Source organism: Phasianus colchicus, chromosome 2 (assembly GCF_987193195.1).
Source record: "Phasianus colchicus chromosome 2, bPhaCol1.hap1.1, whole genome shotgun sequence".
NCBI lineage: Eukaryota > Metazoa > Chordata > Aves > Galliformes > Phasianidae > Phasianus > Phasianus colchicus.
In genome coordinates, this window is record NC_143437.1 from 15,544,668 (window position 1) to 15,664,333 (window position 119,666).

Consider the following 119,666-nt stretch of genomic DNA (forward strand, 5'->3'; position numbering starts at 1 on the left):
TTTGTGAGATGAAAATGAAAGATACCTAGTGATGGGCTCCACTGGTCCAGGAGGATGGAAAAGGCTCATTGCTCATTGGGAGAGAACTAAAATGTTGTGAAAGAGGGGAAAATGGGGCTGGAGGGATTTTCTGCTGAAAATCCCCGAGACAAGCATGAGTTCTTTAGCGTGTCTTATAAATCTTGAATGCTCTCCTTCAGAAAAGATTTGGCATGGGATATTTTGAAGTATGAAGAATGAACAGTACACAAGCAGAGGGCTAAAACAGCCTTACCCCAAATAGAGGCATCAAAAACGCATGGGGGGGATGTAAGGCCTCGTGTCTCTCCCTGCAGTGAGGAAGAGCAGCAATCATCTGAATTGGGCGTGCGATCTTCCCACTGCATTTTAAGTCATAGATGTTGAAGCATCACAAAAAGTGGTGACAAAGAAGCTTTTAGGAAATTACTTGGCCAGTGAGTCTGCTGGAGATGGGAAAAGGAATGAACGAACCCTGTTTTCCCATCTTATCCATAAGAAAACAGGGAACACCCCCCCCCCCCAACACTGCAGCAGGCAGCCCAGTGTGCTCATTGCCATACTAGAAAACAGCTGGAGCAAAGGAATAAAGTTCTTCAGAGCTACTGGAGCCTTCCCAGCTCCCTGGGGGTCCAGGTGCCCAGCGCAGGGAAGGGGAAGAGGGAGAAGAAAGGTGGAGGGTGGGGAGCAGCAGCGAGGAAGGCCACGGAGGAGGAGGAAGAGGGACAGATAGGGAAGGGTTCCGTCTTTTCCCCCGGGGCTGTGAGGCTGCTCGTGCTGCAGGAGGAAAGTTGGCCCCGCTGCCACGCAGGGCTGCTTCTCCAGTCTCCCTCCGCCTGCCTCCCTCCTCCCTCCCTCTCTCCCTCCTCCCTCTCCTCCTCCTCCATCACCTCCCCGCGAGTTACGCGCACAGTGCAGCCCGGCGGTGCTGGCGGCTCAGCCCTGACCGGCCCCGCTCTCCGCTGTCCCCCGTCGCCGGGATGCTGCCGAGCACCGCGACCGGGCGCTGAGCCCGGGCAGCCCCGCCGCCCCTCCCGCAGCCCCGGACGGGCGGATCGCGCTGCGGGTCACCTTGCAGGGAGGAGGAGGTGAGTGACCCCCCCCCCCCCCCTACTCCCCAGTCACCGCATCTCCTCCGGGGAGCGATGCGCCGCATCTCCCATCGCCAACACTCGGAGCGCGGCACGGAGCTGGGGCCGGGGGAAGGGCGGGGGGAGGAACGACGGCTGCCGCTGCGGAGAGGGGTCCCCGGGGGAGCGCAGGGACGCGGGGCCGCCCTCGGGCCGGGATCCTGCCTAAAGGCAGCGCGGGGCGCATCGCGGCGGTACTTCCCCGTGCCGAGATCGCGGGCTCGGAGAGGGATCGGGTTTTTCCCAGGGCCGGGGAGCACCTGGCGAGTTTTCTGGAAGGGAAACTGTGCGTGGGGTCCCCCCTTTTTCCCTTTCCCGGCTGAAATCCTCTCCGGTTCTCTCTGAAATCCTCTCCGGGTGGCGGAGCATCCCTCGCTCCCTGCCCTGTACCCCGCCGAGGAGGGAAAGGTACCGTGCCGTGCCGAGGCATGCCGAGCCGGGGGGGGGGGCACGGCCCCGGGGCACAGCCTGAGCCGGGCACTGCGGGAAGCCCGGCTGCCCACAGCCGCAGCTGCCCTCTGCCCTCAGAGCTCCGCTCAAGAGACACTGGGTTGGATTTCTTTCCCTTTCCAGCCTCTAGTCTGTGGGCAGTGAGAGCCAAGTTGGAGAGAGGAGTGGGTACAGGCAAGGAGGCAGGAGTCGTCCCCACTATTTAGAGGGGTGACCTTGGGGAAGCCCACTCCTTCCTTCTGGGTACCACAAAAGCATCCCACAAGGGAAGGACCCCCTCCAGGTTGGCAACTGCTTTGAGACCTTTCTGGAACTAGCAGTGCAGAAGTGTAAACCCTCCTGGAGCAGAGCTGGTAGGGTATCAGCCCCAAGAGCTGTGATCCAGGAGAGGTGCAAAGCTCTGTCCAGGACTGGCTTTGTCTCCCCTAAAATCACGGAGCTACCCTTTGGCAGGAGTTGCTCCAGAGAGCAATCTGTTGAACAACCTCTTCAGAACAACTGGAGGGGAGGCTGCAGCCTCAGCGTGTAATGAGAGAGATGCAAAAATAAAAAAAAAAGAAAAAAGAAACCAACCCCAAAACCAACCAACAAGATATGAACTTCCCAAGAGATTAAATATTCAAATCACAAATAATTAGACATTAATCCATTGTAAACAGGGCATTACCAACAATTAAAAGATGCTTTGATATTCTTAAAGCCGAGAAGATGACTTAGCTGGTACTTTCCAGAGGATTACTGTGTATTACAGAATGCAGCCAGAGCAGAGAATGCGCTTTTCTACGTTCATGTATTTAAATGACTTGTTCTTAATTAGAGTTAATGAGCTATCAGCTTCAAAGTAGCTGCGTTTAGATGCTCTCTATATTAGTTCCAAATGACTTTGCTCCAAAGAATAAGCCACGTCTCATTTTGCTGGCAAAGGTGACGTTTTTTTGGCAGTTTGGTAACAACAGGTCATGTCAGGGTGTGTGGCACACGAAGGCATCTGAAGGAATGAAGTTTTCCCTTAGGAAGCAGGCAAGCAGACGTCTCGCACTGCCAGTACCATAAGCTCTGGGACCAATCTGAGCGAGGCTCTTCGCTATACAAATGCAGATGTAATGCAGTAGTGGTGTACACGGGCACCACCACGACATGTTTCACATGGTGAATGCTGCGTGAGGATTTAAAACGCTTAGCTTTCTAAGGACAGTGTTAGAGAAAAGGCACCGGCATCACTGGGCAGAGGTTTTTGTCTTTGCACTGTGAATTCGTGTCTGTAGACGTTTACAAGTCAGCCATAAATTCCTCTGTTCTGGAGGATTTGTATGAGTAGTTGTCTGATTACGAAGATTGCAGATCACATACTGGGACTTCCCTGTTTTGTTTTCTTTGCTTTGGAGGCTCAACTTCATACAGGTCAACATATAGTGCTATTGGGGGCATAAAAAAAAAGGAAAAGAGCTGCAGAGATTTAAAAACAGGAGGACAACCCGCTGCATGTTCAATGACTTTGTTTTGACAGAACAGAATGAATCCTGTGTGTGTGTAAGCGTGTCAGGGCTGAGCCCACACCGCCTGGCCATCAAATCAAATACCTCTCAATACTCTTTCTCTGTTAGAAGCTGGAAACCACTGCAGTGAGATCACAGCAAAATTCTGCCCAGCTGATGTGAATGTCAGCGACCCCAAGGATGCAGGTGAACTGACTGCTACCACCACTGGATCTGGCACAAAAGGTTTAATGCTGAGAGTTTTGTGTCACAGCACTGGAAGAACGAGGAACTCTGGTTCTTCTCATTGCACCACTAAGGCTGCATTTTAAAATAGTGCTGCAGTACATGAGAGGTATGACTCCATGCACGCCTTTAGCACTCCCAATTTTAAACACGGCATCACTGTAAATGTGTATCTGCGTACACGTCTCTATATAAAACCGGGATGTGTAAAATTCCCTCATTAACCATCCATCCAAATCTATGCTGTAAATTATTTCTGTCCCTAAGCTCCGAGGCTTCAGGTTGCTGTGGCATGAGAATGAGCTGACCGCTCACATGAGGGCACTGGACTATGAGCAGAGTTCAGTGGGGTTAGGTGGGTTAATGTGCTGTGATTGAGTAGAGTTCAGACCCCTCGAAATCACAGAGTCAATCACAGGATGACAGAATTGCAAGGGTTGGAAGGAACCTCGGGAGATCATCGAGTCCAACCTCCTGCTACAGGAGGTAACCTACAGTAGGTCACACAGGTAAGCGTTCTGAGAGTTCTTGAATATCTCCATAGAAAAAAACTTCAACAGCCTCTCTGGGCAAATCCCCAGGGATAGTGGAGATCTCTGCAAATTACATTTGCAACTGGATAATTTTCTTGGAAGATAATCATGGGATGATCAAAGAGTGGAGCTCCTGAGTGGTCTCCTGCTCGTCCCATGAGATACTCTGCCTGGCAGCAGGTCCTGCAGCACAGCTGTGCTCAGCATCTCCTGCTGTGTGCAGCAGATGATGCAGTTCTTGCTCAGTGCATGGGGTACCTACCCCACCCACCCACCTTTCTTCTCCTATTCCTGCATGCTCAACAAAAAAACAACCTGCCTTCTCCCCCAGTGCATGTGGCTTGAGGACGATGGAGGTGATGTGGGGCAGAACTGCTGCCTCCCATGTGGAAATCTATTTCTCTGTGGGAAAGGCGAAGAGGGAGAACGATGCAGGGCTTTTCTTCAAGCTCTGAATGTAAGTGAATGTAATGCCTCAAATGTAAGTGGCTGCTTAATCTAATCATCCTCGCCCTGATGAACTGGCACTAGCAATTCCATAGCATCACAGGAGCATTACTATAAGTGACTTACAGCCCTGGAGTGCTTCGCTTGGGGCAGGAGAAACAAGTACCTTCGTTTTGCACAAAGGCAGCACCACCATGCTGCTTCCTTGCTCTGTCCTCTCCATGTTTCTTATCCCTGCTTCAGGAAGACCTTAAATCCCAGCCTAGATCATAGTGATGGTGTGTCACATCCAGAATGAGCACAAGATAGCTGCCTTGTCCTGTGCCTTGCTTCCTGAACACAGTGTGGCAAGGGGAACAGTTCTGCAGAATGGGGTGTACAGAGGACCCATCAGGAATGACACCTGAATGAGTCACTGGGGTCAATGCTGGAGCAACACTTTGATGCTGACTTCTGTGGCCAGCATGGTTATGGGGCTTTGAGGTCACACAGCCAACGGGCAGACAGAGGGCCAGGCAATGTCATGAGGTTGATATTTGCCTGTACACACATTCCCTGCATACACTTAGAAGCTTCATTGTGTCCTGCAGGGGTTTTGCCTCACTGAAGGCTTCCGCAGGACACAGCATCAGGTTTACTCTAAGCTGGAGAATTTTAATTCTGTTGCAACACCAGGCATTGATGAAATTAGGCAGAGGGGATCTGTGGTAACTCAGTCCTCTCCTGACCTCTAATTCTAGATTGACCCTCAGAAATGATCAAAGCTCCACAGTGTAGGAACCAAGAGGATGGAGGCATTACAACTTCTCACCTGAAGACACAGCTTATCTGACAAGTGAAAAATTACATGCAGTGAAACAAGTACTTCAGCTATGTGTGAACTTTTATTCTGCAAAACAAGGACTGTGGTTAAGGCCATGAGATTAATTGCTCTGGCACCAAGCTTGGCATGATCAGTGTGGGTCTTAGGTGAAGAGTTCCCTCTGAGCTGGAGTAGCTCTTGGGCACAGTACTACAGCTGGGGAGAAATAACCTCCTGTACAGGGTAGGGGCTGGTCTGCCAGAAAGGAGCTCTGCAGAAAAGGACCATATGGGTTGGCTGTGAACCAGCAGTGTGCCCTGGTGACCAAGAAGGCCAATGGTATCCTGGAGTGCATTACAAAGAGTGTGGCCAGCAGGTTGAGGGAGGTGATCCTCCCCCTCTGCTCTGCCGTGGTGAGGCCACATCTGGAGTGCTGAGTCCAGTTCTGGGCTCCTCAGATCAAGACAGGGATCTCCTGGAGAGAATCCAGTAGAGACCACAGAGATGATGAAGGGCCTGGAGCATCTCCCATATAGGGAAAGGCTGAGATAGAGAGAGCAGGAGCTGTTCAGTCTAGGGAAAACAGAAGCCTGAGAGAGGATATTATGAATGCTTATAGTTATCTAAAAGTGGGGAATCAAAAAGATGGGGCCAGGCTCTTTTCAATGGCACCCAGTAACAGGACAAGGGGCAGTGGGCACATATTGAAACATGTATGGAACTTCCATATAAACATGAGGAATTCCTTACTGTGAGGGTTACAGAGGACTGGAACAGGCTGCCCAGGGAGGTGGTGGAGTCTCTTTTTCTGGAGATACTTAAAATCTACCCGGACACTTTTCTGTGCAACCTCCTGTAGGGAACCTGCTGCAGCAAGGGGTTGGACTCGATGATTTCCTCCAACCACTACTATACTGTGACTCCGACTCACAGTAGATGAAATTTCTGTCAGTGAAGGCACTCTAAACAATGAAGAATGCAATTACACAGCCCAGAGCACAGCTGTATTCACTTGCTTTGAAAACAAAGGACAGCACTACCTTCTGCACTTGCGTATGGGTCTTTCAGCCTGACTGCTCTGCTCGAGGTACTGACTGGAGATGTTTCATTGTATGTGCCTCTACGTATTGTTTTGTGAAGGTTTGTTTTAGTGGGCTGGATGTAATTAGAGAGTTTTGCAGGACAACTTTTTGGGATGGCTGGAGGGAGAGGAAATGTTAGTTTGGCCATCTGTTGAGATGCCTTTTATAGTAAGAATCACTTCTCATGCCTCTGTCTTTTCAGTATGGGATGGGGTGTGGGGGTGTTAGAGGGCTGCTGTAAGCTTGGATACACTTGGAGTTGTGTTTGGGGTTGTCAGATGGTCCCATGCCTGGTTGAAACAGGCTCGCCCTGGACTTGCCAACCATTTGGTCAAGGCTGATTCGCAGCATTCACGTGTCCAGGCGCAGTTAGGGAGCTGATAATAACTTTCTGACACTGAGCATTCCCCGATTACTTTGGTGAAATGAATTTCTTGCTTATAAAGGCCCAGAGCCTGATTTTTTGACTGCTTTCACTTTGAAAGTAATTGCTGTAAGTTGTGCAGATGGCAAGGTATTTTTATACTGGCGCCTTCCACAAGAGAGAGGGTTATTTACATTACAGCCAGGTGCCGTTATTCAGGTCAGTTATTTATTAGCTGGAAAGTGCAGCTCTATCGTCACATGAAAGAAGTTGTGAGTTTGGACTGAACTCAATAAATAGTTGAGGCTGTCAAAACCAGTTGGGAAGGAGGATGGCTGGAAAAGCCTGGATGTGTCATCTTTTATTGGAGGCAACTCGAGGCAAATTGAACTAAAAGCCAGTTTGTTCAATTAAAAATAAATAAATGAAACATTATAATTCATCTTGGCTCGTGCGAGGTGCTTCCATCTGCTCAAAAGGAAATATTTTGTTGCAGGGGTAATGTTTTTTGTTTCAGGTCAATGTAAGGTAATTCCACCTTTCTCCCCCCATTCCTTGGTTCAGCACTGAATCAAGCAATCAATTATTCAGGCAGACCTAATATGCATATGGTAATTTTGTCCATATTTAAATATACCTCTGGACGGGCAATCAAGAGACCTGGATTTTATTTCCAGCTCTGCTCCTGTGTCTGATGTGACCTTGGGCATTTATTTGCACCCAAAGTCCTTCTTTTTTTTTAGGGCAAGAGGGTGGATTTGCTGCTTATTGGTGATACTAAAATAGCAGGGAGGTCTTTTTACTTCTATTGCTAGCAATTAAACATTTAGGTATCACTAATGCATGCTTTTGGAACTTTCCCAGTGTGAGTTAGCTGCACTGCTTAACAAAACTCCCTGTAGTTTACTTAATAGGTCAAAAGGAATTTCAGCTGCTGAAATAGCAGCGCTTCCTTAAAACAAAACCTATTATAATGAGCCCTACTGAATCAAAGAAGGAAAATACAAAGGGGAAAGATTTTCCCTTCCTTTCCTAAGTATTTCACTTTGTAATCAGCTCTCCAGATCCATACTGATTTCTCTCAAGCAAAAGGTCCTTATGTGTTGCTGTAGTTTTTAGATGTTAGAAACCCCTTAAAGCTTATTGCATTATGTGTTAAAAGACCCTGACACCTGACGAATTGCACCAGGAGAGCTGTGATCTCCAAATTCTAGATGTAGTTTTTTATTAGGCTGAAGCTCTTTAGGAAAGCTTTCTGCCCACTGCTTTGCATGCTGGCAGCTGGAACTAGCACAAAACTCCACAGAACTTGGTTGGCTTTGATAGTTGTGGGGCAGGTGAGGGGCAAGGAAGAAAGTGTGGGAGCAATGGATGTCTTGTTGGAAGCATGGGAGGCAGGTAGAAACCTGCTAGGAACAAGGAGGTTTCAATCATAGGGTAATTCAATTTGAAGGAACCTCAGGAAGCCTCCAGTCCTATCTCCTGCATCAAGCAGAGTCAGCTGAGGAGCTGTTCTTCATCCAGTTTGGTATTAAAAATCTCAAAAGATACACAGCCTCTATGGACAGCCTTTTCCAGCGCTTGACTGTCCCGTGCAGAAGAACACAAGCTTTCTGGGCCTGATTTGCTGACAGTGACAGGGGTAAGACTCGGGAGTTGGTGAGGACTCTGCTTTCCACCTCAGCATGGCTTACCTTCCTCTGCAAGCCTTCCTGTCAGTAAAGAAAGCGCTGGAGTTGATGAGGTCCCCCCTGGCCAGGCGAGACCTTGTAGCTGCTGTTCTGCATGGAAAAATGTCTTTCTGATCTCTTGTGGGGAAAGGGCTGAGGCTTTTTAGCTGTAGTCCAGTTCTCCAGAGGTAACCTGATGGTTGGACTAGATGATCGTAGGGGTCTTTTCCAACCTCAATTAATCAGTGATTCCAAGCAAGCTGCTTGCTCATGCTGACCTTTAAGTAGATGGCAGGGTGTTCCAGAAGGCTGAGAGAAGCTGAGGCTGCGTTAGAGCCATGTGAAGGAGAGACCCCCATGGCAGGGCAACAACATCCCACTGGGTCACAGATGGAAGGAATTTGGTGACAATGTACAGTAGCAGAGTTGGCTTGTGCTCATTGTCTGACAGAGCCTAGGGCACAGCATTTAGCTCTTCTCTCCTTGCCCTCTTTGCAGCTTGCATCTTTCTGTCTCGCACCCTTTGCTTAATTAGTTTGTCAGTCCCTGTCACCATAGCAGAGGAGTCTGCAGAGTGCCCAGCAGAGCACAGCCCTCACTGCAGCTACAGTAGTTGGGCTCTGCCGTCACACAAGTGATAGCTTAATAAACCACAGTGTTGCAGATGAGATATCTTGGCACTGGCTGCAGCTACTTATTAAAATAGGGACAGAGGGGAGGGAAAAAAAAAACACAACAAGAAATAGAGGATTAAAAAAAAAAAAAAAAGTTGAAATAATGAATAGCTTTGCTTCTAATGCTGGAGACCTGGGTGAAAATTTCTAATCCCCAAGGAAAAAAAAATAGATTGAAGTTTGACCTAGTATTTGTCATCATCTTGAACTTGGTTTTCTCTTCTGGTTCCAGCCTCAAGTCTGAAAGTGCAGAGTTATTTCTGGTTGGCCTGAGCACCAGTGAGTGATTTGTGGGGAGAAACTCAAACTGTGTGAAGACAAATGAAACCTGAACCAACCCAGTTAAATTAACTCTGCATCTTGGAGCAAATTGAACTTCTCTCTTATTTAAAGGGCTCTGATGAGTTTCATTTTCCTGTCAGCATTATTTTGAAGCCTTTCTGTGGTCCGAGGCAACGAGAGTGGTTCTTTTTGCTCTGAGTGTTGGCTCCCTGCAGAGAAGGCATCCTTTGATTGCCTTCAGATGCCTATTACAGATTGTCTGCTCAGTCATTCTGCCATCCAGAATCCTTCAGCCAGAGCTGGAAACTGGGACGGTCTTCAAGGAGGCTCCTACCTACACATCTGAGTCACAAAGACGAGTCTGGCCCAGGTTAGGAAAAGCCCTTAACAAAAGGATGGTGTGGTGCATGGGAATTGTTGAGTTATGGCCTGCACCACTGACTGATCACCTGGAGAAAGGACCAGTCAGCCCTGGGAGCACAGGTGAAGGCAATTCAGCTGTGTGACCGGCAAGGGTGGAGCCTGGCTGCACCTCTCTTAGATCCCATTTAAGGGCTGACTGCCACTGGGGAAGGTTCTCTTGCTGGAGATCCCTCCCTTGTGGAGTCTTTCCTGTGAGCCTAGATCTTCAGAGACAGGTGAGCATCTTTCCTTTTCTTTTGTAACACTGTTCCATTCATGCTAGTCCCTTAGCTGTTACATTTCTGTATCAACCTTCCACTGCATTAATCTGTCTGGTTGTAATGCATGGGTGTACTGTGTTGTCCTGTCCCATGCACCTTGCATAACTGCTATTACTTTTTCCTGCAGAACATCCTCAAGTGCCTGCACTAAATGAAATGAATTCCAGACTATGAGTCTAATTCTTCCACCAACACCAGGATAGCAGCAGGAAACAAAGGCCTTGGGAATGTGATTTTACTCTCTTCAGCCAGTGGCCAGGGAGTGAAAAACTCAGAGGAGGTTCACTTCTATCAGTGAGGATGTGAGATTTCATTTCTGGCTGACAGCACTCTTAATCCCACTTTTTTATTGATGAAGAATCTCTGGGTGCCACAACAGTTTCTCAGTTTCCCCAGACAGCAATTGACCTTGTCTCAGCTGTGCATCAAGATGCACTTGCAATCAAGGTGCTATTGATTTAAACCTAATGGCCAGCTGCTCAGGATTTTCACCTGGAAAAGAAAAATCAATACCACTTTATTATTATTATTAGCTCTGTATGTGGTATAATGGAAAGGTATAAGAGTCTCACCAGCTCCTTACCATTAAGCCCAACAGTTGCAGGGCTGAGAACGTTGGGTCAGGCTGTGGTAAAGTAGCCAACTAGCAAAATGACATGAGGGATAAACAATTTTCCTTGACTGAATGCTGCCATCCACATCTCTCTTTCCTGACCTTCCCCGAGGCATGCAGGCTGTGCTGCTATGTGGGACCCCAGAGAGAATGTCTTGAGTGATGCATTTGCTCCTCCATATTACTGGAGGAGCTATGTGTGGGAAGGATGTCTCTTGTTTTGTCCTTTCCTCATTTCAGATGCTTTCTTCCTCCCTCCCCCATCCCAGGGGGAAAGTGTCATTCAGAATCTGCAAAATTGGTTTACTAGACTGGTTTAAATGCACATCAGGTAGCACTGGACAGATAAATGTTTAGGTCCTTGGTAGGACTAAGCAAACACCACAGGCTCTCTCCTATCTATGAATGAGACAAATTAAGATCCATCCTGTTATTTGCAAGATAAATGGTCCAGCATTGACTGGTATGATGATAATGTCCTTAAGTTGCACCGGGGAGGTTCAGGTTGTATATTAGGAGAAGTTCCTTCTTAGAAAGGGTGGTGATGCACTGGCACAGGTTGCTCAGGGAGGTGGTGGAGTGGAGTTGCTGTCCCTGGAGGTGTCCAAGAACTGTGGAGATGTGGTATGGAGGGATGTGGTGGGGATGGGGTGATGGTCACAGTGATCTTACTAGTCTCTCCAACCTTAATGATTCTATGGCTGTGTTCCATATGGTGAAATTCTTACTTACCAAAGCAGGTGGTTTTGTCTTTTATGCCTCTGAGGAACATGCATGGCACTTATTTACTTCAGGGTAGATACTGCCTTGGAGAAGGCGTAGGCTCAAGCCAGGGTAGGCTGTTGGCCATGCTAATACTTTACTGGTGTTTACTTATTACTCCCTTTACTAGGGAGTCTGTACATAGCTGTCCTTAGGTCTTTGGAATAGTAGAGATATCAGTTGTAGAGTTCCAAAGGCATCATGAACAGTTCTTTCTCAGGACTTTATGGCATCCTATCTGTCAACACCCCAAAGGCTTTTAAGGCCAGATTAGATGGGGCCCTGGGCAGCCTGGTCTAGCATTAGGTGGGAAGGTTGGTGGCCCTGCATGTGGCAGGGGGGTTGGAGATTCATGATCCTTGAGGTCCCTTCCATCCCTGGCAATTCTGTGATTCTGTGACTTTGAAGTTAAGTTACCTTTTCAAATATCTTCCTTGTACTTAGTCATTTACAAAAGGGGCTTGACTCCTGTCTCACACAGGCCGGTGAACAATGGAAAGCAAGGAGTGGCTTGGGACAGTACTAAATCCTGACAAGACAATCCTATTGACTTCCTGAAGTGCTTCCATGTCTCATATCACTTGGACATGCTGAAGCATTTTTTCCTGTGTCTTCTCTTTATTTGTTTCCTCTTGCTCTTGAGGAGTGTGAGAAGAACTAAAGGATGGCTTTTGTTTCCAGTGACTTTGTAGTGTCCCATGCATCTTTAAAGAGATGACAGTGACCTTTCCTCAAAGTCCAACCCTCCCAAGATGGAGCAAGATTACTACTCAAAATTACATGAGGAAAATGCACCAGCTAGCTCTGGTGTTGTGATGTGTGCAGATCTTCATTTGCACCAATCCAGAGTGAGAATTTTCCCTGAAGATGGCATAGCTGTCAATGAAATGCCTGGGGTGAAACTTGCATTTCCAGAGTCAAGCATTATCTGGATGATATGTGAATGTAGAAAAAACATGAAGGGAATCTGACAGTGCAGCTCAAAGGCACTGTCAGATAAAGCTGCTTTAAAAGACATCTTCCCAAGTGCTACTCAAGTCAGGCATACACATTTGTTGGGATTATGTGAGCACATCAGAATTCAAGACCTAACCATGCTTTGCTTCAGCCATTGATGTAGTGACCAAATTATTGCTCTGTTTATTTGTTTTTGTTTTTTTTTCTGGGAGGGCGTCTGTTTGGGTTGTACATCTTCCCATTACTACATCTGTGGCAGTACCATAGCAAATTTTCTGCTGACCTCAGCTTGCTTGAACAAATGCTGGGGCTGAGATGCTTCTGAGAAGGTTGGCAGCACCAAGTGAAGTCTCTCTGACTTTAGCAGGGTTAACAGTTTGTGCCACATGTCAGGGAGCCTTTCACGCTTTCTGCACTGTCTCAAGGGGAATCCAGCAAAGACTTGAGAGAATTTACTTGCTGAGTTTTAATCAGCAATTTTTGGTTAAGTATTTTCTTTTTGTTTCTTTGATAGGGGAAGGAACAGAAATGACTGTGGGCAAACTGTTAGATGACAGATGGATCACCTAAGTAAGTGACCCCACCAAACCTGGATAAAGCAACAGCTATTGTCAACTTAGTTTGTGACTAGTCTCCACTCTGGAGACTCCTAAATGATGGAAACAGGAGTGCCCAGTAGCCTACATGAGACCGTGCACATTGGCACTGCTCTGTGGGGTCATTATGTTTGCAGAATGGAAGAATGGTATTTCTGCGAGCACCAGTCCTGAGCCAAATGTGTGGCACATTGATCTCTCCACTCACTCTTACCTGCCAAACTTTGCTTGCTTCTAAAGCAGCTACACCTTACCAGTATGTCTGTGCTGGCACAAGCTTAGTTATTTAGTGTAATCCCGCCATGAAGGGAAGGACAGTCCTCCATTTATTTAGCACAGACATAGCCACACAAGGAAAGGAGGCTTCTTTGGAAAGACAGGCTACTTGCTCCTAAGAGGGATTTAAGTCTTTAGGACTAAGCGTTTGGGGAAACAGTCTAAGTTTGCAGGCTAATTTGCACATTGGTATGATTTTGCCAACATTTGGGGCTGAGAGTAGTACAGTGGAAATTCCACAGGATCCCACTATAGTGTATCTTCGCTTGTGCAGTTTTCCTGTCAGTTCACCTAGAACAACTTCTAAACTATTTGCCGATACAATAAAATAGGTTTTCTACATGTTAAACCAAGTGCCATGAATGCAGGTGTTGCAACACACTTAGGTCAGCTTTTTTTGTACATTAAAAGAGTTTCTTGCTTCATTCCTGGTCTAAGAGCAGAAGAGCAGCTCTTAATGGTTTAGATGTCTCTTGCAAGCCAGAGGCTCGTTGTTGCTATGATGGATACATGTTTCAAAAAGCATTTTCTTTCAGTTGCACCTGACCGAAAACAGTAAGAAAGTATTTGGGCTGGGAAACAGTACTTTTAACCTCTTGAACTACCTTTGATCTTCATACATTAGTGCAGTCCACACAAAGTGAAGCCCGGTTGGTTCTGTGAAGAAAGACAACAGTCATTGTTCCTTTGTAAAATGCTGAAAAGTAAAAAGTCCTGAGGCTCAAGAAATTGTGCCTCTATTTCTGCTAGGTGAATCTGGGGCTGGGCCTGCTGACTGGTCTCATCACAGACCTTAATTCTGTCACCACAGGTCAGTCTCTGAGGCTGTGGAAGAAGTGGCTTTCTTTAAGTTAATTTAAAGAGAGCTGCCTCCTTGTTTTTCCTGCAATTGAGTTTTGAAGGGGCATCAAAGCACTTGACAAGGTTGGAGGTTGGCTGCAGAGAATGACAGCTGAACGCATCAGCTGCCCTGCCCTTCGTAATTGCAGCTTTTCCAGAACTGAAAATGCTTTCTTTGTCTTTTATCTTTGTATTTTGTTTTGTTTTTCCCCATCTCCCTTATCAGAGCATTCAAAGAAAGGGAACATTATCCTTAGAATGACTGTAGGGTATATGTGAAGATGGAGGGAGTTCGTAGCCCTCCTCTGACGTGGCCCTTCATTACCAAGACATCTTGAGAAGCCCTCTGTCACCACACGTTGCCACCTGCTCCTATTCACCTCATGGTATTTTATAAGTTGTTTGACTTTTCAAATGGGGATATATTTGGATAGTTAGGGCAAGGTGTGCACATGTATCGGGCTATATTTTCTCATGAGGTAGTACAAAAGACAAGCTGATTTGGGTGCTTTCATGTGTTATTCATTACCTACATCCTCACCTTGGTGTCCATTTTCTTTCTTTCTTCAGGAGAATGGAGGCCACTGCCCCAGTGTGACCTGTATCTACAGCACAACATAATACAGACCACCATCCTACACTCTGACACCTCCCAGTATGGATGGTTTGGTTGAGCAGAACAATGTGCTCATGCACAATAAGATTGCTGAGGCCGGGAAAAGGAATGGTTTAATTAATACAAGGAACTTAGTAGCAGAGAGCCGAGATGGTCTGGTGTCGGTGTACCCAACCCCACAGTATCAGAGCCACCGAGCAGGGAGTTCCCCGAGCTGCCTGGAGAATGGCAGGAATGACCCCGTGCAGCAGCTCCTGGATCCCAACATGCTGCAGCAGACCGTGGAGTCCCATTACCGTCCCAACATCATCCTCTACTCGGAGAATGTGCTGCGCTCGTGGGGTGAGAGCATCAATTCAGAGTGCTGCGAAACCACGTTCATCGAGGACCGCTCCCCTACCAAGGACAGCCTGGAGTATCCAGACAGCAAATTCATCGATCTCTCAGCAGATGACATCAAGATTCACACCCTGTCCTATGATGTGGAGGAGGAGGAGGATTTCCAGGAGCTAGAGGTCAGATGTCACATGGGATCTGTGGGGGAGGATGTATCTGGGCTGAAGTGTACAGCTTCTGGGTGCTGGTTTTCATGGGATCAGATGTATTGCTCTCTCCTCCAGCCAGGACAGGGAGAATTGTTCAACTTTAGTTGCAGGGTAGAGTCCTGGCTCCACAGAGGCTATGCATCTGAGTAGGCTGGTCACAAACTAAAGATGACCCATACACTTAAACACTGGGAAAGTTGAGGCCTGAAGCATCTGTCCCGTGCATGAAGTTGATTTTACTCAGCAGGCCAGCATCACTTGTTATTTTCTCTTGATTTGAGTTGGATATAAAACTGGTTGTTTTGCATACTGGCTCAAACATTAAACCTGTTCATCTGTGAACACAAAACTAGGAATCTTTGGGTTTCTAGCTACAACGAATCCTATGCGCCTGAATAAGATTTTTTCTGATGCAGTGAAACACTTCATTAGACTCCAAATGCAATGTTTTCTTTTAGGTTCCTGTGCTTTATTGATTGCTTGCACTAAAGTAATATAAATTTTGTTCTCCAAATGGGGTACACTGGAAATCAACTTCATTCTTTCTTAAATGGTGCATTTTCTACTTCAGAAAATCCTGGCTGCGCTAGCTGCCCAAAGACAACACATTTTATTTGCCAGTGGGAGTGGAGGGTGCCCATGCTGTTGTAGATCTCCAAACTTTCTCAGCATTAGTCACAGACTCCTAAGCTAGCAAAGCCCATTTGGCTGACTGGAGCAAAAACATTGCTTCTACCTGAATGTCCAAGAGGTGTTCAGGAAGATATTTTCCTGTGTTTCTCTCTCTTGGGGTTTTCTGCATTGAAAGCTAATAGGTCTATTTTCACCTCCTTTAATATCAGTGTCTCACCCTGTGCAGGGGCAGCTCAGCAAGAGGCTGGCTTCCCTTTGGTTCTCTTCTCTCTGTATTGCTCAGGTAAGCAGAGAGAGGTGCTTTTCACAGTGTGCGCTGGTAATGCGGTATTCAATACCTCCACGGGGAGACAGGAAGTTTCTCTTTGAGGCCTGTAGTGGTGTTAGCTCAAATCACGCCCTTCTATAGTATTTCAAAGCTGGCTGTGGGAAGCCTCATTTTTAAAATCAAAACCTGCCTTTTTTTTTTCCTAGCTTTCCTCACGCAGCGGTTGTGGTGCAAGTGACTGCAGCAGGCACGAAACTGCCTAATGATGTATTGTCACGTCTGGCCTAACTCTGAGGCAGAAAGAAAGAAAATACTTTGTTTTCTATAGGATGAGAGGTAATGGCCTTAGGTTGCACCAGGACAGGTTCAAATTTGAAATTAGGAAAAATTTCTTCTTCGGGTGTTGTGGTACTGGCACAGGCTGCCCAAGGAGGTGGTGGAGACCCTGGAGATGTTTGAGAGCTGTAGGTTGTTGCACTGAGGGATGTGATTAGTGAGCATGGTGGAGATGGGTTGGTGGTTAGAATAAATGATCTTAGTGATCTTTTCCAGCATTGATGACTTTATGATTATTGTCAACCCAAATCCAGCAAGAGCTTCTTGAGTCAATTGTCAGAGAATGGGCTAAAAATGACCAGGACAATATGCAGGACAATGAAGAAATATTTTGTACCAAAAATGTCTTCTCCTTTCCTGGTGGAATTTTTAAAGTGACTTTACAGTGTAGGGCCCTTAATATGTTGGAACCACAGAACTTGGATCAGCTTTCCACAGAAAAGATTTCCTAGTAAAACTCCTATGAAAGTGAAGGTCTGGGGAAAGGACATCACCCTTCCCCTCCCAGATTTCCACAGGGAAAGAAGAGAGTTCATCTCCCCATCTCTGCAAATGTTTTAACATGCTGTAACAGCGTGTGCATCATGTTCCCAGGGTCCTTCTTTTTGTTTTACGGTGAGAATAATACAGAGGATGCCCATCCTGACCTACCCATACAAGGTGCTCAGGGGAGGCAAGTGTGTACACAGTGTGCATCCACACAGCTCCCTCTGTTCTGAATTGGGATTTCTCCTCCACCAGGAGAATGAAGGAAGGAGAAGAAAATGAGGCAATGTCTGAGGAAGGACCTACTTGACTGGAAACACGTGCATTGTTAGAATTGCTAGAAGCCTCTCCTTCTAGCCCACTTTCAGTCTGTATTTTGGTGCTGCATAACCAGCCCAGTGCAGTGCTCTGGTTTTCACACCTCTGCAAAACCAGACCCACATTAGCAACCTACTGAGTAGCTGTGCTCAGCATGAGGGTTCTCAGCATGCGGAGTAAATGGTGGCAACCCAAGAAGGCCCAGATTCTGCAGTTGGTACTATGGGAAGATCAGGAGAGGAGGAGAGATGTGCTCAAGAGAACAAGACCAGCAGAAAGGGATAACTGTTGTGCTGTGGTCCTCTGGTCTCCACCTAGGCAGATGCTGTATCAACAGGGCCAGATGCACGAGGGACACCTGGGCTTGGATAGTACAGAGGTTTACCAGAGATGTAGCTGTACATCCTTTTCTTTTTTTCCAGGAATGGAAAAACATTGTTTGAGGACAGCAGTCACTGAGCGGGGGAATGAAGCATACTGGATCATTAACTACATAAAAAATTGCCTATCTGTTCAAATAAGAAATATAGCATCTGAATCACACAGCATGCATCTGGTCCAGCAGAATGCTTTTTTCCCCACCCGTTACTGACAAGAAGGAAATGCTTGTTTAAATTACTAATGCACTCAAAATGGAGTGAAAAGGTTCAGTACAGGGACTGGGAGCAGAATTTAGGAGAACAGCAAGAGAGGATAATACAGAAGAGGTGTAGGGTTTTGCTTCCACACCAAGACACTCAAAGGATTTGTTTCCCTCATCCAGGGTATACAGCATATTGCTGAGTACCTTGCCACGCTGACTGTCTTGCCACAGTTCATAGGAACTGCATAGCATAAGAGCAAATTGAAGCTCAGTTTTCATAAGGCTTCTTTGTCTTTGGTATTCCCTTCAGAGGGGGAAACAACAAAAAGATCACCCTTTTTCAAGACTTAGCAAAGAGGAAAGCTTCATGCAGAAAAGCTGTTGTGTTTTGGTCTCCTTGAAAGCTGGGGGCTACCACCTTGCCCTGCATACCCAGGCAAGGTGAGTGGATTCCCAAGTCGGGCATCTCTGTGAAAGTCTTTCAGGGGGACAGAACAAGCTTGGAGCTGAGTTGTTCCCTTTTTGGCACTGATTTGTTCATGCAAAGCACCTGCCTAGCGGGTGTTGCAGCTGGGTATTTAGTTGTTTGGAAATATGGAAAAATCCAACTCAGCCCTTTGTAATGAGCTCCACTGTGTAATACTTAATTGGAGTCCATGGACACATGCAAGGAGCAGCTTTTATGGACTCTGCAGCTCAATGTGTTTCTGCCAGTGTTTGCTTTTTGAAGAGCGTTAGGTTTCTGACAACCAGGAATATTGTTGTTTTTCTGCAAGAAACTTTGCCACAGACACATTCTCTGGAGAAAGCCAGCTGTTTTGACTGACAGCAGTGTGGCTCTGGTTTGAAGTGACATCCCAGCCAGGCTGCAGGGCTTGCTGCTTTGCTGCCTGCCATCCTCTTCAGAATAGGTTTGTTCAGATCATCAATGTTTTCAACAACCTGCCTGCAAGAAGGCATCTTATTCCTCTCCCCAAGTCTGGGGACTCTGAAAAATCCCAGGAGATGTGGCAGAGGAGCAGGATGCATGCAACAGAGTGATCCTGCCATTTGCTGGCTGCAGCACTGTGGGCACCTTAACTTTTGTGTTTCCTTACCATCAGTGTTCCTCAGGTCCTGGTGTAATGCTATTCAAACTGCATATGGAAATCATAATCTGCAAAGAAAACCATCTCTGAAACAGCTCTTATTAGCACGTATAGCCCCATTTTGCTCCAGCATTCACCAGGCATGAAAGCAGAATACTGTGCATTCTGTCAAAGATTTAAACTTCTTTCTCTGCCGATCCTTGAAATCAAACGATTCTGTACTTAAGTATCTCTGGAACTCTTATAAATATCTTATGAGTCCTTTACATCACAATTAATAGACAGACAACTTGTCAAATGTAGTGGCAGTGGAATATGTAATATGTAATAGTTCCTAGCTGAAATATCCTCCTGTTAGAGCTCATGTGCAAATACAGTGCTATCCAGAAACATCATTTGTCATATTAACGCACTGGCTACTCTTCCTCCTGGCCCCTGGATAAATGGCTTATTTAGAGAAAACCGAGCTATTGATGGCAGAAAATTGAATTATTCATATGTGTCACATAAAAGAATACACCTCAGCTCTCTCTTAAACCTCTTTTTCTCCAACAATGTCTGAAACAGTCTCTGGAAAGTGAAATAAATGGAAAGAAGAAAAGAAATGTTGGGCTTTCAAGCTAAGTATTCCTTTTTTTTTTTCCCCCTCTATGAATTTCTGGCTGCTTCTGTAAGAACTCATCCCTTTGACATGAGCATAAAAACACAGAGATGGAAAGTGGATCCTAAGACATGTCTTGTTCCATTTAACTGCTCCTCACATCATATCCAAGCACCTCCTGGCTGGATCTCTCTTGCGATACAAAGAGAAGACCACAAATAGGATTTATGTGAATTAAACCCCATGACATGCCTGTTTTCTCTTAACCCTGCTGGACTGCACAGGCAGGTTTAATGTTTGAGCCGGTATGCAGAACAACCAGTTTTATATCCAACTCAAATCAAGAGAAAGTAACGAGTGATGCTGGCCTCCTAAGTAAAACCAGCTCCATGTACGGGACAGGCAGCACTGGGATGAGACTCATACAATCAGTGGAAGCCATGTTTGGTTTGGGAGGGACCTTAAAGACCATGGGCAGGGCTGCTAACCATTAAATCAGGCACCAGACTGCCCAGCTTCTCTGAGCAGCAGTGTCAGTACCTCACTGCCCTCTGAGTGAAGAATTTCCCCCTGACATCTGTGGTGCCCTCAGCCTTCCCTGGGATCAGAAATCTAGAAAGTGTGTTTGAACAGCCCTGGGAGGTGTCTGCCCCCTGGAAAGAAGCTCTGTAAAGGCTACGAAAACTGAGTGGCAGATATGTTTCAATGTAAATAAATGAAAATAAATATGTTTATAGAAAAATAATGAAATTCATGTGGACTCAATGCTGAGCTTGTATCTATGAGCTGCAGCTCAGGGAAGAAACTGGTCTCAGAGCAGGGAGTGCAGAGGCCAAGCTGATAAGTCAGCAAAATATTGGATATGGTGAAGAAGAAGTTATCAGGGATGAGATAGGGTGCTGGCAGCATTTTGTTGATGTCCGAAAGCTCACTGTAACCCGCTTTCCGTGATACATGTATTTGTGGTCCCCGCTTCTGAAGGAGATAACGGAGATAGATAAGAGCAACAAAATCGTAGAATATCCTGAGTTGGAAGGCATCCATGAGGACTTCAACCCAATTCCCTGCTCCACATTGCACCACCCAAACCCGGTGTCTGAGAGTGATGTCCAGACGCTTCACGAACTCTGGCAAGTTCCCTGGGTAGATTGTTCCAGTGCCCAACCTTCCTTTCAACAAAGAACCTGTCCCTAACACAGATAACAGAGAATTTTTCTTCACATCTGAGGCAGCAATTAGACTGATTCATGGACAAAGAACCCATAGAGAGGTATTAAAAGAAATTGGTACAGCTTTTCTTGCTAATATCTTTCAAGCAACAGTTGTGGATGCTGGAAGAGCACAAGGGGTGGATGTGCAGTGTCCAGGTTTACACGAGCTCCCTGCAGAGTACGTCCTGCTGCTGCTGTCAGAGCAGGGCCCAGGGCTTGATGGACCATTGACCCAACTCCACAGGACACACTTTATGTCCCTTTGCCTTCATAGACAAATTATTAACAGGCTACAGGAGTGGGTCAGCTGTAAGACAAAAAGAGGGCATTGGTGGATGCTGACTCCCCTAGGTTGAGCTGTGTAATGTTACTCTTTCAGTTAATGCGCCTCAGGGAATAGAGGTATCTCCCTAATCTTGTTGTGCAGCTGGTCCACCTGCAGTCACAAGAGTGCTGTGATCCACGAGTACCTTCCAATGGATGCAGAGGGCTGTTGGATGGGAGCCCCTGTCACTCACGCTCAGATTAGGGATATTTACTTTATGGCTGTTATTACTGCTCCTCAGGATAAAGAGTGTGATTTAGGAGACTATGGCAGCTGGCCTGGTCTTGTATGGATTTGTTTATTGCTGTCAGTGGTAATCCCCTTCCAGAAGCAATGTGTTGAATGCATGCTGCTGATGAGCTGTAGATAGACTGGCTGTGGGTGTCTAGAGAGCATCATGAGCAGTTGATCAAAATCCAGGGGCACGGGAGAAAGAATGGATTTGGACATATTCATCAAGGACTTTTTTCTTCCTGAAACATTTTGGCTTTGTAAAGTTAAGCATGAAAAGATTTCCAATCAAGGAAAGAGACCTGTGAGCCCACTCTGGACAGCTGGCTGCTTGACTGACGCTGTATGTTAGTCTGGGAGCTGGGGAAGCAAGAGTTTGGACCAGGTCAGGACAATGGATTGTTTAAATACCTTTAAAAGTGAATGGGAGCAACTGCAAAATTCCAAATGGTAAAAATAAAATAAAATAAAAAAACAATAAACAGGCAAATAAATAAAGCATTGCCAGGCCAAAAGAATCCATGATGGCAACAGGTTTTAGATGCATAATAACCTGCTAAGGAAGCATCAGCCAGATGCTGCTCAGTGAGAAGTAAGTGTGCTGAGGCGAGCGGTAATAAACTACAACCACTGGTGGGAGAGCTGCCATCCAGCACACTGCCATCACCATCTGCTGCATTTAGGTGAACTCAGACTGCCTGCAGAAGAGCAAAAGGATGCAGAGTGCTGGTCAGAATAGGGCACCGTGTTCACCGCGTCACCAAAACAGGCATTGTGGGGAGGGAACTAGAGCACATATTGTCTTATAGTTACGTTGTGTTGGTCCTTGTCGAAAACTGACTCCTGAACCATCTGGATTTGAAGCAGATTTCAAAGGGCCATGCCAGAGATTAGTTCTGTATGCAGCGTGTGTGCGACTGAAATGATTGCTTTGAAGGGAAAAAAGGAGTGATACCAAAAGGGCTGTTTCCTGAAAATCCATCAAAGACTGCAGGCAGCCGTGGTTCACAGCAGAGCTCATTGTCTGACTTCTCTAGCGTGAGCTGCATTTTTCTGCTGGAAGGGACTGTGTGGCCACCAAGTCCAGCCTCCAGCATGCCACTGGCACCCAGGACAGGTTTTCTAGAGAGCCTTTGCTCACTCACAACTTCTTGATTCAGGTAAAGCACACAGCTTTTAGGGATAGCTAGCTTCAATTTTAAAAAGGGCTTGGTATAATAGAAAATCCATTACAGCTGCAGAAAAAAGCGTGCAGAAAACCATCCCTGTTAAAAATCTGCACCTTATGTCAGTTCTTCATCTGCTTTGCTTTCACTTACTAGGGTTTCTTGTGTTTTTTTCTGCTGAACACCAGAGCTGTCTGATCAGAAATTGCCTACTCACAGAGCCACTTAAAGAATGTGAGGAAATTGCATCTTAAATTTATCTCACAAGAGAAGTTGTTCTTTCTACCTTCTTCCCTTGTGAATGATTTTCTGTGGCATGACGCCTGGACCTGATTTTTTTATTCTGAATTTCTCTATCTCTGGGAAATAGACCCCTCCCTTCTCCCAGCAAAATTTATTTCTCCTCTTTATTCACTGTCACAATTACAGTTTTTGCAACAGTCCTCTTTCTGCCTTGTGAAGGCTGCGGAGAGCAGCTCATTTGGCACAGGGAATGATTATGGACCTCACTGAGATTATGTCTTTCATGTCGCAATCTTGCATGCTGCTGTTGCTTGACAGCCCATTATCTTCTAGTCCATTGATACTTACTTGTGTGGGTCCTGAATATCAGAGTACAAATGCTCCCAGAACTGACCACGTGCATGATTGAGATGGCACACCAGAAACTATCCCCCTTGAGTGCTAGAGGTCTATTTTGGAAACGTCCTGGGGCACTCGGTGGTATTACTATGAGTGGATGATCACAGCCTTGGTCCATGAAAGAGAAGTAATATCATTAATCAGCACTTCTACATTTCTCTCTTGCTTTTCCAGAGTGACTATTCAAGTGACACTGAAAGTGAAGACAATTTCCTAATGATGCCACCAAGAGATCATCTCGGCCTCACTGTGTTCTCCATGCTCTGCTGCTTCTGGCCATTGGGAATTGCTGCCTTTTACCTGTCTCATGAGGTAATGCTAAAACATATCCTGTTAATCTATGGTTTTGCATCCACAAAGTAGCCATCATCTCACACTAGCAAGGAAAGGTCACCAAGAACCACCTGTGGGCAGAACACTATTTCAGGATGCTGGGAGGTGGTTAAACAGAGTATTGTGTGTGGGACATTTCTCTGCCTTCGTAAATCTGTGTGATGGAGGTGGTTGTCTTGTGAGGCATTCTAGTGAGCAAGTAGTCTGTAACATATTTTTGGTTTAACTGACAATATTCAGATTCCACGTCTGATTATGCAACATCAACTTAGGGTATTCTCTAGGTCTGACTTGTGAGTGGAAAGCACCCTTGCTATATCAAACATTCAGATTTTCCGTTGCAAAAATTCATTTATTAGTTGCCAAACCGATCGTCTTGAAAAGAAAACTGACAGCAGAAAATTCATTTCTGTTCCACGGAAATGGATTTTCTTCCCAGGGAAATTTCCTTTTGCCATGAAAAATTGCTCAACCTGTACTTCTTGTCCAATTTTGACACAGAAGTACTTTTTTATTAATCAGAAAAGCAACGATGTTTCAGTTTATTTCCTCCATGAGACAGTCTTGTTTATTTCCAGCCTGTGCCTAACAACCACCTAATGCCCCATCATTTATTTCAACAAGTATGTCTTCAGTAATGCCTGCAGAGCAATTATTGAGTTTCCCAGCATGGCTGATAATGTAACATGACAGAAGAGTGACGCTAGAAGTCTGTTCTTTGACTACAAGGAAACATTCAGTTATATTTCTATCTGCTGATGGTAGAAGTGCCCACTGGAAACTCTACTCGGTACTCCATGGCACCAAAATTATTCATCTTCTTGCCTACCTTTCTAATCTGCCTCCTCTGAACACCTACCAGCACTTGCTGTTTGTCAAGCCAGAGCAGGCACTTCAGATCTGAAGAATCCTACTCTTTAATATCAAGTAAAGAGATACAGCACTACTCCTTTTTTAATTTAAATGAAGTGTCTGTCACTGAACTTTGAAGCCTCTGAGATGATTAAAATTTGTCCAGTGAAAATTAACAGGTTTCCTTGGCTGAGTGCTATTGATTTCTCAAGTTTGGGTCAAAAGATTTACCTGATGATGATGACGGCACACAGTAAAGCACTGGGAGAGAGCTCTGTATATACTTTGGTACTCTGCTATTTGGTCCTTCAGACAGAGCTATTTATCAGCAGTTTCAATGGCCACGACTCCTCATATAGATGGAGCAGGCAGGATTTTTCACTAAAGCTACAGCCAAAGAATGGTTCCAAATTGGAGATCATAGGCACAATATTTGCTCTATGTTGGGAAAAACAGTGCATTCAGTAATTATTTTTCCTTCAGGAGGCCTGGGGACTGCTAGCTAGTTTTACCCAAGCAATGAAAGCGGAGTGCAAAATAAACAACGTAATAAAGTACTAAAAAGCAGTATGGCTGAGAAGCATTCAAAATAGCTATGAGCAGATCCCAGGGGCCAACACGAACCTGCTGCCTCGATAGGAGCATACACAGTCGGAATAGGTTGCATGAAGACAGGGAATAAAATGCTCTTGGAAGAGGAGTGCTCACCTTTATGGTATGTGCTTCTTACCAGCATGGTGTCAAGACCAGTGGCTTGCTGATTGATCCCTGGGGTTTCTGATGTCAGTGACTATGGTATAGCAAAGTGTTCATGGATGTCTCTGAAACTGACGGGATTAATGATGGATTAGGACAGTCCTTTTCATTTAATTTCCTCCTTTAAAAAACAAGGCGAGGAATGAGGTAGTGTTCAGAATGATCTTTTATATGTGAGATAGTAAAATATTATGTCCTGTTAGCATCTGACTTCTATTTATAGAGATCTTTTAACTAAAAGTCCTGAATAATATTTGAGCTCCCTTGTTAATACAAAAGGGTACACTAACATTTCCCATCCTCTGTCAAAAGCCAGAACTGTAACTAATGATCAAAATTTGATGCTTGCATCCCAATCTTTTTTGAAGCTGCTTGAGCTCTTGACAATTTCAGATGTACAAAAGTCTCCTGGGTAGTTTTACAAAAAGACCCAGTCTGCAAGAAAAAGCTGCAACAGGTAGGAATGTCAGAGGTGATGGCTGGATTCTTTGTGCCAGGACTTAGCACCCGGGGCAAACTTTTTAATAAAACAGGGTTCCTTCAGCTGGGTAATGCATCTACAGATCTAGGTCTGATTTGCCGGAGATACATTTGTGCTGCAAATGAGTAGAGCATTGCCTGGTGATCTTCCTATCCCAAGCAAAGCTGAGAATCATTGCTTTACATCTTTTTTTGGTAAAAGAGAGAGCCCAAGTCATCGCTGCGCTATGTGCTTGCTCATTTATTTGCTTTTGTTTTGAGTGCTGCTTTCCTTCCCACAAGGGTTTACACCCACAGCTTGGGGCTGCCAAGCCCTGCTCTCACCTTCAGCTCCCAATCAATCACTGTCAGCACAACCCGTGTTCCATCACACTTGCTCCTTTGGTCCCAGCAATGCCTCAGAGCAGATATTTCTGCTGCGTGAGACCAGGACTGGGAGGAATGGTGATATCAGGATGAGTGTCCCATTGCTGCTCGGCACAAGGTGTCCTCTACAGGATCTTTTTGTTCAAATCCTCTTTTACTTCACGGGTTTATTTTCAGGAAAGAGGGCAACAGCTTGGCACGTGTCTTTTTCCCTTTCTAAGAATGAAGTACATGATCAGAGAGCTAAGCCTTTGTTGTTGTGAATGAGCTTTGCTTTTGTACCTGTTCTCCTGTGGGATGTAATGGGATGTGGTAAGACTTCCCCTTAGACCTGGGAAGTCTTTACCAAAGCATCCTGGAGGTGCCAACTGGGCCAGAGCAGCAACAGCAGTGGTACAACACCTCCTCTATGCAGCTTCCACATAACCTCCTTGGATTCATCTCTGTCTGACATGCAAGTTCTTCCTAACCTGTGGACTGCATAATATCTTTGTCAGCTCTAATCCTTCCCATTGAGCCTCCCGGTGTCTGCCAGCGCAAACCTTCACGGGTTGCTCATTCCCTGCTTCTGCTGCCAGAAGTAGGAACCAGGTATTTACTGGCCTTCTCAGACTGAGAAATGCCAAGACAGGTTTATAGGGATTTTCAGAAGACACAGAAACACATCTGAAAAATCCCACCAGACACTTTTCTGCATGCTTAGGTGCTTAAAGAGCCTCTAAATCCCATCCCTGCTCTTCTCCTTGGCAGCACGTGTAGTCTGCCAGGCAGCAGCCTGCGATCCAAGCACATGAGAGCAGTCACTTCCCGTCTGCTGTGGTTAACCTGTGTAGCAATTAATTCTCTCACACGGGGATTGAGGAATGCATGGCACTGTAATTATTCCACAACCTGTGGATTGCTTGAGCAAACAACCCCAAACATCATCACTTGGGATACATTCAAAGAAAAGTAATGTAAACTGGGTGTGTTTGAATGTGCACTGGGTAAAAGGATTTTCTCTTGTATTCGTGTGGACATAAGGCAAATGGGATAAGGCAAAAGAGCAGCTTATCTCTCTTCAAGATAAATTCTGAAGCTTTTGGTTACTTTCTGTCCAATTTTCAGAGACAGTGGCTTTGAAAAAAATGTATTTTACAATACAGTGGTCACCAGTTAGAAAAGAGCAATAATGCCCATGTCCCCAGAGGGAGGAAGAGGACAATATGAACTTAAACTTTATCAGAGACCGGAGATCAGTTGTTCAACATGAACGAATGTATTTCACTTTGCTTCTCTGCATCAATTATTAATATCTAGCCACTACTAGAAGGACAGGGAAATAACACCCAGATACTATATTGATTATTCATTAGAAATCCTGCTTATAGACTCCATCTCATCTTGAAAAAACGTAAGATAACTCAACAGTACAACTGATCACACCGCCAAACATGCCGATGGTGCTGGTGAGACCTGTGTGTACTTTTTTCCCTTCTCCACATTTCTCTATTCAGAAAACAGAATATGCTTACATGTCTTTAGTTCCAGGTGTCTACATCTCTCATATCCTCATGTCACAGAGGGTTGGAGCTTCTCCTTGGAACAAGCCATAAGCTTTGGGACTTCCTCTCAGTAGTTATCTGAAGAAACATATAATGTTTTCTTTAGCCACATTCATCAGGGGGGTTGGAACTAGACTATCTAAAAGGTCCCTTCCAACCCAAACCATTCTATGATTCTATAATGCAAATACCCAGAGAGGACCTGTGAGTCAGATTTAAGACCTGAAGATGGGTAGGGTTTGAGACCACTGAAAACAAGGTTTTATATGAGGAAATGTAGGGTAAACATCCTCTGCAAATATCCATACATCTCTGCTTGCAAACTGTCTCTCTGTATAAGTGCATATGTATGCACTTCTGTTAAGTAAAACACAGTGTTTGCAAGGATAAGCACTTCAAGATCATGAAATGACACCATAATTTTAGCTGCCACAAGACAGCCACTTTGTACTTGCATATGGCTCTACAGATATATTTATCTGGTTGTTCGACTTGCAGCTATACTCTAGCCTAATCCCGAGGAGCAGGGTCTGTGCTGGTGATTATTCTAGCTGGTGGCTCTCTCTCCTTGTCCCACCTTTCAGTTTGTAAGGTACTCTGTTGCATCAGGCCCTGTTCTGCTGCTTGGAAAACGCATACAGTTTAGGCAGGAGCAGAGACCCTGCCACCTATGTGCACGGTATTTCTATACCAGCCACTATTTTCCTCAAGTGACAGGTACCAGGCATTTTCCCACTAAAATCCACTGTGCACTGTCCACAGGGGTCTTGATGTGTTCTTATGGATGTTTGGCACTTCAACCAAAACTCCATGGTACCCTGGAGCACCTGGAAATCTTTTGTGTTTGTGGTTATCGTGCATCCAAGAAAGCCAAAATCTTCAGGAAATTTCTTTCTTGAAAAAGCTGTTCGTTCAGGTGTGTCTACCAGAATCTCCTACCATGCACTGAAGATGCAAGAAGACAGGATGCAGACTCTGGAAACCACGTGGGACAGGAGCTGGTGCTGCAGAAGCAGGGGGACAGCAAGGAAATGTCATCACACATGCTCATGTCCCTTCAGATTTAGCCACGGGGCTCAGTCAGTCCCATAGCAGCTAGGCTGAGGCTCTCTCTGTGTTTCACTGTCAGGCTGTTTATCAGAATATATATATATATGAATATGTACATATATATATATATGAGGGTCCCTCAGCCTTTTCAAGAAGGAAGGAAGGACATTACCAAGAGGGAAGTATGTGCTGAATGAGGAAACTGGGGCTGCCAGTAGCCAGCTCTGCCCCAGATAATCAGAGGTTCTCCGAAGTGGGGTTGTTGACTACCAGCTTCTCCAGTTCCCTGCTTTCTGGGCTGGATGTGGCTCACAGCCAGCAATAAGAACAAGGGTAGACTTTGCTTGTGCTGACTTTTCCCTTCAGGGTAGACGTGTCCTGAGAAGAGAGATGTTTCTGCACACAAAGAATGGCCATTAGTGTAGCATGTCAGCACTGTTGATTTCATTGTGCTGTAGGTGAAGTCTTGGGCTAGGAAACTTTATAAATGTCTTGTGTAATTTCCTCTTCATTCCTCTTTGTCTGTTTGATCTTGTGGTCACATTTCCAAGTCACGAACTGCAATGACAAAAAGAGATTAGATTAATGAATGGCCTGATTGCTTCAGCCCTTAAGCTAATTTTAAATAATTGGAAAGGTAGCTCACATGTAACATTCCCAGAACAGTTTAATTCATTATGCAAGTGTTTAATTACAATAAAGTTTTGGGACAGAAGAGAGACCAACCTGAAATGCTTGAGGAGATTAGGGGTCTCTTTTATTAACGAGAACATCCTGCACAATGGCAAACTTTGAATGTGAATTGTTCACTCACTGTCAGACGTTTATGTCTCACTCATGATGCTGAGACAGCAGGAGCCAAGAGACGTGTCGGTAGTCATGCTCCAAGGGTATAAAACTGTTCCCACCTGACACCCTCTTTTTGTCCTGCTGTTATTTTTTGTTGCTCATGTATTGGCTTATTATTTCACAGGTTATGAGACAGTGAAGTGCAGAATAATCTACCTTCAACGAGTCACTTGTGCTCCTGCCTCTAAGCTCAGTGTGCCTGTGCTACTCACAAAGTCATTCAGAGGCCCATCCGAAGAGTAGGTGATACACAACCACTGATTAGGGTGTTCAGGCACCCTGACATGTAATCAAATCTCATGAAGAACACTTGGCAGTGTTCTTATCTTACTTCTACTTTTTTTTTTTTTTTTTTTTTTCTTAGGCAGTGAGGATGTTTTTTGTTAGCATAGAGATGAAATTCGCATTACCATGAGAAATTTTCGTTAGCAAACTACATGTATCCCAGTGAAACGCTTCATTTTTCACACCTGTAAATGTGGAGCGTCCAGGAAGAATTATATTCTGGGAGAGGACAGAGAGGGAGACAGTGTCCAAGCACAGGGCACATGATTTTGCACGCCTTCAGGAGAGCAGGAAGATGCCCATGCTAAGGTGGAATGGCAGTCAGCCATCACCATCTGGAAGACAAAGTACATAATAGTTCCCCCTGCTGAAAGAGGCTTGAAAAAAGAAGAAACCCACTGCAAATCTGGGAATGGTGCAGTCTTCCCCTTTTATTCTATCCCACTGTCTGTCTCTGTTGTCAAGCTTTACATCCTTCTTCAGTGGCTGTAGCAGAAGCCCAGTGACGTGACGATGTCCCTTGAATTCTCCAGTGGCAAGAAGAACAGAATGTATTTCTAGAGCAGGTCTTTGGGTACAGTTTATATAATAGATCTTTCTTTCATCTCTCACTGAGACAGCTCACAGAAATTTTTTTTCCAAAACAAAAACAAAAGAAACAAGATATACACATTTGAAGTGTAATATATTCAGAGGTAAAATGAGTAGATGTTTTCAGTGGCAAAGATTTAAGGTTAACCTTTTATCAGTTTGCAGAATACTCAGGTATTCTTTTTCTTCTCAGAGATAAACATCGTGTACCAGGCTCAGGGCTACATTCTAATCTTGAATGCACAGTTCTATCTTTCAGTAGCTGCTGTGGTGAGTGCTACTGAACTACTACTTTATTTGAATGCACAACAAAGTGAAATGATCACTTCCGATTATAATCTACATCTTTTTTTTCAAATGGGCTGCAGAAAAACTCTCAGAAGGAAGACGTGAGTCTAATGATCAGGGCATCCAAAGATGCCTGCCAGACAATTGTAATTTTTATTGACTAAACTGACTTCCCATTTGCAGAAAATAAATGAAGTTTTTATACGGGTATTTTATAAATATTTATATATGTATATATCAATTTTATATTAACATATTTACATAAATTTAGATTAAAAAAAAATTAGATGAAAATTTAGATGAAAAATTGTGTTGTGGGACCATGGCAGGTCCTCCTAGGCAGCAGAGTACAAGGTTACCCAGAGAAGCAGTAGATGCTCCATCCCACGAGACATTCAGTGCCAGGACAGATGGGACCTGGGCAGTCTGAGCTGGTGGGTGGCAATTGTGCCCAGGGCAGGGGGGTGGAACCAAATGGTCTTTGAGGTCCCTTCCAACCCAAACCATTCCACGATTCTGTGATTCTATGAAAATACAGGCTTCTGATGTTAGTGGCAGTGCTCAGAGGGACCTCTGTAAGGTTAAGTTCTGTGCCAGTGTAAAAGCTTGAGAGTCAAGAAGAGCATTAAGAAATAAATCCATCCTATTAAAGTAAATGGGGAGGTTGCTCTTGGTTCCAGAACAAAACACTGAGCCAAGCAGGAGCAGCTTCTGTGAGGCAGCCACTAGAAATTTGGGTTGCCAGAGGAATATAGATAGACTGGTGCTTTCCTGCATTGATTGTTCTTGCATAGATCTGGAAGAGATTTGGTTCTACCTCTTACCAATCTCTTTGGTACCTGCTTTCAGCACTTGCTTTGCTTGTGCCTAAGATGGTTGAAATATTTCACTGGGAAGTGAAAGATTAGTTCATTATCTAATATTATTGCATTGTTCCCAACAACATTTCCTAATCTAAACAGCAGCATTTGGTGGATTCTTTGCCTCCAGCTGTCTTCACAGAGGTAGGCAGGACATTAAAATGCACCTAGACACATGATCTTAATGTACTCCTGGAAATAAAACTAATGTAGCATTTTATGTGCTCAGAAACAAAAAATAAGGGACCAAAAACTTTTTACCTATTGTGAAAATTACTCTTCTCCTTTTCCCTGTGCCAGTGTAGTATTAAAATACAGTCATTATGGGAAGCAATGAGCAGTGAGTTATGAATGACATTTCCACATTTTGGCATTTCTTGTATTATTTCCCAAGAAGTGTGAAATAATCAGGGTCACTTGAGTGAATGGATGTCCACACTCATTCACAGAGGAACATGGCTTCCTCCAGTAGAGTAGGAGAGGCCATGGATGAAAGTAGAGGGATCATGGCATGGAGCAGGAGAGCTGCAATAGACAATCTCTGCTTCACTGTGTTCCTCATCCTGCCTTCCTTAGAGTGAGTGCTTTGCTATCATAAAGTTTGCAAGAAAGAACAAAATTCAAAACAGCTATTATTCAAAATTCTTGGTCCTCACTGCATAGATGGCCAATGGAGAATAAGCGATGGGGTGATGCTATACATATGCACAGAGAAACTCCTATAGTTCATGTCGTTGCCTCTCTGAGCTACTCCCTAGTTGTAACATGCACCAGGCATTAATAGCACTTCCTTACTTTGTTCATAAACATTGCAAGCTAGGTACTTGCAAGCTGTAGTATGGGATGCGATTCCATAGGTAGATCTGCTGCTGTTATGCAGCAACCCTTAAATCTTTGTCCAAAAGGACTTTATTCAAAAGAATCAGGCTGTGACAATCTCCTTTTCTAGTCACTAGCCATCTTCTCCTTGAAAATAAAGGACAATTTCTGTCAGTGCCCATCATAACATCATGAGTTGTATCACAAGGTGTAGCATGAAGGTCCTCTCTTTAAGGCTCTCATCTCTAAGACAAGGTGTAGAAATGTGATGGTAGGAGCGGGAGAGATTGATTCTTCTTTTCTCAGGGCTGTTCAGGGAGCCATTCCTGGATGGGATTTGGATGTTTTCTTGCTCACTCATCTAAGGGAGGATCTCGGGAAGGAATCATGCTCTCACTCCATGGTAGGGATCAAAATTTGGTGCAGAATGCCCCATTCATGGGTCAGAGCCATGCACTTCCCTTTGCTATAGCAAGGATGAACTGCAAAAGCTGAAAGTAGTCCTTGTGCTGGTAATGGCAGGCAGTACATTCAAAATTCTCCTAGGTGTGATATCCCAGGAAATGGGATTTGTCCCCAGACGGGGGCCTTTGGGCAAATTTAAATAGTAATTGTCCCAGCTTGGGATTTCTGGATTTTATTCAAGACACTGCACTCAATAATTTTGCTGAACATGTCCTCATTCCTTGACCTTGTAGCACAGATGGCATTGTTCTAGGCAGGTTTCTACCGACTACGACTAATTAAGCAATTAATTAGGAGCTTGCACTTACACAGGAGTTATTGTAAAGCAATATCTGAAGTGACCTTATGGGACTTTGCCACAGCACTGGTCCAAAGATTGTCCAAATTATCTTTGCTAAGAATTCACTTCATCTGTGTAGTCTCAATTTGAAGCTGACAAAGTGACAAAAAGACTGACCCTGAGTGGTCCTGGTCCTTTCCTGATGTGTCCTGAGGATGTCTTGCCTGTATTTGAAAGCTTTCTGTTAAAACTGCTGAAGATCATTTGCCATGTGACATAGCGACTATTCCTAAATGGTGGTGGAAAAATAATCTTGTCTCAGAGAGTTTTCAGAATTTCTATGATTTTAATGAATATTTAAATCACCCGGGAATTGGTTCTCATTGTATCTCACTTTGTTCTGTCAACACCTCAGCATTTTTCCCCTCATCAACCTTGTTTTAAGCCTTTAGATATTCTGAATCTAATTGTGTCATTGAAATGACGCTTCATGACTCTCTCCCCCATTTGTAATAACTTCTGTGTTGCATAATAACAACAAAACCGTAATGCAAACTTCACATGTCTGCTGATTGGAAAACAGATCATTTTAGAAATTTCAAGTGCATGTACTCATTCTGACTGGAAGAAGAATGAGCAGCATTAGTTCCCCCTCATTTCTTTATTAACAGCAAGAAATCTCCAAGTGTTTCAGGGTGTTGGATTCAGCCTGGGGAATTCATAATATTGCATGTCTGTTTCTTGATCATAAACTGCAAGTGGAGGTTTATGTTCTCCTCACAATTCTTAAAGTTATTCAGGAGAAATGTTGGAAACAGAGAAGAAGGAAGTGGCATTTAAGAAAAATCCAAGGTGGGCTTCAGAAGCAACTTTTCTCTGTGGCTTGGAATGAAATCAAGAGCGTCTCAATTCAGAGCTCCTGTATTCCTGTGTGAACATCAGGCCCAAATCAGCCTTTGCTCCACACACACTAAAAGGGGCATCACTTTGGCTCTGCTTCACTCAGAGAACCAAAGTCTCCAAATCAAAAAGGCCTTCATCATGGGAAGGCAGTAGCAGTTCCAGCATCGCTTGGTGATGCAGCTCTCTGCTGGTGATGCACTCTAGGAGCCCTGCCCTCATAGCCACCAGGCACACCAGACACCCTTTGTTTGGGCAGATCATAGCAGCAGTGCACAAGAGAAGGGAGCTGAGCACATTCCTGCAGAGTTCGTTAATACTGGAGGTTCCTTCCCTCACCAAGCAGTTTTGCTGACAGACTGAGGGGGGTCCTTGCTTCTTCTGGTGACAGGAGCAAGTCATGGTAGCAGCACTTACTCTTGGAAGCAGCTGTAATCTCCTGGATTTATGTGGTGATTCAGCCCTTAGTGCATGCATAGTGGCACAGATTGCTGTCTCATTTCTCTTATCTGTCATTGCTCAAAGCAGCAATAAGTACATTTGAAGACTGTATCTCTGTTGGATTTGGCATGGAAGTGATTTTTGGTACAGTTGAGCCCGTCTTGCTTCTTTCTTTGCTGAGAGTACATCTACAGGGGACTGCTGGAAGGGCACCATAACCAAGATGCTCTGGCCTTTGCACAGCCTCTCTCCTCCTGTGTTGCCAGCTTTGCAGTCAGCTTCTGTACACGTTGGTGTTGATCTCTCTGCCTCTAGGGCTCAGTGCACCTTGAGTTGAAAATTCCTCTTCTGTGGCCCAGGATAAAAGAATGAGCCAATCTACAAAACCCATTAGGGATTAATTACAAGTAGAAGTTATACTGTTTCAATTAAAGCAGCACATTTTAGGCAGTCTTAGTATCAATGCCCTTTCTACCAGAAAAGATCTCAAATATAAGAGACTACATACAAAAGGGAGAAATCTGACATGCAAGAAGTGCAAGTGTGCTAGTGCACTCTGTTACCATTAGCTTGAAAGATGAAATTGTGTCCTGCTGGGTACAGTCATACCACCACCAATCTGTAGGTTGAACTTATATTCTTCTTGTGCCATCCTGGGTTTTGCTGGGGAGATGAGTACTTTTCACAGTCAAATGCGAGGTTTCTAGCTTTACATGTTAATAATACACTTTTTGGCACCGAGTCTATAAATTCAAGATGTCTTTGGTGAAAAAAAAGATGAAATGGTGAGAATGGGAGCTATCAGCATTGCAGATCATACTTGGGGCTCCAGTTGGAGCCGGGGAGCTTTTGTTTTGCTTTTGAAATGGAATATGTGTGAAGAGAACATTGACTTGCTGTCTGCCATAATATAATTTGAGCGAAACAGTTGCTTCCCCTCATTTTGGGAAGTCGTTCAGACCTGAACAGCCTCACAGTGAGCCAAATCACAGTGAAATCTGGAGCAAAGATACCTGTTCCCCTGCATTTGCTGTTTTGTTACAGATCTCTGTTATTATCACATCTTTTTTTTCCCCCTTGTAGCAGGTCCCTTGCTGATTTGAGGCTGTAATGTTTTTGTGACCACAAAGGAAACAGCATGTTTGAAAATGATTTGATAAGGCCAAAATAATTTACCTCCTACCAAGTGTGACATATTTCAGCAATTACTAATTAAGCTGAGAGATTGCTGTCGTACCTCAGTGCAAAGGAAAATCACAACCTCTGTGAGATCTCTTTGGCAGAATGTGTATCATTTGTTGTTCCCAGTATGAGCACAGGGTAGTGACAGTACTATCAGCACAATATCAGCCTTCCAGTATGTTCACCTTCTCTTAATGTACCAGCCCCTACCTCACCAACCTGGCTTCTTCATCATCTGTAACTGCATCTGTTAGCAAAGCAAATAAGGTCATTGTTCCTAGCAATTACTACACTGAGGGTCAAGGATAAAATGTGGAAATGCCACCATTTGTGAACCTCGGTAGATGTGCAAGCTGCTTATCCTGTGGGGTTTCCAGTCTAGGGAGATTTGTTGTAATTGTCAGAATTTGTGCTTTCTCTGCTCTTACAGGGATGTGGCTCTGTACGACTGCATGGGTTGCTGGGAAAAACTGCTTTTGCACTGCAGGACTGCTTGATTAGCCAGTAAAGAACCAGGAAACTGAAGGCAATAGTGCTACTATGAATGGTAACAACCAGACTCTGTTAGGTGTTGCTTTTGCTCAACGGAGATGGAAAGATCTAGTTCAGGTCTTTCTAGGGTAACAAGTTTAGGGATACCATTTTAAGGTGTCTGGGGAGTTATACCAATCTCAGTTCTGATAATAGCCCCAAATCAATGCCGTAAGTGTAGGTAAATCTCAGGGTAAAACTACAATTGGCGATATTACACTGTTTTTTCACACATTTCCAGTCACCTCATGGAAACCATTTCTCAGTGATCTTCTTTGCTCAGGGGTGTCAGGAAGCAACAAGATTGGAGCTACAGTGCAAGGGAAGGGGAAAAGGCAGCCAGAGGTGATGGTAAGGCAGTGTCTTCCTCATACAAGGAGCAGTCCCATAGGAGCCAACTGCTGAGCCCTTTCATAGAATATTCTGAGTTGTAACGGACTCATAAGGATCACAAGTCCAACTCCTGGTTCCACACCAGGACCATTGCATCACTTAAAAGCCCTAACAACAGGCACTTATGCGTTCACCCTTGAAGAGGCAGAACTGGTATTTGGAGCATGAGGTTTCCTGGAGACCTAGATCATTGTCCCCTGACATCTCGGGAAGGCATTCTTGAGTCTGGACATCCAGAAGATGACATACGCCTTGAGACCTGAAACCTCCTTGGCCATAAATAGTTCAGAACAACAGATATTCAGCAGCAGGAGCAAATGGCCATCCACTCCTTAAAAATAAGATGCCTACTTGCTATATTCCATTTTGCCAAGTTCTCATACTTCATCTTGGCTACAGAGGTGGATTAAAATGACTGCAGTGTTTAGGGTCTGTATTACACCTTCAGCCCGGGCTTGTGAGCATCTGAAAACAAGCTGTCGTTTTAGCTTGAGCAGGAGAGTTGGGGTTATAAATTCTGGAGGAGTAGGGGCAGGCAGCAACTCCCTGACCACTGGAAAGTTCCAGTGGTGTTGGTGATTTGGGAAGCTCTTTCCTCCCTGCAAACATTTTAGCCATTCTAGAATGGTCAAGTCAACTAAAGCAACCTGTGCCTGCATTGGGAGGCTTCATTCCCCTCTTTCCTCATGCAAAAGTCTCAAGGATTACTGAGCTGTCAGGAGTGAAGAGATAGGCTTTCAAGAAGCAGTGAACTACCACCTGTACTGTCAGAGCAAGCATTACCGATGAAATTGCAGCTCATAACTGCTTACCCTTCTGGTAACCAGAAATTGCTTAGCCAGCATCAGAGTGTGTGTGAAACAGAAGAGAGGCAATGTTCCTGCTTCCTTCCTTCCCTGGCTCCTGTTCAGCAGCAAAGACTTGAAGCAGGGCTGGGGTTAGGAGACAGCACGAGGGAGTACCCTGAGCTGGGATGAAGGGCTCCTGTGCTCCACAGCAGGGCAGAATGGAGGGGCCCCTGTCTGTGTAAGGCTCATGAATGACATGGTGTCTCTTGAACTAGCTCAGGACCCTTGGTAGGGTGACTACCATATACATGAAATTATACGTCACTGGAAGTTTCACTGTGCTGTTGTAGTGGAAATGGCTTGAACCAGTGATTGAGCACCTGGTAGGAAGACAGGGCCAACTCAGAGGAGCTCAGGTGCATGCAATCCTGGATCCTGGCTCCACCCCTTCCCAGACCTCATTTAAAAATTGATAGCGGGGGCAGAGGCAGCTTCTTGGAGCTCCCTGCATACCTGAGATCTTCTGAAGGTAAGCAGCTTTTTTTTTTTTCTTCCTTTATTTCTATGCTCACAGCTGCTGTGTTTGAGCAAATCCTTACTGGCTGCAGCCTGACTCCTTGCTGTTTTGCTGTCACTGCTGTGCTTTCCATTGCATTATAGCTGTAAAGTCCACTGAGGAGAATCCTGACTTCTCACCTTAAAGTCAGGTCATCTACGAAAAGCAGTGTTCTGAGAGGCAGAAGCAGCAATGCCAAGAGGATTTTGCTAGGGTATTTTAGCCAGCCCAGCAGGATTGGATGTTCAGCTAAGCAGCCAGAACAGAAAAATGCTGCTAAAGGCTGCAGTTAAATATTTCAGTTGCTGTTTGGATGTACATATGACTGAGACATTGCTTATTTGCTTGTGATGCCTGAAATTCTATTACTTCCTCAAAGGCCAAATAGCTCTTCTTTGTGCATACAAGAGAAAGCCTCTTACTTTTCTCTAGTGAATTGATTTAGGAGTGAGGGGAAACATATTTTTGAAAAAAACAAGTTAAAGACTTTTTGTTAATGATAAGTGGCTGGGTATAATTCAGTTTATTGCTAATTCCAAAGAAGGGAAACAGAACCATGATGTCATGTCTTTTTAGATCCATTCAAACATTTCATCTCCTCTTTTTTTTCTGATTGAAATGACTCATAAAATCATAGACATTAGGCATGCCAAAGACCCTTAAGTTCATCTTGCCCATTTGTCTGCCACCACTGGGTTGTTATTTAGAATGGTAAACAAGAAAACCATATTAGAGACAGACACAATGTTCTCTCAAAGAATAGGAAGGGGTAAGAAATTCTTCAGTTATTTGTGTTATCACCCCAGGTCTGAGAGCGGGGACCATGAGGTATCAAATGAGGCTGAAGCAGATCTTGGCTTTTCAAGCTGAAAGAGTCTTTCCAAAAATTAAAAAAAGAGTAGAATTGGGAAGACGCTCTATTTCCTATGTCTTCTGCTGATGTTACTTTCCACAGCTGCTTTGTCACATGTCTCTTTGGGTAACTTCCATTAGATTTAATGGTTTAACTTCCAGATCTACTGGCTTTTGTGATCCCTTAGTGGAATTCGTGGGGAACAATAACTTGTCCTAGAGCATCCCTCAACAGCCAAGTGTTTGTCACAGTGCTTGTGTCCAGAACATAGATCCACCTCAGACAAGGCTGAGGAATACTTGCTGCATCCCTGCCCCTGACTGGATCTCTGCAGGGCAGGTGGCATCCTTCAGGGCTGTAGAGCTGTGGTGTATCAGCTCAGTTCTTGGGCTTCTGAATATCGCACAGGGAGCCACTGGCAGCCTCAGAATGCCCTCTGCAACCTTAGGAGCAAGAGGCCAAGAAATCAGTCTGCAGCCAGTATCATCTGAGTTCACTGAAGGCTCTCTCAGCTTGGCAGTGGCCTGGCAGCCCCTTGGGCTATGCTAATTTCTCCAATGAGCTGTCTGTCACAGGCATCTCCATGATAGCTCTCTGCCTGCATGGAAGGATCATTAGCACACAGCCTGCCTGCCTCGGGACAATGCTATCCATCTACCTAGCAGCAAATGATAACCAAATCAACACCCGGTTGGACTCCATTAACTTGGCCCTCAGGAGGCAAATGTCTCTTAACAGGAAATTAGGTGCCACTGATCATTTCACCAGTGAGCTTTCCTCTGGTGAAGCTTCTTCCTAATGGCATCTTTCACAGTGAGTGAATGTGCTTCCCTAGAGGCAAGTGTTAAACAGAGCTGTCTGTGGGCAGGTTCCCTGCGGTTGCTGCTAGAGGCACAAGCATCCCCAACACCAGAAAATGCCACCTACATCCTGGATGGCAAGCATTCTTGTGCTGTACTTTGCCTCCTCTACATTTTCTTTCAAGTCCCTGGTGAGAAAAATGGGAAAGAAATGGACTGATGGCTGATTTAAGGCCCCCCACAGAACTCAAGGCTGGGTTACAGTGCCCAGCAAGTCAAGGGTAATACTTGTCTTGACCCTTCCGGGATTCATCTCCTTGTGATGACACCATGTCTTCTGCTGTTGGGAAGGTCTGTGCCTCATCCTCAGAAAATTCCTTACAGCCATTTCCTCTCAATTCCCTGTGACTGAAATTTCTAGATACTACATTTCAGGTTGCTCAGCTCCTGGCTCCCATGTACCTCCGTGTATCTCTAGGGGGTAACTGAGCAGGGGATTTGCTTACACAGCCCCTGTGCATCAGTTTTCATGCCAGTGACAAAAGGAGCTGCTGGCACCTTAGCAAGCAGAGCTGAGCTAGGGGACCAACCCAAGTGAGGGAAAAGTCCTTTCTGTTATCTCTGCTAGTGTAGGCAATAATGGCTCCCCCTTGGCTTTGACAGTGCTGATGCTGGATCACCATGAGGGACCATTACATGGCTTTATATTTGTGATTTACATAGATTGCATTGTAGAGGTTTACAGTCTAATATATGCATTTGCTGCTCCATTGGGAGCAGTAAAGAAGAAAATCATCTAATAAAGAGCCTTCTGGTTCTGACATAAAATTCAGTATAATACATATTATTATCTCTGCCTGTGCCAGCCCTCCCTTCTTGCTGTTGCCTGCATTTTCAGAGTGTGGCAATGTTGCCAGCTCCTCTGTGCCAGCTAAGGCTCCTTGCTGCCTTAAAGCAGAAAGAGTCTGGAGAAAAGGTGTCTAGGGAAAAAGGCAGAGATGGTCTCCAAGTGTGTGGAAAGGCAGGTGCAAAAAAGGAGGGAGTAAGTTTATTCTTCATGTCTGCTTCACGGTAGTCAAACTCAGCCCTAGATTGCAGTGTAGTGGGTCTGGGTTAGACTTTAGGAAAAGCTTTCCAGAATTAAAAGGGAGGGAGGTGTTCTATTTTGTTGCTTTGGCAGGGAGGGAGAACAGTAGAGATGAACAGTCAGGAATGGTTTTGCAATATTTCAAGGCAGAGCTTGGGATTTCTAAAAGATTATCATTGGTTTTGCTACAATCCTCTCTTGATACCTGTTTGATACACACTGGAACTGATCTATTATCACTCCTCTCTGCTGGGCTCTGTAATTTCAGCATGGCTCAGGAAAAGCATACCAATGTGTCATTTCACACAGTAGCAATCTATCTCAGTCTCAAATCAGTTTACTGGCTACTTGATAACTGGTGTGTTTGCAGCCTTTCCTGAACTAGACCATTTACAAATTCTAGTCTGCTACTGCTTGCTCTGCTGTTGGGGTTGCCAATCAACTTAGCAAGCATAATGGCAGCACCCTTTAAGCCCTGGAGGCAGGTGAATGGGACTGAAAACTGCAGCATTTCTTTGCAGACCAGGGTAGAATTTGTAGTGAAAACCTGGTGCCTGCCTCCTCCCACCAGTAGACTCTCCATCAGCTTGAGCAAAAGAATAGCTTTCTATCCTGAGAAGTCTTTCAAGGCTTCAAAACTTCACCTGCAGTAGGAATTTAGTGCTGAACATGCAGTGCTTTTCATAAATTGGTGGGCCTGATAATCAAAAAGCAACTCATAAACCTGGAGATTCAGTCTTCCCTTGTGACTCTTCTCCACTTGTCATAAACTGTGCATTTAAAAATCAGATTTTATTTTTCATCACAATACAAAAACTCATCGAGTGTCTGAATTTCACCTACTTCTAACGTAAATGTAGAGTTTACTTCCAGCATTCTGCTTGGACAACAATACAATCAACCACATCTGCTTTGCAGCAGCGAAGCCTGACTCCTCATAGTGCTTATAGCAGAGTTTCCTAAAGAACTACTGCCCCCACAAAATTAGGAACATCACAGAGGAAAGTAAGAGTGACTGCAATCTGATATAGAAAATCTACCATTATAATATGAGATTACTTCTGCCTAATCCTCTGTGCTCTGAGTGATGAGACAGGTCAGGCTGCTGGCATGGCTCCTTCTAAATTGCACTTTTTATCAGAGGTGTTCTTTGTGATGTTACACAGCCAGGCTTTGTCTGATTCCCTGGCTTTTGGGCAGTGTCTTCATCTTTCCAGGACAGTCTATATTTCACTTCTTTCTTCAACTCTATCCTTCAGCTGGGGAAGGGAATCTCTCCAAACTGAGCTCTAGAATGTTTGCAACTTACTCACTTTTGCTTGGTGTGATATTATACAAAAACTGCATATGATGTACTATTTTGGCAACTTTCCTAGAGGGTGAGATAACTGGTTTTGTAGGATTGCTGACTTCAAGACTGTATTTAGGGGCCAGCATTTACTTATTTGGTGCTTTGTTGTATTAACTCCCTATTTCCTAATAAGAAGATTGTTTTTAATGAAGCAGGAGGAAAAGTGCTTGGTCATGTTCAGTAAACCCATACTGAATGACTAAAAATAGTTTGTACCAGCAGGCTGTGTTGATACCTTTACAACCATCACAAAGGGTTTGACAGCTAGTCCAAAAGCAGAGTAGTTTAGTTGCTTTTTTAGCTCCCTGCAGAACAGAGTTCAACAAGGAGGAAAAAATACTTTGAGAATGCCAAAGGCAAAGCAAAATGAGAGAAAACACAGGTTTTCAGCTCAAAGGCTATATGCCTCCGTGCAGAAATGCTCTCTTGCCTTAAGTTTTCATCTTGAGTTTCAGTAGGATTCCATGCAAAAGCATCCCAGGGCTCCCTGACCGTGGTTTGTCACTGTGGAGAGGCAGTCCTATGGGGGCATGAGTCCTCAGATGAGATGGAGATGAACAGTAAAGAAACTGCAGCTCCATTGGAGCAGCACTGCAGTAGAGCATTAGAACTGAAGGTTTTTTTGGCAGCTTTTTTTTTTTTTTTTACACTTTCCCAGAAAAATCATCATAGAGTGGTGCTCTTCTATCAAATTTCATGTACAGGCAAACAAACATAAAACACTTTCAGGAATAATTGCCAGCCAGACCCTGCTGTTTGCTTCTGTAAATCTAGGCTTCTGCCTTGCAAATTTACTGGTGAAGAAAGAGCTATGATGAATTCCCCCTTGAGGCGTGTATTCGTAGACAGCTGGGGCTGTTTATCTACACCAGCTGACAACTATTTCCTCCAATGTAACTTAGCACTTACAGCAGGAGGACTTTCTCTGTGTGCTCTGCTAACAGTCACAGCTATTTCCATCACCCTCTTTTGCAAATTCTGCATTCTGCACATCCCTCCTTTGACGTGTTTCTCCTCTTCAATGAGACCTTGCAGGAAAACAGCTGCTTTCACAGCACCCCTATCTGGGACATTACTTCAAATTACGGAAGGCAGATATGTTTATTAATATTTAAGGTCTGTCAGTGTCTATTTTAGCCAGGCTGATGTTTCTGCTGAGATCTTCACCACAAAAAGACACAAACAAAATGAACAAAGGGATCTGAGATCTCTAAACAGCTTCTACTCCATAGCAACTTTTCAAGCAGCATTCTTTAAAGACTAAGGGGCTGTTGAGAGGAAGCAGCACGTTGTCCTTGCCCTGCTCTTCTGCACTTACTAGAACATTTTTTGTTTCCTGTTTCTGGAGATCAAGTATAGGGAAGCCTTGCCTCTCTTAGTGTGTTTGTTTTTCATGTTATGTAAGCTTGTAGTTCTTCCTGGTTCAGGGTTGATGAGAGGATAGCAGTACTACTGGTGGAGCAAGCAGTGATTTTCAGCTTTTTCAGTTCTGAAGAGGTGGCCTCCAAGAAGTACCTTCAAGCTTCTCACTGTTAGAGAAAAGATTTCCAAGGGTTCAGGTAGGTGAATGCGAGATAAGAGCATTACATTAAATCCTCACTTGGGCTCTTGGGTTCCTGAAAAATCAGCTTGTGCATAACCTGGGGTCTGTTTCATAAAATGGAACCAGTGAATCCAACTTTGTGTGCCCTGCACTTGGGCGCCTCAGGTCACCACTGCAGATGGCATGTCTCTGTAAGGAGGCCTGGGGTAGTTGCTGCCTGAAAAAGGGAGGCATTCCATGCATTCCACCAGCTGCACAGCCTGATGAGGAGATATCAGAGGAGAGCTGGTGAACCAGGTTAGCAATGGTTGGTGTACATTAAGGTCTGCTTGACTTTCCAGCCTCTGTCTGCCCCAAACCCTTTACACATTTTTTGTTCTCCCTCAAGGACTCATCTAGTTCTTTTTCCTTAGCAGGGCTGTGATTGGCACCTTTCCTGTATGTGGCTGCCAATGCCATTTACACTCTAGGGAATCCTATCTCTACCTAAGCCATGCACTTTGGCCCTCTACCTCCATTCTTCCGTAGAATCCTGTCCTGTGTGGACATGGAAGGAGCATGGGAAACCCTCCATGTGCCCATACAGCAGAGGAGGTAGCACTGTGCACCAAAGACTGGAACAAACTGTAGTGCAGTTCAGGCTGGCACTACACTTGCATCCTCTCCTGGTCTTGCCTATACCTTATCACTAACACTCCTTGCCCTGAAGAGCTGCTGCCATCTGTTTATTAAATAACAGCTAGAGCAAGGTGGGCCACCCTATCACAAGGCTGGGATAAAGGACTCAAGGCTCTGCTATGCAACACAAGATTCTGCTTTCTACCTACTCCATGTACTGCATTCTGATTATTGATGCAAAGGATAGCTCTTCTTGTTTGAGGCAGGACCCCTGCTAAGGAGTGTTGATGTCTTTGCAGTTGTTGAAGGGAAAGCTGGAGGAAGAGCTGGTGCAAACACTGAGAAGTGCCTGAGATCAGGCTGCTGATGGCTTCCCTGCAGAAGTGTTGCTAAGTTCCCTGAACAGCCCTGGAGCATGTCATTTGCTGTGTGGGTGGGTGTAAAAAAACTGTTTCATAAAGTTTCAAAGGAAGCTTAACAACAGAGAGAAGAGAGCTGCAGCTCCATGCAGATCGTCCAGGCCCATTTGCAAAACACGAATGCCACCTCCGCTCAACACATCACCTGACAGTGATAATAAAAGTGCAACTTCTTCCCCTAAATAAGAATTATCCTCACTCAAAATTCCATCCAATGGCTTTTGAATTATTTTTCCATCTGACTTGCAGTGATTTTATTTACACTGGTATTATGTGTGTCCAATTGTGTATAGGTTTGCATACACTCAAAACCCTTATGATTAATTCAAGCAGAGTTGCATGTGCCTCAGCCTCAGGAGTTCAGTAGAGGAAGAGCTGAAGGGAGGGCATTTCTAACTTTAAGTGTGGACAGTCAAATTCCAATGCCAGGAACATTATTGAAGACTTCTAAGTATTATAGGGGCAGACCATTGGGTTTCTGGCTGCTGTTCTTGTTTCATGCCTAAGTCCCTTGTTAGTCAGTGGGTAGTTCACCTGTGTGATCCTTATGCTTTTCTCTAGAGTCTTGCCTAGTTGCACATATGGCTCTCCTTGTGCAGAGGGCACAACCTGTGCTACCAGCCACTGGCACTGGTGTGACATCATCAGCACTGACATTCTCTCTGGCTGGAGAAGGCTGTTGTAGGGCAGGATGGAAATCAGAGCTGACCAAGTGTTCTGTGCTTTTCTAGATGAAAGCCTTGTCAGCCCATTGCACGATGCTGGTAGGATATTTTTGGATATAGCATACAAATTACGATAAATTTCAAATTCCAGAGAAGTAACAGGATGCCACTGTTATTTATTATGCATGCCTAATTGCAGCAAGGCTTTTTATTTTTTTCAGTCTCTTGCCATTACAGTGTACTTCTTCAGTGCTATGTTTCATAAATTGATTTCTCTCTTTCTGCCTCTGCATCTCTCTCACTTTCTATCTCCATCACTAAAATCTTAACTGGCGTAAGAAATCAGCCACCTCTAGCCTCTGCATCTGAGACTGTTCAAGTACGAGATAAACAGCAATATATAAAATGAAAATATCAATGCATCTTATTTGCTTGTGCAGGTGTAATTGCACACCTGAGTAACTTGTGTAAATGCAGCCCAGTATTCAGGAAATATCCGTGACATTCTTTTGCTCAGTGGCTCTTCTCCTAGGGACTCAGCTCCACTCCCTGTTTATCCCAGAGGAGTGCAGTAAGCAGCACAAGCCAATGAACAAGGTAGTGAATGTCTGTCAGCAAGACTTCCATTTTCTCCTTTCACCTCCTTACTTACAAGGGATGATTTCCAGGTTTGGCATGTGGAGAGAGGTCAACTCAGAACTGCTCAGGGACTGGCTGTAAGGATGTTTCAGCCTGAAAGATTATCCATGCTGTCCTGAATGAGGTGCTCTTTGATCACCTACCTCTCTACTTCAGAGTTGATAGGTGTCCCTATGCAGGAGAGAGTTTCACATGCCTGTAAAGTGACAGGTTTTAACCATTTTTAGGCTCAAAACCATCATCCAGTGCAATAGCTATCATCCATCCACTGTATTGCTTTGTTCATCTGATTTCAGAAGTAGAACTTCTGCTAACAGAAGAGGGCTTTGCTTTTGTAGCACATAAAGAAAAATACATGTTATGTTCTAGCCCTTTACAAGCCAGAAAAGGCTTTGCCTGGAATTAATAAGGCAATTAACAATGAAAATATTTAGCAACAGATGCAACTTAACTATATCCTTTTCAAAATGGAAACCAGTATGTATTATTGACTAACTGTATTATTAAAGCAATGACCCAGTGTTTAGAGTGACACTGGTTTTATACTGATGACATATCTGCCACTCACTGTCTCATTTCAAGACAGGCATTGCCTTTAGAGGGATCTGAGCTCTTCCTTATTTCCCTAGATGCATTATTCATTTCAATATAATGCAAGTGAGTACAAAAACTGAGACCCTTAATTAAGATGCAAACCTAGGAATGTTCCTAAATTTACTCCAGTGTGTAGCTGGCCTGATTTCAATACTCCTTGACAAGCAGTTATTCCAAGTGCTGGCTAAAAATGCCTTACACACTTGAAAGTCACAACTACGCAAATGCACGTATTTTGGAAAAAAAAAAAAAAAAGGAGATAAATTATTGAAATTCCAGCCACTCACCATAAATGAAATGAGTTCTTTTCTCCAAAAAAAAAAAAAAAAAGTGGCTTCTATGCAGTGATCGGTCTGCAAGCCAAAGCAGAGTAGTCTTAGCTTTCAGCCAACCAACCAATTTCTTGCTATCAGAATGGTGACCTAGTAGCCATCGGTTAATAAAACACATAAACAAGTCATGATTTTGCAAATGCTCATTTATATAATTAAGTATTGCTATGTATTAGTATTTTGGCTGTTCAGAATGTTTTAAAAAATTATTGTGCAGCTGATATTTTTTCTAAATCTTCCCCATCATCCACTGTGGAAAATGTTTGCCATTTAGGATGGCAGCACGGAGAGGTACAGCTTTCTTCATTCAAATTGCATTAGAAGCACATAGACTAGCACTGATGCAGAAAGTGAATATGGATGTTTTATTCAAGGTCAAGAGTAGCAAACTTCAGTGCATGTTGTTTGAAAATTAGCATCTATAATCATCTCAGTAACCTGGTTCACCTTCTATCTGCTCTTAAGTCGTGCTGGATGTGCTAGTGGGTCTCCTGCATTTGCATCCCCAAGAAACCACCTCTGTTTTGCACCTCCGTGGGATGTGAGATCTAGAGAACCCCCATGTGTAGCTTGCTTTCAAATGTGATATGACTGTCCTTGGAATTCCAGGCATGAGCTCTTTCTTGGCTTTTTCTGTAGCAAAATTAAGTTGATGGCTGTTGATAGGATGTGCTCCAAGGAAACAGACTCTCTTAGTTCTGCAGAGTATCTGTTCAAGAGGAACAGGGATGGCAATGGGGACCCAGGGCCATAATTGTCACTGTTGTCACTTATGGTTTTACACACAGAACTTCATACCCTTGTTTACTTCATACCCTTATTTATATGGATTCAGCTATTTCAGTGATGTTGATATCCAATTTTCTCTTGCCATTGCATTCTTTTTATAAATATACCTGCTTTAAGTGTAAATAGGGCCTTGTGGCATATACTCAAGTTGCATTTCAGCTTTTGTGCTTTGCTTTAGGCATCGCTCTACCTTGCTTTCTGTCCCAGGCAATACCAGCTCCATGTCCCGTAACATCCTCCTGCACCCCACAGATAAAGTGCTCATCAGGTCTGAGTGCAGATGTACTTGTGACTGAGACTTGCCTAGTTTTCTGCTAAAGAAGGCCTATGCTGTCTGAGTTATGGTCTTCATCTGGCAGCTGATGTGCTGTGAAGGGCAGCACATCTTTCTTTGCATGGTCCTGGTGTGCCCCATAGTGTATGTAACACCTCGCGCTGCCTCTGCCCGCTCATTTTCCAAAAGGAAGCAACATCAGAAGGTGTGTGGCTTTCTGGGATGATAGGGGCTTAAAGCGGGATATACCTGGCCTTGTGACAATTGTCTCCTCTTCCATGTACAGCTCCTTTCCAGGCTGAAGGCTTGAGTGTCATTGCTCAGAATTCTTATTGGAAATTCCAAACACAACAGTAAATAACAATAGAAATGTTAATGGAAACAAAGATAAATGTTGTGCATGAGAAATGCTATCCCTAGGTGAATGTGACATGAAGAGGCTGACATCCAGTTGTGATAACCTTTTCAGCAAGGCTCGGCTAAGGCCAAGCTTCACACTGCCCTTGCTACCAGAAAAGGGAAGTTTTTCTTTAATAGTAAGGAGGAAACTGAGGATGAGCCCCACTGTCATCTATAATTGAATTAGCCAGACTTCCCCTCCTGTTGCTGAAGTAGGAAATCCAGTGTTAGAAAGGAACAGTTGAAATGATGAGGGAAGGAATTAGCATTAAAGCTGAAGATCAAGAGTATTCTCCTCATCAGCGTATAATCATGGACTGTAGCAAGTCAGACATAGACAGCTTCAAGAGGATTATTGTTTCCTTTGTATGCTCTGCCGGCCCCAGCTGGATTACATAGTGATTTTTCAAGAACTGAAGCTGGGAGAAGTACACAGATCTGGCCCCAAAGTGTGCACCAACCTACAAAGAAATTCAGACACTATGGGCTTCTCTAGGGAGCTCATTCACAGTTTCTCTAACTACTGGAATGTTCCATCTGTTTAATCTGGTCAGACCACAGAAAAGCCAGAACTGAATATGATACCTTGGGGAAAAGGCAGGACCCCAGGTGGAGAAGACCTCAGAAGCCCAGGTACTGTCAAGCATCAAAGACCAATTGCTTCACAGTATCCTCCTTTGCTAGCCCAGGGCTCTTTGCCACGTTACCCATCATGTTACCCATGATCTACAGGTCACAGCTAATACCTTGGGAATGATAAGAAAAAATGCATGAAACTCTCCCTGAGGATTTACAGCATAGAAAAAGTGAGAGAGGTACAGAGGGAACAGAAGAAGGCAGGGGGGAGAGCAGAGCACTATGGCAGCAGTCCTTTAGACCTCTGGCTGCATAAGGATTACGAAGCCATTTAGCACTGATCAAATAATGAAAATGGTTGTTCATGAATATTTTACTGGAATATTTTCACACAGGTTGTATTTCCATTGTGAAACATGTATTAGCCCGGTGGTGCAAAGAGATGAAAGAGAGAGAGGGAGAAAGGGAGAGGGTAGGAAAGGGGGGAGATGAGTTCTGAAATGATTAATTATCAAATCCCTCTCTATGTGAATGACTTACTGCTGAAATCCTCTGATTTATAAAAAAATGACAGATACCAGATCAGGACTGGTTTGTGCCTCGCTATCGCAGCCTTGCTGTAGCTACTCCCTTGTGCTTTATGTGCAAGCATTCACCCAGTTCATATCTCTGCACCCTGACCTTCTCTCTGGTCACTCGCTGCCACCTCTGGACATTCCCCCATACCCTTCCCTGTAGAATTGCTGCTGTGTGAATGAGCTGGGTCTGTTGTTTCTCATCTTTTCTCTTGGGAAAACCCTGGCATGAGTGCATTCAGGAAAAGCGATCCACACGTTGTCTGATGGATGTGTGAAGGGGGCTTGCTTCTCCACAGTGGTTCTCATCCTGCCAGACACACAAAGTTGCACACTGCTCCCATTACCTTAAAGGGAAGGGGTTGGAGGGCAAGGAGTAAAATTCAAATCAAAGGGAGTCTGCTCTGACTTCTGAGCCCTGCATTTCACGGAGCAAAGCCCCTTGTCAGCTTGCATCCTGCTGAGGCTTTTATCACCAGGGGCATATGAGTTGTGTCGTGCTGCCATGTGTCTGTGCAGGCCCTGACCCTCTGCGACAGCATTGCAAGGCACAGGGGACATATATGCAGATGCATTGCCCTCCCACTGCCAAGGGCACGCTGCAGGCAGTGGTCATTCTTCTGGCTTGACTTTCATATTTGATTCCTTTGGGTACATGTAATGATGCTAGTTAAATGGCAGACAGCGAGGTGTTACCATATGCAGCAGGTAGAAGGAAAGAGAAGAGGAGCAGACTTTACCTTCTTGTTTGTACACCCTGGAATAATTAGATATTAAAAAACATTGCCAGGTTGTTTATGACCCCTCAGAGCCTCTAAAAGAGATCCTTATTAGCAATCTGGGCTCTCCCTGTTAGATAATCATGGCTCCTGTTTGTGTGCTAATGGTTTCCACTGAGGAAGAGCTTTAGTCCTGTGGAGCAGGTTGTTAAAGGGGGAACAGATCTTTGGGATGGCCTCTTCCTTCCACCGTTTTCTGACTGGGGGCCCCCATGGATCAAAATGATAATGGTCTCTGTACACCAATGTAAGAACTGCTGCAGCTCTGCTCCTTCTTTGGTGCAGAAGGAGAAGATTCAGGGAGCACATCTGCAGCAAGAAAACATTATTACAAGGTGGTTATTGCAGGAATTAGTAAGATGCTGGAGGAAGAGGGAGTACCAAAGCTAGAGAATCCTTGTGGTACGTCTTAAGCCTGTTTGCTTTCTTCCTGAGCTTAGCAATAAGAACTGGCTCAGACACAGGCAAGGCGCATTAGCAGGATGTTTTTGCCATCACAGAGAGGAAAATCAGCAGTTCTGTGCTGCAAGACTCACAGGGGTCCCACAGTTATTTTCAGTCTTTTGCTTAAGGCACTGCGGGTGCAGGGTCTTACTGGTCTTTGTGTGATGCCGGCAGCCAGACAGATTTGGGAGAAGCTTTTAGAAGTGCTTGGCGGGTGACTCACTCCTTAGCAGCAGCAAGGGGTAGAAAAAAGAAAGGGTGAGCCATGAACAGAGACCCAACATGAGGAGCAGAAACAAGCTAGAGAGGGTTGAGGTATCTCACACACAACCCTGTGTACCACTGATGTACAGAATTGTACGCATGGGGCACTGCATTGTACGAGGGAAGACTTTTGCACACAGGAGATTAGGAGCTGGAATCTATTGGCAAGACCATGCTGCAGCATTGCTGGAGAACATGGAGTTCTTGTCTTGCAGACGCTGAGTCACGGGAAAGATGGAGCAGTCATTTCAGGGTGTTGACAGCTTAATACAAGGTTAGGCCTTCTATTTCCATGCCAACAGCACCAGTGACAAATACAAATGAGTTGTTTCAGGGCAGCTGATGAACTTTCTCTGTAGTGAGAAATGAGATCTCGTTGAGTCTTCCTCTGATAAGTGCGGAGCTGAGTCAAGATGAGCACGCTCTCTAGATTCCTCAGTGCAGAAGTGTTGCTGGCATTAGCAGATACTGGTGGGTGTGTGGATAAGATGCCTCTCTTTAAGTGTATTTTTTTTTTCTTGTTCATTTTTTTCCCATCCAAGGGTGGTTTGGGGGGATAAGCATGAAGGACAAAGAACGACTTCTTTGTGCTGCAGTGATTACACCACCTAGTGCAGTTCCGAGGTCTCCTCTACAACATGAGCTACCTAGTCTTGGATAATATCCCCGCTATCCTCCTTGTAGGTGTTCTCCTAAGTGCCAGAAGCAGCTTCAGGTCTGCATTCAGGAGCAGTCACAAAATATCCCATAGGTCCAGGCCATATCTTCTGGTATGGTCGTTGCCCCACGAGAGTTTGTTCACTTGAGGCCGTTTTGGTCCTGGTGAGGGTAGGACTCAAAAAGGGTCACGTTTCTGAAGAAACAACATGTTAGTTGTGGAAAGGAATTGAAAACTGAATGCATAATAACAAATGTTAAAGCCAGAGGAAAAATGTATCGACTTAAGATTACATATATGTGTATGTATGTGTGTGTTCATTTCAGAAAATAGTTGTGTTGAGAGATTTTTAATTTCAGAAAGTTTTCAAAATAGATTTGTAAAAGGTTGGATTATCCCATGTCAATATGTTTTCAGGTAAAACAATCCAAATCCCTTTTTCTAATCAGAAAGAAAATTTTCATCTGAAAGGTTTAGTTAATGTGTATATTTATATATAAAAAAAAAGCTGAAAAGCAAAGCAAAACATTTCAAAATCACCCACATAAAATGCTTGAGTCAATTCTTACAAATATGTATTTTAATTCCAGCAGCACACATTTGTATTCAGCATATTTTTGGGTACTGTTTTCTCCCCTCCATCAGAAAGGAATTTCACATTTCATTCTCAATCCTTTGCCTTTATCTTTTGTTAATCTTAAATTCAGTTTGAGTAGTGCCAGAATTATTAATTATATATCCTATACTGGCTATTATAACTTATACTGCTTACTAGCCCAGAAGCTCCTGATGTAAATGGTAACAGAAATCACAGTGGGAGACTTAAGGGATCCAGTAGTTCACAGTGCTTTCTAAATACTTTAAGCAAGAGTAAACAGTTTTTGATCAAGATGTGGTGCCTTGAGCTCTTACCCTAAATATATGCAGTTTTTATGTCAACAAAATCAATAGTCTTTAGTTAAAAAGATACAGGAGTAGAATATTAGCCTGAAGGATTAACTCAGCGTATCACCCTGCATTATAAACCTGCAGTGCTGAGCCCTTCAGAGAATGAATGAAAATTCTGGGTCAAACCAAATGTCCACCCAACACAAGAATCTGTCTCCAGTGGTGCCTTAAACAAATGGCAGCACGTGCTTCAGTATTGCTTTCATGATGTTGTTCACAAATAATATCCAGAGTACATCAGTTGCTAAAATTTCAGTGATGAATTGAGAAATACAAGTTCTAATAAAATATCTTCTTTGAAACTGTCCCTTGAAAGAAAACACTTTGCTGCCGAGTTCAAAAGGAAAAATAAATACAGTTTCACATCTTCAGTGTCAGATACAGCAGTACATGGAGATGGCAGAATCCTTTATGCTCAACAGCAATAATATACCAGATCATTCTTTTCACTATTTTATGCATAAAAACATAGTGTTAATAGAAGATATAGCTCAACATCCAGTGCTCTGACCTAGTCCCCTCTGGTTATTTATTATGCAAGCAGAATGAAAGGGAGTTCATCCAAGACTCTTTGTTTCCTTATGTTTAAAAGATGCACTTTGCTGAACAACTGAGCTAGAGAATCCCCCAAACACTTTGTTCTGCTTCATTACTCAGTCTTAGGAGAAAAGTCTCTTTGCTGTCCTGGAATGAGCCATTCTGCAAATGGCATTGCACAGATGTGAGATGGGAAGCAAGCTGTAGTGTAAGGATTCCAGGGCAAATCTTTGTGAATATCTGATTCTCCCGTACCTGGACAATTCAAAAAGTATTACCACAAAATAATAGAAAAGAGAAAAATGGGGAAAAAGAAATGAAAGAAAAAAAGAAGGAAAAAGGGAGAAAAAGACTGCTAGGTTAATCTGAGGTGAATTTCAATAATTGCATGGAATCAAGTATCAAAAAAGTATGTGCGATTAAATGAAGTTACTTGACCAAATCAAACCATTTGGTTTTGAGTAGCTGGAGTAGATTATTCATTCTAATCAGAGGAAAGGATAACAAATCTTAAAAAAAAAAAAAAAAAAAAAAAAAAAAGACACCTAAGTACTGCTATAAATGATTCTTTTTCCAGAGCCATTTATATCTCTGCCACTACTTGCAAGGAATACCAGACCTTTGAGACACCTGAGACAAGTATCCTAAAGCAGAGATTTTCATGGTGCTTGCTGGGTTTGCTACTGTCACCTGGGGTTGGAGACAATGTCAGAAGATTGGAGAGAGTTGACTATTATAGCAGGGAGCAGCTGGTGTCAAGGTGTTGGGGAATAGAATCATTAAGGTTAGAAAAGGCCTCTAAGATAATCGTGCCCAACAACCAACCCATCCCCACCATGCTCACTATTTCCCTCAGTGCCACACATCCATGGTTTTTGAATCCCTCCACTGGTGGTGGAGATGGTAACTCCAGATGGTGACTCCACTACCTCCCTGGGCAGGCTGTTCCCAATACCTCACTACTTTCCTAATATCCAACCTGAGCTTCCCCTGACACAACTTGAGGCCATTCCCTCTTATCCTATTGCTGTTACCTGGGAGAAGAGGCTTATCCCCACCTCACCCCAGCCTCCTTTCAGGCAGTTGTAGAGAGCAATAAGGTCTCCCCTGAGCCTCCTCTTCTCCAGACTGAACCATCCCATTTCCCTCAGCTACTACCCATAAGTCTTGTGCTCCAGACCCTTCACAGCTTTGTTGTCCTTCTCTGGACATGCTCCGGGGTCTCAATAACTTACTTGCAAGCGAGAGACCCAACACTGGAGTATAGAAAGAGAAGGGACTGAAGAATGGATCTTGTTTTTTTCCTCTAACATAAGCTGCTGGGCTCTATAGAGTTGTTTTTGGCCCTTTCTACTTATCCTTAGGGAAGTGGGCCATCAGAAGTTTACAGGAACTGAATTTATGTCCTTTTAGCCAATCTCTTTAACCCTCTTACAATTCCATCATGTGCAAGGGAATTCCTGGTGTAATCAGTAGCAAGTTAAAGTTAGGCATCTCTTTGCTGGAAAGATGCAGACAGAACCAAAAGTAAAATTTGCAAGTTGTATTTATATTTGTGGTCTTTGTCTGCACATCTGTCCATCAGCCCTCGCTGATAACTTTTCAATCTATTAGCAACTTGTGCTCTAAGATTAGTAGAGTTGCAGAGCTCCTGTAAGAGACAGAACACAGAATAGAATGGAATAGTTTAACTGGAAGCTTACAAAGATCAAGTCCAACTGCCTGACTACCTCAGGGCTAACCTAAAGTTTAAACACATTAATGAGAAAATTATCCAAACGCCTCTTGCACGCTGACAGCCATGGGCCATCAGCCACCTCTCTAGCAAGCCTATTCTAGTGTCTAACCACCCTCACAGTACAGAATTTTTTCCTAATGCCCAGTCTATTGATGAGGTCCATTCGGTGTTGAGATAAGCAGAAATAAGCCCATTCCTTATACAGAACAGCTCTCTTCTAGCAGAGAAGCCACCTGGACACACAAGATGGCTGGTGTTCCAGGCAGGGGGGGGACATTCAGCATTGCCAGCTGTGTCAGTTGCACTTTCCTAATGTCACACCCCAAATTAATTTAGAGTCATTTACCTCTTGGGCTCTTAAACAAAGCTTCTTGCCTCTTTTCAAACATCAAGTCCTTAATGGGGAGAAGCAGCCTCATTCATACTCTGGACATTAACTTATTGCAGAGCTGGCTGATAGAGAAAGCTCTAGCAGTCTAAACTGATTCTCCTCTTAAAGCAATATATTAAAATCAATGAGTACTCTGTGTAGACACTCTGAAGCCTTTGTAATTTAGTTAGATTTCTTTCTGGTTGATGTTAAAGTAAAAGAACTTCAGTGGCATCATGATACCTTTCGTGAGCCTGGGTATACTGCAGCTTCTGCTTTTCATTGCAGAATCACAGCACTTCCCCTTCCAGCCTCACTTTCCCTGTTTTTGCACGACATACTTCAGGAAGAGATGACATGTTATACCACACATAGCTGTGATCTTTCTTGCCTATATTTTAATATTTTTTAATACTTGAAAACACAAGAAGAGCTTTCTCCAGGAGAATCCTTCTCAGATGCTTTCCTCATATCCCACTCTACATAGTCCATCTTGGAGTGGCAGAGTTCTCTCTCCACATCAATCACATCTGCCTGCTAAAGCCAATTGCATCATGTATATTGCACCTCCAAGAGAGGAAGGGAGAAAGTATTAAGATTGGAAGAAAACTAAGAACTGATGAAAGAAGAAATGCAGCTGTGCAGTTTTATTCCCACCACTGTGTTTGTTTTAGATTTCAGGAAAGTAAAAGAAATGCAGAAGTGGAGAAAGAGACTTGTCACATGAAATATGTGGTCTTCATCATTTGTTCTCTGGTGACTGTCTGAATGTGGCTGAAGTACCACATCATAAAGATGAGTAAATGTGCTCCCTTTTTCCTGTTCTTGTCTCCTACCACAAGATGTGGATCATGATTTCCAAGGCAGAATCCCCGTCCCAGACCAATTGCCTCATTTCTTATCTTTTCTCGGGGTGGGAGGTGGGAGACAAGGGCTAGGATCCTCTCTGGCAGCACTGAGCAGCATCTTCTACCCTTTCTTCTGCCGTGTGACGTTTTTTTGGCGAGGAGAGACCAGGGCCACTGCAGCAGATGTACCCACTGTCACAGTTTTCATCCCATCAGCAGTGAGGAAGCAGACTAGAGGCAGACAGAAGGGAGTGAAACACTGACAGGTTACCCCAAACAAACCCCAACGCATAGCAAATTGATCCCAAATAGGAACCCTCACCTTGTAGCTGGAGATTGGTGCCATCACTTCATCTGAGACTTTCAGGCACTTGGCTTGGTGTGAAGCTGTATTGCATCCTCATGATTCTGAGAGTGATTTATGTCTGAGATTCAGAGTCACCATTTAGGACTGAATTTGTCACTACTAATTTTCTGATAAACATAGGTGGTACCTGAGTATGTGTGCCTAACCTCTAGGCCCAAACCCATGGGAGCTGTCCTCCCTCAGATTTTCTTCTCCTCTTTCATTTACAGAATGGCAAAGACTACTTGGGGGCTAGAGACAAAGTGGATGGGGGAAGATCATCTTTGCCATAAGGCTTCAAATTCCTGAATCTGCTAGGAAAACAAAATTGCCCTCGTATCACTATCTCATCCTCTCAAGTGCAATCAAATGAACTGTTGTTGCTGGGGAGCTAGTCTAAAAACATCTCTCTGCGTTCTGCTCATTCAGACCTTTTACGCCTGCTGTTCTCATTATTATTCTCTTGTTTTTCCAAGTGTCGAAATCTCACTCGGACATTTATAGTTTTATCTGCACTTGAATATACAATCAGACGCCACAGGCAGCACCAGCCGGGGGCTGAATCATGTTCTAGCCTACGTCATATTTTCAAACTCTAGAAGAAAATACTGATACCAAAATGATATAATGGCTCAAACCCAGATGTTACGAAAGCTGATACACATAAGAGGCAAACTTGTCCTAGTCTTCAGTTACACCTCCATTTTCCCATTCACATACAATTCTAAGCCTTCCTTAAGCTTCCAGGAATAAACATCGTTCCCAATACTTCCCCTTCTATGAAACAGCATCAGTCAATTAAGTGATAGTAAAAATCCCTTTGCACAATTCTCTTGTTTTCAATCAGCCATCATCCATTCAAGAGCTTGATGGGCTTTTGTTCAAACTGGAAGTTCCTATGCTGTAAGAGGGAAAAGAAGATGATGCTCACCCAATGAGAAATGCCACTTCAGGGGCTGACTGGAGAAAGATTTGGTTAAACTGCACACGAAGTTGAAGTGCAATACAAGAGACTCCTCCAGACACAAGGTGTTCATTGCACTCTTTCTTGCTGCCTTTGCACAGACAGCTGCTCCTGTTTCCAGCGTGTGTTTTGTTGCCTTGCTGTCCAGTCACGGTAAGGAAGAAGTTAGTAATTCACAGAAAAGCAGCAAATGCACACAGTGATGCACTTACATCACACAGTACTATGCTATGGTCACTGAAGGCACAAATCTGTTTACTAGAATGAGGAGGATTCATGATAGAGAGGAATCTTCAAAGAATGAGTTTTCATACCAGCTTTTGTTTTGTTACTCTGAGCACTTGGGACATCTGGCAGAGCTCTGAGCAAAGCAGCAGCAGCTGCTACTTATACCAATTTATCCCTTCTCCAGATGTCAAGAAAGTGCTGTTGACATCCCTTTATCATTCTTTAGTCATCACTCCCCAGCCACTGGTGGTATCTCATCATCACCTCACATATAACATTGTCCCTATAAGCTATTCCAACTGAATCTTGATGCTGCCAAACATTGAGAGCAGGCTACAGTCAAGATCTTACATTTTCCATCTTCCAAATGCTCAAGGTAGCATTTATAAGAGAGTTGATCCCTCTCTGAAGGAAAGCTATTAATCCCAAGGTATCTAGTCTCTAGTAAAGGTTCTGGAATCCTTTTCTTGCCCTCAGAGAAAATAAGTGATGTAAGTTGGGAGATATTGTTGCCCAGAAATGTAAGATTAGAAGTACAAGTTGGACAAGTAAAAAGTAATTACCAGTGTCTTTCCTAGAAATAGAGAGGAGAGGAGAGGAGAGGAGAGGAGAGGAGAGGAGAGGAGAGGAGAGGAGAGGAGAGGAGAGGAGAGGAGAGGAGAGGAAAACAGAAGCAGCTTCTGTATGAGTCACTCCTCATTCTGAGGCATATAGTTGCACAGCACTTGAAGTAAGACCCTCAATCTGGCCAGCAACTGTGTGTAACCTGCACATCCTGTTCCCTGCTGGATATTTCACCCCACAAAATGAAAATAAATCCTCCCGTCACCTGATCAAATATGTCAGGATTCCCTCTCCTACCACATAGGGCTAGTCCTGCTCTCCAGCCTCAGGGAGGTGAAGCAGGATTAATAAATGTGATCAATGTGTTTCTTGTCTCCAGATACAATTTATGATGAGGTGTTTTGTGAGTATGATATATGGTTCACTGTGGGATGCAGCAGAGTGTTTTGGCCTTGCATCTGTAGAGGTACAGTATCCATTTTCCCTCAGTCCATAAAACATGCAGCCCAGAAAAATGATGAATATGTTTTGCAGAAGCTCAAGTGGGAACTCCAGGGAAGTTCCTTGAAAGTGTTTCTAAACAGGATATTCATTTTGCTGGTGAAACAAAGAAAACACTTTCAAGTCTCTGTGCCTTCTCCAAGCTCCCATTTCCCACCCCTGTCCTTTTCCCAACTGACTTCCAAAGCCTACAGGAGGCAGGATTGATTGAGGGTCAGTGCTGACTCTAGCCCCTGTTTTCGGTTTTGGAGCACCTGGCAGCCTATGTTCATAGCTGGCAGGTCAGCAGTCATATCTGGATGTCCACAAACCAAGAGCCAGGGTTATTCCAGGGATATAAACCTTTTGCAAGAAAAGTATGTCATCTTCTGGCTGTGCAGTGATGGATCCTGGTGTTGATGTGATGAATTTTTCCCCACTCATAACTCATCCTGTCTCTTGCACTCATCCCATGCTCTGTTTATCAAACCTGTTGGTCCCACTGCTGACCAAAGACTGCATTAAATTGGTTCATCAATCATCTGGCTGTCAGACGCAGTCTTGCCAAGGAAGGGAGGAAATGCCATTAAACTCCACAGATGATATAATTCTGATTAGGAAAAATGCTTACTTCTGCACCTACTTTTAAGCCCATTAGAATAGCTGTTTTGCAGATCTTACAACTTAAATCAAAGCATTTACCTTGAATATGATTTAGTGAATCAAAGCCTTTGTTAATAGGGCATTTGGATCTTCATGACTGCACCAGTTTTTGACATATTTAAAAGGAGATTATGAACAGGAGGGAAATCAACGTTTTATGTATGTAGATAGATAGTGATAGACAGAAATAGAGGAGGAATGGTTTTAAACTAGAGGGGAGACTTAGATTACATGTCAGAGGGAAGTTTTACAGAGAGAGGGTGGTGAGGCACTGGCTCACACTGTCCAGAGAAGCAGTGGATGCCCCATCCCAGGAGATGCTGAGGGCCAGGTTGGATGGGTTCCTGTGCAGCATGAGCAGTTGGGTGGCAGCCCTGCCCCTGGTATGGGGGTTGAAACTAGATGATCTTTGAAGTTTCTTCTAACCCAAGCCATTCTATAGTTCTATATTACCTTCCACAGTCAAGCACGATGAGCCAGACAATGCCAGCAAAGTTTTCAGCTGGGTAATACTAATAGCTGGGGCCATGCTTTTCAGGAGAAAGAAAAAATGAAAGCAAATATTTTATCATCTGCTTCAGTGAGATGAAAGCTGGCTCTGCCACGAGGAGCTCCCAGAAATCCATTTCCAGTCTGGGTAATAATGGCTGGAAGAAAATTGTCTGTGTACCATTGGCACATCAGCCAATTCTATTTGGCGTTTTCTAGAGCATGGTCATCCTGGGCATGAATACTCCCAAATGCAGTGTTGTTTCTTTACTTCAGGCATCAAATGGGCTAGGCCATAAACTATTGGCTGGCTACTACTACTAAGGGACTTTCTTGAAGTACACAGAGATACCGAAGGTCCTTGTTTTATTGTTTTTGAGGGTGGGGTTTTTTTTTTTATTTGTTTGTTTGTTTTGAATTCAATAAAATTGCTTATTGGTTGCCAGATGCTAGCCTAATAAAATTGGCCACAATTGCATTTTGTGTAGTAACTGTTTTCCAGAAATGAAGAAAAGCTGTAATTTGCATATAGTGACACTGGGGAGTAAGGGATTATTTTAGTAATTAGAATAACAACAAAGAATATTCTTAGTCATGAGTATCCCTCAGACTGGTCTTACACTAATAGAAGGGTGGTTTAGATGTTGGTGATTTCTGCATCCCAGTGGAAATCTTTATGAATGGACTAAAGGAGGAATGTATAATTATCCTTCCCATGTGTTCTTACTAATGCTCACTACACCCAGAATTGCATATAGAAGGGCTTTGATTTTACTAAATCACAAGATACGCATTAGATTAAAAGAAAAAAATCATTTGCAATAGGTAATTTATTGGAAATTGAAATTTCTGCGGGAGTGTGGTCCTGTTCCCCAAGTAAAATCAAACCATTTCACAATGTCAGAAGCTGTAAAATTCACACTCTATGGCAACATATAATTAATGCAAGACATCTGGTTTTGGCTGGACTGAAAATTTTAGCAAGGAGGTGAATTTTTCAGCATAGGTGCTATCCTTTCACAAAGGTCAGGACCATCCTCAAAGAACTTACCAATAAAAAAAATCCTGTTCTTTCTGAGCTGATTTTTCTTTATACTGAAGATTCTATCAGAAAAAAAGGCTATTAGCGCCCAACAAATCAGCCTTCTGAATCCCTTTGGGTTGCTTTACATGTCATTTTTTGGTAGATCCAACTTGCTTTATTGAATCCATTCAAGACATAGTGTCAGGTTTTCAGATTACTTGACAGTTTGGCTAATGGTTTCTTTTGCCTTTGAGTTTTGGTCTATTTTTAAGTGGGGGGAAAAAAAAAAAAAAAACGGCTGTGGTTGAAAGCTGTACAAAGTTTCTTTTAAAAGAGGTCTGTCCAATACATTATAGAATTTTCCGCAATATAATGTGACACTTGAGAAATGTCAAATTGAAACATTCCAACATTCTCAAACTTTTCTTGCATTTTGGGGACGCTGAAACTGTTTACTTCTGTTTATCCAAAGGCACAAATACCTTCAGTGCTGTGAATTTCCTTTTGTGTCTGACAAATACAACCTAACTTCACTGAATAGGAGCCTCTCTGTTCAAGATTTTTATTAACTCTCTAATGAATAGCTAGTGCTTGGAAAAAGTCTTTGAGGAGAGCTGAATGACCAACTCTTTGTAAAGTTTTCTATGCTTCCGTTATCAAGATTTTCAAGCAACTTTAGTAAATGTGTCCATGATCCTCAAAGTACCAGTGCTTTTTTCCAGAAAGGATTCTGCTTTTGAGTTTTGAAGGTCCCAGGCATGATACTGTTGAAATCATTGGTCATCCTGGTGAGGGGCTTGCCTTTGCAAAGTGGGTGGGATGCCTTCCCCATCTGAACTGAAGGACATGATGCTAAGTGTAAACCTGAGAGTTGTTTATATGCTCTTGTTTGGAAATGGTCATTTTCCTCCTGCTTACAGCCTGGTCCCATTTTCTTTCAGTAATGTATTGTTTGACATTGTTTCTTCCTGGAACATTTATAAGGCATTATGCTTAAAAAATTAGGTTGATGAATGAGAAAAGACAGTTCTGATAAAGTCATTGACAGAAAGGCCAGAAGCCTTGTGTCATCTTGGAAGCATGTCATTTGGCTGCCGTAAATCACTCTGAGTAGCAAGATAGGAGAAAAAAGATAAAAATAGAGCAAAAACTGCCCAGAAACTTAGATGACAATGAAGCAAAAAGTGTCCCAGCAAAACGATCATTTTTGGAGAAACACATTTAAACCATCAAGAATTCCTCACTCATTGTAACAAGGGAACAAAGACTGTCTCAGACCTTAAGAAGTTCATATGCTTTTAAGAGATCTTTCTTGTAGGTAACAGATCTGCTGCTGCCTCTGGGGTAACCCTGTCGATGTCACACCACTGCTCATAAAAAGACATTGTCTTTTCATCAGGCTGTAAGATTGAGAAACACTGAGAAAGCTCCAGGCAGTCTTGTCAATGAGTAGATCAGTTCTGCCCAATCCTGATTTTCAATTGCTTGCTTTGAGCAGGGATTTTGCTTTTGTTTTGGGTCTTTTTCTTGAGAATGCTTGGAAATAGGATGTTAGAAGAACCAAGATTTGAATACATCTGAAACTCCAGATGTAGCTTTCTGCAGGGGCTGTCCAGTTGAAGTCAGTGTGACCATGGGATTACCACAGTTCTGTATTTTAAATTCATTATTTCAGCTGTATTAACAAGCTGCAACTTTGTGGTGTTTATTGTGCTCAAGCCTAAATGCCTGGCATGTAACTTTGGGAACTCCAGCTGAACAGGTTGATTTCAAGACAGCTGCTTGAGTACTCAAAGCTACGTAGAAGATATGATGCCATTACCAGAGGTTTGGATCAGTCCTACAAGCAGATCCTTGGCTCACAGCCCATCTGCCCACTTTTCCAGGAAAGGCTGAGCCATCTCAGGAATCAATGTGACACATAGTATTAAATCCTACAATATGTTTAAGCTTAAAGGCACTTAAAAATAGTACTTGAAATGCCTTTGGTACTGTCATCATCTTAATTGCACAAACAATCTAATTCAACTAAAAAAGTAGCTGACTTCCAATCAGTTTGCTGACATATCCCAGAACATGTTTCAGCCAAGAAGAGTATCTTACCTTCATTTCCAGATGAAACAAATAAATGTGTTGCATTGTTGCTGTTCTTTATCTTGCAGACAAACAAAGCTGTAGCCAAGGGAGACTTCCACCACGCAAGCTCCAGCTCCCGGCGAGCACTCTTCCTTGCTGTGCTGTCCATCACAATTGGAACTGGCATCTATGTTGGAGTGGCTGTGGCTCTTATTGCCTATCTATCCAAAAACAATCACTTATGAGCCTCAGGAAAGAGGGACAAGCAGCCGCCCAGCACCTGCACTGCAGAACTCCACCGCAGATCAGACTGCATGGTTTTCCAAAAAGATCCAGAGACACATAAACACCTTCTGGGGGCAGGTACAGGCTATGATGGGCTTGTGCATTACAGTAGGGTGGGAAGCTGGCTGAGATTGAGATAGTTGCTGTATTTGTGATGCACAAGTCCTGCTTCTCTACATGAAACCCTGTGAAAGGAATAAAGGAAGAAAAGAAAAGAAAAGAAAAGAAAAGAAAAGAAAAGAAAAGAAAAGAAAAGAAAAGAAAAGAAAAGAAAAGAAAAGAAAAGAAAAGAAAAGAAAAGAAAAGAAAAGAAAAGAAAAGAAAAGAAAAGAAAAGAAAAGAAAAGAAAAGAAAAGAAAAGAAAAGAAAAGAAAAGAAAAGAAAAGAAAAGAAAAGAAAGAAGAGAAAAGAAAAGAAGAGAAAAGAAGAGAAAAGAAGAGAAGAGAAAAGAAGAGAAGAGAAAAGAAGAGAAAAGAGAAAGGAAAAAGAAAGGAAAAAAGAAGAGAAAGGAAAAGAAAGGAAAAGGAATTAGGGGAAGTGTGGAGAAGGGTATTTTGCCTTTGCCTTCTTAGCAATATGGTGTTTACAAGAAGCTGGCAAACTGAGCTGTTCTCTTAATACCTTCTTGGTGACCTGAACTTTGCAGCCAGCATGAGCTTGTGCTTTGCTTGCTTGTTGAGCACGGCACTGAGATCTGAGAAAGCATGGACAGTGGCTAGCTCTCTGAAAGAGCAATGTAACAACAGGAGGAAGAATACATTTTCTGTTTTTGAATGCAGGACTTATTTGCCTAAGAGTGAAGCAGAGACCTAGCAGAGAACAATGTTGCCTACTCTTCTTGTGTTGGTAGGTTTCTATGGGAGATAAAAAGGAAATAAAAAAATATTTTTTCTTTCCTTTCTTTGTTTCTGGATTAAGACGTGACCCACAGACCCACCCAATGCAGAACAGCTGAGGTTACAGCATGACTTGATTCCGCAGACTGAGTGTGAGGTCGAAGTAGCATGGAATCCATTGTATAATGAATTCCTCCATCCAGTCACACCGTGATAACAGCACATGCCCATGGCATATTGCTTATCAGGATTGCTCCACCCTCTTGTGGTGACATGCATAGCAGCAAATGCGAGAAATGTGGGGGGAAAATGCAAACTGGAATACTAACCAATTTTAAATTAAAAAACATGGAAAAGCATGGGAATTAACCAGAGGAAGGAATGCTTCATATATTTCTGAGGTATTGCTCATACACAGAGCATAGAAGTGGATCGCTTCGATTACAAGCTCACGGCTCATCCATGGACCAAGGACACAGAATAACCATGGATGTCTTGATAAGAAAAGTAATGGTATGTTGCAAGGAAACTGAGCATTGTCCTTACACTGACTAAAACAATGCATCTCTTTTCTTCTTTACTCCTTCCCCACAGTCACCCTTTTATTTTGTTGTCTTACAGATGTATGATATCTTCCCACAAAAGATTCATGTGTGTAGATATATATGTATGTATATATATATATCTATACAAATTGATAAACTGATTGAGACAATAAGCATTTTATTGCTCACTGCCTTATGTTTGTACCAATACCATTTATTTGTCCAAAAACCTTTGTGTCCATCTGTATTTCATGTCTGTTTTGCTCCAGGACAATTATTTTCCTTCTGTTTGGGGGTTGGCATTGTTTTGGGTTGGACTTGACTTTTTTTTTTTTTTTAGGTGGGAGGAGAACAAACACATCCAAAACTATTTTTCTGCTGGTTATAAAGTTTATTAAAACACATGGTATACAGCTTCTGATGCTCCGTGTGACACTTTCTTTGGATGGATGTGGAGTGTTAGACTGAGTGAAACTTGCCACAGTGCAGAGTTCACCTACCTGAAAAAATATCAATATGGACTATCCCATATTGTTTCTGCATGTAAAATCACATTGAGGTCACTGACAGTTCTTCTTTTGCATTGATCTGTTGGGCTGCAAAGCCCGTCATGGCTTTAAAACCTTAGTGGGCGCGTGTGTTGCAGTTCTCCACTCACCCACCTGGAGGTGGCTATGACCACTTTTATTCACATTTGTCACATTTTGAGCCGTTTTCCCATTCAGAAAGAATGGGAAGTTTATTTCTTGGTTGTTTTTGAGGGCATAGTGAAGTGTTTCTGGACCTGTATGATTACGAGGTCACATACACTTGGCCTGAGCTTCTGTCAAGCACATCTCAGTACAGATCTTACCATGCCTCGGTTCATAATGGAGTAATGACCCAGGCTGAGGCTAGGAAAGCCTTTATCTAAGGGGCAAAGACGAGAACTGGATATACTGATTATTTATTTAGCTTAAATAAAGAGATTTCCATTTGAGCCTTTCCCATTTGTACCTCTGTAGTGTGTTGTGGCCCAGCTCCCAAGCTGGGGAATGCATAAAGCTCTGCCACCCTGATAGACTCAGCTAGAAGGAGCTGAGAGGTGTGTGATTCAGACTCTCATAAGATATCTGAGAGCAAGAATCGCTGCAAGAACCAAAGGTAGAAGTGGTTCCTTGGACTGTCTATGACCTTGTTTGCTCTTGTTGAAAACTTGAGGCTGGCAAATCCAGGAAAAGGCTTTTCAGACACCTCGGGGGGGATTTCTAGCCACTTTCAGTGGCAAAAGGGAGGAGGGTCTGCATACAAATGGAATCAGAAGTCCCTGTTGCTTAACCTAGGAGGACTGCTCTGGATTGAGGCAGTCACACGAGATGCATAGCCTGTTGCAGGCAGGCAGCCTGCACAACACACGCTGTGACTGACACCATAGGAGTATCACCTCCAAACCACCCTAGTCCATGGGCTGCCAAGCTCTCTGCTCATTAAGATAAATTCAAAACAATAAGTTGTAGTGTCATCTTTCCATCCATAAGCCCTATGTCAGAGCAGGTACCACCTGCCTACTCCCAGCCAGAACAAACCAGGCATAAACTTCCCACTGTGTGCTCAGGCTGATTTGGCACAAACACCAGTGTGTGCATCTGCCTTACCCAGATGACGATGGTATTTCTGAGTGTACAAACCTCCATGAACTGCAAAGACATAACCAGATAGAGGAATATCTTCATAAATTGCTATAGAGGTGACTCCTGCTGTTTAGAGCCAGACCATTTAAGACTGGCTATGAAATTTTGTCAGCAGCTGCTGAACTGAAAAAGCCCTCTGCACAAGATTGTTATTCACTGTTGGCTGCTGGTTGCTGAATATTATTACCTGTTTCTACCCCCTCCTTTGGGAAAGGAAAGGTTGTGCAACCCAGGAGGGGAAGCAGGGATCATACACCTGCTGTGAGTGATGAACTGGGAGAAGACAGGAAAAAGTACTGACAGGTAAAGAGCCCTTAAATATTTATTTTCTGTGGAGAAACATCAAGAAAATGATTCAGGGTTCTTTCCTTTTCCAAAGCAGATTTTTGAAACTGAGTTAGCTTACCTGTCATTCTGTTCAGCTTGAGCTTACCCCTTAAACTTACCTGTTATTCAGAAGCCATTGCTCCTTTTATGCTCTCTCCAGGCTTCAAGGAGGCAGTTTCTAATAAACTACACATTTGGAGTACCAAGAGCGCTCTTTCTTCCTGCATTTCGACGCACGGAGCTCCTGTCTAGTTTACAAAAGAGCTCTGCCATCCCAGAGAGGAAGGAGAGAAGCCAATCCCCCAAACACTACGGCTGCCTCATTGCTTCCCTCCCATTCTGAAGGGAGAGCTTCATCCCATATGCATTCTGTCAGGAGGTGTCAAAGAAGTGGCACTGATATCCTTACCAGATGACAGGCTGGAGTGATAGGTAGGATTTACTACAAGGGAAAATATCAACCTGCAAAGTGCAGGGTCTGAAGGCTCCAACTTAACCTTGTAATGTAGGATGTCACTGCGGATTAGTCTCAAAAGGTGCACGGGGAGTGCTGGAGGCTCACTGAGAGGGGAAAAAAAAAAGCCTCTTTTTGAGAGCCTCAGAGCTCACGGGAGCAGAGAGACTCTCCACTAATAATGTGCTGGGTCAGAGACTAATTCCACATTACATCTGCCATCCAATGGGATTTCATAAACCCCTGATAACCTCCATTGATTCTTGGTACCTTCACTCCAGAATCTTGCTAGAGCTCAGTGTTTTTTATTGCTGTCTGAGGAACTGCTGTCAGTCTGAGATGTATTTCTCCCATCTTCGACACAACACCCAACATAAGGCAAAGCACTGAGAGCTCCTGGTGAGGCAGGATGAGGGCACACAAACTGCTTGTGTGCACTACCTTACACTGAGGCTGGCACAGACAGGGGCAGGCACCAGTGTGGTGCCCATGGCAGTGACAACCACCTGGGCATGCTGCCATGCTCCAGCCACAGCTTGGGGAATGCCACCTGGTGAGTTGCAAAGGAAATTCACAGGCAGCCAATGAGTGGGGCCTCTGAGGAGAGAGGATGACAAGACAGCCAATTAACTTGATTAAACCAGCCCAGCCGTTCCTAGCATCCTGTGATAGCTCTTCCTGCAGGAGCTGAGCACAAAGGATGCTCTTTGCTGCCTGCCTGACTTCGCTCACAGCTGTCACATTACCAGGATGGTACAGTTCTTCAGGCAGTTCAATCACTGCAGCCCATGGTCCCGCTTCTCTGGTGTGGCACATAACATTGCATTTTGCTTGAGACATCGTGGGCAGCACTCAATGACACAGACATCGGATCCACAGCTGCACCAAGGGAGGGAGAGTAGGAACTGTTTGCGCTGTTGTAGTTTATGCCATGTGGCAAGGCCAACACGTGTTTCATATTTATCTGCTCTGGACCAGCTCTGTTGCTCCCACTGCCTGCAATGGTCAGAAGGTAGGACTACTCCTCCCAGAGTACTTTGACAGGATTCTCCAGCCATGCCATGGCAGAGCTGTCTGTGAAAGGCTGCAGAAGGGTGGGAAAAGACTTTATGAGTTGGCTGGTAGGAGAGAGGCTGGAATTTACCACATCTGCTCTACAATCTCTACACATGGCCACAGTGCTGGAAAGCAGACATCTCTCCATGGTGAGCTATTTTGCTGGGATCAAAGCCCTCCATCTCTAGACCTTTGTGATAACTAACAGACTGTGCTTGTGCAAAGGTAAGTAGCCCAAAGTGATGCCCCAGCTGGGTTACATCAGCACTCCCCACACATCAGGTATTTGCCTGCCTCTCAGAGACAGCTTGTTCATCTAGAAAGCTCAGTAGTGCTCCCCCTGCTTTAGACTCGTACCAGTTTTGAGACAATTCTGTACAGGCATACATTCATATATTTATATATGCATAAATATGTATATATGTTTATGCATACGTATTTGTATATGCATATATACACACACACACACACACACATATATGAGATTGCAAATGGAGAAATCAATTGACTTGTTCTCCATTAAGGAAAATGCTGCAATACATTTCACTGGAAAAAAAAAAATATATATATATATCAAAAAATACAGAAAACAACAATAAAAAAAGGACTGATTGATAATCATCTACAAAATAGAGAACAGATCATGAGAGCTGGGCTTTGCTGCTTACTTGCTATGTGCTTCTGAGCCAGCTCTGCTGTCTTTTTCCCTCTGCCACCTGGATCAACAGCTTTTATTGCTACTAAAGTGCTTTGGTCATGAGCAACTTCCAGCCCTGACAGAATAGCAGCCTAATCAAGGAAATGAGCCATCTTGGAGGCCAGAAAGAGCACAGGTACAACAGCCGTGCTGCCGCAAGGGAAGCAGCATGCATTCAGAAGTACTGTTGGATAGTCACAGCAAGCAGTTGGAGCTCCAGGAGGTTCCTGCAAAGGTCTCTAAAGGATGGCTGTGAGTCTGTCACTGCAACTTGACCCCATTCCTTTATTTTCTTACTGTGCTGATTGGTTTATTTGATCATTTCTGAACTCATATCAGTAACCTGTGAGCAGCCGCTGACTTGAATCGCAGGAAAAAGAATACCAAGCAACCTTCGTTTTTCTGCTCCCCTGAGATAAAACCTGTCAGCACGCTCTTGGCGCAAAGCAGCAATTAGATCTGGTCACATTTTCTCATCATTTTTATGTTTGCTTAGAACGTCTTCCAAGAGAAAACGCCATTCAATCAAAAGGAAAAGCTTGTCTGCGGGGAGATGTTGTTCTCAAGGACATTTTATAATTGAGAAAATAAAAAGCCAAGCCCTCTGCAATGGTGGAATACTTCACGCTGACCTTTTTGAAATGCAACACAGCCTATTCTATTTAGAAATTATTCGTCTCAAAAACGCTTGATACTGACCAAAGTGCCATCCAGCTGGCAAGAGCGCATGGTGAGTTTTCATTCCATTGAATCCTTGTGTGTTAGATCCAAAATGAAATTGTTAAAAGCCTTTTGTTTACTTTTTTTCTTTTTTAAGGAACAGCCAAAATGCAGTTTTGCTCTGTTTCAAATCTGAAACAGACGTTCAGATTGGGATGTTATCTATCACATTGAGAAGTCCCATTCCCAAATCTTTTGTTCCTCACTGATACAAAATTCTCCCTGACCTTATCAATAATACCATCCTAAACCCTCTTCGCTGAGAAACGCATCCTTGGAAGCACACAACCCTCTTGTTTTGCAGTGATGATTGTGATGCTGTGGTAGCATTTGGCTTCTGCCACCAGTATCTCAAGGTGCATTTTCTTGTGCTCAGAAGATTCCCCAGTGCATGCAATGGCATAGCCTCTGCTGTCATGTTCCCTGCACAAATTTCTCCTACCCCAATGGTTGGCCAGGTTTGAAGCAGACGATTTCGCCCTGCTATCAGGGCCTGAAGGAGGTCTGTGTGTGTCTGCTCAGGCAGCTCAGCCAAATCCTTTTAATTAATTTAATAAATCCTCATCTACTATTTCCCTTGTTGCCTGGTTTCCCCCCACAGTCTGCTCACACATTTCTGGAGTGAAAACAGAAGCTCAGAGAAGGGCTCTGTGAGAGGAAGCTGCAGGTACCAAGACACACTCCTGCTGCTCAGCCCATGCTGCCCAGGCCCCTGGCTCCTATTCAGTTTTCAAATCAACCTTCTTCTGAAGGTTAAACATGGCACCTTCCACATATCCAAATCTACAAGGTCAATGGACAGCAGCTTTTCCCTGCCCCCAGGGTCTCACTAAACACTTGCAACAGTTTGCTAAGCAGCTGTGGGTGCCCCATCCTTGGAGGTGCTCCAGGCCAAGTTGGATGGGGCCCTTGGCAGCCCAAGCTGGTGGGGGGCAACACTGCTCATAATAGGGGGTTGGGGCTGGATGGGCTTTAGGGTCCCCTCTGACCCAACCATTCTTTGATTCTGTGATTCTATTGTAAGATTCATGGGCTTGTTCAGCATCCTTAGAGCTGTGATGAAGATCACACCTTTATCTCTGGGTCTGTACTGCAATAATATATTGGAATCCTGTGGGACTCAGTCAGGGAAAGGGATTTCTGGTGACAAGCTTCAGTCTAGTTTGGCTCATCTCTGCTGACTTCTGCAGTGTTCATGGAGAGAAAACAGTGCCTCCTGAGGGCAATCCAGAGCAAGAGATCAATTCTCTGAATTAGGTGTTGTGTTTGCTGGCTAGAGAAGAAGCCTTGGGAAAAATACTCCAGTGTGCTCAGGTTGGGCTCTGTGTGCCTACAGCACCATTAAGACACTTACATTCATTTCCTATGAGCTGTGCTTTAATCAGTCTTGAATTCCACATCTAGGTCTATAGTGGAAATGCTAAGTCACAGCCTGAAGCAGTGATTGAAGGCAGGGCCAACCCAGGGGAGCTCAGGTGCATGCAATGAATCTGATGAGTGGAAGGGCTGGAGCCAGGATCTACCACTTCCCAGACCTCATTTAAGCGCTGACAGTGAAGGCAAAGGTACCTTGCTGGAGGTCACTGCATATCTGAGGCCTTCTCAAGGTAAGCAGATTTTTTTTTCCTTTTGTTTCTATGTCTGCAGCTGCTGCATTTGAGCAAGTCTTCACTTGCTTCAGCCTGGAGTTTTGCTACTCTGCTGTTGTTGCTGTGCTTTCCATTGCATTACAGTACATTTTCAGAAGCTTTTTCCAACATGTTCTCCTATTCCTGCCATTTCTGGGGCTCAGAATTGCTCCTGGAGCTTAGTGGGAGCACTTGTTTTGTAACCTGTTCCCAAACTTCCATGCCAAGGTGCAGCTAGTGTGCTGAGGAAGGCACTGAAGTGCCATTACAGCTTTCTTATCCAGGGAGTTGTCAGCAGGGAGGCAGCTGGAATATCCCTTTGGTTTAAGATACAGCTCTGTACATGCTGTTGTGCTGTTCCTTCGTTTACTTCAGTAACAAAATGTGATAAGGAAAGGGATTAGCATCTGGGAGGAACTTGAGGCAGGATGTGACAGACCAAAGTGGAGCATCTTCTGGGAGCTGAGCTGCAGAATGATTGTTGCCTAGAGGGATCTTTTAGGATTGTATCCTTGTTTTCTTTGGCAGAAGGGCTCTCTTGAAATTGAATTTCCTGTTATTTTCACTTCTTCCTTTATCCATCAGCATAAATTAGCTTTTCTTCATTCTTCCTCGGCTTTCCCCACCACACACACCCTTGGCCAGCACATTCATCTGGATTCTGCCATTTACTAACTGATCTGATTAGAGTTAATTACTAATTATTTGTATTACTACAACCCTGATGTTATATGCACCATGGGAATATAATTTAATTACAGTGTAATATCAATCAGATGCGTAAATTAAAATGTTCACGTTCAGTATGAGCCCATTTTCTATTTCCAGTTGTCTGAGCTGCCAGGCTTGGAGGAGAACAAAGCTATTGCTCCAGGCTGCCCAGCAGTGGAGTATGGGCACTGTTCCAGATCAGGTGGAGGAATGGGACTCACAGTTCCCAAGTGTGGTTATCTTTCAGAAGAATTCTTTCTGAAGGGTTTTTCACAAGAAAAGCTGCAACTGTTTGTCATATGAGCTGTACAAGATCTAGCAACAAACAGTTTCTGTGATTCTATGATTTTTAGTTTAACTACTTGTTCTGTGAAGAACCACCACCCTGTGTTCACTCTGACTTCAGATGGCTAAAAGTCTTTATCAGAATTAGAAATGCAAGCCTTTATGTCCTTTTCTTGCCATTTCTCTTCATATGTCTGTATTGTGTTTCTTCAGCTATTCTTTTTCCCAGCTGAAGAAATTTAGTCTAATTATCTTATTTTTGTGTATAAGCTGGTCTATAATTTTATCTCCTTTCTAGACCATTTTCAGAGATGAGGCAAACTTGCAGGCACTACTTAAGCTAATGGGGCACAGCATGGACACAAATGTTGCATACAAGATGGTGAGCCCTGGGGCAGCCCAGGTAGTTCTAGTGCTTCTGAAACCCATTCTCACTCTGTGACTTGGAAAGCCATGGATGTTGGTACCTCCATGGAGCCAATTACACAATTCATGCCAATTGTGCGTGAACTAAGTATACAGTAGACTTGCGTGATGTGATTATCTTTGAACTTATCGTACAGAGTCATCTCAGAATGCAGAATTTTCTTCCCCAGACCTTCTCAAGTACAGAAGATTAGTATTAGTAGCATTCCAGTTTTCTGATTTTTCTACAAGAACTGGCAAATGCTTGTTCCTAGTCAGAGGACCCATCTCTTTCAGCCTTTTGCAGCCACTCCCACTGGGAGATGACTCACTACCATTGCCAGAAAGTGAACTGATGTATGTCAACCAGATGCTTCCTCTTGGTTGTTGATCCACTCTCTTCTGCACAGTTCAGATGGGGATTATCTCCAGCCATTGTGACCTGACTTCCCTGGGTCTGCTCCCAAACACTACTTACTGCTAATTTTCCTAATGCTTGTTGTCTTTCCACACAACCAGGGTTACTGCAGATTCCCTTGGGAAACAGTTTTCCTCCTCTACTTCTCACTGGTGCCTCTTCCCAAGGGAGGATCCTATCTCTATCACCCTATGGGAATAGCTGGACATAGGCAACGCAAGCCCCAAGCCTTAGTTACTGCCTCCTTTAGCAGAGGCAAAATCCTAATTTCCTTTCCAGGTATAGGAGAGTGGTTGCACATGGAACATCAATTTCAGAGTAGCCACTGTTGCTGAAAGGTCTAGGGAAGCTGTTGCCCATGGATAATAAATTAAATTAATCTTCCCCAGCTCGAGTCTGTTTTGCCCTTAATGGTAATCAATGACTGGTCATCCTTTCTTTATCCTGATCTATAGAAAAGGTTTTATAGGATCACTTGAGTTGGAAGGGACCTTAATGCCTGTCTTGTCCAATCCCCCTGCAGTGAACAGGGACATCCACAGCTTGATCAGAGATAGTGTGGTTCCAGTGGCTAAGCTTTGAAAGAAATTTAATGCTTCTGGAGGAAGTGTTGTAAAAGCACTATGCTGGGTGGTTTTATAGATGCCACTCCAGATACTGGGGTTCTCACAGATTTGCTGTCATGTCCCTTTATCCAGCCAATATCTCAGGTAGCTATAGAAAACAGTGAAGGACATGTTTAGATACCTGAGGCATTCCTTCATGTCAGCCAATTCATGCTGCCAATGTGATTTCAGCAACAGGAGAAAAGAAAACTACACCAGGTGGTATCAAAACTGCTGGGAAAAGGCCTGAGCAAGTCATCTGACTTAATGACATTTGCTTGGAAACAGCTCTGCACAGTGCTGTAATCACCCAGATGGCACAGCTGGCTTTACTGCTCCTGGAACAAAGAGGTGTGATATTCACTACCAGCAATGTTTAGGGCACAGCACTGTGACCCTGTGCTGCAGAATGGGACCTTGCCCCTGTTTCCTCCACTCTGGTTCCTCTCTGCATAGAGTTTGGGATATACCAGGCAGTCCCCACCAGCCCTTCTTGCTTATAACTATAGCTTTCCTGGATAGTCAGACTAGAAAATCTTCATCTGTATTTTCATGCTGAACTTCCAGAGGATCCCTGTCAATATGTGGGGCTGGACCCACAAACAGGTGAGCAACAAGTATTGTATGCTTGCAGAGCATGTTTGCATCCAACTGGCAATGGCTGAATTTCAATTAAATGCCCATGGGCAACTTTGTGTTAAGCAAACATTTTTCTATGGGTTGGTTTACTTGGGAATGCAGTGTGATTCATCTCCCACGTGGGAGCCAAGGACATGGGCTGACCTAGTTTGAATGCTGGCTGCTCTCTCTCCAGACCACTCCAATTCCCCTAGAACTTAACTTTTGTTTACTGGGATGGCATCTAACCCAGGGATGCCTTGATTAATTTTCCTCAAAATTAAAAAATAATGTATATATCTATCTTGCTGTCACAGAAGCCTTTAGTATAATTAAAAACGCATCCTCCACAACATGAGCAGTAAGGAAGAAAAAATATTGCCCAGTTCCTGTGGTTATATCAGCCCTTTAAGAGTGCTGAGTTGGTTTCCTCTCTGGTCTATGCAGGTAGGGAACAAAGAGAGCAGAGAGCTGAGAGCCCTGGGGAAAGGCAACAGGGTGGCTAGGGGGCCAACAAATTACAGGTCACAGCAAACAGGAGTCTTCAGCAACTCTACCATCTCTTAGGAGGACACATGATGGATTAAAATCTTATTCTTGTGACAAAGATTGTAAGGAGAGCAGAAAATGGTATTGCATGAATCCATTCCTCTGACAAGGGTTGTGATAAAAAATACAAGAGCTTTTGCTGTCTTGGCACTGCAGATCTGTCCTCCTTGTTCTTGTCAGAATTTATGAAGAGAAAGAAAATAACACTTGCATCTTCTTTGGAGCAAGACAGATTTCTGGTTTGTTTTGCCATGAACAAAATGTAAATACCTGCAGATTGCTTCCCCCAGAACTGTGCAAAGGCTCCTTCAGAGTGCCTGCAAGCCACTGATATAGCAAAGACAAAGCAAGAAGACTCCAAACAGAGCATATGTAGTTATTGAGCTGAGCTTTGTTTGCTGGAGGCGCCCCTTTTGGATTGTTTTGTGATGTCATAAAATCCTATGAACTCAGGAATGATGTAGTCTTTTCTTGTCCAAGTGGATGGTGGAGCTGGTGTCTCTCTTGCTGTCTCTGCTGTCCTCCCACTATCACAGCACTACAGACCATAGGCACAGCACTCAGTGCTCAGCCAGGTCCTCATTTCATCCCTTCCACCCCACATGATGCAGTCTTGCAGCCTGCTGATGGCTTCCTATGAGTTGCAGTAGGCCGAATTCATGGCAGGAAGGGCTATAACACTTTTACTGCAACAGTTGTGGAGGCTGGGGCTGCAAATGGCACTCCAGGGTGTAGTGAAAAGAGTAGATATAGGAGAAAATAAAGACAGAAAGTGTGAGGGCGAGATGTGAATCCAGAATGAGGCAGCCATCCTGTCCTTCTCATCTCTATGCTTTTGCTGAAACTATCACAGTTTTAGGTGGCATCCAAAGTCACTACAGTCTTTCCTGAAGTACAGATGGATTTTGGGGAGCCCCAACTCTGCTGCTGTACCAACACCTCCTCCAGATGGAGGAGTCATCAAGACAGGAACAGAAACAAGAGCTGCCCATTCTTGTTGTAGAGGGTTGTGCCATATGCCAGCACTGTTCCTATCCATCAGTCCTTGTGTCACCTCCTCTGCACTGAGCTCACTGAATGCTGATCAGTGGCTTTATTTAGCTGGAAATATTTCCTTAATGAATAGAGGTCAGTAGACAACCTAAACTTGATGGCTGGCTACCCAAGTGTCAGCTGGGTTTTTACCTATTTCCCCTAACTCATTTCTTAAAGCCTTGTGAAATTACCCTTTTTATTTCTTATCTTTAGCCGCTACAAAACAAAAATGAAACATTACCCTATGGGACAGGTCCAACAAGGATCAGTGCAGGCAACCTGGATTGGGAGAAATTGAAATGCCAGACATTGTCTGTGAGATGTCTTTGTTCTTCCCACTGTGAGATGTGTGCACTTCTTCATACAGTGGACTCACGGTACATTTAGATATTAGGGAAAACTCTTCCTCAAAAGAGAGGTGCAGCACTGGGACAAGATCCAAACAGGCTGTGGGTTCTCCCTTCATGGTGACATTCAGCTTCATTTGCTCATTTGAGCAACATGACCTTATCTTGAATTTGGCTGTATCGTAAGCAAGGAAAATATTAGATCCCATCCTATCTGCTTCCTTCTGGGAACTTATGAAATTCAGAGAAATTCTTCCCAATCTATCTTGGTTTGTAGCTTGCTTTTGCTGCTCTTGTCCTGTGAAAGGCCAGCTATGAATCCAACAGCTTACCTGTCCCACCCGTACCTACCACCTACCAACAGCTATCATGTGTCCCTCTGCCATGCCATCAAAGCTGAACACATAACTACCTCTAGAACATGTAACACCAGCCAGCCCACAATTCCCCACATGTCTTTCAACCAAACCAGGCAGAGGCAGCAGCCTTCTTTGGGAGTTCCTCCCTTGTTGAGTGATTCAAAAGTAACTTTTTGTAAAAAGTTTTGATGACCAAACTCCAAACATGCACAGCTTTTACGGGCACCAAATTTCTTGTGGAATTGTTTTCTTCTCCAGGAGGCAACGAGGTTGATGTCCCCCAAGATGAAGGACTGCTCTGCAGTCCCAGCTCAAGTCCAACACTGAAGCAGAGGTCTGCAGTTAGAAGAGACTTGTCCAATGAGTGTCCTAGTACTGCAGGGGAGAGGTGCTCAGTCTGTCCAAAGGTAATCAGTGACACTGAACATGAAGTTGTGGGTGGGAGGCTCTTTATACCATCTTGCAGATGATCTGTGATGCCTCCAGGCTGAGACAGATTTTCTTGGGTATGTATTGAAACCCACATGTGGTACAGGCTGGCTGAGTAGCTATCACTTCCAGTCCAATGGAAAAGGAGAGAGTTGCTCCCTTCCAAGTAACCACACTTTTTGAATGCAAACCCATGAGTCAAAGCAACAGCTAAAGCGGATTCCTAGTTTCTCCAAATAATGGGTCCTGTTTTCAGAACACTCTGACCCCATCTGCTGAGGAACATGGAAATTCCTCCCTTCCACATGACTTCCACTGAGAGTTTACTTGCGGAGTTATCAAATTTACATAACCATCTGAATACCATTTTACTTTTATTGTATATTGCGCTGTTCAAGCGCGTTGATGAAAGCAGTGGTGGAACAATACCAGGTAATGAATATATTGAACTGTGAGACAGATATATCTGGAATGTATAACTAGATTCTGCTTTGACTGTTCAATTTTTCTGCACAAGCGTGGGAGTGCTATATGCATTCACCGTGTACAATAGAACTAATACCAAGAACTGTCTGTTTGCAGCAACTCTTACCTCTGGAGAATTTAAAAATTGAGTGAAGGGAATGGTACTTTTGTCTTCGGAGTGTCACTTGAATCCTTATGAATTTCAAAAAGCTCAAACACAAGCAGGACCTAAAACATCAGCGTCTTCTACCTCTTTCTACACCTTTTTCTTTCTTCCAAATCCAATTTTTTCTTTCTTCCTTTGTGCCTGTTGGCTTCCTCCATTGTTGCTGATGTGAGCTGCATCAGCAAGAAAGCTTTGAATGCCCTGGCATGGAGCTCTGACAGCAAAACACTCAAATCATGTCACCTGTAAAATACAAGTACCAGGCAAGAAGTACTTGACTCTGTGTGCGTATCAACCATGACACTTTGTTTTCTTTGGTTTTCAGTGTTTTCTTTAAATAACATTTTTCCTCACAGTTTATTTTCTTTATAGTTTCTTTTCCTTCGGACAAGAAATAGTGCTCCTCTCTGATGATCTTAAGCAGCTTCTGCTTAGCTGGAAGGCTGTTTGCCACTGAGAACCATTTAGATGGGCACATCCTCTTCAGCCAGAGAGCTAATGGCTTGAGTCTTTCCTGCTGTTCTTGGGCTACACGGGCCACTCAAGCACAGCAGGACAAAAGGAATCTATTTATGGCTGTTTCTGCCTGGTACCCTCACTGACCCCTGGAAGGAGGATGACCTTGACTTCACTTGCCATATCATCCCTCCAGAAAGATTTGCCAACCCCAAACCCTTAGGATGGGTACTTTGCTGAACGCTCACTTATGAGCAACACAAGACAGTCTAAGAGAAGCTCTCCCTTATACAAGCTACGTAACAAAAGAAGGCCCTATTCTCCAAGACGTAGGAGGTTGGGAGGTGAAGACTTATATCCAAAATTCATAGGTTTTGTTTCTCCATGCCCCACAGCCCACTCACACACCAGCCAGTTGTTTCCTTAACTCCCAGGGCTGTTCAAGGACAAACATACTAATGACTGTGAAGGAGCTGAACGCTGCAAATTCCAAAGCTAAAATAGACCACATTTGTAGAGGACTTTGAAATACTCAGTTTTATTTCCATGCACTTCCGCAAAGCGTTTTTACTCTAAGATAATGGCTACTCATCTCAACACTATTTTGTAAAACTCCAGTCATCTGAGACAATCTTCTTATCTCCTAGGATACATAGTTCTTGCTCAACAATGATAAAGCTGGAGAGAAATTAATTTATTCTCTTGCAATCATCTCTCTTCCTGTGTATATATGTGTGTGTATATATGTACATATTTTTTAACTAATGAAACAGAAACTGACAGTAGTTTAAAAATTCAGCATAATGATGTTATATGGTTATATGCAGAGACAGAGCTTTCCAGGTCTTGCTAATTTGCTCATTTTGCTGCGATGAGGCAGTTTAAGCTAACTGAAAACTTCCCCCAAAAAGTGGCGTTTAATTTTCTTAGTTTCAAGCTATAAATGGGATACTCTTGTGGGGTTACTTAATTTTATTTTAAAAACAGTAAAAGAGTACTAATGAATCAAGTTTTCCAAAACTAATAGTTGTAAAAGCTCCTAAAACAGGAAAAAGGAGGGAAATTTGGTTTTATTTTGATTCTTCGTGTTTTGCTTCTTAAAGAAAAACAAAAAGACACAGGGAAATGAAGTTATTGAGGATAAAGTTTGGAGTGAAGATCAGCAAACAGTAAATATTGAACAAAATAAGTGCATTTTGGCAAAGGAACTGTCAAAATTTCCTTTTACAGTTCTTCTAAAGAAATAAATTGATGTTTTTGCATCCTTATCTGCTTCCCTGTCATCTACGTGTCGCAAAAGTTATACTTCTCAAAAGCCTGCCAAAATATTCTATCTCCCAAATTTCTATCATGATTTCTCTGCCCTTGGAGCTGCCAAGTAATGCTGCTCTCAGTATAACATAAATCTTCAATGTGTAGGTATTTGAATTAACACAGTTCACCAGGCTTTCACTGCAAATATTCAGACTGCATGAAAGTCTGCAAAACCTTTGGTAACAGAACAGTAAAGGTGAGAGTGCTGACAGAAATGTCCACAAAGGTTTGAACACATGGGACCATACATGAGTTAAATAGTGACCATCTTTCCTAGGAAAATAGTGGTCAATTTCAGGATTCATAACACCCCAGCACTGTAGACTAGACTTGGAGGCACCAGTAGCAGACATATTTCAGAAATATGTAAGTTTGAACCCAAAGCCTCGTCTCCAACAGAAGGTTATTTCAAAAATGACACCCTGACACCCAGTGACACCCCTGTCTTGGATTCTGCACTGAAGAGCGGACAGCTTTCTGACAGCTGTGGGGACTTACAGGTGCTGCCCCATTCCCAGCAGTATATTTAGCATTTCCTAAACATGTTATAGTCACAATCAAAGTTGGAAGGAACCCTTAAAGACCTTCTAGTACAACTCCCCTGCAATGAACAGGGACACCTAGAGCAAGATCAGGTTTCTCAGAGCCCCATCCACTCTGGGTTTGAGTGTCTCCAGGGATGGGGATTCCACCATCTCTGGGCAATCTGTGCCAGTGCCTCACCACAGTTATTGTAAAATACTTCTTCCTACTATCCAGTCCAAATCTCCCCTCTTTTAGTTTGAAACCATTTCCCCTTGTCCTATCACAACAGACTCTGCTAAAGAGTCTGTCCCCTTCTTTTTTACAACTCCCTCTGTAGATACTAAGTCCTTCAAGAGCTCAAAGTCTACTTGGATGAGGTGCACATCTGGGCATCAAAGGTTCTCATAGGCATTTCAACAAGTCACCTGTGTGCCTAGTTCCCTACTTCGACACTCAGACACCCCTGAGTCTCTAGTTCTCAGTCTCAGGATCCTGGAAAACAGAGACACTAAAGTCACTTAGACTGGAAGATACTACCCTAAAGATTTCATGCTTTGTTCTACCACTTGTATACAACAGACAAACAAACACATTGCAAAAACTTCCTTTCTCTTTTTAAAAGCAATGAAATAAATCATGAGAGCACTTTATATCCCTTCAAGTTTCTTTGACTCTGCTGAAAAGTCACAAAGATCTGATCATGCAAAATCAATCCAAGACTGCCTCTACTACCTAGTTCTCATCTTTGCTGCCAGGGGAACAAGCAGAACTGCAGCTTTTTGGGTTAATCCACGCCTTTCTGATGCCAAGAGACAACTGCAAATCAGCTAAGCCTCATTTAGAGGAAATTTATATCAATTTTCCATCTCCAGGAAGACCTGTGAGAGCAATTTTACCTACATGAAAAAAAATGTTTAGCCAATAAATCTTGTGAGAAGACAGGGGCCAAATGGAGCTGGCTCAGGCATGAGGCAAGGTAGTGGGAATATGTCAGATAACACAGGCTAGCTGGAGTCCTTCCAGGCTTTCACAGCAGTTGAACAGCTGCTGTGTGTGAACACAGTGAGGAACAGATCTGTGTGGGGGAATGAAACCCATCTACACAGGAATGTTCCCGAGCAAGGACAGTCACCAGATCTGCTCACACATGGTGGTAGATAGAAATATTGTAGACATCTAGGTATATTTACAGATGTAGTCATAGCTGTAGAAAGCACAGCTTGGCAGGTGCAAGTCTCCTTCAACAAGAAATCAGTGTCTCTGGTAGTGGCGCACAGATTTCGTGTATCTGGACGTGAAGGCTGACTGGAATCAGGTGTGAAGCTTTTACCTCCAGAGATGACTGGTGATTAGGATTCAAGTGGGGGAAAAAAAAACTGTCAAGGAATTTTAATGCTTCTGAAATTCTGTTTCCTAAATTAATTTGGGGAAAGTAGCGAAAGTTACATTTACTGTGTCACAATGATGAAGGTTTCAGTCTCCCAAGATGAAAGATAAGTGGCTTCAGAGGGGCTACCCACACACTCCCTGCGCTTTGGGGTAACTGCTCCAATTTTCTCTCTTCTTGGAGCCATGTTTTCCCCTCATGTGTCCTCTAGCCAAATAATGGCCCTGGTATTTGCAGCTGCTGGCTACCCAAGTTATGAAATACAAGAACAAGAAAGAGCTCCACAGAACCAGCTGTGCCCAGCATCAGCACCTGAGCTACCACATTCAAGCACTTCACCTATCTACATCTTTTCAAGTAGTGAAAGGCAATCTCTGCTCAGGCATAGCCCAGACTGAAGCAGTGCCAGAGCAGCTCTGAGAGGCATTATTCCAAAGCCTACTTGAAGAGTAATACAAAAGCAGATCATAACAAGTGGACTAGATAACCCATTGGAATAGGCTAAGTTAACAAAGGATTTCCAGGGAAAGCTGGAAAAAAGAGGATATGGTTACAGCTGAACTTGAAGAACTCAGCACAATAACACAATAAGCAGACTCACCAAACTTCCCGATGCCACTCATCAAAGCCGTCTGGAATCAGATGGATGGGCAGTCTTCATTGATCAAGATATTATAGTCCAACACACTGTGATCTTCCCTATGCTGCCATATCTGGAGGCATGCAGGGAGCAGATTACCTGTGGAGCATTATGAAAGGTAATATTTATTGACAGCTCTTAGAAAAACTGGGTCTTACTAGGGCCAGATTCTCAGTGTTGCTGCTGATATGTTGGATTTTTCTTTTTTCTGGACCAGTAACAAAAGTAAGGATGTCAAGAAGCTGTGCTAAGTGCCATAGCCCCCATCAAAGTGAGAACCTTCAATGCAGTCTCCTAGAGAGGGTGAACCAGAAAAACTAAGCATAGGTATCAGCTGAAGAATTGTCCCATGAGTTGTTTTAATTGCAGTAAGCACCTGGCATCTCTACCCCAACCCAAAGCTCTTGGGTGCCAGATGCTTTAAAAACACTGCCCTGAATTTGCACTTCCTACAAAACAACTGGCTTCAGTTCAGTTCCTTTCCATTTTTGTTGAGCATGAAACAGGTCAGATCAATGATTCCTCTGTTTAGCTAAGCAGGTCTGGTTGGATGGCCTATAGCTAGAGGTTGGTGTCCTTAGAGACCTGTCCTTGCAGCCCTGTCACCTATTCTAAGCTCTTATGCCCTCCAGACTGCCTCCAATTAGGATCTCTTGCTTTGCTGTTCTGATGCACAGCTGGGAGTCTGGCTTTCAACACATGATTCCTTTGGGCATCTCAGAGCAGCATAGCCCACACCCATCATCCTCAGAGGGTAGTAAAGTCTTGCCAGTGCTATAAAAAGACAGGCAAGGTAAAATGGATATATAACATCAATCCAGGTCAAAATTGTGGAAACCTCCATAGAGGGCTCATTCACTGAAGAATTAAAGATGGGAATACAGCAAGGCCAATTCATTTGCTTTATGGAAAATGGGCCTTGTCAAACAAACCTGATTTTACTTTGTGATGAGATTACAAATTTGGTTGATGAACGGAACTGTCCAGAAGTAATAGGCTTAGATCTTTGGAGGGCTTTTGACTTAGTATCAAATGACATTTTGTTTTAAAAAAATAGTACTATATAGCATCAATAAAGCCCTAAGCAGATTAAGAACTGCCTACCTGACAGATACCAAGCAGCAACCAGCGAGGGAAAACTAGCATTAAACAGGAATGGTTCTAGAAGGGTGGTCTAGGGAGCAAGAACATGCCCAGGGTGAGTTGCTGCTTTTGGCCGTGCTCTGGAGGTTGATGGCAGGTGGTGCAGACACCAGCAGTTAGACAGAGGGTGATGAGGATGAAGCTGATGGCAAGCAGAGGACATGTCTACCCACAACCCAGCTCCTCTGGCTAGCACAGGCCAGTGGCACATGGAATCTGCAAACCAGGCTCAGCCCTTCACACATCGCTTCCAGCTGCTGCTATGGGACACATACAGACATCACTCAGAATGTCTCAGGAATATTCAAGCCTCAGCAGTGCCCTGTGTCACACGAGTTGGGCCAGAAATAATGGGCTATGCTACATCTCTAATTTGCAGCATCGTAACTGTTCTAATTTGCAATTTTCCCCAAATGAGACACTTGCTTGTCAATTGTCTGCTACCAATTACGAGACAGGTAGTATAAGCCTTGCAAAAGTGGCATCAACCTCTTCTGGGATCATTAAAAGAAAGTGTAGTAATCTCATCCAGCCATTTTAGGTGCTTAACAAACCAAAAAGGGCAGACTTTCCTTAAGGAAAGCAGCAAGAAGCTGCCAAATACATCCTTTTAATCCAGTGGAGCTTGCTAAGGTGAGTTACACCATATCTTGGAACTGCCAGACAGAATTGCTTTGAAGATTTTTGCTGTTCCTTTGCTTTTGTTGCTTTTTTTGGGGGGGCGGGGGGGAAAGGGGTGGAGGCGGGAGAAGAGAGAAAAAAAAAACCTACGATAAAATAAGAAAGACAGTACAGAAAGAGGAGAAAAATAGCATCCTATAGCCCTTCAGTAAGAGCTGCAGCTCTTTGCCAAAACTCAGGCAACTTTCTACAGCATGCACGCCAGCATCACAAGCTTAGCCCCAGCAAATTATGAGGTGACCCTCCTACCACTCCATCCTGCAGTTCAGCTTTTCAGCTTTGCTTCTCCAGTGCTGTCTTCAAATCCATGCACCCATCAGGTCATAAGGAGAGTAGAAACATGATCTTCTTGCTGCATGAGGCAGAACAGGCTGTAGGGCAGGCAGAGTGATGTGAGCTGGGGTCACCTTCCAACACATAAACCAACCTGTTTTGTTTTTTTGGAATGGTTTTGCTTCTGTCTACTGCACAGAAACTCAGCTGTGAGTTTTTATATTTTCCCACATTAATGGCCCTAGCAGAGGAGCAGCCTTCTTTTCTTTTCCATTTGCTACAGAGGATAAGTCTTTGGGTCTCCACATGCATGGTGGATCTTCCCCTCCATCAAGCAAACCTCACTGTTCCTGGACCCTTGTCCTGTCACTGTGGCAATAACCCTATAATCCCTCTCCTTTGGGGCCCAACAGCTGCAACATGGACACAGCAAGCAAAGCTGAATGCTATCTCCAGCTTCACAAGCAATGTCTGGCCCAATAATCAAAATGACTTGGGGAGGCCCTAAAGAGACTGAAATAAAACCAGGGTATGCAAAAAGAAAAACGGGCACTGCATAGCCAAGTGATTTTTGTTTTTCAAGTATTTGGGATTTAACTTGTTATCATTGAGCTGGACAACAGAAAAGGTGAAAGAGCAGAGGAACTTCACCACCAAAAGGACTATGCCCAATTTTGGGAGCTCTTAGCGGCATGTGGTTTATCTAGGACAAAGTTGTCTCCCATACTTATCTTTGTCTTGTTTCTCCCTTCATTACCCTCTCTGCAATCAGCATTACTCATGCAGGCAGTGTATTGCAGCAGACACCAAATAGTTGCTATCTCAAGCAAGGCTAAATTGCAGCAGGATGTGCAGAAACAAACGTGTTCACTGCCCTGCAATAAGTGTCGAGGACTGCATCTTCATTATAATCAGGCCTTCATTGTTGGTGAACAAGGAACTCATCACAGTGGGGCACGTGTGCAAAATCACTCTTAACTACGGAGGAGACCAAGGACAAAGTGTCATTAAAAGCCCTAGAAAGTTGCATTACCCCTGTCCACATGCCTTGCAGACTTGGATGCAACTGGGCCATCCCTCATCCAGCTAAAGAGAATGAAGCTTGCACCAGCACCCAGTGCTGTGGCAGGCAGATCACCCAGCTTTGCACACCCAAACTCTATATGCCAGCCTGGGACCAAAGCTGGGATCTCCCCCTCTCCTGCAGGACTGTACTCCACTTGAAACTGAACAGCTCAGAGTCCCCAGATTCCTGAAGTCTCGGGGAAATTTTATCAAATCTGGGTGGAAAACAGGGCAGGAGGTTTGAAAAAGCAGTAGTACAGTATATTGCAGTAAGCCATGCCCATATGCCTGTGACATGAAGCATTACTTCTGTCATACTTCTCATGAGAACAAAGTCAAAAACCTGCCTTACAGATCTTCCCTCAGAAACCTGCAGCATGCTCACCACACCAAGATGATTCCCTCCAGTTCCAAAATTCCAATTAAAAAAATTATGGGAATGTTTACAGTGAAAATTTTGAACATAACCATCACTGCAACTGGAGTCTCTGCTTATTTTGCTCATTTCTTGCTCAGTTTTAAATCTAGCCAAACACACCCACATTAGAAACATTCTTCAGAAGCGGCTTAGAAGTAAACATCTAACATTTTAACAGGAAAAATCAACAACAAAACAAGCACAAGAAGAAGATGATTGTTTTTTCTGCCATCTCCACCTCTACAACCCAGGAGGCACAAAAACCTCAAGGCACAGCATGGCTTAGCACACTCAGTAGGCAGCATCAGTACGATCTCCTGCAGCCTGGGATGTTTTTAAAGCATTTGAAGGAAAAAGAACTTGAAGCCATGATAAATACCTCTGATTTACAGGATATTTTTAATGCACATTTTTTTTTGCAAGCAGATTGTATTCATGAAACATGAACAAAGTTCACATTTCAAACAACCTCCATGCTTCGGTTATTGAGATGGAGCACGATTACTTGTGAAAAGACACCACAAATCTTCCTCAGATGTTTGCCGGTCGATCAGCTCGAGAGTCAGCCCAAATTTCCCATTTGAGAGTAATTTATATGATGCTCATAGAAGCTAAAGGAAGCCGAGTGCTAATTAAGTGCCTTCAATCTGAACGCCAGGTACAACTCAACGCAACTGCACTGCAGACTTTTTCTGCAATGGCCCACGAACAGCTGAAGGCTCTGGATTCAGCCAAGCTGAAAAACGTATTTCTGCCTTTTGTGTTGCTGTTGCTTGCTGAGGTGGCAGGGGCTGTAAAACTGTGGCGTGTGTAAAACTGAGTGATGCTCATCTGCAAGCACAAAGGGCTGCAATTGCTCCTGAGCCACTGCAGATAGATTTCCCCTGCCAGAAAGTAACGGGATCTCTGCAGGTCTGAATTGTTATTAACAATGCAGAGGAGTCGCATTGTGCACCATAAGGGCTCTTTTGATCATGATGAAGATAGTGATGAAAGGGAGCACACAAGCTCTGAGCTCAGTGCCAACACTGCACTTCAAACCACTGAAGAGAGGTGGGAGGCAGTGGCATGGCTGTGCATGTCTGCAGACCCTGCAGAGAAAGCAGGACAAATTAGGTTCTAAAACAAGAATGCTAGAAGGCACGTGGCTGAATGGCCAGAGCTGAGAAGTTATTTACACAGCCTCCTTTGTGCGATGAGTAAGTTTTCTTTATGAAGCTAAGGCAAAAATTCCCTGGACAATCTGAACTATAGAATACCCTGAAAACTTAAAAAGAAGGCAGGGGAGATCAGACCTGTCAGAAGGAAACATCATCATCCACATTTAAATTATTGAGCCACTTTCTTCTGGGTAAGCTCCCCCAGAAAAACAATCAGCAATAAAGAGCAAAGTGGAAAATTCAGTCGTGGAGAACACACACCCCTCGTGCTGTACTCCATCCCCAAGCAATACGCTGCAGTGTTATATAGAAACTGAAATCCAGATAAACCCAGACAGCAGTGAGGATGGGTCATCAAGCAGCTCACCTGCTTCTCTGGCTTTTTAGAAGGGGTTAAAGGAAGTCTGAAGATGTCTACATCCTGAGTTGATCAACACTGGCTTAGCCCTCTTCAAGACCAGGGTAAGTTCAGATGAGCTTGGATTTAGCCCATCAAAGCAAAAATGACTCTCCACAAAATTCTCATGACTAAGTCATTGCTGCCCCTTTACTGTTATTATTTATTTATTTATAAGTCCTAGTTGTTGTAACCCACCAACAGCAGGATACCTACTTTCTATTCTGCATAAGTACCCAGCTGCCACGGAGAGCAAGTGATTCAAAAGCGTGATCTGGATGACTGGAGGAAAGTAAATGCCACTCCTATTTTCAAGAAGAGCAAGAAAAAGGATGGAGGGAACTAGAGGCTTGGTCAGCATGCCCTGCAGCCCATGGAGGGAGGACAGATGGCTCCCAAAACCTACTTCTCAGGAGAAGGATCAAGGAAGACGAAGGGCTGGAGAACCAGAACACATATAAGAGAGAGTGTCTCTGGATTTGAGTGATATGGGTTGAAGAGAAAGAAAAACAGCTTAGATCTCCATTTCAGTGTCTGAGGTAGCATTTGTTCAGGTAACAGAAATGGAGCACACCTTGGTCATTTTATCTGCTGCCATTAGGCAGGGCTCCATCATTTAATTAATATGATTATTTTTTAAATTGCTTCTTCATTGTTTTGCTAAGACTCGTGGAGAAAAGTAAATTGAAACTAATAAAATTACAAGGCAGTTAGTTGAGCGAATCCAACAAATACAACCAAAAGCTCCCACATAAAATTATGCAAATGCATTAAAATAGCAACATAACCTCAGCTGATTCATACTCACTGAGTTTTAGAATGTTTTAGGCTGGAAGGGAATCCAGAGATCATCCACCACATTTCCCTGCTCAAAACTGGCCTAATCAGATCCAGTGATGCTTGTCAAATTCTTGTGAATCTGCATGAGATTCTAGATTTTCTTCAGCATTTCCCACCCTCTAATTTCTAAGTGTGTTGGCAAAAGGAAGAAAGATACTATCACTGTTGTTTATAAGATGAAGCTGGGAAATTTGAGAGAAATAGTTTGTCAGAGTTCACCTAGCAGATCAGAGCTGGAAAGTTAAACACAGGATCTTCCCTTTGCTTTTATGTATCATCTTAGAATCAGGATGTTCTGGACCAGCCTTCCAAGATGACTGCTGAATGTAGGATAGAGCTCAACATGTCCAGGGAGGTGGAGAAGGAACATAATCATCTGCAGAGGCAGAGGACTGAATACAACAACACTGGTGATGATTTCCAGTTCCAACCTTTCCTGTGCCATCACCAAATCATGACATGATACCCAAGATGGGACCAAGACTTCTTACTGATGGGAGAAGACAAGGGAGAAGTAAACCCAAGTGTGAACATTTGATTGCATCAGGGCATCTCTCTTGAGTGCCGTCAGCCATGGGGTCCAAGAGCAGAAAGATGTGAGATAGGACCAACCAGTGCTGTGATCACATGCAGCAATTCAAACTCCACCTGCTTCAGAAGAACCAAAAGGTCATTAGCCAGTTTTGTCACTCTTGTTAATGAACAGTTCACTTTGCTTGGGACTATGCCAGCCCACCTCAAAGACAGACAGCAACATGACTGAACCAAGGCAGGGAAAACAATGATTATTTCACTTCTCCAATTGACAACACCTTCCAAACCACGGCAGAAACAGAAAGGGGAGGGAGGAGAATAAAGAACTTATAGAAAAAAATCAGTCTTCACAGACTTACAATTTTCAGCAAAAAATTCATCCTCCTTTAGATGACTTTTTGACTACAGGAGAAATAAGTTCAAACTAAAAAGAAAAAGAAAAATACTAATAAGCAAACAAAAAATCCCCACAAAACACACCTCCACAATTTGCTGCTACAGAAACTGCAGGCAATAATTTCTAGTCCAGTCCTAGGAAATATCAGATAGAAACTGTGCTTTTAGATGCAAGATCTGTCACAGTCTATGTTTCCAGAAGGAAGTTAAAGAGGAAAGAATGTTTCACAATAGAGCAAAAAAAAAGAAATGCCTTTTGGCATTCTGGAAAAAGATACCTATTGTATGAAAAAGGTAGACCAAGCTTCTAATACAGGGAAGAGCTAAGAATTTGTTTCAATGGAAACACAGACAAAACATTTATAGGAGTTTTTTCATCTCAAAAAACAAAACGAATGAAACAAAAACAACAAAAACCTACCCCACCCCCAAAAACCAACTACACAAAAAAACCCTGCAAAATATACTCTCAGTGCTGAAAGCTGAATGTATGTAATAGGGAAGAAAAGAAATCACTGGACAACTTCTCTTTGGACACAGCAGCATCCTCGTCACTCAAAGTCTTACAGATGTCTCACTAAAGAATACATCCTACTTAAATCAGAAGCTATGGGGCTGATAGAGAAATTGCCGGGTGAGGTTTCAAGGCTTGAGTTATTGTGGAAGGGCAGGATACAGATTCATAATGACCCCTTTCAGCCTCAAGATCTATGAATATTACTGTTACCCCTGCTTTCATTTTGCAGGAGCCATTGTCTTGCCTGCAACACCCCAGCACTCTGCTGCGTACGCTGGGTGGAAGTTAAGTAAGTGAGGATATCAGCTGAGGAGACAGCTTACAGGATGGAAATTTACAGAAATGAAACAAATTAACAGCTTCCCAAGCTCAGCAGTATTCATCTGACTCCTCTGCTCTGAGTGTACAGAGAACACTTGCGCTTTTATGGCTGTAATTACGCAGCCCTGCTCACTGCTTCACTGCCTAGCCCAAGGTTTATAGAGCAACACGAAATTTTGGGTTGTTAATCCTGGCTGTTAGTTACTGCTTTCATTTCAGCTTATCACAACTGATGTTTATATTTACTAGATGCTTTACGAGGGCTTCGCAGTGCTTTTTGGGCACAGTTTCAACCCGGCTGCACTACAAGCAAACCCTTGTTCTTATTTGGAAGGATCTCTGAACACACCATCTTGAAACCAGGAGTGGAGCTGTGAGCTGAGGAAACTGGCGTAGATCCCCTGTCCTCAGGGCAAGCAAAGCCAGTCCACCTTCCTTCACACCTCACAGCATCTCTGTTACCTCCTTCAGACCCAACACGGGGACCTTTTCCCGTCACCTGGAAGTTTTGCAAGGTGACTTTCCTGGCCTCCAGCGCCGCTTCATCATTTCTTCCTAAATGGACACTTATCTTTTAATATCATGTGGTGATTGTATTGCAAACATGCATTACCGTTACATTATCAGCTGCCTCTGATTTAACACCACATTTATTCCAGATCCATAATGGGCTCAGATTTATGCTTTCATCTATTTTTATGGCTTAAAGGGACCAGCACAGGTTTCATTTTGCTCCTTTCCTGCTCTTCAACTGAAAGGCACTTCTTTGCTTCCTTCCAACCCATTGCCTCCCCCTGCAAACCAAAACATACCTTGCCACACAGGTAGCAACAGAACAAAATGAGCAACAAGCCTGTTCAAACCAAACATTGACTTCACCAACTACAGAGTATGCCACAGGAAAAAAAAAAAAAAAAAAAGTGTTGCTATACTGAACAAATACTTTTGCAAAGAGCCAAAAAAGAAAAACTCTTAATCACCACCACCTTACATGTTAATGCTCTAAAGATCTGATCTGGTAGCCATGTTAAATAAGCAGACTCTTAATAGCATGTTAGTTATCTTTTTAACCATAAAATCATAGAAGTTTTTTTCTTTCTTTCTTTCTTTCTTTTTTTTTTTTTTTTTTTTTGCCCATGTAGAAATCCCAGCACTTATAAACATAAGAGGAACCCACGATTGATCCAGGTAGGGTTGTCATGGCCATCTTCCTCCATGAACCCCTGCTTGTTCTGATATCTACTGAGGCTCAGCTGAAACCCTCCCCATGTAGGCCCCAATAAACACATAGGATTTCAGATGGGAAAAGCATGGGGAGTCAGAAGATAAGTGGCCAAATCCAGTTCTTGTCCATACCAGCCTTTGAGCATCCTCAGGGAAGAGAGCACACTCAGCACCTTCTCTTCTGATTCCCTCTATATCCTCTTCTTAAATTTTGCCACTTTTGCTTTCCACTACTCTGCTAATTACAACACTGGGCTTTGCAGAAATGCATCAGAAAAATGATGCTTCAGGGGTGTGGGGGGAAACTGGAGAGCAGTGATCTGTTCCTGAATTGGGCATTCATATAGTATCAGCTAGGAATACAAAAGAAAACATCAATGAGTAGTGACACAAGCCCTTTGCTGGCTGAAGCAGAGCACTGGCGGGTAAGGAACAGAGTAGTGCTGCACTTCTCTTGCAATACTGTGCATTATCAATTCAGGGGAAAACTGCAAAGTTATCCATCTCATGCCACTACAGCACAACTGCCTGCCCTGGGTAAGCATGGGCTATGGTTAACAGGCTTCTGTTAGCTCCTGTATAGATTAAAATGTTGGAAATCTGTCTTCATTGTATTTCCAAAATGGAGAATGCTTTCATCACCATTTCTCTTATTGCTTTAAACATGTCAGCAACTATTTTCAAGTGCAGCTTGCTTCCATTTTCCCCAGCGATTTCTCACTTGAGAAGCCCTGAACGCCTCCCTGTTCTGCTCCTTCCATCAGCCAAATCTTTTTTATTTTAGCATCCATTACTTCTTCACTTTGATAGGGTTCAAAATCAAAAAGCTCACCACCTGCTGGAGAACAGAACCTGTTCATTCCTTCTAGGAAGCATTAGGGCAGCAGCATGAGTCCTGCTTGCCCCAGGTACTGCACACAGTGCCCACTAACACTGGTGGGCTACAGAACCCACTAGTTTCTCTGTAAAACTGAGCATAATCACATACAGTCTCACCTCCATTGTAGGGCCGATGGTAACATCCAGCTTCAGAACACAGTTTGGGAAATGCATTTCTGTAGGATCCCAGTCGGGCATGTGAGCTTTATTGCTGTGATAGGGCATGCCTACTGTAACAAAACCAACCCATTTTGAAACCATAAAACCTCCTTGCACAGCAAGAAGGTTCCCTTTGACTGCCAGCCCCCTGCCCCCACTGACTCACTTGTCTCATACCACTCCATTTGGTTCAGTTAACCCCGTAAGAACCTTCCCAATAAAGGCTGCAGTGGCCCACACAACAACATGGCCACAGGTGTTTTGCCTGTTATCCATTAGCTAGCAGCTGGCCTGCTTTCTTGGCGCATGGGGGTTTACAAGTCTCAGCAGGAAAAGCTTCAGTGGCCTCTTATTTTACAAATTCTGGGCTTTGCTAGGTTCTAGGCTGAAAGCTGATTGCCTCCAGTCACTGTAGACCTCTATTATTGGCCCACAGTGCAGTGCCCCTGGAGTTGCTAATAGCAGCTCAATTACAAAAGAATTTGCACTGGAAGCAGAGAATCAATCTCATTCTTATATGTGTCTTCCTCCCAAAATTAAAGCACTTACCGTGGAACCCAGAACACGTTTTTGAGAGTATTTATTGGCACCTTAAGGGGAGATTGAGAAGGGGCCTCTTTGGGATCTTCCACTTGAATAAAGCATTCCCTTTGTTCTACGTAAAACTTGCTGGGAGATGGGAAACAGTCCCTTGAAGGAGGATAGTTTTAGAAACAGCAGATGCTGTTGGTTCCACTGACTGATCTGTAGAGCTCCTGCTGTGGCACAGCAGGCAGGGAACTATATAAGTAGCTGAAGGCCATTCATAGACACCACCAGTTGCACCCATTCATTGTTACCACTGATGGGATTGGTGGCTACAGGTATGGGGAGCAGGCAGGAGGTGATCACAGGGTGCAGAAAAGTAAAAATAAACAAAGAATAGCATTAGCAAGGAAGAAAACAGCAGCAGTGAAGGGCAGGATAAAGCTTTTGTTGGGGTGTAGCCCTGTAACCGACTTTTCGAGTGAGCATCCATAAGGTACATTGCCCATCTTCCTCTCCCCATTCTCTCTGCACAGAACCAACAACAGTGGCCAGGTGTCAAATCATTTTGATACTCTTTCTGCCAAAAAATGAGCTTATCACACACCAGAAACATTCTTGGGGAAAAGGCAGTTTTGACAACACAACTGCCATACGCCATCCTCATTTCTCCTCCCCTTACATCCTTCTCTGATTTGGGGTTGTTTTGAAATCCAAATAGATTGAAGTCTATTTTTTAATTAAGGTTAATGGGCAATTCCTTAGCTAATTGATCTGGGGAGATTCAGAAAACAGTTGTAAAGATCCTCCACATTTCACACTGTCAACATCATAGAGATACTTCGGAAATTTTCAGAATCCTTAGAACGTTTTCTCATTATTTCCTACATCGAAACAGAGGTTTGGTTTTTTAGAAGCAGCAGCTCAGAATAAATATTGAATGTTATCAACTTTCCTCAGCACACTGAGCAATCCCTGCCCCATTTCAGGGTGATGGGGACTTGCCAGATAGCTCTGAGGTGGAGTGAAGAGCACTGCGTATAATAAATGGCTTCATTTTATTAACATCTGCAGGGCATACTGCAGCAAGCACACATAAGCTATGCTGTAAGAGCAAGGTATCACAAAGCATGCAAGATGCCTTCTCTTTCAGTTCCCTGCTTTACAAAACGCAGACTAGAGTCCCATGCAGAGTTCAGTGTCTACATTCAAAGCAGCTCTAGCATTGGTCTCTCTCACAGTGTCACATTAGAGTTGTAATGACATGTTCTCAGCACACTATTTGCTCCACAGATCAGAAAATTTAAGCTGTCTCCCAACATCTGTGCAGTGCTGCTCCCCTCTGGCCCTCAGATGCATGCACCTTCACATCTGTTCACCAGCACAAGCTGCCACCAAGCTGTTCATCCTCCCTCTCCTTCCTCACCTGCCTCAGAAATCATCAGCACAGTTCTTCCTTGTTTCTCTTTCAGAGTTGGAGGAGATTTTTCCTCCCTTTTCCCTGTGCTTTGAAATTTGTCTGTTTTAATCTGTTTCAAGTAGAACTTGACTGAGATCAGATGGGCATCACGACATGCCATTGTGGAGCTGAAAAAAATTGCCCGTTGCAAAGGAGCACTCTCACAAGTCTCCATTTTGCCATGACTGCTAATTTTGATGGGCACAATTATGTCCTGGGAGAGCATAACACTTCCCTGTCTTCATCAGAAGCATGGAATTACTGAGTTTACTAACACAGGTTAGTAGGAAGGAAGCTGGATTTTGTTGAGACTACATCCTTCTCTGACACAAGAACAGGGAATGATAAGAACAGGGACATTCCTGATAAAAGTACTACTCAGTGCTGTTCACACATTGATGCATGCTTTTGTAGCCCAGAAAGATAAAGGACTTAGAGAATAGCTTTTTCTCTGTTCTCCCATTAAGAGAGGCTGTTCCTTAGAACCTGCCAACTACAGGAGAGAGCAAAGATGCACAAGGATTTCTCAGCAACCACCACACTGTGTGGTGTTTGCACAGTGCCTTCTGCACCCAGCAGCAGGGACACCCAGCCAGCTTTGGCCCCAGAACTGACCAACAGGGATGGAGCAGGATGAGATCCGGGGGACAGAAGTGCATGGCTTGGCTGTCCTTGCTAAAGCTGACAATGCTCAGTTTACCACTTGGCTGGCAGGGAAATGTCAGCATCCATTGACTTTCACAGGCTAATGTCCTGCCACCAGCCAACAAGAGAATTAAAATTCAAGAGGAGATCTGAGCTTTTTCACTGTACAAACAGCCTTTCAACAGCCCACAAAAGAAACTGAGAAAGTCTCACTGAAGTCCAAGGTGTGGATGGAAGTAGGAAGAAATAGAAAAATCAGAGAAAAACAGTAATGACCAAGGAGCACACAGATTGGAAAGAAACTGCTGGTGGTCCTGGGCATCCCCTGACCCAACATCCAAGCTGTGCTGTGTCTAGTCCAGAGGGGAAAGGCTTGGTAAGCAAAGAGAAAAGAATCACACAGTCACAAAAAGGCTCAGGTTGGAAGGAACATTAAAGATCATCTAGTTCCAACAGCCTCCTGTGGGCATAGTTGCCAGCCAGGGCAGCCAACCTGGCCTTGAATGCCTCCAGGGGTGGGACATACACAGCTTCTCTGAGCAGCCTGTGCCAGCGCCTCTCCATCCTCTCAATGAAAAATTTCCTCTTAAAATCTTATCTCCCTTCTTTTAGCTTTAAACCAATCCTCCTTGTCCTATCACTATCAGTCTGTGTAAATAGTTGGTTCCTCTCCTGATTGTACGATTCCTGCAAATACTGGAAGGCCACAATAAGTTTTTCCCAGAGCTTTCTCTCCCTCAGCCATTCTACATAGGAGAGGTGCTCCAGCTCTCTGAGTATCTTTGTGGCCCTCCTCTGGACCCAGCTAACAGCTCCACATCTTTCCTGAGCTCGAGATTCCAGGCCTGGATTCAGTACTCAGCCTCATGAGGATGGGGCCTCATGAGGGCAGAATAGAGGTGACAGTCTCCTCCCACACCCTACTGGCCACAACCCTGTTCCACATTCATGCCAAGACTGGGAAAACACTCTGCTGCCTGGAGCATCTTTCTGAGGAAGTTATCCCTCATCACAAAATGTCTTAGAGAGAGCAGAGAGCAGCAATAAGAGGGAGGAGGATGGTTCAGAGCCTTCTTGGATCCAAAGACATTGGAACCAAAGACATTGGCACAGTGGTGCAGAATTACTGGGGAAATCCAGAAGTCAGAAAAAGATAGAAGGCAGGAGGGAAACACCACCAGGTTATGCAGAAGGTTGGAAGGGTACAGGACCTGTTTGCTTGGACTCACTTCTTGAAGAATGACTGCCATCTCTGCTCCTTCTTCATAATGGAGGGCAATGGCCACCTGAACACTATGTGATCGAGGATAACTGCTCCTGTACTACAAAACGAGCTTCTTCCAGAGGTAACATCTGGCAAAAGCAAGTATACAAACACTTAGTTCTCCTGGAGAGGGAATTTCAAGTGGACAGAAATAACATCTGAAGAAAAAAAAAAAATCAATGACAAAGTTCATTTTAAAAGCAACCCCATTGGCCTTTGCTAATATTTTCTGTGTGTTGTGTAACTATCTAGAAATGAGAGAGGATCCAAAAATTTAAACGGGATTTATAATGCAAAATCTTTGGGAAGCAGGGTGATGGTGGGGTTGCAAGGTCTAAGGATGAATTTACCCCTCTTGTTAGGACAGGTCAATTTGCATTAGTGTGACCCACAGTCAAGAAGCGGAGGAAACCACAGATGAAACAGGCTTTGCTTAGGGCAGAATGAAGACAGGAAACCTATAGGGAGAAAAGGGGAGCAAGAGGGAAGATATTCTCTTGTTTTGGTTGTGGATATATTCTGAAAATCAAGATGTCTAAATGCTTACTACCCACTAGAAACAGCACGAGTAGCTTAGGCAAATTTCAGCTCTGCTTTCTTAAGATCTCCCACCCTGCTGGCTATTTGTCTTGCTGGAGGAAAAATATGCAGGACATACCAGATCTTCAGGATGAGAATCCCAGCTCCATGTTTTCTCACTGTGTGTTAGGAAAATAAGTCAAATTATTTCTTTAATTCGTAAGCTTTCCTTGGGTAATGACAGTTCCAGCCTGACTATGCACAGCACTTAGAGCACTTAGCACCCAGCTGCTAACTGCTAGTTTTGATTTATGTCCAGTAGAGATGATTTAGAAAAACAAGTTTGAGAAGATAGTCATGTTAAATCAGTTAAGTCAAACTCTATGAACGGGCTCTAAGAGCTCCTCATAGGTAATCTCGCATCTTTGAGTCTTTCCCCCTATCTTCTCTTTTTACCAGTTTTATTTTGTGAAGATACGAGACTTTTTTTCCTCCTGCTGAGTGCTGGGTTAACAAATGCAGGAGGCATATATTAATGGTATTCTTTGGGGACCACCTACAGCAATGGGATGAACAATGGGCCTCGAACCATTACTAATTTATAGCCCAGAAATACAGTGTATGAATATTTTTTAAATGTAAAACCATTAGTCACACTTAATAGTTTATTTGAACTAAAACCATATTATTATCCCCTTGTTATTTTACCTGGTATATTTTAGACCACTTATCTCAAGGGTTGCCATAGCTACCTGCTGAGTGCCTTTGACTGGAGTGTTTGCAGTAATCAATGTTAAAGACTCCTTGTAAAAAGAAGTATGCTCTGACTAAAGAGGAACCTGGGCAAAATTGCCCATTATTGTATTCTTCCCCTCAGTGCTGCAGCTGTCAGGTGATTGATAGTTTGGTTCCCTCACTGGCCCTGAAAAGGTCTCAAGACACAATCCTTAGGATCATAAAACCCCACCAAAACGAAAGTTTTGAAGGACCTCTGGCTCAAAATGGGTCCAATCCGGATTATGGCTTTGTCCAGATGGGTGCTGGAGGTCTTCAGGTACAGAGGGCACGTAAAGAAGCCAGAACTGGGTTCTTTCCAGTGGTGCCCAGTGCCAAGTCAAGATGCAAAGGGCACAAACTGGAACACGGGAGGCTCTCTTTCATCATCAAGAAGCATTTCTGTGCTGTGTGGGTGCTGGAGCACTGGCACAGTGCTGACTCCAAGAGCCCAGTCCAGAGGGTGTTTATTACTCACTTTGCAAAAGTGCCATTCCTTTCTCCTGCTCCCACCACTTCAGCCACTCCTGCACTGAGATTTCTCTGTGCAATGTGAGCAGAGGCCCTTTTTCCTGGATAGCTCAATGCAGCACATTGTGCATGCTACAATGTCCTGAAACACAGTATCACAGCTCAGGGACCTGGAGATAGGAATAACCGACTCCAAATCCTCTAGGGCAGTAAGAAGTGAGGCACATCAACTCTACAAATAATTCAGAGCAGTCTTGGTCTGTAATACTCAACAATCCTCCAGCAGAGAAATGGATCCAGGACTGCAGAGCTGCTCTGTCTGCAAAGTGTTCAGAAATGAACCATTTGTTCCAGTCAGCCTTTTAGTGAAGAAGAAAAAAAAAAATGGAAAGAAAGAAAGAAAAGAAATGAAGGAAAAAAAAAAAAAAAATTCCTCTGCAGATATTGTGTATTTATGGAGCCTGGGACATTAATAAGGCAGAAAAACCTTTTCTGCTCTAAAAATCTGCAGCACATTTGTCTCCCTCCCACGTAACTCAGCCTATGTACCAGAAGCAAACCAGCTCCTGTGAGCCATCCCCTCTGCAGTTCGGCAGCCCCAGCCACCTCCCCAGAATTGCAGTCTCCTACTGTGCTGGCCTCTAGACTGCTGAAATCCCACTTTCCTCAGGCTTCTTAGGTTACTTGTTTTAAATTAATCTGAAGAGCACTACAGTGAATTACTCCTTGAAGTGAGCTTTTTTTGAAAGTTAAATGTCAGCTTTTCCCAATGCCCACTTCAGCTCCAACTTCAGAAGAGTTATCGTTCCCCATTATCGTGGTGAAAAGCTGATAATCATTGTTAAATTAACCCCTGTCATAGAGACCATTTGAAGGATTGCCCCAGTAAGGAAGTACCTCTGGTACACTGCCCAGGTGTTGTGGAGGTCTATGTCTGTTTTTGTCCTTTCTGTGGGACACAGGGTCGCAGCACAAGCCCAGCATGCAGCCAAGGCAGAACCTCAACTACCACGTCCCTTTGTTTGACTGCTCAAGGCTCAGAGCAGCCAAATGCCCAACCCTACACAATGCCAGGTTTACCAAATTGTCCATTGATCTGGTTCTTTATTTTGCAGCCTGCTTGAAGAAGGCTCAGAGGCAGTCTTCAAGGCAGAGGCAGTCTTTTCCTTCTCTGTTTGCCCAAAAAGCTCAGTCTGCAATCCAGCCCAGGACATAACAGTTGTAGCAGTGTCTCCTCACCTCATTTCATGAAAGCAAAGGCTGTCCCGAACACAAAGCTAACCTGGGAAGGTGACTCTTCTTTGCTTGCCCCAAAGCATGTTGCTTCATTCATTCACTGGGAAGAGTGCCTGCTTGCCTCACTTAATGGGATTATGTGGAAAGGATGACACATAACAGGAGAAGGGCTTTCAGCACGTGCTCAGAGACAATTTCTCTTGTCAGAATCAGAATCTGCACTACCATATCTCTCAGCTCCACAATTAAAATGCTATTGTGTAATGCACAAAATCCAATTAGCTATGGTGGAAAGTTAACTGCAACAGGCTCTGAACAGGCCTTGTCCTTCAAAGGGAGATGGGTGAAGAAGACCTGAGAGAAAAGCAATTGCCAGCAGAAAGGTGCCAGTTAATGTGCAGTACCAACACAGCAAAGCAAGTGTGGCCTTTTGTAGCCACATTAAATAAATAGATAGATAGATAGATAGATAGATAGATAGATAGATAGATAGATAGATAGATATTTTTTTCTTACTCCACACCCCATGACACATTTCAGGTACTTTCCACTTCTGCATTGTGGTCTTCTTAGGAAATTCGTGGTAAGTAGAAGAAAGCAGTGTAAGGGGATTTCTGAGTAATTATAGCTTCGCTAATACAATGCGTGACAAATACCAAGCTGCAGGAGAGAATAACAGGGTAACAATTAACACATTCACAAAAGTTCTCTCTCACACCATCCCAAGGACAGTAATGAACCTCAGGTAAAACTCAGTCATTCAGCAGTGTGTGCACATTACAAGAGTATTTCATCAAAATAAATCAAGTCCCTGGAGTCACTCGAGGTCAGGCTGGACAGGGCTGTGAGCACCTGATGGAGCCGTTGGTGTCCCTGTACACTGCAGGGGAATTGGACTAGGTGATCTTTAAGGGTCCCTTCCAACACAAATGATTCTGTGATTCTTGGAGTCAGTGGAGAATACAGTACATTTGTTCCTCTCACAAAAATATATATCTTGGATTCCCAAGGAAAAGTTCTCTTCACAGTTCAGAAATAACCAAGCTACTCTCAGGCACTGAGAGCATAAATCAAGTTTTTTTCCACTTCCAGGCCTGTACTCTGAAACAGCTGGATCTGATGGCTAATCCTTAAAGTAACCTTATGAATTTCTCTTAGGACACATCATCATGAGTACTGAGGAAAAAAAAAAAAAAAGGACTTAGGAGTGAAACAGAGGGCAACTACAACAAGCAAGACCTGCCTTTGGTAAACTGCCAAGTGACATTACTATTACAATGATCTGGAGCCCATTAGTATCAAGCAAAACCCCCACTACAGCCTCAGCTTCATCTGTTTTTGTTCCACCTGTTGGCTTCCAAGGACAACCACACATCAGAGGAACTCACAAAAATTATGATGGAGGAAGACATAATGAGCTATAAGGAGATGATAGACAGGCGTGTTTTTCTGCGATGCTTTCCTGGGAGCTAAAACAGTAGAAGTCAGTGGGACTTATCTTGAGACCCAGCTTTAAGACTCATACAAAACTCTTCTGTTTCTGACTGCTAGAGAACACTGGGCATAAATTCTTCCAGTAGGACTCACCAAGGAGCAGATAAAGAAAGGTGAGTCTAAGCTTTGGTATATGTTTGCATCATTGCAAATAACACTCTCTGGTGTCACAAGGTAGAGATAATGCATCTGAGGAATTATGGAGATAGAGAACCATACACATGCCCCCAGTGACCTGCCCTAGGGCAGCACTTCTCTCCCAGGAAAGACATCACAGAATCACAGAATCACAGAATTGCCAGGGTTGGAAGGGACCTCAAGGATCAGGAATCTCCAACCCCCCTGCCACACGCAGGGCCACCAACCATCCCACCTAATGCTAGACCAGACTGCCCAGGGCCCCATCCAATCTGGCCTTGAACACCTCCAGGGATGGGGCATAAGCTCTAGATCTCTCAAACCTCAATCTGCAGCCACTGTTGTCTGTGACCATTGCACATTTTTATGTTGTTTGGCATGGACTGAACAATTTTTCTCCATCATCCATGGAATTACCATTCAGATAGTTGGTAGGGGCAATAAGCTGGCATCCAGAAGCTGATTAATGTTAACAAACCCTATTGCCATGAATATTCCACTATTCACTTGTTACAAGTAGAAGTAGGACAGAGGTTTATGGGAAAATGGTCTTTAGTGAGCAACAATTCAAGGTATCTAAACACTTGTGAATACACATTAAGCATTTTATAAGTATTCAAGCATCAGTTATTGCAAAAGAGCAAAATTTTATTTCCTATACAAAGGGAAGAAAAGAAATCTGTTCAGCCTATGGTAAGCACATCCTTTATCACACAAAAACAGTGCCATAGGAGAGACTGTAAATTTCAAACATCTTAACCGTAACATAACACCCAGATCTTTTCAGTTGACAATGGAAATCGTTTTTGGCATGAATATCTATTTTAAACGTGTTTATGTCATGCTTCATGGGAAGGTCAGAATTAACGTTGTACTCAAAATATTTTTCAAAGTACAGTTATTTTGACTCTTGGATCAAAGAAGGTTCCTATTCTGGGTTACCATCTGGGGTTCAAATTTATTTATTTATTTTTATTTTTTTAAGAGAAAAAACCTTGGTACCTCATAAATTATATTGGAAACTACATTAAAGAGACCTTATAGCTACTGGTTACAATGCCTGCTAACTTCTTTCTCCCTCACTAACACTAATTCTCTGAGGCTCCCCAAGAGAGGTCTCCAAATACTATGTGAAACATTTGTTGATTTTTGTGGTTTTTTTTCCTTCTTCTGATTCATCTGCTATTCTTATTGCCATATTCTCTCAGTTTAGCTCAGAGACTCACGTCTCTCCTTTAGCAGGCACTTCTCTGGAGGCAGTGGGAAGCAGATTAAAAAACAGACTAACCAATCTCATGAATGCAACAGTCACACTAAAAAATCATCATTTTCCTACACCTTGGAGCTTGCTGTTTCCCTCCTCATTTGCACTAGCTTCTCAAGCCTGTTTGTTGACATCTTTCCAGTGATCTGATGCTCTCTGTGAGCAGATGGCATCAAGCTCTGAAATCTTACACATGCCATGTTACATTAAGCCCTGGCTGACTAGAAGCTATTCCCAGCATGATATTATTGACTTTCTTAGCAGAGAGATCTTCAGAGTCTTTCAGGCTGTTATGTTAGCAGGAACAAGCAAACTCATAAGCCAGATTTCCTTGGATGTTAATCTATTTACACAGAGCATCTCTCAACATCTTATTTCTTAGAAGCACAGATCAGAGAAAAAAAACAAAACCTGTTTGTTTGTTAACTCCAAATCTGTTTTTCCATCCATGGACAGTGCTGTTGGCTTCCTCCTCTCATTACTTTCAGAAAGATTCTTCCTACCCCTATCATCTCTACCCATCCCAACCTACCATCTCCCCTCCCAGCCAAGCCCTTTCCCTGGCAGCCTTCTGCCTCTCTCTCCACTCACCCCAGCAGACAACACAGCTTGGTGCGATTTTCAGAGCCTCCAGCTCCCATATCTCCATCCAACCTAGCCTTTGCATAGGAGCTTTCACTCATTCCACCATTAAAGAACTTCACAGAAGTTAGATATCTGGTTAGAACTAGATATCTGGAGATCATCTAGTCCAACCCTTCAAAGAGCAACTTTTTTACTGTTTAAGTTGCAATACCTGAGAAATAACCGCAAGAGCCGTCAGGATCTATGTTCACAGACAGATGAAATATGCTCTTACTTGCACACCTCACAAACAAACAATTGAGTTACTTCAACACCCCCACAGCCAAGAATGCCCCCTCCTTTCTGAAGACTGCTCAGATGGAACCACTTCTCTCATCATCAAAGTTCAGCTCAGGTTTAGCAGTCACCTGCATTTTTGCACAGGTGTCTGCAAGTGTGCTACACTTGTAGAAGCCAAATATTCTGAAAGGAGGAAGTCTATGCAGGCCTCTGCCCCTCTACAATCAGAACCTCACTGATACTGATAGAGCTAGGGCCATGCAGCATTTGGCCTGATGAGTTATGGACAAGGCCTTGCATGCCAGCGAACATTTTAGTCCTGGGCCATTATCAGCTACATTAAAATGGAAGTAAAGAAAAGATGGTGAAGCACAGTACTGAGGGATACATATAATCAGCAGGAGGTTGGAGGAGAAATAACGTGTGTTTTGCACTCTTCCTCCATAAGTGAGTTCCTCACTCCTGCGGATAGGAATAAGAAAGGTTTTTCACCTCCAGCAAGTGGTGTTTGCACATAGCACACTAAAAATTGGTCTGTGTTGCTACAGCAGAATCTGCAGACATGCACAAGCTTGCACAGAAGGGTACACAGAAAAAAGCTAGGAAATGTGTACTCAGCAATGGTGGTGACACGTAGCAGAGCACAGCCCAACACCAGCCACTGCAAGTGCTCCCAAGGAAGGATTCAGAGCTACAGACCTGGGCTTCTCATGGAGGCTGGAACAAGAGAGATGATCTTCTTGCCTCCAGGAGTTGTATGCTTGTAGCTCCCACGCTGGAGGGCTGCAGTGGATAGATGTAGGCTTTTCAAGCGGGATTAGTTGGGACAGCACAGGTGAGGAGTTGCCTTTTATATGAGAAAGAAGCATTAATACATGAAGCTCTGTTTGCTCTACCTGACCCTGTTTGGGGGATTGGCCTAGATGGTCTTCAGAGGTACCTTCTGTGTTTCTGTGAGCCATCAGCACTAATTGCTGGCTATTTGCCTAACTGAAAGGCTGTACACAGAAAACCATTCTTAGCTTCTCCCCAGATATAGCATGTACAAATGTAAATATTTTCTTCCCTTATTCATAGGCTTTTTCTTCTCTTCAACTCCTCTCTGCTCAGAAAGGGAGAAAAATTAAAGAACGAAACTGTACCTGCTGAAAAAGAAGACTCTGGGGGACACATTAACTAACCAAACCTAGGCATATCACATGGTGTTCTGCAAATGATGTACAATTAATTTGATCTATCTAAAAATGTTGTTACACAATACAAAGGTGAGGCCTGAATACCTCATTTTTAATAACTATGCCATGTGCAAACAATATTGTCTATTAGGTACACAAACACCTACAGTTCTACATAAGAGTTTTTGGAAGTCACTTTCGGTGGTGTTTTCTGTGATATTTCTGGGAGTGTATTCCTTGCCTAGCATATGTTAATACGAGTCTAAAGGGCCAAAGGTGTTATTCAAATGTTGGTCTTTGTTATTTTGTCTTTTGGCCTTATGCATACTTTCCATTGTGCATGAAGCATGTTATAGTAAATCTAACTTTCCAGAGGAGTTCAGATAAAAACAAAAATGTATTCAAGTAAATTCCTGGCTACTCCTGATAATCTTCATGTCCTCTAAGTGTCTGTAAATGGTTTCCAGGATTAATCACTCCACCACCTTTCCAGGCATCAAGATGAGGCTGATGAACCTGTAGTTCCTGTAGTTCCTCTGATCTTTCTTTGTGCTCTTCTTGAAAACAGCAGTGACATTTGCTTTCTTCCAGTCCTCAGTTGCACTGTATTGGAGCTGGACATAAGAACAGGTGACCAAACTGCCAGGAGGGAGTACAGAGTTTGCATAGTCAGTTTGTGTGCTCAGGACCTGACTAGGAACAAGAGAAAGAAACTATATGAACAACATGCACTCACCAGGTAGGAGTTGCTCTACAGAGATGAAAGTGAACCCAATTCTCTTGAATCCTAATCTCTGTGCCTTGCCTAGAATCATAGACTCACAGAACCATTAAGGTAGAAAGAGACCTGTAAGATCATCATGTCCAACCATCAACCCACCCCCACCATGCCTACTAACCATATCCCTCAGTGCCACATCTCCATGGTTCTTGAACACCTCCAGAGACAGTGCCTCCACCATCTCCCTGGGCAGCAGTGCCAGTGCCTCACCACTCTGTCTGAGAAGAAATGTTTCCTAATATCCAACCTGAACTTCCCCCGGCACAACTTGGGGCTGTTCCCTCTCATCCTATCACTGCTGCCACAGTCAAATTGTTCAGGAATAAAAATAATGGTTCTTAAGTGAATGAAACCCCAGGAAAATTTCACCTCACTTATCTTGCCCCATCTCTTCCCAGAGGGGTGAAATTAGAATGCTTTTAATAGGCAGAATGAAACTTTGATAATACTTTCAAGTTTCCTTATTATTATTGTACCAAAAAGAAAAGTGTGTGAACTTCAAAGAGAGAAGGCTGCAGGGCTGGGGGAACTAATTGGAGACAGATGGTCAGACGTGGCTCTTAAAAGACTGAAGATCAGTTAGAAACATCATTCATTTATCTCAAAATTGCCTGAAATGCTGAAAAAGAGAAACCACATCTTCCGTTGTTCGTTCTTTCAATCCATCTGCAGTTTCCAGCAGTAAAACACAATACAGCCCAGCAAATATGACTGTTGTCATTACTAGCAGAGGACCACACAGATTTTCTTCTGACCTGAAAAACCCAGATGCCTATCTCAGTGCATGGTAGCAAGGCTGTCTCCATAATTCCTCACAGAAGCCTTTGCACTGAATTTGAGTCTCCTCCAGCTTGAAGTTAACATAAGGCCACTGCTTCAGGCCTCCCATTTTTCATTTGCTGTCACATGAGCTCTCTCTCTCCCAGGGATTCCAAAAACTTTCCCACTTAAATAAAGGCAAGCACAGCCTAAGGACATTGTGTGGCTTTCTGGGTCTCGATTAAGCACAACTCCAAACACAGGCTTTTCATTTAGTTATATATTCTCCCTGCACTTCTGCACATTGGTTCTCCTGCACGTAACCTTTCCTATTCCAGGACCAAGTTAGTAAAAACACTTCAAGAGCATTTGGCATGAGCCCAGAAGCCTCTTGTGAGACATATTCAGCCTCTGGAACTGTTCTGCTAGGCCTGTCAACCTCTGGTGTTCTGAACAAAGAGCTCTTCCCAGAGAGCCCAGCCCCACAGCAGGGCACAGTTTTTGGCTCACTGCCTGGACCTCCTCCTCAGCAAAGTTGGACCTTTGTCAACTTGAGCCTCACCGCCACCACAGCCTGATATTTACACATCGTGAAAGAGGTGACATCAGGCCAGTGTTGTCTCAACACCCACCAGCCAAGAGAAGTCACTTCCCAAGGGTTTAAGCCCCAGCCCTGTGGGCAATGCAGTGTACAGAGAAGCTGTGATTGCCCCTATCACTGATCACCTCCATAACCTTCTTCTCCTGGTTACCCTTTGGGTCCTAGCACTGAGCACAGGGCCAGCACTGCATTGAAGCAACCATGATGGAGACTCACTGCTCCCAAGGAAGTTCTGGGCAGTTCTCTACTCCCAGCTCACTGCTGCTCCATGCAAGCAACATCCATTCTGGACCAGGACTGTACTGCTGCCAGCAAATGATTCCAAAATGAACAATCCTTATGTGCACGGAGCCAATGAGGGAAATGCTGTGACAAAGAAGTTTAGGCTGATCAGGAGACAGCATGATGTCCAGCTGCAGGAGAGCGGTCTCCTCACCAGCACAGCCACACAGGCAGCTGCCTGACACCCCCACTCCAGCAGTAACCCCAGGGAGCATAGACCTTCACTGCTGCTAATGGTGCTGATCTTTCATGCTGCAAATGGGCCAGTCAATCTTGAGCTAAAGTGGCTTCTTCAACCAGCAGCTGTCACTCTGATGAAGCAGCTCAGCTGGCATCCTGAGGGACTCACAGCAAGCATATCATTTTTTACCTGCCACATTTCAGGGAGCTAGCCCAAAGGTCCCAGGTAGTAAGTCTGCATTACAAATCTCATAACACAACAGACAAGCCTTACCCCAGAATCCCTGCCCATTTCAAAGATCTTTTTCCTACACCTGATATTTTCTGAGCACGTTCTGTACTCCTTCCTTCTTCCGGATTTAGCAGAAGGCACTTGTGCTCCAACCCAAAAATTCAGAAGCAGCAGCTGTAGGTGTCCCTGTTCATTGCAGGGGAGTTGGACTAGACAACTTTTAAGGGCCCCTTCCAACTTAAACAATTCTATGATTCTGTGAGCAAAATGTATTTGGATGCATAGAGTTTGTATGACTTGTCCTGTCAGGGGGACTGTATCTGCCTGTTTGATGGTAGTGCCTCTGCTATCCAAGATTTCTGTCTCTCTCATCCTTCAGTGTCTTCCTTTTGTTTTGAGACTCCCTGCCATCAGACTTCCAACAGTGTGAATTTCTTCCCAAACACAGCTGTCATGCTTCTTTTTGAAGCTCCTGTTAAGATGTAACATGGCTCTGAACTTTTTTCTTTTGGGGGTGGGGGTTAATCATCAGATTTCAGATCTTTGCTATTAAAATCCAACAGATAACAAATGAATCAAGATAATGAGACAAGACTGTCACTTTGTAGGAAATCAATGTCACAGTGTTTTAGAAGCAAAATCCATTTACAATTACATTACAGGAAAGAACATATCTAGGCCACTTCTAGGCTGTCACAGAATCATAGAGTCATTAAGGTTAGAAAAGACCACTAGTATCATCATGTCCAATCATTGACCCATCACCACCATGACCACTACACTATGTCCCTAAAAGCTGAGGTAGCCATATATCATTATATATCACATTTCTGGGTAATCCGGGTTACATCTATACCTACAACAGACTGAGGAGGCCAGACTCATTCTCTGATATCCAATAGTCCCAGCAGCACTGCTTACTACTTGATACTTACTACTTGCTGCTACGTGCATTCAAACTTTTGTCCAAGTTGCTTGTTGGGAATTATCAGAGATCCATGATAACTACAAAGCCATGATGAGAAAACTGCTAGGTTGACCTTGGTCAAAAACCATATTGGAGACATTAGAAATTGAATAGTACTAGAGAGTGCCTGGGTGCATACACTTGCACCATCTCACTTCTTACTCTTTCTACATGGTCTTTGTGCCTACAGCAGCCTGGGATGTCACCTCTGAGCCAACTGGGATACACATAGCATGGAAGGCTACCAGCTTATCCCTGCAGAAAGCCAAAGCATGTTTTGGTGCCATTAGCCACCAGAAATAGAGTTCACAATCCCACAGTCAATGAGACAATATGATGCAGCAGCTTATTCCCAGGATGCTCCACTTTTTCCCTGTAGCACAATATATGTGTCTCATAGCATGATTTTGGCTGGAGTCCCCTTTCCTGGAGGCTGGTGCAAGATGTTGTACAATCTGGGATCCAAGAGGCTGAGCAAAGGCAGAAGTGGTGGATCTCAACCTGCTGAGCACCGGCTGCCTCTGTTACACAGACACAAGGTGATGAGCAGAGAAAAGTCTTTTTCTCCCTCCTGCCCTCATTCCCAAGGGTAACAACCATTTCAAGACATCTAAAAGCAAGCCAGCCTCACAACCCCTGGCTGGCTGTGGGTTAGCAAGCATGCCCTTCTAGCAAAGCTGCCTGAACCTCAGCACAGGCCATGGACAACAAGAACCCCAAAGAGATGCTTGGGGCAGCTGTCAGCACCAGAAAGGTTCAAACATTTCTCCCCTCTCTGTGCTCTGCTTTAATAACTCTACAAAAGCAGCACAGTGGAAGTCTTGCTGCAGGTTCATGGGGTGCAAGGTTTGTCGGGAGGGACCACATCACAGCTGCTCACCAGCATTAGTGCTAAATTCAGGATAGAGCTCCTGTCCTCTAGGTGGCCTCATACGTGCAGTATGCTGACCCAGATCAGAGCCTACAGCAGGACCAGGACCTCAGACAGATGAACCAATTGAAGGAGGTAGCCCAGATTGGTTGTCACCATTTGTGTCACTGTTTGAGGACCGAGGTGCCACATATCCTCCCTGTTCTGGCAAAGCTCTCTCAGCACCAACAGCCCACATACATCCCGTGCACTTTCTCGGTGCTAACTGAATGGTGAATGATGCTGCTTGCTTTTCTAGGATACATTCATGGCCCTCACACTTCCTTCGCCCAGGGCTTTACACCGTAGCTGAATTTAGATCAGCTGCGTGCCACGATCGATGAGTCAAACTAACAACTGCCATCCCCCTGGGCTTCCCTGCTGTCAGCCTTCTAGCTGCAAGGGAGTCTCCTTAGGCCAGATGCTGATGTTTTTATTCATGGCCATTTCGTTTCCCCGCAGCTTGCCGTGAGCATGGAATAATACCCACTTTTGCACCTCCAGCAGCACTTGACTTGCCCACGTCTGTAGGAAACCTTGCAAACTGCTCTTGCAGGAAAAAGCTGAGTCTAGGCTTGCACAAATTCAGGTGTGCCAGCCCCCCATCTCCTGCAAGGTAACTTGTGAAGACAAAAGGATTTGTCCCTCTCTGTGAAACAGCATGTCCTCAGTGCTGAATCTTCCTGCATTTAACTTCCCCATTTCCTACATTCTCCTACACTTGTTGGCTTCCTGGACACAGCCAGAGGCAGCAATAAAAGCAGGGACCCCACAGGAAGCCCTCCTGCCAGCAGAAGAGACCATACCTACAATATCATGCATGCACAGACACGTAAGATTGGAATGCTAAATTGATAGTGCTGCCCTGTGCTTCGGCATGGAAAAAGTAACAGTCCCAGAAAACCCCAGGCAATGGGAATGAGGTTGGCAAATGAACACCTCTTTGACTTTTGGTGACCTCAGTCTATACCCAACAAATAGCATTTTAAGAGCCACTATATAACTAGTGAGCAAAAATAACTCCTTTAAAGTCTATTACCATGAAAAACGTGAAGGTGGTTTATTGACTGGTAATTAAAATCATAGCCCTTTTGGTAGCATATGGCAACTAAGGAACAGCACTTTGCTAAGGGTACAGAGGTCAAACTGCACTGGTAATAGCTGAGTTTTACTTCTCTGGGAATGCACAATAAAAAATTCAGATCTTATAGCTTATCTTTGTAAAAGGTGTTGGTAATCAAAAGTCAGCATGAAATTATATCAAACGTTAATTTTAAAGCTGCTAATATTTAAAAGCCTTCTTTCGTGCCTGCCACTTTTATTCTGAGATGTTTTACTTGCCTCGTTTTAATGATCTGATGGGGAAATGGAGATGGAAATTACCCAGAGTCTATCTTGGAAGTTCGCTCAATGTGACTATCAAAAAGCTGCTCTGTGCTTTATACATGCGTGTGTCAGAGAGATTTGGGGGGTGTTATTATTCTCAATGTGGATAGATGAAAAGATGAAAAAGAAAACTGCCAGAGGGAAGAAAGATGACATTAATAACTGCTGTTCGCAGTGCCATGGCCAATGTGAACCAGGAGTGTGTAAATCAGTACCAGCCCACTCCCAAGGCCATTGGCAGCTCTGCAGAGCTCCCCCAGCTCTGGAATGGAAGGGGAAGGCCATGGGTTCAAGCAGAGCTGCTGCTTGTTGATAAAGCTGAAATAGCCACTGGGCTTGGTCTTTGGGACCTGAGCCTCATTCCAGCTGTACTTTTCAAGGAGTCCACCCCACAGACCTCAAGAGAGAGAAGAGATTCCTCTGCCCTACAGCCCCTGCATCCCCGTGAGGATTCTCATGGGATTTTTGGGGAATGGATTCTGCCATGATCTGTGAAAAAGAGAGAATTCTCTGCAGTCATCTAATTTAAGCCTTCCCAATGAATTTTTACTTTCATTAAGTAAAGCCTCCCTAGGACACTGCCAGAAAACTCCAGCTCTTGCATTTGCAAAGCTAAGGTATTGCTACCCATAAAAAAAAGTAGATGGCAATTACTAAGGAATTACATTTAGACCAAAAATGACTGAATTTATTACCCTTTGTATGTGCACAGCATAAAATGCAGTAGTACAGAAGCTTAAGAAGCAGGAAAAGAAACTTCTCTTTCTTTTTAATGATGGAGGCAGGAACTTGCCAAGCTCAAATAACAACAGAAATGTGAAGCCATAAGTGAAGGGAACAGAGCTCAGGCACAGTAACAGAGCAGCTCAGCAATGCAAATAAATCAGAGATGACCACACACTAAATGAGGACACCAGGCTGGGGAAGATCCTATTGGAGAGCTGCCTGCCATTAAGTTCTACAGCCATCAGGCTTCATCCCAAATCCACCAGTGTTCTTCCCGCTGATGTGCCCAGGCTTTGGCTGGAAGCCTTGCTGCAGTTCTGAGCTCCCTGCTTTGCCCATGGAGTGTAATTCATGTGAAACAGCCCATGAAGAGCAGACGAGGTTGCCAAGCCTAAAAGTACGCCCAGGTGTATATGGGTCACTCAACCAAAATCAGTTGTCCTGGTGTAAAGCACTCTCACATCTTATAACTGCATTTCTACCTGTGGGCACTGCACTGTAACCAATGCAGCAAATCAAGCAGAAGTATGCACTCACACAGCACAGCCCAGGCTGTCCTGGACTATTTCCAGACTGGTAACTCCAGCTTCATACTCTGCATGGATTCTTTTAACATAACATTGCTAAAATACACTATAAATGCATATATTTTTAAGTATCTAAAAAGCTGGGAAATTTTGAATTACATTTCCCACAAGTTACCTTTGAATCTGTACACTCTGAAAACCTCATGCAACTACTGGAGAAGTAAGAATACTGGTTTAAAATGAGAACGGTTAGCTGGTTAGCAGTAGCAGAGCAGCAATTTGCAAAAGCTGCTTTGAAAGATGTTCCAGTATGCATATGTGCTTGAAAAATCAAACACCTCCCAAAACCAAAGAAAGGCTGCACAAGTGGTCTCATATCTTCCCCCTTGACCACTCTAGGACATTGAGTGACCTTGCGTCCACCCACTCTGCTCAGTGCCCACAAGAAACCATTCACTGGATGATGACTTCCAATGAATCTGGCTCAGGCTTTCAGCTGGGAGAGCTGAGTAGGAGACAGCTTTATCCTCACTGCTCAGTGGATTCAAGAGAACTCTTCATTTTGTCCAGAACAAAATGATCTAGCTCAGAGAAATTATGTAGCTCCCATTTGGCAAGGACTAGGACACAAAAGGCCACATGAACTACAAATGAGCCGCAAAAATACGCTTTGTTATCAGCCCATTACTTCCCTAAAGAACACTCATTCTTACACTGTTACTGTGGGATGCATAGAAATCATCCATAAGGGAACAACACCCACTGCTGCAATGGAAAAACAATGAGATGGCGTGAAGCTTCCCCATTACCCTTCTCAGGAAGGTCCTGGATTTTTTGTGTTTTGTTTTGCAGGAGGAAGAGATGCTTACATGTCATGTGTACATGGGGTCTGTTTAGCTGATAGAGAAGGGAAGTGGAACCACAGTTTCCAAGAAGGCAGCTGTATTACCACGTGGACATATCTGACAGTGATGCAGTGGTGCTTGTGTCCTCCACTACTTTCCCTCCAGTGAGATTAAGCTGCTCCTTGATATCCAGGACCCTGGCATGACAAGAAGACAAGCAGTGCCCTTACCAACCAGGGTGCTCCCCCACAGTGCCTCAGCATGGAACATGTCCCACATACACACTGAACACACACACAGCATCTCTGCAACCTTTCCCCCTCTGCTCCCCAGCTACCCAAGGTGTTCCCACCCAGGTCCATCTCCCAAGACCTTCCCTCTGCTCTTTGCACCTAACCTCTGATTTCTGCCCTAGATCAGCATTCAGAGTTCTCCTCCATTCCTATTCACAGCCTCATGGAAAAAGTGCAGATTTTTTCAAATCCCTGCTCCTCAGCTCCATTGCAGTGGAACAGCTCTTCTGCTTGTCCCAGGGTCAGGCTGGCCCCAGTGCCCCTGGGCATTTCTATACTGGCTGGATATTGCTTGGGAGAAGGTTTTCAAGCCTAATCCAGTGTCACTGCAATCAGCAGTTGTCAACATGTCCACACTCTCTACAGCTGCTAATAGCAGAGCTCAGCTCATTGTACAGGGTTTTTGTGTGACAGGACTGACGTATAAGACATCCCAGCAGCTTGACAGCTAGCTGTTCAATTCCCAAAAGCTCCTCATTAACAGGTGCATTTTCTGAAGAAGAAAATGAAATATATCCAACATAAGGCAAAAAGCTTTCCTATTCACACACATACACAAGAGCCCGTCGTGAATCAGCTGTCAGTACTCAGCTGGTTCTCTTGTTTAAACAGAGCTACAGAAGACATAATAAAATAAAATTAAATAGGTGTTGACTTACAGGTCACAGGCTGTTAATCAAGAGAAAGCCCTCTTAGTTATTGACTCCGGCTTTCTTGCAGGTCTGCAGAATTTAGCAGCACAGTCCCAATGCTGAAGTCAGGCAGACACACCAAGCTATTGGAGATGATTTACCATTTGATGCTAATTGGATCTCAAGGAAGCTCTAGGATGGAAACCGTATTTGTGCCAAGAGGAGAGGAGGCTGACATTCAGACGTGCATTAAGCTCTTTCATGAAAAGTGCTGCTCCCTTACCATACCTGGGAAGCAAGAGGGAAAGAAACAAGCTCCTTTGCTTCTGGTTGAATCGCAGCCAAAAGGTCAGCATGCTCCAGGACCAACATACGTTGTCTTTTATCAACCCCAAGAGGGAATCCTGCCCATAGTGCCACCCAGAGCATATGGGTTTCTGGACTCCTAGCCCCAAATGGAGCAAGAATCTGCTTCATAGTTGCATGAGCTCAGCTCTCCTGTACCTTTTCCTTCTTGTACCCTGATATATTACCAAGAAAAATTATATTCACACACGGGAAAAGAAGATAAATGCCTCCAGCCCTTTGTGACACAACTGCTTTGCTGAGTTTTCATGAAAATGACACGGTTCCTTGGTTTTCTGAATAATATCTTCCTATAAGCAAGTGACCCTTGAAAAGAGTGTGTGCTCAGGTTAATTGGCAAGGCCTCATTACAGAAAGAGATACACATACTGCAGGATGAGGGTACATCTGCAAAAGACATTTATATTTCTACGTGCCAAAGTTACTTGTTTAAGCCTCCTTAAAGCTTGTAAACTGACCCTGCCAATCTTCTCCAAGTTCCACAACCTCTTAACCCCCACAAATGTTATTGGATAAATTATCATAGAATCACAGAATTGTTTGAGTTAGAAGGCTTGGAAAGGACCTTCAAAGACCATTTACCCCAGCCCTTTTACAAAGAACAGGGATGTCTATAGCTAGATCAGTGCTCAGAGCCCTGTTCAGCCTGACCTTGAATGTCTCCAGCAATGGGCCATTCACCATCTCTCTGGGCAACCCGTGCACTGCCTCACCACTGTTATTGCAAAACACTTATTCCATATATTCAATCTAAATCTTCCCTCCTTTAGTTTGAAACCAGCTCCCCTTGTCCTGTGGCAAGTGCCCCTTGCTGTTCTGCCAGTAGCAGGTCCCTTATCACCTCTGTTGTCTCTCACCTTCAGTCTGAGAACAATGAAGAAGTTTTCTCCTCTCTCCAGACTTTCAGCTCAGAGGTCTTCTCCTAAGTGTGAGCTGTGTGCTCGGAGCTGGAGAAGGTGAGCTTCAGGGAGGCCTGGTCCCCTCCTGCAGCTTTGCTCCCAATGCCAAAGCCGGATCCACACTTCTTAGCATTTTTCACCTTCATACACAGCCCAGTTTGGAGGATCAGAGGACAACATTCCTACTACTGACATGTTCCCACCATGTTGGTCTTCCATGAAGGGAAAGTCCTGTTTAATGAACTTAATCTCCTTTTATGACGAGATTACTCACCTAGCTGACCAAGGGAAGCCAGTCGATGTAATCCTTTTGGATTTCAGCAAAGCTTTCAATAGCATTTCTTACAGTTCTTACAGTAACCTGGACAAAATGTCCAGCATATTGGTAGACAGGAACATAATGGATAGGTGAGCAATTGGCTGATGGGTCAGGCCCAAAGGGTTACATTAGATGAGGCTACATCAGGATAGTAAGTGGTCACTGATGAGGTTCTGTGGGACTCCATTTTAGGGTCAGTTCATTTGATGTTTTCATAAATGACTTGGATGTAGGACTAGAAGTCCTGCAAACTAAGCAAGTTTGCAGATGACACTAAATTGGGAGGAGCTGTTGAATTTCACAAGGATGGAGAGGCCTCAGAGAGAGATCTAGACAAATCAGAGAGCTGGGCAATGACCACTGCATGAAGTTTAACAGGAACAGTGCTAGATTCTGCACCTGAAGAGGGGCTTCTGCCCAGACTGCAGGGAAGGGAGGGGGCTTCATTTGTTACACAGAATCTGGATACCAACAGAGTGGCAAGAATAAGTCACTGCAAAGTTACCACTCTACCTGCATTATTGGGGTAATGGACATTCCTCTGCTTCTTTTATATAACATTCAGAACACAATTCTCCCCTCTCTGGGAGAACATCTCTGATCCCCACCCCCCTAGCACTGGGAGCGTTCTGCACATGTGGTGCTGCAAGCTGCATACAAAAACACAGTCCAGCTCCCCTCAGGTCAGCTTGTTGTTGCTACTCACAGATCTGAAGCAAGGGGTAAGAGCTGGTAGCAGCAGAAAAAGGGAATACAGCATAGCCATGGCAAACTGGGGCTGTCAGTTCCAGGTATTCAGCTGAATACCTGGGTGCCTGCTAGACAGAGAAGCTCCATGGAGTTATGGTTGGCATTTTTAAATGCTGCTAGAGAGCACAGGTTTGCCTTCCTTCACACAGGGAGACCTGCAGCGTGTGCTGCATTGCAGACACAGGCTTGCATTGCAGCACCAATATGCCTTGCTCTGTCAAGCACTTCCTTTTCATTGCTTGTGCCAAGTTGGATCCTAAACAGATAAAACACAACGTTGCTCTGAAAAGCAACTCAGGGATGTCAGTCTGAGACTGCCCCTCACTGTGACCCCTACTTTGGCCACTTTAATGGCTTTTTAGTAGCTCTGTCTCTCTGCTGCTTCTCTATGTCCTTTCCCAAGGGATGCTATGAAAAACACTTTCAATGTGTCTGGAGCCAAGAGGTCAGCCAATTTTCCCCACGAAAGAGAAGCAATCATCTTCTGATGATAGTGCAGAGTGAGCACAGCACATCCAGGCTTGGGTGATCCCCTCCACACTCTTTGCTTAAGAGCAGTTCTTTCTACCAAACAAGTTTTCAAACAAGGCATACTGCTGAGCCCGGGGACCCACATGTCCACATCACTTCCCAACACCCTGTTCTTCAGCCTGAAAACATCTGTTCTCTTGTCAACAGCATCTGCCCTGTCAAAGGACACTTCTTAAATACAACAGCAAGCAAATGGGAAACGAGTGTGCCTGGACAAAGGACCAGCCAGTACTGAGTTCCCAAAACATGTCACATCATTTCCACAGGTCCAGTGCAAACCAGATGAGTACCTGATGATTTCATTTGCAAGACATTCAGGAAGAAAAGCACTGAAATAGGTAATGCCATCTTTGCATCACACCCCCAGAAGGAATGAAAAACTTCTCAGCCACCTCCTCAACACAGGTTTGGGGACAGGACACAACAAATCCACATTTGCGTTGGTGTGGGATCCCATTCAGATTCACCAGGATATAAAACCCAACATCCCCCTCCTCTGCTGGGACAACCCCTTCTCTCTCTGTCGAGGAACACTGACCCACTTCCTTCATGGTGACTGCAAAGCAGTGGGAACCAGCAGCTGTGAATGTTCACACTAATGAACTAGACTGCTAATTACTTCCAACTGCCTATCATGGTAACTGATGTCTAACAGGAAGACTTTGATGTTTTCACAGACAGGTTGAGGTAGGAAGGCACCACTGGGTCTATCTGTTCCAGCAGGGACACTCAGGTGACATCTGAAGATCTCCAAGACGACTTCACAAATTCTCTGGACAGCGTGTGCCAGTGCTCCTGCACAGCACAGAACTGCTTCCTGGTGGTCAGGGTGAGCCTTCTGTGTTCCAGTTTCTGCCCATTGCCTCTTGTCCTGGCACTAGCTCGTGGCATCAGTCACAACATACTTCTGAGCTCTTTCAAACTGTACAACAAAAAGATCTACTTGTTTAAGTGGGCACTCCTCCAAACAGGCCCCCAGTTGGCTGGTTGTCCCAGTGCTTCTCAGCCTGAATTCATTTGCTCAGAGGCTTGCAGGTCTTGCATGCAATCTGTCAACTATATTCAGCACCATGTTGGAGAGAGATGGGGTGGACGGAGGAGCCACCACGTGTGGTCCATCATCTGAGAAAGCAAGGTGCCAGAGGGGCAAGAGCTGAACTGGTAGCACTTTCCTCACTGTAGGTTGTTGTCTTGTCAAAATGCTCTGACACAAAGTAGGATCTGCCCAGTGCTAAGTGCAGTGAGCCGCCCTGACCAGAGATGATCATTAGCAAAACAAGCCAAATATAGAAAGGTTAAGTGAACACTGCGGAGTCACCACCATCTCCTGATCAGCATCCTCCAACAAAACTGGGAAATGTGGTGCTTAGCTGCATTTAAAATACTTTCAGGGTGGCTTACATGAATGGCTCCCCTTTGAGCCACTCTGTGAGAAGGTTCAGGGCTAAAGGGACCTTTGGTGTGGGCATCTGTATATCAAATTCCTGTTAGAGGATTTGCTCTTACTAAGGACATTCAGAATCTAGCTGATTTTAAATTGAAGTAGCAATCCTTAGATGCCACAGTGAGAACAGCACCAGGATCTCAGTAAAATGCGCATCTTTATCATTATAGTGGTTACAGAAAGGAGAAGGCTTGTCCTCAGATACAGTACTTTAAAATCTTATTTGGGAGAAAGAGGAGATGGGAGGCTTGTTCATCTCAAGACTAATACAAGCATGGCCTCAAGGTAAAACACAGAGAGGTTCTTTACATCCATTCATCCCTTATAAATGCCCCATGGTGCGATCTGTAAGCAGTCTCTGTAAATCAGCTGACAGTGCTGTTGACAGATTGGATGATGGCAAAGTTGTGCTCACTCCTCTCATCCCAGCCATTCATTTGGGTTTTTCTTCTCTAGAAACATATGGAAACCAAATTATCCTCAAGTCTTCCAACACCCTTTCATATTTAATTGAGACTAATCTGTTCAAAAGTTACTGCTGGTAGAAACACAAATGTAACACGAGCCTTGATCCCTTTGAAAAATCACAGCTGCCTCCACAGCAGAGGCTCAGATAGGTGTTGATGAGCTGAGGAGCAGCTCCCAGAAAGGTACATAGGGAGCCAAATGCCTCAGGTGAGACCAACCCACCAGTGTCACTTTCCTGTTTCTCCTCTACATCCTACTGATACCAAGCATGCAGATTCATAATCCCAACCTGTTTCATGTGGGTTCCTTACTAACTTAATCCTCTTTAAGTGGATTGTGCTCTGAACCATTTCATTTGTTCCTTCCTTCCTTCCCTTGTGTCTGCCCAAACCTGTCCTTCCTCATGCCTGCTCTGAAGGCTACCAGTGTCCTGTGGCTTGCCCAGGTGATTCTGTACTTAAAAACTGACGCTATGTGAGCTGTATGGTTTCCCACTTACAAAAGATGGGCTGGTGAGGTTCATTATCCTGTTCCTTCCTCATAGGACTGTCCTTTCTCTGTACCTCAACCTATTTCAACAGCTGCAAAGTGCAGGTCACCAATGTGGAGACAAGGTCACATCCACATTTCTTCTTTACGGTTTGAAGTCTGTTTTGACCACTCCGCCAATGTAACAGGCATTTTTCCTCCCAAAAGCTGAAATGTGGTGATTTCTGAGAGCCAAAAAAGCATCCTCTCGTTCAGATCCTTCATTAAAGCAAACCCAGCTAAATTAGCTGCCCTGGGGACCAGATGAAGGCCTGGAAGATGTAATAAAGATTAAAAGAAGAAGAAATAAAGAAAGAAAGATTACTGACACCAGTAAACGTGTCTTAATTAAAAGTTTTGAGAGCACAACTCAAACACACTCCAGTCATCCCCCAAGCCCCTGCCGAAGTTAATGAGACAAATTTTTTGTCACAGTCCCCCACTGATCCGTGAAGTGCAAAGAGGGAATCAGGACTGCAGAGGAAAACTGCGGGTTGCAGGCCTAGATGCTGCCTGCATTTATGGGAGTGTAATTCCAACATGACCCTCACACAGCATTATTCCAAAGAACCACGGCTGTGCTGTGCACCCAGAGGTTCTGCCTTGAATGAGGGAAGCAAGAAGTAGTGCTGAGAAAGTCCCAATCATGCACCAAGCATCACGAAAATTAAACCTCAGATACCGTGTTTTTGCTTCTTTAACAGAAAAGGAGGAAGCAACTACATCTCTATTTATGGATAATAAAATTAGTGAGCTTTTATTTTTATCAAAAAAAAAAAAAAACATGCAGTTGCACACTGTTTCTAACAATCAAATAGCGAGAATGAATACACTCTGCAAAATCCCTCGCAGAGAAAAGAGCTCTTCAGCCATACAAGTCTTTTAGACCTATTTAACCCAGCTTAAAGCAGAAAGACCATAGGCTCCGTTTGGCCTTGGTCAGGATCTTGCTTAAGGCGTATGCTATGTTTACTATGGAATAACTCTGCTGGTACGGTGTCTTACCTTCTGGTGCCCTCTAGTGCCAACAGCTGAGCTGGCCTGGCAGCTCTGGCCCCACTGCCATCCCACCAGGCTGAGAGCTTCTAACCACCCTCCCTGCCTTTGTTCAGCGTCACCTCTGCTCACACCAAACCTGCTCTGCCAGTGGAGTCCCAATGCACCTGTTTTAAACAAAGAAGAATATATGCTTTAAAAGATTCCCCCCAAACCGCTGAGCAGACCCATTCCTGCCCCCCTCAAATTAGAAGGCCATGATCTCACCAGAAGGCAAAAAGAGAAGGAAAGGGACAAAAGTCATGGGGGAATCTCAAACTCCTTCCTGGTGCATCATGCAGAAGGGTGGCAAACAGGTTATAGCTACACACCAGAGATGTGTTGGCATCTTACATCCAAGGTCAGGCCATCATGTGAGGTCAAAACAAAAAGAAACAACAAAAACCACAACCAATATAATATCTCTCATTCTCTCAACATTTCCCAAAGGCTTTGGGGTCTGATTCAGAAGCTCCGTGCAAGAAGGACAGATGGTAAGTGTGACTCACTACATTTGCCCCAGTCCTTTTCAGTGGGACATTTCAGCCTGGACTTGACCTAATCTCTTCCTACTGAGAAACACTAAAATGAGTTTTGCCTTCTTACATGCTGCACACACTGCTTTATGACTTTTCTCCAGCAATAAGATGGCTTTGCTCAAAAAAGCACAGTTCACTGCTGGGGCAACTGAATGGCCATAAGCACCTTCCAGCTCACCTGAAACAAGCACACATATGCAGGCTGAGGTCCACCGTATTCTTTGCGGTGACAGTTCATTTTCTGCTCTCCTGAATCTGGCAGCTGGTGATTTTAGCTATATCCATATAGTGGGAAGCAAGACCCATCTTCTGTCACTCTTCCCCACACACAGTTACCCATATACAAGTCAAGAACCCCATCACAAGGGCTCACTACCCATTTCATAGGGGTTACGTTTTCCCATGAA

At 43.9% G+C, this 119,666-nt stretch overlaps 1 protein-coding gene and 2 long non-coding RNA genes across 6 annotated transcripts; 2 read left to right on the forward strand and 1 right to left on the reverse strand.

Moving 5' to 3' along the window:
* The first annotated feature begins 888 nt into the window (after positions 1–888).
* SYNDIG1 (synapse differentiation inducing 1) lies at positions 889–63,007 on the forward strand. Of its 3 annotated transcripts, none has more exons than XM_090134891.1 (4): positions 889–1,106; positions 14,471–15,031; positions 23,124–23,261; positions 62,579–63,006. In XM_090134891.1, the coding sequence occupies exons 2-4, from the start codon at positions 14,558–14,560 to the stop codon at positions 62,735–62,737; spliced, it is 771 nt and encodes a 256-aa protein (XP_089991017.1). In that variant the 5' UTR covers positions 889–1,106; positions 14,471–14,557; the 3' UTR covers positions 62,738–63,006. The 3 variants fall into 3 exon arrangements, with proteins under 3 accessions (XP_089991017.1, XP_089991018.1, XP_089991019.1); XM_090134892.1 differs by lacking the exon at positions 889–1,106 and adding an exon at positions 9,733–9,811 and having other exon boundaries at positions 62,579–63,007; XM_090134893.1 differs by lacking the exon at positions 889–1,106 and adding an exon at positions 12,703–12,758 and having other exon boundaries at positions 62,579–63,007.
* Positions 63,008–66,805: 3,798 nt separating this feature from the next.
* On the reverse strand, positions 66,806–103,128 carry LOC149918860 (uncharacterized). The gene is made up of 5 exons (XR_016464622.1): positions 102,784–103,128; positions 95,290–95,413; positions 83,498–83,619; positions 81,386–81,523; positions 66,806–67,683 (listed from the first exon to the last, which is right to left on the reverse strand). It is a non-coding gene; the product is annotated as an uncharacterized LOC149918860 (long non-coding RNA).
* On the forward strand, positions 74,771–78,826 carry LOC116231623 (uncharacterized). Of its 2 annotated transcripts, none has more exons than XR_016463989.1 (2): positions 74,771–75,429; positions 76,301–78,826. It is a non-coding gene; the product is annotated as an uncharacterized LOC116231623 (long non-coding RNA). The 2 variants fall into 2 exon arrangements; XR_016463988.1 differs by having other exon boundaries at positions 74,771–74,876.
* Positions 103,129–119,666: the final 16,538 nt, after the last annotated feature.

Excerpts from the sequence above, each read along its gene's own strand:
- SYNDIG1 (XM_090134891.1), top strand. The coding sequence starts at position 14,558 with ATGGATGGTTTGGTTGAGCAGAACAATGTGCTCATGCACAATAAGATT. Across the intron at positions 15,032-23,123 it reads AGGATTTCCAGGAGCTAGAG|AGTGACTATTCAAGTGACAC; the intron begins GTCAGATGTCAC and ends TTGCTTTTCCAG. Across the intron at positions 23,262-62,578 it reads CCTTTTACCTGTCTCATGAG|ACAAACAAAGCTGTAGCCAA; the intron begins GTAATGCTAAAA and ends TTTATCTTGCAG.